This window comes from Amblyomma maculatum, chromosome 3 (genome assembly GCF_055883805.1).
Source record: "Amblyomma maculatum isolate TAMU_Amacu chromosome 3, ASM5588380v1, whole genome shotgun sequence".
Classification (NCBI taxonomy): Eukaryota; Metazoa; Arthropoda; class Arachnida; order Ixodida; family Ixodidae; genus Amblyomma; species Amblyomma maculatum.
Window position 1 is genome coordinate 111342027 of NC_139346.1, and position 142909 is coordinate 111484935.

The 142909-nt window shown below is 44.9% G+C and overlaps 1 protein-coding gene and 1 long non-coding RNA gene across 2 annotated transcripts; one reads left to right on the forward strand and one right to left on the reverse strand.

Moving 5' to 3' along the window:
• Nucleotides 1–15009: 15009 nt before the first annotated feature.
• LOC146195695 (uncharacterized) lies at nucleotides 15010–17198 on the reverse strand. The gene is made up of 4 exons (XR_014705586.1): nucleotides 17101–17198; nucleotides 16462–16515; nucleotides 15360–15573; nucleotides 15010–15122 (listed from the first exon to the last, which is right to left on the reverse strand). It is a non-coding gene; the product is annotated as an uncharacterized LOC146195695 (long non-coding RNA).
• A 34940-nt stretch (nucleotides 17199–52138) lies between these two features.
• Nucleotides 52139–108925, forward strand: DZIP1 (DAZ interacting zinc finger protein 1). The gene is made up of 19 exons (XM_084596835.1): nucleotides 52139–52253; nucleotides 53851–53948; nucleotides 61237–61308; nucleotides 62342–62551; nucleotides 68510–68755; nucleotides 70987–71280; nucleotides 72574–72771; nucleotides 79356–79452; nucleotides 81190–81250; nucleotides 82619–82775; nucleotides 83737–83814; nucleotides 86124–86126; nucleotides 86693–86810; nucleotides 89631–89703; nucleotides 95633–95833; nucleotides 103904–104162; nucleotides 105357–105403; nucleotides 107406–107446; nucleotides 108704–108925. Exons 1-19 carry the CDS (start codon nucleotides 52139–52141, stop codon nucleotides 108778–108780), a joined length of 2445 nt encoding a protein of 814 aa, XP_084452961.1. The 3' UTR covers nucleotides 108781–108925.
• The last annotated feature ends 33984 nt before the right edge of the window (nucleotides 108926–142909 follow it).

Consider the following 142909-nt stretch of genomic DNA (forward strand, 5'->3'; position numbering starts at 1 on the left):
ACACATTTTTCGTGTTGTGCAGGTGCCGCTAGCTTGTCCCTCTTCCATCGCTTTCAACCCCTACATGCATACGATGCTGCTTCCTTCGTGTTGCCTGTTTTTTTTTTTTTTTTCTCGCGTTCGAGGTCATTTCCTTTGCTGCAGCTGCTTAATTGTTAAAGCCCTCCCCACCACTTTCCCCTCGCTCGCATCTGCTCTCTAAACTTGAGACTTCTCCAACCATCACTTCTTGAATTCCTACTGCTCGACTCCGGCGCGGGTGACGCAGGGATTGTTGAGAAGCAAGGAGGGACGAATAAAGGAGAAGAGAGCGAGTGGGGTTTAAAGGGGTAGGAAAGGGAGGGGGGGGGGGAGATTTAAAAGCCTATATTGAGTCAAGGTGCCGGCAGGTTCAGGTGTGCGGTAGCAGCTGTGCTCGCTGGGGTCATTTTTTTTTTTCTGCGTTGTGGCTAGCTCGTACGGTTCCGTGGTTCGGGGTCATCTAACTGAAGAAGTCGCTTTTTTCCGATACTTGGTGTCGGTCTCCAGGACGGATGGTTCTTGGAAGTTTTCTTTTTTTTTTTTTTTTTTCTTGTCGGAGTCTTCGGAGTGTTCGGTTATTGTGTTGCTACTTCTTAAGAAATTCCTTATATACCATTTTTACGTTGCCGCATATTTTTTAGGCACTTGTTTGCCAGCTTGCAGTCGAGGACTAATATACATGCAGTGTAGACCGCTTATAACGTAGGTCGCGGGACCTCGAACGCTGCACTGAAAGCGGTACCGCAATTTTTGACCTGAAGCTACACACGCATCTCAATAATAAATGAACAAAACGCACCGCACTAAGTCCTCTGAACACAGATTAGTTTCAGCATACCGCACGCAGCGCGCGACCACGTAAATTACCAAGACCGCTGCGCGCGGAACTGTGTATGCGCTAACGCATGCTCAGTTTCTCAAAGGCGGTGGTGCTAACCTTAGCAGTCACAAACGCAGTGGGCTAAAGCATCCTTGTCTCTTTGAATTCAAACAAATAATATGAGGAGTCTCGGAACAAGACCTTATAGTTGGAACACAAGCTGTGCGGTGAGGGTGATAGAGGAGTCCTCATTTAGTGTTTAGTACACTGTTGTGGCCACCCCCCCCCCCCCCCCCCCCCACGACATGGTACCTCCTTCACAATCAGCGGTTACGTTATAAGTGGTATCCACTGTATTTTGTAAACAATGGCTTGAGGTCTTTCCGTAAATGGTCTTTGGGAACATATAACCGGCTACACAATGTTTGCTTGCTACTCCTTTCTTTTTTTTTTTTTCAGCATACGGGGCGGCGGCACCATCATTATCGTTACAAATGAAAGTTTGCTCTGCCGCCCCATAAATATTGCGCCAAACTTTTGAACTGAATCACGTTCACTCTAGAGCTTTTAGCCTAACCGCTATTTTCGGCTGCTTTTACTGGCTCCCACACGCGGCAGCTTCGTTTGCAGCGGAATTCGACATTATGCTTCATGCTAAAAACCACATCATATCTGTATACCTTCATTTTATTCGATGGCTTTAACTTTCCTTCGATATCATGGAATAAAAGTCCTTGCCTCACATTCGGTTTATCTCAACTCGTCACCTCCTAGGCTTGACGAAAGGAGGAAGCTGATCAGACATAGCCTTTCTTCAGTTTTTTTTTTCGAACTTGACGGCAATGCAATTATTTGGGAAAACTCGTATCATCGGTATTTGCAGATACATATGCACAAAACATAACGGAATGTCCTATTGACAGACTCTCCGTCTTGTACTTGTTCAACTGTACATTTTTGTTTTTTGTTTTGCAAACCTATGCTACGATATGATGCATTCTTTTTGTCGTATTGTTGTACCAACCTCCACTGTAGCATGGATACTCTTAATTCGTGAATGAAATAACTGGATTTATTTTATTTGAGCTTGGAAGTAGGCCAGCGCCGTATCATTTCCAATGCCATGAAAAGGGTTGCGAATTTGCGATCAAAGGGATTTATTTTGCATCTTAATGACTGTCTCCTCGAGAGCACCGAGTGGGCTTCTCCCCCACCGTTTGTATATATGGCGATTAAAGTTTCTGCCATCACCATGTTTCGTTTCCTCGCGTCTCCCGGGTTAGGAAAAACTTGTCCAAGCTCTCCGCTTTTTGTTTTCCTCCCTCACTTTTTCGCCGCGTTCTCTCATTCTCTCCACATCTATAAACTTGCTGCGCTTTCTCGTTTTTCCTCCTCCTCCGCTGCTCCGCAGTCCCCCGTGCTCTCTCCACATAGCTCACGCCGAAACCAGTTATCGCTCTCCGTTAGGAAAGAACTTCGCTCTCCGCTTTCTTTTCTTCACTCTCGCCTTTCCGTCGCATTCTTAAATTCTCTCTCCGGTCTGCTTCTTCTTTTCTCCTCCTCCGCGGCTTGCTCCCGCCGAAACGACTTTTCTTGGTGTAGTGTTAAGGTCTATTCACACTTGCGACTAGATGAGGACGCGCGACTACCAGTCGCGCGACCAGAGGAGAGGAGCTCGCCACTACCGATGTTCACACTTGCGACAGTCGCCTTCTCGTTCTGTTCTCGTTCCGAACGAGTTGGAAGTAGGAGAGCTGCTGGGCGACGACAGTGAACGTCGGTAGCTGCCGCCTGCCAGACACTTCAGCTTTTTCAGGAGAGCCGGTACGCATGCCGCGCTCTCGTGTTTCCAGGAGAACACCGACGACGAATAGACGATGTCAATCACCGTGGTGTCAATATAAAATGTTGTACCTGCGTGAAAAACCCATTTCTCAAAAGTTCATGGTATTTACCGGACTTTCCAATCTCCTCCCAGGCCATATCCTATCTCCCTGCCTTTGAATTCCGGGTGCCGTTTGTTGAAAAGGTAGGGGTATTCTTTAATTGCATTGAGAAGGTGCTCGATCGAGTACTCCGGGACCTCGCTGATTGGTGAAATGGTTTGCGACTAGTAGTCGCGCGACTGAAAATTCGAGCAGTGCCCGATCGGCCCGCGGCAGTCGCTTTTCGACCGATGCGACCGTTTGCGACTGTCGCTTTTCGACCAAAACAGTCGCGCGACCGCTGCTAGTCGCAAGTGTGAACGGGCCTTTACTGCTGCTGGCGCGCGTCTATTTATGCCCACGCAGTGTGCTCCGCCGGTGCCTCTGCTGCTTGTGTTGTGAGAGAAGGGAGGACAGCATACAAGATGGGTATAAAGCTATAGTGGATGTCTCCTTAATCAAAGATTTTAACCCGGTCACATGCGCTGACTCTGCTAAATGCAAGAGAATCTGCTGGAAGGAGACGTTCAACGGTGAACTACAAGAATCCTACCCCCCGGCGACGTTCTGCTTCTTGGATGTAAGTCTGCATGTGTTACCAGTATATTGCAATATTTTTTGTCTCGATCGTACTATTACTGCCTGCTGATGTAGCTTCTGTGTAAGTTTGCGGCTCTTATATTATTGTTCGGCAAAAGGTCATGGAAGCGTTGAATAGATTTTGATCGGTGTCGGCCCGCCGTCAACGCTGTGTGTACGGTCAAATACAACCACGCATACGCACCAAAGTACTTACCAATAACGGAAACCTAATAAGCATGCTCAGAGTAATTGCCTCATCCCCCCCCCCCCTAACCCTTCTTGAATACGGGAATAACGGACAGCGAGTACGCATACTCACAGTAATTGCCGCATTCCCCGCCCTTTTATTGGACCATTCCTGCGTGTGCGCATTCGCGCACTGGCATGAGCGGACATTTCTTGAGGGCTTGAATAGTGTCTGATAAAAGAACATGCTCAGTGTACTATGCAACTGCTTGCATGTAATTATTTGGCTTGCAGCACTCCGCTGCACTGTGCGTGCGCGCCATGTTATAATCGGCGCATATTTTGCGATGTGGAGTTCGCATACAGTTTGACGTGCTGATGACCGTGGAAACATATTTAGACATTTTTGCTGTTCCGGACAGTGACACGAGCTGCGTGCGTCTTCTCGCAAGCAAATGTTTACGTTGCACGGGCGGCGGAGCTTGCCGACTAGAAGTGCGGCCAGCTAGTTTATCTGCTCATTATTTATACTCACATTATCTGACGCTGACCACTGAAAACGTAATAGAATGTGTACATACATTCCATATTCCATTGCAAAGTGCTGTGTAACGTGTCCTTTAGTTAGCAATAAGTTTAGCTCCCATAAATTTCTCTCTCTGCATGCCACATAGGCTAGCACAATTAGCAAATGACAAAAAGGAACCTGCATCTGTTGCGCATTTATTTGTTGCCATTAAAATTTATCCAACCGTGGTAACATTCAGTGTGGTCGTCTTCTACAGCATGTCATCAATATTTAAGGAAAGAGAGGCTTTTAAAATACAGATATCTTACAGGATGGACGAACGAGGACAATATCTATGTGGGAAAGCAGGAACAGTATTTAGCTGAAAGGGAAGAGACGTGTCGGAGTAATGAAGCTTAGAGCAACAAGAAAATACAATGGGTAAGAGGTGCTGAGAGATATCAGAAAAGGACTATTGGCACCAGGGATCACTTTCGGAAGTGGAGAGTTGTTCCTAAAGTCGGACCAGCGCTGCTAGAAATAAACCACTGATGCGGCAGTACAGGGTGACAAAGCGGAGATCATTCCAGAAAAGCATATATTGAGCATATTGAATCAATGGTCAAAAATGTAGGGGGAGATTAATGTAAACTTAATGGGGAAAAAAGGCAATTGTTGGGATATATAGAGAGATTGCACTTGGGCCACAGTGGCTGCCATTTCAGCATGCAGGCAGAGTGTAACATGTCAGGAGGCAAGGCACAAGCGTCTAATCAACTTATTGGTCCCTAGCTGCTTCATCCTGCACAATCGAAGCTGCTGTAGCACTTCAATGCTTCTGGTTTACAACAGTGTGATTCAGTGGGTATGTGTGTTCTGTGTGCACCAGAAAAGAGCACATGTTTCTAAAAAGTTGGACTATTACTATATTGACACTTACGTATCACTGCATAGACTCTGACGTGGTGCAGTTTTCTTTTCTTGAGAAAAATTCAAAGCCTATAGATCCGTTGCGTGAGCACGCTTGCTAGCAGTCAATGCACCATTCTCAAAAGGTAACATACCGAGGCTCTTCAAGCAGTTAGCTTGAAATTTCAATCTTGTTCTGCTTGTAAGTGATGGGCTATATAATTTGAACTAATGGAATCACTACACCTATAACGTTTTCACCAAAGCTGGATTTTCGGTCGTGCACATTTGCAGCGCTGATTGCAATAGCAAAATGTCTCTGATCACCATGCCACTTGTACTGTGGATGCATGTCTTTCCACAGTTTTATATCTGAAATAAAGCAACTTGAGATCTTCATTACAGTGGTGGCCCCTTATTGTAAAGGCGCAGATCAGCATGCACCCAGTGCACACGCTAGAAATGCATTGCGCTGTTAGGTGATATTGATACTTAGGCATAGCTTCATGTGTTGCTTCATGTCTTTGCAGTCTTGTTGCATTTTTGTTAGCTACTGCAGAAATGCGAAAAAAGGTCCCCTTGAGCAGTGTCTCTCAGGGCCTTTTTTGCAAGTAGTTTGCAAATGCAATGCAATTCTCCTATAGAAAAATAGATCCTATTGGAATGTCACATCAGTGCATGGGCGATGGGAGGATGTTGTCTTTTTGTTATCTTATGGAGCCAAACTTGCTCATCCCAGTAGGGGGGGAGGGTGGATTTGCCCAGGCGTCATGCTGGCAGAGGCACTGATGCCATGAGCCAGCACTTCTGCCAGCCAGATCAAGATCTTGGATTACTATAGGTTCTGAGATATCACATGTAGGTTTTTGTGTTGGGTGCAAAAATGTTTGTGGTGATTATTTGATAAAGTAAGTTGGTGAATTTTGCCTGAATGCTTTTATTTGCTCAGAAGCTGCATGGATGCTTGAAAATGGTACTTGCTAATCTATACTTTCTGTATTCTGAAGGTGAAACGCAGTAAAAAAAAACTGCTCCTTCTCGGACAAGACTCCCATGGCCTGAAAGCTCGGGTGATGAGCTTATTGAGAGATGGTTGCTAAGGAAGGAGCAAGAAAATAGCAAGTCCCTGCGAAGAAAGGTCACAAAGCTGGAGGAGAAGCTGAAATGGTTGGAGATCAAGATAGCAAACCTCCAGGATTTGCTGCACAAAAAACTTGGCAAGTTATAAACACTTTTCCTTTGAAAATTAAGCGAAATGATTTGTTTTTAAGTTTTAAATGCAGCGATGTAAGCACAGAATTATAAGAATTCCGTTTGATATGTGATGACAGTAATCTGCATGATATATAGCTGGGTGTACATCTCCGTACCATGCTGTGATAGCCTGTCATTTCCTAACCATTAATTTTAATGTCGTGTTCAATTTCGGACAGGCCAAAATATATTTGTGCTTGGAATCTTGTTTCAAACTTTGTTGTCATTTTGTCTGTAGCAAGCAATGTTTTCTAACAAAAATGTCAGAAATCGACAAAACTGTATAGTTACACCGGAAGACACCAGAGACAGTCGCCGCTGGACACCATCTGTGTTCACCGAGTACGTGCAGTGAGGGACCTTGAGTGTAGCCAGCAACTTTGGTGAATCAGTGACATATTAGCTGTGGGAATAAGTTTTCTATTGGCATCATCGCAGTCAGTTATTACTGTACTTGGTTGACAAAACCCACAGTGCTAAAAAACACCACGACTATACACTCTAAACATAGATCATATCTTATAAGCACAACTCTCGCATAACATAAAGAATGTCGCCCATTGTTATGAGATTACAGTGGTTTGTTCTGCACCCTTCAAATTGTCCAGATTTGCCTGTGTACAGCAAAAAATTGATTTGTCCCAGAGTATTGGCCCATTTCAGTTTAGTATTAGGCACAGATCATGGCACGTCCCCTGCATGTGCGGTTGTGTATGAGTTCCATTTATCTTGCAGTAAGGTGTATGTTAGCCAGATGGGCCGATGTATAAATGGATGTCTGAAGGAGCATTTGGAGGCCATATCGTCCGACACTTACTCGCACGTGGCTGTGCATTGCAGGAAATGCAACGAAGAAAAAATAAGAATGGTAATAAAGATACACAAGGCTGCTATCCGCAGTTCTCACCACAAACTAGCATTCTTTTCCATCATCGAGATAGGCTAACATGAGAACTTAAGGAGGCCTACTGTATCAGGAAAAAAGGTGATAGATGCATCACCCAGCCTTTGCCTCCCTTGCTTTATACCTAGATAAAACTTTATTAATAATAATTTTTATTATTATTTTATTAGATAATTTTTATACCTAGATAAAACTTAAAACGTAATATTTTTTTTACTATCTGGCAGTTCTGCGCAGGTGCATCTGTTTGTTTCTCTGTATATATATCTCGTCTGTTTCTTCAAATAACCGTAGTTGTGAGTCTGCGCTTGTCCTGTTTTTTAAGCATTTAGACATCATCTCTTTTAGTGCAGTGGATTTTTTCAACCATGTCTATATACCAACTCGCCCAACTTTCTACCTTATTACTGTACTTGTATTCACCTTGCAGCTGTTCTAGGCAATATGATTTCTTATTGTAGGCATCAATTTACTTGTGTTCGTGCAGCATATAAACTGTTGTGTCACACAGCCTAAAGCCTAAGCCTCTGGTTTGTTCATCCAGTGCAAGAGGTGCCGGCGGCACCCAAGATCACTTTGCACATTTGGAGCGAACAGAGATGATGCCAAGCAGTGACGCTGTCTCTGTTGTCTTATGGTGTAAATGTAGATGTTGATGTCACTAGACGGGGCCGTATTGCAAGAGAGAGTATGAATATCTAAATAGTACTAGGTACTGTTGAAGAATATGTGCTGCATTGAAAATTATGTACTCTTACGGCACGCTTCGAAACTACAACTGTCATTGTGTACTAAAAATGCACTCTTTAGTTGTATTTCATATCTTTTTGTACATAAATTTGTGACAGTTGTGTGTACAGAATAGGATAGAATATAGCACTGGATAAAGGTGGGGGCTAAGGATGCTGAAGCACAGAACCTTATCTCCGAGGATGTGAGAAGGGAGCCCGAACCACATAGTATTAAATGTTGAGCGACAGGTATGAAGAGAGAAAATCAGAATGAAGAGATGGGGCCTCCACCTGATCTTACTTTGTTTAGCTTTTGCTTTTGTCAGACCTTGTTGAGCTCCAAAAACAGAAATTCCCCTTCACTCGGGAGGTCTCTTTCTAAAAATAATGCATCACTCTCGTGCCAATCACAGTAATCACACCTTGTTCTTTTTTAGTTTGGTGTAGGTAAAATGAAATGGAGTTTTTACAAAAGTATAATATGGAAGTGATAGGAGGGACTTCCAAATTGGGGGGAGGGGAGGGGGGAGGTTGCATGCACTCTAGCCTAGGGCCCTTATTTCTGTTAATCCGGCTCTGAGAATGTTGCAAGTTGTGATAGCTGAAGATGCATCACATTGAAATTTGCATGGCCTGCTGATCCACCTCCAATTTTAAAATGCGAAACTGAAACAATTGCAAAAATCACTGAATTTGTGCAATCAGCACTATTAAAACTAATGCTGGATATGTTGCTGGGCTAGTTAGTAGTTGTCCAGCATTATGGTATTGCAGTGCTGGTAGACGAGGACAAAGGGACGAGATACACTTACACAACTGCGCTGAACTTTCAACATGGTTTTGGATGCTTTGATTTGCGCTTTACATTTGACAGAAGGGCATCAACATGCAAACGCACCTACAAAGCAAATATGATAATCTCAGTAGCCACATGTGTCTTTTTTCATGAAAAATCTGGAAGAAAAGTTAAAGGCCAGGGCACAAAACAACAAAAAAATGCTAACGGGGCCGAAGCCCGAAGTGAGGCCAGCTTTTTATGCAAAAACTCGCAAGTGGCAAGTTAGCCACATTACCAGTTGTCATGTGGTTGTGGCATTTTTAGAGAGGCGACCACTTTCCAGTTTAGAATTCCCGACGGCATTATAGGTTTCCTCCTTTTAAATCAATGACTGTGGCGAAATTTGTCCAATCGCACCTTGTCACAGTCAATGCTGCAATTAAAACACCGCTTTTTTTTCATTTTAGTTTCCTTTATATTTTTACTTTCGTTCCTGATACAGTGTATTTTTAAACATTTAGTGTTTCCTGCAAGATATTACATGAAATGAAGAGCTAGAGAAGCAATTGTTGAGTGAATCTGAGAAAGTAGGAACCTGGGTGCAAGCAAAAAAATGAAGACAAGGTAGATGCTTGGGCATGCTGGTTAGACATCGGTGCAGTGAATTTACGCCCAGGTGTCTGTGTCTCCTCTCGTCCTCGTCGTGAATGCGCTGCACCGATAATAAAAAAGCATCAAGTTAAGTCAGATGAACTCATTGATGAAGAGAAAGTTTATACATGCTATCGGTAAACTTCAGCTCACTGGCAAAGGGAAAACAAACATGCCCATGTCTACTACTCATTACCTCGAGCTTCTGGCACACACACTGACTTAACTTTGCAGGGCATAGACGTGATCGAGCTTGTCTACAAAGCAAAGGAAGTGACATTTTAGAGCAGGTTTCAGTCTGTGTTCTCATTGAAGCAATACTGCATAAAAATAAAAGCAAATAACAAGCACATTGCCCTAGACAAAGCAGTTGAATGCTAGGATTTGTTCCACAGCATAATGCGGTGGTGCTGTAAATGTGGCTCATAAATTACTTTAAGGACATTGCCTGCTCAGCTGAAGTGATGGCCATGCATAAATGGTCTGGGCTCTGGCTTCCTGAACTAAGCAGACTGCAGTTTCAAGTGAAACCATCATGTACCATTTTGGTTTCAACTATGTGTACACAATGCTTTCAACCAATTTTTATTCAGCTGTCAAAATGACTCCTCTTCAGAGTATCAATGAAAATAGACGAATGCTCCTTTTGTTGCATCCTGTATGCCTGCACTTCACTCTTTTAGGGTTGCTTCTAGAGAGAGAGAGAGAGAGAGAGAGAAAAACTTTTATTTAAGATGCCTGCAGAATCGGTTAGGCTCCCTCCAAGCAGGGAGGACAAGCTTTTACCGTGACGCGGCCACTACGTCAGTCTCGTGCGTTGTGCTCCTTGAGGTCTTATTACGTCCCTCGCTACTTCCGCGGGTTCGAGAGCGCTGCCACCCCCTTCTTCTAACATCCAGATATGAACTTTGTGCCATAATTGTTGTATAGTAGCTGCAAACATGACAAAGAAAGCTTGTGAGATCACTGGGCTGTGCCAGCTTTGCTGTAAAATTGATGCTGATAAGAAGTCCGTATCATCATTCTTTGTCAATCTGCTATCACTTTTCATAGACAGTGCCAAACTTTTAAGCATTAAAACAGTTTTGCTGAGCAGAACATTCTATCACTAAGAGGTCTTCAGTGTGGGACTTGCAGTGTATGACTTCCTTCAGTGCTTCTGCTATACAAGCTTTCCAAGCAACTTGAGCTAAGATTTCAAAAAGGTTATTTGCCCTTACCTGATTATATTTACTTAACTCCTACATTATTCCCTGCAGCCCCCAAGTGAGATATGCAAGGTTTTATAACAACTTCAGAAAACATCTAATAAATTGTTTCTTGCACGGTATGCCTCACAAACTTCTTTTTTTGCATTTTAAAGCCTATAAAATATGAAAGAAAAGGTCACTTGATTGGGCGCTTGAGCTTTGCTATTATGCAGCTGTCGAGAATATGTAATGAGTGGGGAAGGTTGGCAGCAGTACAACTGTAGGCATGGCGACGCAACATTGTTGTATATATTTGGATCTCTAGCCTGTGTCATGTGAAGGTGCAAATGCATGCTGCACTGACTGACCATTGCTGACTGCAAAACAAAGTAAAGAGCTTTTTCATTCTCCTTTGGAATGCTCAGTTAGGAACATTCATTGTGAAATTGTGCATAAAAAGCAGGAATCCCAGTCAGTCACTGCATGCTTGAGAGCAGCACAGCAGCTTGGCATAAGCATCTGGTCACATGACTTTTGTTTCTCATATTCTGTGAATTTTAGAATGCAAGAAAGTACAGCATGAGAAATATAATATAGGAAACAATTTAATTATTGTTTTCCACTGGCACTATACAAGTTTGCATATCCCACTCTGGCTCTGCAGCAAATATTTACAACTTTCAGTAACTAAGATTATGTAATAAGTCAGTTAATGGGGAATTAAAAATTAGCCTAAGTTACAGTAGTCTATGTCAACATGAAACATCCAGTACAGTTGTCTCTGAAGTGCCTTTCAATTTTAAATCTTGGCTGTAGTTGTGCATGTTATGCATACCCATTGCTCAACGACTACTATAGTTTGCCATATTGCCACTGTGCATCTGCATGGGTTTTAAAACTATTAGTGAGCATGAAGGCTGACAACAATATAAGAGATGAGTTGGAATCTGGTGGAAGCATTCCAGATGGTCTATGCCAGTGTTTTTCAAATGGGGGTCTGCAAAAATATTTTGAGGGTCTGCAAACACACATCTCCCCATATAAAGAAAGTTTATGCAATAGATCTTTGCTCTGGCCTGGCAAAACAGCTTTGCAGGGTTAAAAGCATGGAGGTTCAAAGCCAACTAGTTTCTCAAAGGCAAAGACACAGGAGAGGAGTGTGGAAATTGAGAGTCTGCATATGAGAGAGGGAGAGAGAGCTTTTGTTGATGCAGGCATTAGTTAAACTCGAGCTCTTGCTGCACTGCTAGATGGGGCTGCAGGCAAAACATTTGGGGGGGGGAGAGTGAGCAGCGCAGTGTTGGAAGGAGTTCAGTCCTTTCCAGCAGCATGCATACTAACATGCTGCCTCTGTCTATGTCCTCTGCAGCTGTGGCCCACTGGCGTATTAAGTGCACATTTTTAGAGGTCACTTTAGTATGGACCCTATCCCAGTTTGATCTCTTGGAACTGCAGCAACAGCAGTCCTCACAAGAATCCCTACCCCCCTCTAGTCAACTTTCAGTGGTTTACAAGAGGTCCCCAACCCATCCATTGCTGATAACCACTGATCTATTCATTAAGCTGTTTTCTACTTATACAGATCCCTTCCGTTTCTAGCTCTTCAGGAAACAGTGCGAACAATGGACTGAAAATATCCAAACAAAAGAGTAGTAAGGATGGCTTTTCTTTATGGCTGCAGAAATCATATAGCTAACCTTATCCATATCAAAAGGATTACCTTTTTTGTTCATCTTTCATGTCTACTGTGGCCCATCTATAAATAAACATGTGTGAATTCAGATTTCAGTTTGTTGTTTCACTGCTTTTCCTTTCCTTGTAGGTGTTGAATGCACCTGGTGACAAGGTACCTGTACTGGCAACAGCAAACTGCCACGTAGGGGAATTGCATATGATTTCAACTCCTATGCTTGCACAACTATCTAGACAGAAATACGTTGGGACAAAGTCATAACACCCAGATTAACTTATAACTCTTTTTAATGTGCACTGCTTCGCTTTGTTTCATGTTTCTTACTATGCCATCCCACTTAAAAACTGGAAAGGATTGGCCAAGAAATAATGTGTTCATTCATTCATGCTTTTACTATTGCTTACACATCAGAGTTGTAAGGGTGGCTTTTCTTTGTGGCTATAGACAACACATAGCTAACATCAAAACCAAGAGCAATATGTTTTTTTGTTCATTTTACCTTTCTACTGTGGCCCATCTATAAACATGTGTGACTTCGGATTTCAGTTTGGTACGTGTTTCACTGCTTTTCCTTTCTTCGTAGGTTTCGAATGTGCCTGGGGACCAGGTACCTGTACTGGCAACAGTAAATGACCAGGTAGGGGAATTGCATATGTTTACCACTCTTATACTTGTCCAACTGCGCAGACAGAAATACGTAAGGAGGTGACCATAACACCTAGAAAATCACCTTTTAACATTTGTTTTGTGTTTCTTGCTATGCCATCTCACTTAAAAACTGGGAAAGAAAGGTCAAGAAGTCTATGTATTCATTCATGTTTTTACTGTTGCTTATTACCATGTGCTTGGGTATGCATGGAAATAATTACTTATTTCATCACATTTACCATACAACCTATATTAAATAACTACGTGGCTAGTGATCAAACTGTAGGGACATAAGAGGCTCATTGTATGGCGCATACAAGGTGAGCCTACTGCCACTCGTAACAAGGAAAGCATACAGGGTTATTTATTTTGTTTATTAATATCGAAAATAACGAGTCATTTGATACTACAAATGTACAAGTTTGTGTTTTCTACGGTCTGCAATTTCTTCCAAAATCTTTGTGGTTTTTATTGAACTGTTCAAAGGCAATTTTCTTTAAAGGTGCTATCATGTAACACCTCTTTGAATTTTCTAGTCTAATGAAAAGTGAACTTATGTTTTCACACTCAAATTTTTTGTAGACAATCTGTGAACAAAGGTTTTTATCAGGCACCAAAAACTGCCAGTAGAGTGATTTTTTTAACTGAAGATTCATCTGTTTTACATCTTTTTTCAAAACAAATTAAATTGGTGAACAATACAAAGCTTAATCAAATTGTCATAACCTGTATAACTTAGAAAAATATTTATAACTGCCTCATGACTGGCAAATATCCTTGAAGATATATTAAACGAAATTGCCTTTCGCTTAAGGGTTCTTTTGGAGTGTATATTTTATCTGTTATTGTTCATATTTTATTTTTGCATGCATGCGGAGGGTAATGCTTTTCTCTGTTCCATGCAGGTTCACCTTGGCAAGGGTGTGTACATCCCTGTAGAGAGATGGCAGTGGCTCCTGACGCTGCCCAAGGATTCTCTGTTCTTCAAAGAACCAGTGAAGGCTGCCTGTGTCTCAGAAACAGGAGTGTGATAGGGGCCCCGTGTCGCCGCTTTCCGAACTCTAGTCCATTCAGCCTCCAAAACAGCCCTGACCTATCACAAATTGGCAGCTGTAACAAGTGAGTGTTTGAATCTTGATCTAATTATCTTTTTTTCAGTCATGTTCATGCTGTTTTACATAAACACAGCTCAACATCCTTCACATTTGTGGAGAATTCATGTTTTCAATTCCATTTCTTTTATATTGCTGTGAATTGTTTTGGTGTTTCTTGACTGATTTGAATAATTTATTTTTACAATGATATAAAATTGACCATTTCTTCTCTTTGGACTTTTTTCTCATTTGTTTGCTTTCCAGATGGATTTGTCTCATATATTAGAAGGAATGCTAGTGATTAGCTGCCTCCAAGCAAGTGCATGCAGAAACTAAAGATATATTGCAGAAATGCTGAAAGACGAACAGATGAAAAATGCAAGCTTGCAACTTCATATGTCGTATCAGAAGCCAAATAAATAATACCGAAAATTTCAGTCATTACCAGCCTTCTCTTATTGTATAACGTAGGACACCTGCTCAAATGTCACCACCTGAAAAGAAATTATATGGCCGTGGATTTCACGTCACCCATCCTGCCCAAATCACCTATAATGCCCGTATTGCCCATAATGCCCATATCACCCATAATTCCCTTATGCCCATATCACACATATCGCCCATATGCCCATATTGCACATATCACCCGTACTCCCCATATGTCCCATATGACACATATCCCCCATATCCAATAATACCGTATGCAAAATTCATATGGGAGATTTTCAGTATCCCATATAAATTTTGAGCATACGGTATTATTGGATATGGGGGATATGTGTCATATGGGACATATGGGGAGTACGGGTGATATCTGCAATATGGGCATATGGGCGATATGTGTGATATGGGTATATGGGCGATATGTGTGATATGGGCATACGGGAATTATGGGTGATACGGGCAATATGGGCATTATGGGCAATACGGGCATTATAGGTGGTTTGGGCAGGATGGGTGACGTGAAATCCACAGCCATATAATTTCTTTTCAGGTGGTGACATTTGAGCAGGTGTCCTACATTATACAATAACAGAAGGCTGGTAATGACTGAAATTTTCAGTATTATTTATTTGGCTTCTGATACACATGACATATGAAGGTTCAAGCTTGCATTTTTCATCTGTTCGTCTTTCAGCATTTCTGTAATATATCTTTAGTTTCTGCATGCACTTGCTTGGAGGCAGCTGATCAATAGCATTCCTGCTAATATATGCGACAAATCCATCTGGAAAGCAACAAATGAGAAAAAAGTCAGAAGAGAAGAAATGGTCAATTTTATATCATTGTAAAAATAAATTATTGAAATCAGTCAGGAAACACCAAAACAATTCACAGCAATATAAAAGAAATGGAATTGAACACATGAATTCTCCACAAATGTGAAGGATGTTGAGCTGTGTTTATGTAAAACAACATGAACATGACTGAAAAAAGATAATTAGATCACGATTGAAGCACTCACTTGTTACAGCTGCCAATTTGTGATAGGTCAGGGCTGTTTTGGAGGCTGAATGGACTAGAGTTCGGAAAGCGGCGACACGGGGCCCCTATCACACTCCTGTTTCTGAGACACAGGCAGCCTTCACTGGTTTTTTGAAGAACAGAGAATCCTTGGGCAGCGTCAGGAGCCACTGCCATCTCTCTACAGGAATGTACACACCCTTGCCGAGGTGAACCTGCATGGAACAGAGAAAAGCATTACCCTCCGCATGCATGAAAAAATAAAATATGCACTTTAAAGAACCCTTAAGCGAAAGGCAATTTCCCTTAATATATCTTGCAAGGATATTTACCTCATGAGGCAGATACAAATATTTTTCTAAGTTATACATGTTATGACAATCTGATTAAGCTTTGTATTGTTCACCTATTTAATGTGTTTTGAAAAAAGATGTAAAACAGATGAATCTTCGGTAAAAATCTCTCTACTGGCACATTTTGGTGCCTGATAAAAACCTTTGTTCACAGATTGTCTGCAAAAAATTTCAGCGTGAAAACATAATTTCACTTTTCATTAGACTAGAAAATTCAGAGGTGTTACGTGATAGCACCTTTAAAGAAAATTGGCTCTGAACAGTTTAGTAAAAACCACAAAGATTTTGGAAGAAATCGCAGACCGTAGAAAACACAAACTGGTACATTTGTAGTATCAAATGACTCGTTATTTTCGATATTAATAAACAAAAAAAATAATCCTCTATGCTTTCCTTGTTACGAGCGGCAGTAGGCTCACCTTGTAGGCGCCATACAATGAGCCGCTTATGTCCCTACAGTTTGATCACTAGCCAAGTAGTGATTTAATATAGGTTATATAGTAAATGTAGTGAAATAAGTAATTATTTCCATGCGTACCCAAGCACATGGTAATAAGCAACAGTAAAAACATGAATGAATACATAGACTTCTTGACCTTTCTTTCCCAGTTTTTAAGTGAGATGGCATAGCAAGAAACACAAAACAAATGTTAAAAGGTGTTTTTCTGGGTCTTATGATATCCTTCTTACGTATTTCTGTCTGCACAGTTGGACAAGTATAAGAGTGGTAAACATGTGGAATTCCCCTACCTGGTCGTTTACTGTTGCCAGTACAGGTACCTGGTCCCCAGGCACATTCGAAACCTACAAGGAAAGGAAAACCAGTGAGACACGTACCAAACTGAAATCCGAAGTCACACATGTTTATAGATGGGCCACAGTAGAAAGGTAAAATGAACAAAAAAAGATATTGCTCTTGGTTTTGATGTTAGCTATGTGTTGTCTACAGCCACGAAGAAAAGCCACCCTTACAACTCTGATGTGCAAGCAATAGTAAAAACATGAATGAATGAACACATAGATTTCTTGGCCAATCCTTTCCAGTTTTTAAGTGGGATGGCATAGCAAGAAACATGAAACAAAGCAAAGCAGTGCACATTAAAAAGAGTTATAAGTTAATCTGGGTGTTATGACTTTGTTAGGTAGTTGTGCAAGCATGTTGGGAAAGGCTGAGGGTTGCCGGAGAAGGGGTAGGCAGCGAACGCGATGGTTAGATGGCATCCTCGAGGCATTGCAGATGAAGTTATGTGATGTTAGGAAGATAGTGAGAGACCGGAAAGCGTGGCGTGACATGGTCAATAGGGTCACGAAGAGTCGGACACGACTGAACGACTGAACTGAACTGAACTGTGCAAGCATAGGAGTTGAAAGCATATGCGATTCCCCTACCTGGCAGTTTGCTGTTGCCAGTACAGGTACCTTGTCCCCAGGTGCATTCAACACCTACAAGGAAAGGAAAAGCAGTGAAACAACAAACTGAAATCTGAATTCACACATTTATTTATAGATGGGCCACAGTAGACATGAAAGATGAACAAAAAAGATAATCCTTTTGATATGGATAAGGTTAGCTATACGATTTCTACAGCCATAAAGAAAAGCCATCCTTACTACTCTTTTGTTTGCATATTTTCAGTGCATTGTTTGCTCTGTTTCCTAAAGAGCTAGAAACGGAAGGGATCTGTATAAGTAGCAAACAGCTTAATGAATAGATCAGTGGTTATCGGCAATGGATGGGTTGGAGACCTCTTGTGAACCACTGAAAGTTGACTGTGGAGGGGGTAGGGATTGTTGTGAGGACTGTTATTATTGCAGTTCCAAGAGATCAAACTGGGATAGGGTCCATACTGAAGTGACCTCTAAAAATGTGCACTTGATAAGCCAGTGGGCCACAGCTGCAGAGGACATAGACAGAGGCAGCATGTCAGTATGTATGCTGCTGGAAAGGACTGAACTCCTTCCAACACTGCGCTGCTCACTCTCCCACCCAAATGTTTTGCCTGCAGCCCCATCTAGCAGTGCAGCAAGAGCTCGAGTTTAACTAATGCCTGCATCAACAAAAGCTCTCTCTCCCTCTCTCATATGCAGACTCTCAATTTCCACACTCCTCTCCTGTGTCTTTGCCTTTGAGAAACTAGTTGGCTTTGAACCTCCATGCTTTTAACCCTGCAAAGCTGTCTTGCCAGGCCAGAGCACAGATCTATTGCATAAACTTTCTTTTTGGGGGGGAGATGTGTGTTTGCAGACCCTCAAAATATTTTTGCAGACCCCCATTTGAGAAACACTGGAATAGGCCATCTGGAATGCTTCCACCAGATTCCAACTTATCTTCTTTTTCGAACTGATCTCTTATACTGTTGTCAGCCTTAATGCTCACTAATAGTTTTAAAAGCCATGCAGATGCACAGTGGCAATATGGTAAACTATAGTGGTCGTTGAGCAGTGGGTATGCATAACATGCACAACTACAGCCAAGATTTAAAATCAAAAGGCACTTCAGAGACAACTGTACTGGATGTTTCATGCTGACATAGACTACTGTAACTTAGGCTAATTTTTAATTCCCCATTAACTGACTTATTATGGAAGCTTAATTACTGAAAGTTGTAAATATTTGCTGCAGAGCCAGAGTGGGATATGCAAACTTGTATAGTGCCAGTGAAAACCAATCATTAAATTGTTTCCCTATATTATATTTCTCATGCAGTACTTTCTTGCATTCTAAAATTCACAGAATATGAGAAACAAAAGCCATGTGACCAGATGCCTATGCCAAGCTCCTGTGCTGCTCTCAAGCATGCAGTGACTGACTGGGATTCCTGCTTTTTACTGCACAATGGCACAATGAATGTTCCTGACCGAGCATTTCAAAGGAGAATGAAAATGCTCTTTACTTGGTTTTGTAGTCAGCAATGGTCAGTCATTGCAGCATGCATTTGCACCTTCACATGACACAGACTAGAGATCCAAATATATACAACACTGTTGCATCACCATGCCTACAGTCGTACTGCTGCCAACCTTGCCCACTCATTACATATTCTCGACAGCGGCATAATAGCAAAGCTCAAGTGCCCAATCAAGTGACCTTTTCTTTCATATTTTATAGGCTTTAAAATGCAAAAAAAAAAGAAGTTTGTGAGGCATACCGTGCAAGAAACAATTTGATAGGTGTTTTCTGAAGTTCTTATACAACCTTGCATATCTCACTTGGGGGCTGCAGGGAATAATGTAGGAGTTAAGCAAATATAATCAGGTAAGGGCAAAATAACCTTTTAGAAATCTTAGCTCAAGTTGCTTGGAAAGCTTGTATAGCAAAAGCACTGAAGGAAGTCATACACTGCAAGTCCCACACTGAAGACCTATTAGTGATAGAACGTTCTGCTCAGCAAAACTGTTTTAATTCTTCAAAGTTTGGCACTGTCTGCGGAAAGTGATAGCAGATTGACAAAGAATGATGATATGGACTTCTTATCAGCATCAATTTTACAGCAAAGTTGGCACAGCCCAGTGATTTCACAAGCTGTCTGTGTCATGTTTGCAGCTACTATACAGCAATTATGGCACAAAGCTCATATCTGGATGTCAGAAGCAACACTAAAAGTGTGAAGTGCAGGCACACAGCATGCAACAAAAGGAGCATTCGTCTATTTTCATTGATACTCTGAAGAGGAGTCATTTTGACAGCTGAATAAAAATTGGTTGAAAGCATTGTGTACACATAGTTGAAAGCATTGTGTACAGATAGTTGAAATCAAAATGGTACATGATGGTTTCCCTTGCAACTGCAGTCTGCTTAGTTAGGAAGCCAGAGCCCAGACCATCTATGCATGGCCATCACTTCAACTGAGCAGGCAATGTCCTTGAAGTAATTTATGAGCCACATTTACAGTACCACAGCATTATGCTGTGGAACAAATCCTAGCATTCAACTGCATTGTCTAGGGCAATGTGCTTGTTACTTGCTTTTATTCTTATGCAGTATTGCTTCAATGAGAACACAGACTGAAACCTGCTGTAAAATGTCACTTTCTTTGCTTTGTAGACAAGCTCGATCACGTCTATGGCCTGCAAAGTTAAGTCAGTGTGCGTGCCAGAAGCTTGAGGTCATGAGTAGTAGACATGGGCATGTTCCTGTTTTCTCTTTGCCAGTGAGCTGCAGTTTACTGATAGCATGAATAAACTTTATCATCATCAATGAGTTCATCTGACCTAGCTTGATGCTTTTTTTTTATTATCGGTGCAGCGCATTCACGACGAGGACGAGAGGAGACACAGACACCTGGGCGTAAATGCACTGCACCGATGTCTAACCAGCATGCCCAAGCATCTACCCATTTTTTTGCTTGCACCCAGGTTCCTACTTTCTCAGATTCACTCAACTATTACTGCTCCAGCTCTTCATTTCATGTAATATCTTGCAGGAAACACTAAATGTTTAATATACACTGCACCAGGAACAAAAGTAAAAATATAAAGAAAACTAAAAAAAACGGTGTTTTATATGCCGCATTGACTATGACAAGGTGTGATTTGACAAATTTCGCCATAGTCATTGATTTAAAAGGAGGAAACCTATATGCCATTGGGAATTCTAAACTTGAAAGTGGTCACCTCTCTAAAAATGCCACAACCACATGACAATTGGTAATGTGGCTAACTTGCCACTTGTGAGTTTTTGCATCAAAAGCTGCCTTCACTTCGGGCTTCGGCCCCGTTAGCATTTTTTGTGCGATGTTGATTTTGTGCCCTGGCCTTTAACTTTTCTTCCAGATTTTTCATGAAAAAAGAAACATGTGGCTACTGAGATTATATCTACCTTGCGATTGCACGTTGATGCCCTTCTGTCAAATGTAAAGCGCGAATCAAAACATACAAAATCATGTTGAAAGTTCAGCGCATTTGTGTAAGTGTATCTCGTCCTTTTGTCCTTGTCTGCCAGCACTGCAATACCATAATGCTCGACCACCACTAACTAGCCCAGTAACATATCCTGCATTAGTTTTAATAGTGCTGATTGCATAAATTCAGTGATTTTTGCAATTATTTCAGTTTCACGTTTTAAAATTGGAAAGTGGATCAGCAGGCCATGCAAATTTCACTGTGATGTATCTTCAGCCATCACAACTTGCAACATTCTCGGAGCCGGATTAACAGAAATAAGGGCCCTAGGCTAGAGTGCATGCAACCTCCCCCCCCCTCCCCCCAATTTGGAAGTCCCTCCTATCTCTTCCATATTATACTTCTGTAAATACCCCATTTCATTTTACCCTACACCAAACTAAAAAAAAAAAAAGGTGTGATTACTGTGATTGGCACGAGAGTGATGGATTATTTTTAGAAAAAGACCTCCCGAGTGAAGGGGAATTTCTGTTTTTGCAGCTCGACAAGGTCTGACAAAGGCAAAAGCTAAACAAAGTAAGATCAGGTGGGGGCCCCATCTCTTCATTCTGATTTTCTCTCTTCATACCTGTCGCTCAACATTCAATACTTTGTAGTTCGGGCTGCCTTCTCACATCCTTGGAGATAAGGTTCTGTGCTTCAGCATCCTTAGTCCCCACCTTTATCCAGTTCTACATTCTACCCTATTCCGTACACACAACTGTCACAAATTTCTGTACAAAAAGATATGAAATACAACTAAAGAGTGCATTTTTAGTACACAATGACAGTTGTAGTTTCGAAGCGTGCCGTAAGAGTACGTAATTTTCAATGCAGCACACATTCTTCAACAGTACCTAGTACTATTTAGATATTCATACTCTCTCTTGCAATACGGCCCCCTCTAGTGACATCAACATCTACATTTACACCATAAGACAACAGAGACAGCTCCACTGCTTGGCATCATCTGTGTTCGCTCCAAATGTGCAAAGTGATCTTGGGTGCCGCCGGCACCTCTTGCGCTGGATGGACAAACCAGAGGCTTTGGCTTTAGGCTGTGTGAATCAGTATCATCGAAAGCAGTTACTGCCCTTATTCATCTCACAATTTCTGCATGTATTATACTTTCAAAATATAGACACAACAGTTTATGTGCTGCAGGAACACAGGCAAATCGATGCCTACAATAAGAAATCATATTGCCTAGAACAGCTGCAAGGTGAATACAAGTACAGTAATAAGGTAGAAAGTTGGGCGAGTTGTATATAGACATGGTTGAAAAAATCCACTGCACTAAAAGAGATGACGTCTAAATGCTTAAAAAACAGGACAAGCGCAGACTCCCAACTACGGTTATTTGAACAAAGAGACGAGATATATGTGCAGAGAAACAAACAGATGCACCTGCGGAGAACCACCAGACAGTAAAAAAAAAATATTACGTCTCAAATTTTATCTAGGTATAAAAATGCACACTCTGCTAGGGAGACAAAGGCTGGGTGATGCATCTAGCGCCTTTTTTCCTGATACAGTAGGCCTTCTTAAGTTCTCATGTTAGCCTATCTCGATGATGGAAAAGAATGCTAGTTTGTGAGAACGGCGGATAGCAGCCTTGTCTATCTTTATTACCATTCTTATTCTTTCCTTCGTTGCATTTCCTGCAATGCACAGCCACGTGAAAGTGTCGGACAATATGGCCTCGAAATGCTCCTTCAGACATACATTTATACATCGGCCAATCTGGCCAACAAACACCTTACTGCAGATAAATGGAACTCATACACAACCGCACATGCAGGGGACGTGCCATGATCTGTGCCTAATAGTAAACTGAAATGGGCCAATACTCTGGGACAAATCAATTTTTTTCTGTACACAGGCAAATCTGGACAATTTGAAGGGTGCAGAACAAACCACTGTAATCTCATAACAATGGGCGACATTCTTTATGTTATGAGAGAGTTGTGTTTATAAGGTATGATCTATGTTTAGAGTGTATAGTCGTGGTGTTTTTTAGCACAGTGGATTTTTTCAACCAAATACAGTAATAACTGACTGCGATGATGCCAATAGAGAACTTATTCCCACAGCTAATATCACTGATTCACCAAAGTTGCTGGCTACACTCAAGGTCCCTCACTGCACGTACTCGGTGAACACAGATGGTGCCCAGCGGCGACTATGTCTCTGGTGTCTTCCGGTGTAACTGTACAGTTTTGTCGATTTCTGACATTTTTGTTAGAAAACATTGCTTGCTACAGACAAAATGACAACAAAGTTTGAAACAAGACTCCAAGCACAAATAGTATTTTGGCCTGTCCAAAATTGAACACAACATTAAAATTAATGGTTAGGAAATGACAGGCTATTACAGCATGTTACAGAGACGTACACCCAGCTATATATAATGCAGATTACTGTCAGCACATATCAAACAGAATGCTTATAATTCTGCGCTTACATCGCTGCATTTAAAACTTAAAAACAAATCATTTAATTTCAAAAGAAAAGTGTTTATAACTTGCCAAATTTCTTGTGCAGCAAATCCTGGAGGCGGCTATCTTGATCTTCAACCATTTAAGCTTCTCCTCCAGCTTTCTGACATTTCTTCGCAGGGACTTGCTATTTTCTTGCTCCTTCCTTAGCAATCATCTCTCAATAAGCTCATTACCCGAGCTTTCAGGCCATGGGAGTTTTGTCCGAGAAGGAGCAGTTTTTTTTTTTTTACTGAGTTTCACCTTCAGAATACAGAAAGTATAGATTAGCAAGTACCATCTCCAAGCATCCATGCAGCTTCTGAGCAAATAAAAGCATTCAGGCAAAATTCACCAACTTACTTTATCAAATAATCACCACAAACAGTTTTGCCCCCAACACAAATACCTACATGTGTTATCTATAGTAATCCAAGATCTTGATCTGGCTGGCAGAGGTGCTGGCTCATGGCATCAGTGACTCTGCCAGCGTGGCGCATGGAGAAATGCACCCCCCCCCCCTACTGGGATGAGCAAGTTTGGCTCCATAAGATAAAAAAAAAAACATCCTGCCATCGCCCATGCACTGATGTGACATTCCAATAGGATCTGTTTTTCTATAGGAGAATTGCGCTGCGTTTGCAAACTACTTGCAAAAAAGGCCCGGAGGGACACTGCTCGAGGGGACCTTTTTTCTCATTCCCGCAGTAGCTAACAAAAATGCAACAAGACTGCAAAGACATGAAGCAACGCATGAAGCAATGCCGAAGTATCAAAATCACCTAACAGCAGCAATCACCTAACTGGGTGCATGCTGATCTGCGCCTTTACAATAATGGGCCACCACTGTAATGAAGAACTCAAGTTGCTTTATTTCAGATATGAAACTGGAGAAAGCAAAGACATGCATCCACAGTACAAGTGGCATGGTGATCAGAGACATTTTGCTATTGCAATCAGTGCTGCAAATGTGCATGACCGAAAATCTTGTTTCGGTGAAAATGTCATAGGTGTAGTGATTCCGTTAGTTCAAATTATATAGCCCATCACGTACAAGCAGAATAAGATTGAAATTTCAAGCTAACTGCTTGAAGAGCCTCGATATATGTTACCTTTTGAGAATGGTGCATTGACTGTCAGCAAGCGTGCTCACGCAACGGATCTATAGGCTTTGAATTTTTCTTACGTAAAAAAAAACTGCACGACGTCAGAGTCTATGCAGTGATACGTATGTGTCAATATAGTAATAGTCCAACTTTTTAGAAACATGTGCTCTTTTCTGGTGCACACAGATTACACACATACCCACTGAATCACACTGTTGTAAGCCTGAAGCATTGAAGTACTACAGCAGCTTCGATTGGGCAGGATGAAGCAGCTAGGGACCAATAAGTTCATTATACGAGTGCGCCATGCCTCCTGACGTGTTACACTCTGCCTGCATACTGGAATGGCAGCCACTGTGGCCCAAGTGCAAGCTCTCTACATATCCCAACAATTGCCTTTTTTCCCCGTAAGTTTACATTACTCTCCCCCTACATTTTTGAACATTGATTCAATATGCTCAATATATGCTTTTCTCGAATCCTGTACACTTACTGGTCAGTTTTCTAGTTCTCTTCCTCCACTTCAAGTCCGCACTCTTCTTATACAAATATTTAGTTAATACCTTCGTTGCCCGCTGGTTTTGCCCATTCTCCATACCCATCCTTCTTATCAGCATTTATTCTATGCTTCTCAAGCTTTCAATGATCTCCGCTTTATGTCACCCTGTACTGCCGCATCAGTGGTTTATTTCTAGCAGCGCTGGTCCGACTTCAGGAACAACTCTCCCTTTCTGAAAGTGATCCCTGGTGCCAATACTCCTTTTCTGATACCTTTCAGCACCTCTTACCCATTGTATATTCATGTTGCTCTATGCTTCATTACTCTGACATGTCTCTTCCCTTTCAGTTAAATACTGTTCCTGCTTTCCCAAATACATATTGTCCTCGTTCGTCCATCCTGTAAGATATCTGTATTTTCTAAAAGCCTGTCCTTCCTTAAATATTGATGACATGCTGTAGCAGACGACCACACTGAATGTGACCGCGGTTGGATAAATTTTAATGGCAACAAATAAATGCGCAACAGATGCAGGTCCCTTTTTGTCATTTGTCTGCTAATTGTGCTAGCCTATGTGGCATGCAGAGAGAAATTTATGGGAGCTAAACTTATTGCTAACTAAAGGACACGTTACACAGCACTTTGCAATGGAATATGGAATGTATGTACACATTCTATTACGTTTTCAGTGGTCAGCGTCAGATAATATGAGTATAAATAATGAGCAGATAAACTAGCTGGCCGCACTTCTAGTCGGCAAGCTCCGCCGCCCGTGCAACGTAAACGTTTGCTTGCGAGAAGACGCACGCGGCTCGTGTCACCGTCCGGGACAGCAAAAATGTCTAAATATGTTTCCACGGCCATCAGCACGTCGAACTGTATGCGACTTCCACATTGCAAAATATGCGCCGATTATAATATGCCGCGCACGCACAGTGCAGCGGAGTGCTGCAAGTTAAATAATTACATGCAAGCAGTTGCATAGTACACTGACCACGTTCTTTTATCAGACACTATTCAAGCCCTCATGAAAAGCCCGCTCATGCTAGTACGCGAATGCGAAAAGGGCGGGGAATGCGGCAATTACTGTGATTATGCGTACTCGCTGTCCGTTATTCCCTTATTCAAGAAGGATTTGGGGGGGGGGGGGATGAGGCAATTACTCTGAGCATACTTACTAGGTTTCCGTTATTGGTAAGTACTTTGGTGCGTATGCGTGGTTGTGTTTGACCGTACACACAGCGTTGACGGCGGGCCGACACCGATCAAAATCTATCCAACGCCTCCATCACCTTTTGCCGAACAATAATATAAGAGCCGCAAACTTACACAGAAGCTACATCAGCAGGCAGTAATAGTACGATCGAGACAAACAGTATTGCAATATACTTATAACACATGCAGGCTTACATCCAAGAAGCAGAACGTCGCCGCGGGGGTAGGATTATTGTACCTCACCGTTGAACGTTTCCTCCCAGTAGATTCTCTTGCATTTAGCAGAGTCAGCGCATGTGACCGGGTTAAAATCTTTGATTAAGGAGACATCCAGTATAGCTTTATACCCATTTTGTATGCTGTCCTCCCTTCTCTCACAACACAAGCAGCAGAGGCACCAGCGAAGCACACTGCGTGGGTATAAATGGACGCGCGCCAGCAGCAGTAACACTACACCAACAAAAGTCGTTTCGGCGGGAGCAAGCCGTGGAGGAGAGGAAAAGAGGAAGCAGACCGGAGAGAGAATTTAAGAATGCGGCAGAAAGGCGAGAGTTTAGATAAAAAAGCGGAGAGCGAAGTTCTTTCGTAACGGAGGGCGAAAACTCGTTTCGGCGTGAGCTATGTGGAGAGAGCACGGGGGACTGCGGAACAGCGTAGGAGGAGGAAAAACAAGAAAGCGCAGCAAGTTACTAGATGTGGAGAGAATGACAGAACGCGGCGAAAAAGTGAGGGAGGAAAAGAAAAAGCGGAGAGCTTGGACAAGCTTTTCCTAACCCGGGAGACGCGAGGAAAGAAACATGGTGGTAGAAACTTTAATTGCCATATATACAAACGGTGAGGCAGAAGCCCACTGGGTGCTCTGGAGGAGACATTCCTTGCAATGCAAAATAAATCCCTTGGATCACAAATTCGCAATCCCTTTCATGGCATTGGAAATGATGCGGCGCTGGCCTACTTCCAAGCTCAAATAAAATAAATCCAGTTATTTCATTCACGAATTAAGAGTATCCATGCTGCAGTGGAGGTTGGTACGACAATACGATAAAAAGAATGCATCATATCATATCATAGGTTTGCAAAACAAAAAACAAAAATGTACAGTTGAACAAGTACAAGACGGAGAGTCTGTCAATAGGACGTTCCGTTATGTTTTGTGCACATGTATCTGCAAATGTCGATGATACGAGTTTTCCCAAATAATTGCATTGCCGTCAAGTTGGAAAAAAAAAACTGAAGAAAGGCTATGTCTGATCAGCTTCCTCCTTTCGTCAAGCCTAAGAGGTGACGTGTTGAGATAAACCGAATGTTAGGCAAAAACTTTCGATGTTCTGTTCACTTAGTGTTGCGACAAGATATTATTCCATGATATCGAAGGAAAGTTAGTCATCGAATAAAATGAAGGTGTACAGATACGATGTGGTTTATAGGATGAAGCATATTGTGGAATTCCGCTGCAAACGAAGCTGCCGCGTGTGGGAGCCGGTAAAAGCAGCCGAAAATAGCGGTTAGGCTAAAAGCTCTAGAGTGAACGTCATTCAGTTCAAAAGTTTGGGGCATTATTTATGGGGCGGCAGAGCATACTTTAATGAGTAACGATAATGATGGTGCCGCCGCCCCGTATGCTAAAAGAAAGAAAGGAGTAACAAAAACAATGCGTAGCCGGTTATATGTTCCCAAAGACCATCTAGAGAAAGACCTCAAGCCATTGTTTACAAAATACAGTGGATACCACTTATAACGTAACCGCTTATGTGAAGGAGGTACCATGTCGTGGGGGGGCCACAACAGTGCACTAAACACAAAGGAGGATTCCTCTATCACCCTCACCGCACAGCTTGTGTTCCAACTAAAAGCCCTTGTTCCGAGACTCCTCATATTACTTGTTTGAATTCAAAGGCTGCTAAGGTTAGCACCACCGCCTTTGCGAAACTGAGCTTGCGTTAGAGCATACACAGTTCCGCGCGCGGCGGTCGCGGTAATTTACGCGGTCGCGCGCTGCGTGCGGTATGCTGAAACTATTCTGTGTTCAGAGGACTTAGTGCGTTGCGTTTTGTTCATTTATTAATGAGATGCGTGTGTAGCTTCAGGTCAAAAAGTGCAGTACCGCTTTCAGTGCAGCGTTCGAGGTCCCGCGACCTACGTTATAAGCGGTCTACACTGCATGTATACTAGTCCTCAACTGCAAACTCGCAACAAGTGCCTAAAAAATATGCGGCAAGGTAAAAATGGTATATAAGGAATTTCTTAACAAGTAGCAACACCATAACCGAGCATTCCGAAGACTCCGACCAAAATAAAAAAAAAAAAAAGCTTCCAAGAACCATCCGTCCTGGAGACCGAGACCAAGTATCGGAAAAAGGCGACTTCTTCAGTTAGATGACCCCGAACCACGTGAACCGTACGAGCTAGCCACAACGCAGAAAAAAAAAAAAGATGACCCCAGCGAGCACAGCTGCTACCGCACATTTGAACCTGCCGGCACCTTGACTCAATATAGGCTTTTTAAATCTCCCCCCCCCCTCCCCTCCCTACCCCTTTAAACCTTACTAGCTCTCTTCTTCTTTATTCGTATGCCGTATGCCTTTATGCCTCTTCTCAACAAGCCCTGCGTCACCCGCGCCGGAGTCGAGCAGTAGGAATTTAAGAAGTGATGGTTGGAGAAGTCTCATGTTTAGAGAGCAGATGCGAGCGAGGGAGGAGTGGTGGGGAGGGCTTTAACAATTAAGCAGCTGCAGCAAAGGAACTCACCTCGAACGAGAAAAAAAAACAGGCAAAACGAAGGAAGCAGCATGGTATGCAGGGGTTGAAGGCGATGGGAGAGGGACAAGCTGGCGCTACCTGCACAACACGAAAAAGGGGGGGGGGGGGGTGATTTCAATGTCCCCAGCGAGCACCGTTGCTACCGCACACCTATACCTGCCTGTACTTGCCGGCACCTTGACTCATGACTCAGAGGCTTTTAAACCTCTACCCCCCCCCCCCCCCCCACTTCCTACCCCTTTAAACCCACTTCCCCTTTCCTGTATTCGTCCCTCCTTGCCTCTTCTCAACAAGTCCTTCGTCACCGGTACAGATGTCGAGCCGTCTCCCAATCATCGCTTTTCTGGGAATTAAAAAAAATAATAAAAAAAATAAACCACCAGAAGTTTCAAGTTTAGAGAGCATCGGATGCGAGCTGGGAGAGCGGTGGGGAGGGCTTTAACAATTAAGCAGCTGCAGCATGGGTACTGACCTCTAACGAAAAAAATAAATAGGCAAAACGAAGGAAGCAGCGTGGTATGCAGGGGATGAAGGCGATGGGAGAGGGACAAGCTGGCGGTGCATGATAACACAAAAAAATTTGTGAGGGGGGAGGGGGGAGGCTGATCTTTCTTTTTTCTGCTTTTAATGTGTCGTTGTGGAAACCGAATATTTCTCTTGATCTAAGAAAGGAATTGGATTATTGAAATTTTGTTATGTATATTTTTGTGCGAAACGAAGTGGCGTCCGTGTGCTGTGCGATGTCAGCGCACGTTAAAGATCCCCAGGTGGTCGAAATTACTCCGTAGCCCTCCACTACGGCTCCCCTTTCTCTCTATCCACTTTCACTCCCACCTTCATCCCTTCCCTTACGGCGCGGTTCAGGTGTCCACAGAGCAAGTGTGACGGATACTGCGCCTTTCCCTTCCTATGAACCAACCAACCAACCAACCATTTTTGTGATGATGGCACATAAAGTGCAATGACCTACTTTATTAAATCAAATGAACATCTTCCTTCAAATCATTTAATTGTTCCATGCACATAAGCAGAATGTAACTACTTTTGGCCATTGTCAAGCATCCAAAAGCACCCTCTATTCAAGAATGCATTTTAGTATTGTACGATTAAGCAATCGCGCCTGTAACTATATACTTTATTATTAATTGCTTCACTTTTTCTTTATGTAACAGCGCCCTGGTGGGCAGTGATAAATTGTACCTTCACTGTGTAGTATATATGTTTTGATAAGAGTTGAGTGATTTCGACATCTTGGCATAAAGGTACTGTGTTGTTTACATATGGATGCCCAGTTGATGTGCATTTTCAACATAATACGACAAATGAACCATTGACAATCAAAGTTTGGTGTATATATGGGCGCCCATATGAACTCTGCACCCATATGCCCAGTGCCCATATGATCCATATGTCCTGCAATGCATATGGGTATGGGCACAATATGGGCACAATATGGGGCACATATGGCCTCATACCACTTGCCCATATAAACGGCGCCTAGTCCTATATGCCCCATATGGTGTGAATTTGACCCCATATGAATCGATATGTGGCCTATATGAATTCATATGTGGCCTATAAGAATTCATATGTGGCCTGTATGAAAATCATATGGGTCTTTTTCAGTAGGATACTTCCTTATATCGGCCACTTTGCGCTTGTTAATTAGCTTTGATATCTCTGCCAATTCTACCTGTTCTGTTGGATTGGAAGCTTTCATGGTCTGGCGTTTCTTAATAAAATCTTTCGTCTCCTTAGACAGCTTACCGGTATAATCTCTAACTATCCTAGAGGAAGTATTCAGAGACTTGGAATGGGAGCAGTTAGAGATAAGGGTAGAGGGAGAATACCTCAGTAATCTGCGATGTGCTGATGACATTGCCGTGCTAAGCAACTCGGGAGATGAACTACAAATAATGATTGATGACCTAGACAGGAAAAGTAGAAAGGTAGGCTTGAAAATCAATATGCAGAAGACTAAGGTAATGTTCAACAGCCTCGGGAAGGAACAGCAGCTTACATTAGGTAGCGAAGTACTGGAAGTAGTAGGCGAATATGTCAACTTAGGACAGGTAGTAACCGCAGATCCGGACCATGAAAAGGAAATAACAAGAACAATATGATTGGGATGTAGCGCATTTGGCAAGCATTCGCAGATTATGTCTAGCAGCTTACCGGTATCGCTAAAGAAGAAAGTATATAACAGTTGCATCTTACCTGTACTCACCTATGGCGCTGAAACGTGGAGGCTAACCAAGAGAGTTCTACTTAAGTTGAGGACAACCAGAGGGCTATGAAACGAAAAATGGTAGGGGTAACATTAAGAGATAGGAAGCGTGCAGAGTGGGTCAGAGAAATAACTCAAGTTACCGACATTCTAGTGGAAATTAAGAAGAAAAAATGGACATGGGCAGGACATGTAGTGCGAAGAGAGGATAACCGATGCTCGCTTAGGGTAACAAACTGGATTCCAAGGGAAGGTAAGCGTAGCATGGGGCGGCAGAAAGTTAGGGGGGCGGATGAGATTAAGAAGTTCGCATGGGTCAAGTGGATGCAGCTAGCACAGAACCGCGTTAAGTGGAGAAATATGGGAGTGGGTATAGTCAGACTGATGATGATGATGATGATGATGATGATCCTACCGCCTACGTCTACAGCGCACTCAGTAATGATATCTCTGAAGTTATTGTATATTGCTTCTAGGGTAATGTCGCCATCCTCGGTTCGAGCTGAATATCTAATCTGAAGCGAGATCCTGAACTCTTCTGCCTTCCCCCTCACCGATAATGCGTTGATGGACTTCATTATTACTAATCCGTTGCGTTCCTTCTTCAGATTTAGACTAATTCGGGGCCTCATCATACTGTGGTCACTGCATCGCACTTTCCCGATTGCCTCTACATCTTGCATAATGGCGGGGGTTGAACATAGTATGAAGTCAATTTCATTTGTAGTCTCCCCATTAGAACTTTTTCATGCCCATTTGCCGTTCTTCCGTTTGATGAAGAAGGTATTCATGATTCGTAAGTTATTGCGCTCTGCAAACTCAACTAGTCCCACCCCCCTGCTATTTCTAGAACCAATACTATTATCACCTACTGCCTGGTCTCCTGCCTGTTTTTTCCCTGCCTTGGCATTGAAGTCGCCCATCAGTACAGTATACTGTGTCTTCACTTTTCGCATTGCCGATTCTACATCTTCGTAGAAGCTTTCAACTGCCTGGTCATCATAACCACAGGTAGGTGCATAGGCCTCTACAACCTTTACTTTATACCGTTTATTTGGCCTAATTACGATGGCTGTCACCCTCTCATTAATACTATAGATTTCATCTATATTACCCGATATATTCTTATTGACAAGGAAATCTACTCCTAGTTCTCGCCTCTCCGGTAAACCTCGATAACACAGTGCATGCCCATCCTTTAGTGCAGTGTATGCCTTATTCAGCCTCATAACCTCACTAAGCCCTATGACATCCCATCTCATACCCTCTAGTTCTTCTAACAGCACTGCTAAACTAAATTCACTGGCTAGTCTTCTAGCGTTAAACGTTGCCCAGGTCAGCTTCCAATGGCGGCCTGTCCAACGGAGCCAATAATTCTTAGCCCCCCATGCGGCTTCACAGGTCTGACCGCCGTCGTTGTCAGTTGTTCCGCAGCTGCTGGTGACTGAGGGCCGGGGTTTTTTATAGGTATAATCATGGGAGGTTGCCGCCAATTACTGCACCAGGGGGCCAACTCCTGTTATGGTGAGGGAGTGCGTTTCCGGAGGTTTTCGCCGGGATCAGGTCGCACCCCAAACCCTTTTATGCAGTTCCATCGACAGGCAGAATTTTTTTTCTTATCCGGTGGTGGATTGTGCGGCACCGGCATTCGAGCCCCGGTCTTTTTGCATGTAAGGCGGATGTCCTACCGCTAGGCCACCGCTGCTCCGGGTGGGTCCCGATCCCGTGAGCTGCCTCTTCGTCATGTTCTTGTCAAACCAAAAATATATGAATGGTTAAATAATGCACCTCCAAAGTATCAAAATACTTACTTTATGGCATGGCTTTGATTGGTTGCACCAAGGTAGACATGGACGAGAATTGCTGGAAAAAGCATCCTTAATCGAGCGAATAGAATTTGCAGTGATTCGTTTTTCAAGTGAATTGCGAATGGTCCGAAAATAGTGCCGGCATATGTGCTTGCAGCCCCTGACTTCGAAGCGCTGGTCATAGCGTATTAGTTTCACTGCTTTGTCGAGTGTGAACACACAATGACCTGCGAATTTTATTCGATATATAAGGTTTTGCTCATCACGGTCCACCATCAAGGCCAGCAGTTTGTTTGGTGAATGGTGAACGGCATCAACATTGATTGGTGGACACACGCGCTCACAATGTGTTCTACGATGAATTAAAATTTAAAGTAAGCACCTTATTACTGGAAAATTAATTTAGATGTTTTCGGCGTTGTGTGAAGCACCGCACAGAGTTTCTTTAATTTTCCATACTTAATTATTACCTTCGAAATAACAAATGTGTAAATACCATCTGAACGAACTGAGACAAAAAAATATCAGGTCTATGAAAAGATTCGAAATCAGCAGGAGGAGCGGGAAGAAGATGAGGAGGAAATGCAGAGTGGTTAACCCGTAAAAGTAACCTGTTTGCTACCCTTCACTGGGGGAAGGGGGTGAGTGATATAACAGTTGTGAGAGCTTTCAAAAAATGCAATTAGAATACACCTTTTTGCTTTTTTTATTCAGGACAATGAAAGCGGCAAGCATTAAACCATTACACAAATAGCCTTTGATTTGTCTACGCAATCCTTGGCGTCTCGAATGAAAAGGTCCCTTCGACTACCTAATTAGGGAACGACTGCTTCACGCCTTCTGCACTGTCGTTCGTTTCGAGAGATGTGAAAGCGGCTGCTAGCAGTTCCAGAAAGAATCGTTTCTGTTTAGGTCACCTTTTGTGCCGAAAGTTAACCCCTGAGGAGTGAAGAATGAATGTGGTTAAGTAATGGCAATTTTATGGCCTTGTATAATGGTAAAAGGGAACGAATCTTAATTCCTTGGAAATTACACCTAAAAGGATTCTCTTATTACCAAAAATGAGACGTGATGATGTATTTTAGCTTGCAGTTAGATATCGTGGCATTTTGTCTATTTTGTCAAAATGTGACTTCTTCGCATGATAAAAGGAACGTAATTTTCGTCTAAAGGCTATTCCAGCTCAAATGTCAACTTGTGGGAGTCCAGATCTGGAAACCTTTCTGTGCTCTCGCTGCAGATTTCCTGATGTTGCTGACGCCTACCTCGTTGCCTATTTTTCCATTTTTTGGATTTGGGTACATCCAGTGCTAATGCAGACATCTGGAGCCCTTTGTCCTTCATGTAACCTTACAAGAGGTCTAAGGCGGTGCAGTCAAGCTACCCTACAGGCTTCATGATATGTCTACACAACTCCATGAACACATATTTAAAGCCGTATCAAGCCATGCTCATGCTACGCTGCTTCCACAAGCCATGACGTAATTCTGCTAAAAACAGGCAGTGCTAAATATTGTATTGATGGATTTCACACTGAACATCTTCTCTTTGACTGTTTGAGGTGTCATTCACATGCAGCAGCGCTGATAGCATATGGTAACAAAAATATCGGATCCAAATATGCCTACACCAAAGATCTCGCAGCGAGAGCAAAGTATTTAGTGGTATTTGTATTCCGACTCGCACTTCACCACCGAGCCTCAAAGGATACGATGTGAAAAGTGATCCGGTGCCAATTTTTGAGCGACCATTTATTTAGTAGAGTAAAGGATAGAGACGGGTACAGCGACGAACGACCTGGCTCCACAAAACAGGGTGCGCGAACAGAGAGCAGAAGAAAAAAAAACAAATATTACAGCGAAAAGTGTTTTTCCAGAAATGCCTGCTGCTAAAACAGGTTGTTTGAGCAAGGTACTCTGAGTTACTGCGCAGAGTGTGGAAGCCACCTGTGAGCACCGCGCATCCAACGAGGGTGCGTGAACAAGTGCGGGCGAAGCAGAATGTGCGGTCAGGGTCAGTAAGCCCTAAGAAGGGCTTGAAATAAAGACCGAGTTAAAACATGGATTAAACCTTCATATTGGAGACGTCCGACCACCGCGCTGGCGAAGTAGTTAAGCCGCTCAACTGCTGAAGCCAAAGATGTTGCTTTGACTCCTGGCCGCAGCGGCCGCTTTTCGGTGGAGGCGAAAAGCATGGCGCTCGTCTAGTGTGTCGTTAAAGAAACTCAGGGAGCCGAAATTTTCGCAGCCCTAAGCTACAACGCGTCTCATATATCATGATTTGGCTTTAGATGCTAAACCTTGTTAACAAAACCAAACCTATTTGACTCATCCTACAGGAAGTGTGTATATATAACCCTGCAGTAATGAATGTTAGGCACCTAGATTTAGCCTTTGGGAAGCTCGTGCTTCTTCAGTCCATGCCACTCTTCTAAAATTATTTGGCAGTGCCTTAAAATTCCGAGCAAACACTGCACCCATGCATGAGCACGCTCCCCTCCTTACAAATGCCTTCATTACTAAATTAGCTTTTCCCGCTTGCCGCCCTTATCATGCACCGTTCGCAGGAAACATCGGTCAGTCCCATCCAGTATAAGGATCGAATCTAATTCAATCCTGCTTTGCTGCTCTATTAGATGCATGATTAGATTTGAAATAATTAGATATGTTTGCTGTGCAGGTTTTTACCGCAGGTGGAGGGGCGATCGTTTCTAGCGCATACGCTGCCCACGGGCTCCCAAAAACCTCTAAAACAAATCAGGTACCTCGGAGGCGGCAACTCGTAGTGAGGCGCTGACAGTGTGTGTCGGATCACTACCGCGTTTGAGACATTGATGTGCGCTCGTTATATACAGCCAATGGGTGTTGTGAAGTTTGAGCTGACACCGAAATTAAGCAAGAGAAGGAGACAATTCCTAACGTGTTTAAATAGCGCACAGAGGGAAAACGTCGTCAGCGGCAGCACGTCGATCAATTTGCGTCAGTGGCGGCAGGCGTAGCGAGAACACTAGGGGGCGGGGCCCCGATGTCTCAGCGCACGCTCAAGAGCCCGATCAGAGGCAAGTAAATTTTCAAATTATGTGCGCGGCTCTGTAGCTTTCTCTGGAGAGAAAATTTGTCGTCGCCATGTTGAATTTTGCTTCCGTTCTTGGGCAGCCCCTCCCCTTGTTTTACTGAAAATTGTGGCCTACATGGACGGAGGCCGTCTAGCCAATGTACTCAGTGGTGAGGCCACGCCAACCTTGAATGTGTTTGTCATTTAAGCCATTTATGAAAGTGCTGGGATACGGCTTTTCTAAAGATTTACCTTTATTTGTAAACACATATATCAAGACCCAGCTTAAAAACAGAAGGAAGAAGCGGTCACCTGGCAATATGAAGCAATACCACCTTGCCCGACTTTTTGCTGGGCTAGTTTGTTCATTGTGACTTGAGTGAAACAGCGCGAAAGAAGCCCGAAGGCGAAGCCAAGAAGGGACAGGAAATAGCGCTGAAACAAAATGAAGAAGTTAAACTTGATGACAAAAACAGTAAAAGGAACATGGAGTAAAGAGCCAAAACAACGGTAAAAGCTAAAAGTCAACTGAATTCGAAAATGGATGAAAACAAAGTGAAAAAAGTCACTCTTGAATACATAAACAGTCAATGAAACATGGTATAAAACACCATAAAACAGATAGAACATCGCTAGCAGGTAACAAGTATAAAACCGATAAAAACTGACGAAATGAAGTTGTGGAAAAGATAAAAACTGATAGAAAGTGACCACGTGTGGATAAAAATTGCGCACAGACCTTCACGAAAAACAAAAAAATCAACGATTAAAACGCGCTTAGTGAGCGAAAAACCTAACAAAGTTGTTCCAAGAAGGCAAGTTCATTCTCGTACAAAGATTTTGAGGCATCGCTCACACAATCCGAGCCCTTTTGTTTTATAACGAACGCTTCTTTCAACTCCCGGACTACGCTATCCCTACTTCTATCTCGAACAACTGTTTCGCGTAAACGATGCATGCATATGCATTCTTTGCAATGAAGTGCTAAATTATTGCCAGTTCCGTTTTCAAGTGAGCGCTCGTGTTCCCTTAAAAGTTCGTTCAAGCACCTTCCGGTTTGTCCGATATAAACGTTTTCGCATGTAAGAGGAATATGATATATCACCCCGTCCCTACACCTGACGAACATGTTGGCATGCTTCACGCCACAGGTTTGTTCTCTTGGTTTTTCGTTGTTAATCCTATGACACAACGTAGCTAGCTTGGAAGGGGCAGAAAACACTGCAGGAATCTTATACTTATTGGCAGCGTTTTTCAAATTATGGGCTACACGGTGGGAATACGGGACAACGGCTGGTCTCGCCCTCCTGTTGCCTTCCTGGGTAACAGGAGGGCAACTAAGACCTGCACAGCTCTCCGTATGCTTTACTCAAAACATGCAAGGTTTCACTGCAAATAAGTCACGTTTCTTGGTATGCAATGGTCCTAAAGCATGAACCTGCTATTTCATTGGCAGGAATAACGCGTGAATACCGCATTAGTGCTGTGTGACTAGCACGAGCAAGAGGCAGAACAATAAGCCTATCAAAGCAATAAAAGTGAAGTAGTAAGCTCATATACTGCTCTCTTCGTAATCGCGCAGTTCTGCATACCATATGGCCTCCAACATTGTGAATCCATTAGCTTACATATTTATCTTCATAAGTGTTTATTTAGCTTTTCATTGCTCACAAACTGTGTGACCGTTTAAGTTGGCACCTGGCTTTAAAGCAGCGCTCTAATGAAGATGGTTTCGGTGGGTTTGTCTCGGAGTCTGTAAAAGTTTCGGTCTTGTTTACTTGCTTTGCTTTGTTAATGCTTTATTTTATTAATCAGTTAATCTACCTTTCAAACAAAGTTTTTTTCGCAAGCGTAATCTGATTTTGCGGCTACGAATGTGCAAGATTTCAACACGTTGTATCCTGCGTCAATCAACTTTACCTCAAACTTTTATCGAACTAAATTGAATCTATTAGTGAGTAATATTTTGAAGGCTTTCAGACTTCGTGCCCAACCCTCTCGAATTTCTTTAACAAATTTATACACTAGGCTGCATTCGAAATAACACTTAACCAAAGTAATTTTACAATATTCTGGCCCTCGTGCGTCTTGCCTTAAGTTGTTGGGAATGTGATGATACTTAGAGAACTCACTGACCTACAGAGCTATATCATCACATCTTCTGGGTAGAGCCATATAACCTTGGCAAATGAGAACATTTTCAAACTTTTTAAAGCCGCGACATGTGACGGTATTACAAATAAAATACAAGATGTGTTTATATGTTTTGCAACAGGTCTCAATATCATGGCCGGACTCACGGTGCGAGAGCCTTTAAGTGATGCTGCTGGCCGGCTGGAGTAGGAAGTTTTTCAACACAACTGAATACAGACACGGGCGCCCCTTATATAGGCCAAGGCGGCTCGGCGACCGGTTGGTGGAAGAGCTTTCGGTCCACATGGTGGCATTAATTTGCCACCAGGATAACGTTAGGAGTTGTCTTTGTGAAAAAGGGACTGACGCTTCGGCAGATGCAATGGGAGAGGTTCCGTTCTTCTTTAACCGAGTGGAGGGAGCTGTTTACAATAAAGTCCTGAGAGAAAGGCTGGGAGCAGCTGGGTGCTCTTGTAATCTACTCAATCGGAAGCTCAGGTGGTATACTGATTTTATCAGAGATTGACCACTGTAGGTTATGTTCAAATACGCCAAACCGACTATACGCCTTGGGATTTGTGATTTGCTTCAGCGGTACGCTGCAGCCTTTCCCTACGATAAAACTAGCGAGAAATGACCCAAGGTTATAAGTAAAAGCCGGACGTTTATATGCAGAACTAGGCAGTTAAAATTAATTTCAGGCGTCCAACGGAGAAAATAGGCCCCAAGGCGTTAAAATGAAAATTGCACAATATCAAAGATCCGAACATCGGCATGTCATATCTGCCGCGAAATAAAACGAGAGGAAGGAAGATCTGGAATTTTCGCAAATTCGCGAACCTGAGAACCGGTTTTGTTTTTTGTGTGCACTTTGTCGTGAAGCAGCGACGGTAACCACTACCGCGATTACGAAATATATGCTCGTCTTACAGACCACAATCATTAGTAATATTGTAACGAGTACAAGGCAGCGATCACTAATCGGAACAGTTCCACGCACTACACTCAGTTTCGTCCTCTTTGTCCTCTGTTCATCTTTGCCCTCTTTTCAGAGAAGCACGCGGCATGACTCACCCCCCCCCCCCCCCCTCTTTGAAAGCGGCGACTCGACGCTGGGAGTGTCCTCAAATTATGCACACAGGAGAAGCAGGGAACACAAAGCTGCAAAAGGTCACTGCCTCTCATAATACGGTTTCATCCGCACTACATGAAGAGTTTCAGCACTTCAGCGCCGCCGTGTTAAAGGTTGTTGGCCCCGAGCCACCAACTCGTAAGTCACGTTACTAATTCATTATTAATTTAAACAGCGCGAACACGAAGACAAAGGACAATATAAAAGAAACCGCTTTCTTTTATCTTGTCCTTTGTCTTCGTGTTCGCGCTGTTTAAATTAATAATGAATAAGTACCAACTCGCCCAACAAAGTATCTTGGTAAGTCACGTTACTAAGATGCTGAATGACTTCGTATGGCCCAAAGTAACGGCGAAGTAGTTTCTTTGGAGAGTCCTCGACGGCGCACTGGTGTCCACACCCATACAAGATCGCCAGGTTGGTAGTGAACGTATCTGCGTCGGAGGTTGTACCGACTGGCATCGCCATGTTGTTGATGCTGAATACGGCATCGTGCGAGCTGGCGCGCTTCTTCGGCTCGCTGTAGAAATATGTCGACGTCTGCATAGGCGTTGGCGACATCGTTGCCGTGACTTGTGGGTAGCATAGCGTCCAACATTGTGGTGACGGGACGACCGTAAACTAGCTGAAATGGCGCAAGAACGCGTCGTCTCCTGTTCAGCCGTATTGTATGCAAAAGTTGCATCCGGAAGGACTTCATCCCACGTGCGATGCTCAACGTCGACGTACATGGAAATCATGTCTGCAAGCGTTTTATTGAGGCGTACAGTTTGTCCGTTTGTTTGCGAATGGTAAGCAGTAGTCCTACGATGACTTATGCAGGTAAGACTGAAGAGAGCCTGCATTAGTTCGGCCGTAAAGGCTGTACCGCGGCCAGTAATAATAACCGATGGGGCACCGTGGCGCAGTACGATGGCCTTGAGAAACAACTGGGCTACTTCAGCTGCAGTTGCACGGGAAAGTGGCTGTGCCTCGGCATATCGCGTTAAGTAGTCCTCCGCCACTACTACCCATCTGTTCCCTGATGCAGACGTTGGGAAAGGGCCCAGAAGATCCATGCCCACTTGCTGGAAAGGCGCTGTTGGAGGGATCGGCTGAAGAAGCCCTGCAGGCTTCAGTGGAGGTGCATTTCGCCGCTGGCAATCTCGGCATATTCTCACGTAGTGCTGGACTGAAGGCAGCAACTTAGGCCAATAGTACTTTTGCCGAATGCGTGCTAATGTTCGCGTGACTCCTAAATGACCAGCCGAAGGCTCATCGTGGCATGCGTTCAAGATTTCTGGCCGGAGGTCGGATGGCACAACGAAAAGAAAGGTTTCCTTGCTGTGCTGAAAGTGTCACTTATATAGGACGCGATTGCGAATGCTGTAGGAGGATTAACCCCCCTGTGAAAGCACGTGGGACAGCTACTTCAAGACCTTCGAGATGGTCAATAAGCGGGCGTAAACCGGGGTCATCCCGTTGACGCTGGGCCATGTCAGTGGTCGTGACGACAGCAAGAAACGGGAAGTCATCGTCTTCTCGGTCGGGAGGGGCAGCATCAACTTGTGCACGAGACAAGCAATCGGCTTCGCTGTGCTTACGGCCGCTCTTGTATACAACCGTAATGTCGTATTCTTGGAGACGGAGGCTCCACTTTGCAAGCCGTCCAGAGGGGTCTTTGAGGTTGGCTAGCCAGCTTAACGAATGGTGGTCGCTCACAGACCTAAAAGGGCGGCCGTAAAGATAGGGTTGTAACTTAGTTATTGCCCAAACTACCGCGAGACATTCCTTTTCCGTGGTTGAATAGTTTGCTTTTGAAAAAGAGCGACTCGCGTAAGCGATAACTTTCTCAGTGCCATTTTGCCACTGAATCAGAACGGCACCGAGTCCAAAATTACTGGCAACGGTATGAATATCCGTAGCAGCTTTTTCATCAAAATGGGCAAGTATCGGGGCGGTCTGCAGTCGTCGGCGTAACTCGTTGAAGGCATTGTCTTGATCATCTTGCCACGCAAAAGAAACATTGTCTCGCGTAAGAAGCGTAAGGGCCTCGGCAATCGAAAAATTCTCGACGGAGCGCCTGTAATAGGCACAAAGCCCCAGAAACCTTCTAACGGACTTTTTGTCGGTTGGGCGCGAGAAGTTTTCCACAGCAGCAGTCTTGTCGGGATCCGGTTGCACGCCCTCAGCACTAATAACATGGCCAAGAAAGCGGAGCTGCTGGAATCCGAAATGGCATTTCTGTGGTTTTATCGTCAGTCGTGCTCAACGCAGCGCCTGTAGTACCACTCACAGCCGGTCGAGGTGCTTCTCAAAACTAGCCGCGAAAATGACGACATCGTGAAGATACACTAGGCATGCTTGCCACTTCAGTCCAGAGAGAACGGTGTCCATCATTCGTTGGAAGGTTGCTGGCGCAGAACAGAGACCGAAAGGAAGCACTTTAAATTCATAAAGGCCGTCAGGGGGTGACGAACGCTGTTTTCTCTCTGTCCCTTTCGTCCCCTTCTATTTGTCAGTAGCCGTTCTTGAGGTCAAGCGACGAGAAATATTTGGCATTGCGTAACTGGTCCAATGCGTCGTCAATACGTGGGAGTGGGTATACGTCCCGTTTCATTACCTGATTTAACTTACGATAATCGACGCAAAAACGCAAGGTGTCTTTTTTCTTCACCAACACTACAGGCGAAGCCCAGGGACTGGTAGACGGCTGTACCACGTCATCAGTAAGCATTTCTTACACCTGGTGCCGAATAGCCTCTCGTTCCGTTGGCGACACGCGGTATGGGTGTTGTGAAATCGGCTTGGTCTCCGCGGCAACCATAATGCGGTGTTTGGCTACTGGGGTGCGCCCAACCTTCGAAGACGTTGCAAAGCATCTAGCAAATTCTTGAAGGAGCTCTAAGAGTCGCCACCTCTCAACCACTAACAGATTGGGATTAATGCCCACAGCTGATAAAATGTCGGGTACATCGCATCCGGCTGGCGACGGCGGCGCCAGAGTACAGATGTTCGCTGACTCAATAAAGTCGGCAACATACGCGATGGCCGTTCCTTTCGCAATGTGCTGAAACTCGGTCCCGAAATTTGTAATCCAGAGCTTCGCACAACCGTCCCGCAAGCGAACCAGTCCTCTTGCAGCGCAGATCCCTTACTCAAGAAGCAGGCCCACGTTCCTCTCTGCCAGTACGTCGCGGTCGCACCGTGAGTGACTTTCTAGCAAGACCATAATGCTTCTCCTTGGCGGGACCGTAACGTGAGCAGCTGTAATACGTAAGGCGGGCGTTGATGAACCGTCGACACTAGATCTCGTAATGGCTTGGCTCGGCGAAAACGTCACACGTGATTCTCGCAAATTAATTATCGCACCGTTAGCCTGTAAGACGTCCAAGCCGAGTATGCCGTCTCGGGAATAGTAGTTAAGTACAAGAAAGTCGCCAACATAAACAAATCCGTCAATTGCAACTCTCGCAACGCATCTTCCAGCCGGGGTAATAAGGTGTCCCCCTGCAGTGCGGATCTGAGGCCCAGTCCAATCGGTCAAAACTTTCTTCGATTTCCTGGCTACCGCACTGCTCATAACTGAATAGTCCGCCCTCGTATCAAATAACGCTGTAATGAGAAAATCATCGATAGAAACCGGTATGTTCGAAGCTGCGCACTCAAGTTCATCGTTACATGACGCCGTCTGATAGCCGCTATCTTCTACTAAAATTGATGGAGGATGTTCGACACCTCGCTCGTCAGCGGCCTCATCTCCGCAGGTCGCTGTTCCTAGTTTTTTCGACTGCTCAGGGAGCGAGGGCTCGGCGAGCGGCCAGTGCGGTATGTAGATGGACGTGGACTTCGGGAACGATAACGGGAATAGGTAATGACGCGGGACCCGTATTGTGGGACGTCTGGAGGATTCGTATGCGTCGAAAGGTACTCCTCGATTTCGGGTGGTCGTTCACCACTCCGAGGACATCGTGCACGCGGATGGAAGCCGCGAAGTCCGGCGCGGTGGTACGGACAGAGCCTCAACATGTGACCGGCGTCACCACAGTGGTAACAAAGGGGCCGATTGTCAGGGGCACGCCAGACGTCAGTCCTCCAAAACCGTGCACCGGCTATAAGTGGAGAACGGCGCGGGCTTGGATGACGAGCAGGGATATCCACTCTGGTCCTCGGAGAATTGTACCCACTATGAAGGCAGTGATCCCTTCATGGATCACTGCCTTGTCGTGGCGGAGGGGCTTGCGAAACTAAATGAAGTCGTGAGCTCTGCTGTGTAGGGCCACCCAAGATAGACAGGTCACGGCAGAGAGTTCTGACAAAATGTGATTCACTGGAGAAGGTAATGGCAACCCACTCCAGTATTTCCTGCCTAGAAAACCTTATGGCCAGTCACAATACCATTAATGATATGGCGTCGGAAGATGAGCCCCCCAGGTTGGAAGGCGTCCCACATGTTACCGGGGATGAACAAAGGGCGATTCCTAGTAGCTCCAGGACGAATGAAGCGGCTGGGCTAAAGCCAAAAGGACGCTCAGTTGTGGATGTGTCGGGAAGCGACCGGAAAGTCCGATATTGCAAGGAGATATATCACATAGCAACATGGAATGTAAGATCTATGACGCAAGGTAAACTGGATGTCGCCAAGCGAGAAATGAACAGATTGAACATTGATATCTTGAGTATCAGCGAGCTCTAGTGGACCGGAATGGGAGAATTTAACTCCGGCGACCATTATGTCTTTTATTGTGGGCACGAATCCAAGAGAAGGAATGGGGTCGCTCTCATAGTAAACAGAAGAATGGCTAAAGCAGTGCTAGGGTACAACCCCAAAAACGACCGAATGAATTCACTTCGGATCCAAGGTCCACCCTCTCAACATAACAGTTATCCAAGTCTATGCACCGACCACTACTTCTGAAGAAGCTGACGTTGAGAGATTTTATGCGGACCTACAATGCCTTTTAGACCGCACCCCATCATCAGACGTCGTTTTTCTCATAGGAGACTGGAATGCTATGGTCGGGAGTGAATAAATATCCGGAATTGTAGGCAAGTTCGGTCTTGGCGAGTCAAATGAAGCTGGACAGAGGCTAGTAGAGTTTTGTCAAGAAAACAACCTGACCATAGCGAATACTCATTTTCAACAGCACAAGAGGCGCCTGTACACATGGACTTCACCGGACGGTCTGTACAGGAATCAGATCGATTATATTCTTTGCCGGCAGAGATGGAGAAGCGCTATACAAGCAGTAAGAACAAAGCCTGGGGCCGATTGTGGCACCGATCATCAGTTTCTTGTTGCCAAAATTAAGCTTCGATTGAGGAAAACTCAGAAAACTAGAAGGCCTTTCAGGTATGATCTGGATCAAAATCCATTAGAATATGCTGTGGAAGTGAGCAATCGATTTCAAGAATTAGATCTAGAAGACAGAGAGCCCGAAGAGATGTGGACTGATGTTCGTGACATAATACAAGAAGTTGCTACTAAGGTAGCTCCAAAGCAAAAGAAATGCAAGAAAGCAAACTGGTTATCTGAAGAGGCTTTGCAAATAGCTGAGGAAAGGAGGATGACAAAAGATATGGGGGAAAGAGAAAGATACAAGGTTCTCAATGCGGATTTTCAGAAAATAGCAAGGAGAGATAAGAATGCCTTCCTGAACATACAGTGCCAAGCAGTTGAGGACAACAGCCAATTAAGCAACACAAGAGCTCTGTATAAGACAACCAAAGATATCAAAGGAAGCTTCTGTGCTAAGTTGGGCGTGATAAAGGACAAACGAGGCAAGGACCTCACTGAAGCCTCAGAGATAAAGAAGAGGTGGCAGGAATAAACAGAAGAACTGTACAAGAAGGACCCGAATGAGCAAACCCAACATAAGGCGGTTGTGATTACTGATCTCGAGCCGGGCATCCTGAAGAGTGAAGGTGAATGGGCCTTAGCCAGTCTTGCTAAGAAGAAAGCCAGCGGAAGTGATGGCATTCCAGCTGAGTTGCTTCAAACCCTCAACCATGACGCTGTTAGCATTCTGCATATATTATGTCAGAAGATTTGGACAACCCTGCAGTGGCCACAGGATTGGAGGAGGTCAGTATACATCCCCATTCCAAAGACAGGCAGTGCCAAAGATTGTTCCAACTACCACACGATCGCACTTATTTCGCATGCTAGCAAGGTGATGTTGAAAATCCTCCAAGGTAGGCTGCATCAGTATGTGGATTGGGAGCTTCCGGACGTGCAAGCTGGGTTTCGCAAGGGCAGAGGAACTAGAGACCAAATGGCCAACCTCCGCTGGATCATGGAAAAAGCAAGAGAGTTCCAGAAACCCATCTACTTCTGCTTTATTGATTATGCGAAAGCGTTTCACTGCGTAGATCACAGCAGATTGTGGCAAGCTCTCCAAGAGATGGGAGTTCCAATTCACCTCATCTGTCTCCTCAGAAACCTGTATGAAGGACGAAAGGCCACAGTCAGAACTGGGCATGGTCTTACCGATTGGTTTCCGATTGAGAAAGGAGTGAGGCAAGGCTGCATACTGTCGCCCTGCCTATTTAACCTATATGCAGAGTGCATCATCAGGAAGGCCGGTCTGGACGAGTCTTCATATGGAGTGAAGATTGCTGGAAAACGTATCAACAACCTTATATATGCGGATGATACCACTTTAATGGCAGAAAATGAAGTGGAACTCAAGATACTTTTGATGCGCGTATAAGAAGAGAATGAGAAGTTTGGGCTTAAACTGAACATCAAAAAGACAAAGATCATGGCGTCTTGCCCTATCAAGTCCTGGAGCATCAATGGACAAGAAGTGGAAGCTGTGACAGATTTTCTGTTCTTGGGCTCCAAGATTACCTCGGAAGGAGACTGCAGCCATGAAATTAGGAGACGCCTGCTTCTGGGAAAGAGAGCAATGGTTAGCCTTGACCGCCTAGTAAAGAGCAGAGACATTAGTCTGCCAACCAAGATCCGTATAACTCGTGCTATGGTCTTTCCAGTTGTGATGTATGGATGCGAGAGTTGGACTGTGAAAAAGGCTGACCGCCGAAGAATTGACGCGTGTGAATTGTTGTGCTGGCGAAGACTCTTGAGAGTTCCTTGGACTGCCAGAAGATCAAATCAGTCGATATTGTCGACCATAAACCCTGACTGCTCATTGGAGGGTCAAATTCTAAAGTTAAAACTCAGCTACTTTGGTCATCTGATGAGAAGAGAGGAGTCGCTGGAGAAAGATTTGATGTGTGGAAAGGTTGACGTTCGCCGGAGAAGGGGTAGGCAGCGAACGCGATGGTTAGATGGCATCCTCGAGGCACTGCAGATGAAGTTATGTGATGTTAGGAAGATAGAGAGAGACCGGAAAGCATGGCGTGAAATGGTCCATAGGGTCACGAAGACTCGGACACGACTGAACGACTGAACTGAACTGATGATGCTGGTTGGGATGAGGCACAGTGGGGTTCACTCTTGGAGGATCACAGAGGGTATGCTGCTGAAGCATGGACGCGTACGTTGGCACATTCGGTGGCGGTGGGTGCGCACCAGGCACAGACGGTTCCGGGACGGCTTGCCTAACTTCTTCGCGAACGACCTCCTTGATTGATGGAAGCCTCGACGACGACGTTAAACCCTGTAGCGGACTGTGTCTCAGCTCTTCTCTGACCATAGATCGAATAAGCTCCCTTAAAGCATCATTAGAACCGTTGAAGCCGGAACCATAGACGACCGGTGACATGGCGGACACTTTATGGTTATAGTGTTTAGCCCTGTGTCGAAATGTTTGTTCTATCATGGTGGCCTCCGTTAGAAAATCTGATGCTGTGCCAGGTGGATTGCGCACAAGCCCAGCAAATAGCTCTTGTTTCACCCCGCGAATTAGGTGGCGCACTTTCTTCTCTGACATATCGGATCAGCACGCCAAAGGCGGATCATGTCCTCGTAGTACATTCCAAAACTTTCGTTAGGGGCTTGGACGCGAGATTGCAGCGCCGACTCCGCACGCTCTCTTCGGTCGTTCGCGGTGTAGGTAGCCAACAGCTGGCGACGAAAGAGGTCCCATCATGACAGTGTCGTTTCGTGGTTCACAAAACATGTCCGCGCTGAATCTTCGAGACTAAAGTATACATTATAAAGCTTCCTTTGCTCATCCCAGCCGTTGTAATTGGCGACCTGTTCGAATTCGTCCAGCCAGTCTTCAGCGTCCTAATAAAGGTCGCAATGGAAGGGCGGTGGCGTTCGAGACTGGAGGACAACGAACTGGGGTGAAGACTATCCGTTAGCCGCAGTGTTCGTGTTAGATCTATGCATGTTGGCGACAGGCGTGCAGGAAAGAGGCCCGAACTCTGGCGACTGACCTCGAAGGCGGCGGCTGCAACTGCGATGGACCGGTGTCAAATCCGTGGGGGCTCTTGGTTGCCCTTGACGGGTGGAACTCAGCAAAAATGAAAATCGTACCCCGCACCTCCACCAGAAAATGTAACTAGTACACGGCAGTGATCACTGATCGGAACATTTCCACGCACTACGCTCAGTTTCGTCTTCTTCGTCCTCTTTTCAGAGAGGCACGCAGCAATATGAAATGTTACAAGATGGCGACATCCGCGCTCCTCGTCCACCAACACTGTCAAGAAAAGTGAAGACAACCGACTCACTTTTCCAGTTGTTACCCCAAGGCTATTTACTTTGTTGCCATTTCCAAGTCTTAATGGTTGCTACGGCATGTATGTTTTTTATATCTGACGTGTACAGCGCCCAATCAAGAAGATTCCGAATGCGAATAAGATGTTTCATCAGCGATACTCCCAGAAATCTGCACACTTTTTGGTAGCGTGTCCAAAGATGAATCCTTCAAAGGCTTCGTGTTCCTGAACTGCATGTGGGGCCTTACGTTTTTTTTTTTCACACGAGTGTTTCCTCTCCTTTTTTTTTTCTCGATAATTTTTCTCCGTATGAATTATATTCTCACATACCAGGAGCTTTTGGTTACATAGCCGCATGCATATGTAGTCACGTCCCAGAGCCTTAAGAGGCTTAATACAGATGCGTCTTGTACAATTAAGGGTGCGTCGTATCTACCAACGTTTTGTTAAAAGCCTCGTAACAAGATGAATTCGTCTTATACATTGAAGAATATAGTAATCGGAATTTGCAATAATTTGATGCGTAAAGTACCTCGGAATTTGTCCATATTGAGGAGTATCAAGAAACTGAAGCGTGGCTTTATAGGTTGGTTAGTTAGCTCGTTCGGGTTGAAAACAAACTAGTTTACTTTACAGCAATATTTTTTACGAGTTACAAGCCTCAAAATCACTGAATATGAAGTACAACTGTCGCAGCAGCTTACCATTGGATGTAGGAAAATATGGCGCACGAGGCTGGTTACAACGCGATTTCCATCATGGATTCCGGAACCTACGATATATCGCTGTTCCCCGACGAAATGTGTCCAAAAAGGCCATTCAGTATTGACCTTCAAATTTTCAAATCTATTAAAGAAAAGGCTCAGCCCATTTTAATCGGGAATAAACCTACCTGCTGCTGCTACAAATGGAGAGAATCAATTGTTCATCCAAGAAAAGTTCTAGTAGCGTTGTTCTCAACATTCATTTCATTTTTGGCTTTGTAAAAAAATCAGAGTTAAATTTTTAGTCAACTTTTCGCAGTTAAACTGTGGGAAGTGTGACTCACGTCTGTGTAATGTTTAAATTTCTGGTATGCAGTTTAAGAGACCTTAGTACTTGTGTTGTCAGCAGGGGAGCGGACGTGTAACTATAAAACTTCAACGCATTTATTTCTTCGGATCTCTTGGTCAGAGTGCCGACCAAATCTGGTAGAGTTTCTGAACGTAATGGGTGTATAACTCCACATTGACATAAGCATATCTGCAGGCGTCCCACCAGCGGATTTCTAGATTTTGTTGCAAATTCTTTTTGAAACTAATTTTTCTTATTTTATGGCTTTCTTAAAAATGAGTTCAGATCCAGGACAAAATAACTTAGAAGCAAAAAACTTGCAACTTATCTAAAGTTTAACTTGTTTCCATTAGCGTATTAATTTAGGCTATCTTATAATATTCAACGGATGTCCTATTACTATTTTTAAACACGCAGCATGTTGGTTACCTATGGCAATATCAACTACTTGTTGCGAGTGCTGGAAGGACATTAAAGAGGAATTTTCTATTGGCAGCGGAAGCTTAGTGCATTTCCTTTAACAGTGATTACCGATCTGTATCGCACAATATCCAACCACTGCTGCACGCCTAAAATGCTGCCAGAAAGTTGGATATGGGCAAATATTACTCATAGTGGTGTATATTTTCAGCGCCTTCACAAAGTAGTCAGTGCTTTTATTATTCAATTTTACGCTATCTTTCTCACTGCACTATGAGAAAACATCAATTCATAAGTCTATCAAGGCATCTCTGCTTTAGATTGTTTTTCGATAGCGATAACGCTGATTGATATTTTATAAAAATGGTTGAGATAATTTAAATTAGTATCTCTTTTTCCGTGTTGTTGATGACTTGTGAGGTCAAAGGATTTTGTATAAAGCAATTATTTTTGCGCAATATATACAGCAGCTTGTACAAATTCCACGGTACTTAAAATCTTCAACCAAATCAATTTTAGACCATTGCATTGATGCGCATCAGCAGTTGAGAACCTCTTTCTCTTTCTTTGCCATTCGCTTGCTGTTCTTCCTGAAATTTTGGTTATTAGTTACACTGCTGAGAGCTCTACCACAATGAAGGCTGTAAATCATTTTTTTCCTTTAACGTAGACGAGAAGGTGAACAACAGTAACGCATGATACCGCCTAGCGTTTAAGTTTTGTTCAGAAGTGGTGAAACTGCATGAATCAATGCCGAGTGGCGGCGCTCGAGTGACAGCGTCCTATTCCAAGCGACGCATCACCATGACGACGGCACCCATGGCCCCGATCGCGAGCGTGGCGATTCCATCCGCGTTGCCCGGGCCTCGCCGGCCACGGTAAGTAGGGCGCTTTCTCGGCCATTAAACGGCTCGGCAACGCTGTTGTCTGCACGGCGAGTTCGGGAACATGGCGGTATTGCTTCACCTACATAGTGTGCCTTTTGTTGGGCGGTAATAATGGCGTTGAAAGCGTCCACCTGAATTTTTGTTGTTGCAGCAGGAGGAAGGGGCACATGCGACGCTCTTGAATGTTTTTGTGCGCCACAGAGCCTGCCCGCCCGAGCCGGGAGTTTCGATTCCATGTCTCCTCTCGCCCTCAAGGCGTGGCATTTTCCAGATGCAGGCTGACATATCGCCAGATGAAACAGCGTACAATCGCAAGTATTGGCGATAGAAGTGTTTTGGTTTCAGTACCAGCCATCAAATGGTCTTGGTAATCGTTCGCCTAAATGAGATTTCGTCACAGTTCTCTATACCGACGGAACATCCTCTTTTGGTTCGGGTATTATTTTTCTGACGTCTGGGTTCGGTCGTGATGACTGAGTCTCCATGTTTGTCAGGGCGGGGACTTCGCTATAGCAAAGTGTACTCTATATGTCACAATAACTTCTCTTTTTGGACAAGTGTATAAGGTAAATCCAGAGAGATCAGTAGCATGGGTGCCACTTAGTGGTTCTGAAGCACTATAGTGGATGGTATACCAAATTAATTTTTAAACAGGCATGGTCACAATATGGAGTTTGGGATGAAGTTTGAATACTGAACACCGAAATCATATAAGACAAACAGGTCGATTAAAGCGCACCGAGGCAGGAATTGCAGCACTCGTACGCATTCTTTGCTGTTCGAAAACGTACTATGAAAACTTGATAATTGTTTGATTCTTCATAGCTCAACCGATTTATAAGCCGTGATAGGCAGTCATTTTAGCGGAATCCTTTTGTGTGCTAACAGAGCAATGTTCCTAATTTAGAATGCATGTTGTGCTTTGCCAGTAGAGACCAGGTCCTCAAATATTCTTGAGCTCCGCAGTGCAGTGTCTCTCACAGCCGATGTCGCTTTGGAATATTATGGGTTATACGGCAAACCAAAGCAACGTAACTATTGTCTGAAATGAACTCGCGGTTAGGTAACTGCCTCGTCTCAGGCCACGCTGTGCGGCATACTTGGCGCTGCTTGCTCTTGTGAGCACTAATGGCCTCCTCCTAACCAAGCGCAGACCCCCTATTGCCTGCGATGTCTTAGAGGCGTCACTTACTAACAACCAAATAACTGTTAGAAAAGATCCGAAAACATTCATTCCGATGTTGTATTAAAACCGATTACCTACTTTTTTTTCTACCTGAAAAGAATGGTTTGTAGCAAGAACGCTACCTGGCATTAGGCACTTTGATAAAAAAAAGAAATGAGACATATGTCTCCTGTTTTTCAATCGAAGTGCTCAACGCCAGGTAGCGTTCTTCCTTTTATAGAAATGACAACTTGTAAAAGAAAAATGGAGTACCGTCACTCCTCTGGAGGCGTAGTACATCACAGCAAAGGCATTTAGTTCCTTACTTGTGCCCTTGCAGTGTTAGGCTTATCACAGCTGTCACAGCTCTAAATTATTATAGGGCTTTTACGGTCTTATAACCACTGTCCCTTATCCGCATATTCTAGCGCTTTCGCATTTATTCAAATTACACTAGCAGCGGATACTGTCTCCTGCGGCGTTTACGCTACGCTCCTTCAGTAGGCGAAGGTTGAATGTAGATTAAACACGAACTGAAATTTGTATCTGTACATTATTCATCACATTTACAAACATGCTATATTCGTTGAAACGTGGCACTTATAAGTTAGAGAGGGATGAGACGTACGGCACAATTGGTGCCAGCTTCTTTCGTTTTGAGAAACAAACTGGATTCTTTTAAGAAAGTTTTCTACCAGGAGAATACGCTTTTTTTTTGTATCAAAATGCCACGAGACTAAATCAGATCACTAAAATATTAAACGTGTTTAAGCAAGAAACATCAGGATTGTTTAAGACAGCTACAGGATGAATTATTACTGAGACTGAAAGCAGTACGCAGTCAATTTCATCGTCCCTTTGATGACAATAGTGCGTCGAAAGTCCCGCAAATGCATAAAAGTTGAGATCATCAAATGTGTACGTGCGGAGCACGTAGTACGTGTCTCAGCACATCTCGAACATATGTCCTTGCACTACTTCGACTCAGGACAGCATCATGGAGCAGGGTCCCGAGCCGGTCGCCGACGCTTTGGAATGCGTGCAGCCGGCGGTGTCACTGCACGGCTTCAAGTTCCACGGCCGGTGCCAGAGGATCGACTGGCGCATGATCGGTACGCCCTTTGCACGTGGTCTATAGGCCTTCCCGCTAAGCTTGGGCTTTCATGATTACGTGAAAGACGTGTATTCACGTCGTATCAGTGGCACAGTATAATACTAGCATAATAAATTCGCAGTTGTAGCTCTACAGTAAAGACAACTGCAGTAGGCAATGCTTCAAGTAGCTTTTATTGTTTTCATATTGAAGAAGATGCTGTAGCGGCCGGACTCTAAAGACATACACGAGGGGAACGAAGACTGGCGTTATTGACCTTACGCCTCGCTCACCATTTACCTTGAGAAAACCATCTGCGAACTAGCAATAGCTGAAATTTTATTGGGGTCGGTCTAGTAGATAACTAAAACCAAACAGTCGAGACAACGCGCTTGAGTAACGTGGTAGCGAACGGAGCAGCCATGTTTACACTACGGCCATTTTTACGTGGGGATTACCGTGAAAAGTTCTATCACACCGTAATAATCATTACAGTGTATCCATTTCTTCACACTTTAAAATACAAAGCAACGTATAAAACTTCGTTAAGGTTAACATAAAATAAGAATAGCAATATAGAGATCAACGCACTGAGGCGAACAATGACCGAATATTATTGCAAGGAAAATTTCAGTTGTGAATTATTCGGCGGCTTAAGTAATGTAAAAAGAAGAGAGCTCTAGGGCGTATCAGGTTGTGGATAAAGGAGTACTGTACTTTAGAGACCTGATAATTTGAATGAAACCCGTTAATCAACTAAAAATGCTACTGTATAATATATAATTGAGTCTGTATGCCTGACTTTTGACTCAGCTAAACTCGGTCGAATGATGTTCCATCTGCTTGCAGAAGTTCCATCAGCTTGAACCAAAAGATATGAGGAAAAACAAGGACTTGATTCGAGGCAATCATGCGCGGTACCATAGGTTTTAGCCTCCACTATGGCTAATCAGTTTCCTGTTGTATGAGTTAATAGCGCGCTGGAGCTTGGAACTCCACCGGTATTTCTGGCTGGAACTTGGCTCGTTCAAAAAAACTTCTGATCATATCTCTAGGTTCCATAGCAATGAATAAGAGCGAGCACATCTTACAACATTAAAAAAAGCTTAAATAACAATTGTTTACAAATAAAAGTACTTATAAACACATCGAATGAACGCAGAAGACCAATAATTATATATTTCTTTATATCTGAAGGTACCAAAACACAATGGTAACATATGCAAGGAGGGAGTTGTTCAGAAAGGAAAGTATGATTGACAGGCAATATTATAGAGAAGCTGTCTATTTTTATCTCAGAGCGACCTGTGCTGAGTTCAGACAAGAGCAGCTCACATGTCAATCTGCTAGAGCAGTAACGAAATTTGCTTAATAATTTAGCAGCCTGTTTGGCACAGTTTTAAATTACGGCAGGGTGCTCGGCTATATATTAGTCAAGGAAACGTGCTTCAGTCTGAAATAAAATTGCGTTTGGTGTGACAGCTGTGTACTTATTAAAACTGCAACGCGGAAATGTTATGTACGTGAGGAGAAATGTAGGAACAATCAGTAATCTGCTTTGACATGATGTATCAGCGATGCGAACGCGCAGGCGAATCACTGTCAATACAATGCAGCGGCCGTGGACGTGGACCAGGTGGTTCGTGATGTGGACGTCAACACACTGCAAAAAAATCTCGCCCACCTCGCCTTCTGCGACATCGACCACGAACTGGTACGGCACACCAGCTGAAATCACAAAATGACATTTCTGGTTAGACAACAGCACGAAACACTGAGATGAGAGTCGAAGTCAATGTAACTGCGACTAAGAAATTAATATTCAACGAAACTAACAGGATTGAGTATGCGAGAGCAAACCCAATAAGATTTAATCAAAACCTTAGTGCGCTGATCTAAATTCATGCTACTGGTGCTTTTTCATTCAAAACAGTGAAGTTACCGTCCATGCAATTATATTGAGCGCGCGCGAGAGAGAAAAAAATAGAATAAAGAGCTAGGGAGGTTAACCACGCGATGCCCAGTAGACTACCCTATACGTGAGGAGGGGAAAAAAAGGAGAAGGAAAGAAACAGCGCCAAGGAAAGGGGTCTGTCACATGTCGAGGGATGTATAATGAAAGAAGGTGGAGAGCGTACACTTAAAGTATCAACCCCGAGTTCTAACTTAACAAGTACCTTCACTGTTTGCCTTTGTGATGAAGATGTTGTCATCATCTGTCATCATTATCATCATCATCATAAGCCTGACTATACCCTCTGCAGGGCGAAGGCCTCTCCCATATTTCTCCACTTAAGATGTTGTCAGAGGGCCCACAATCTTAGCTTCAGTAAGAGGGCGAGAGTCAAACAGGCGGAGTGTAGCAGCCAAGAAGGCACGCTCATGCTCAAACTGAGGGTAGTCACAAAGTATGTGCGCATAGTTTCAACGTATCCGCACTGCTCACACGTTCGAGAGTCTGCCATTTCGATGAGAAGGGAATAGAAGCTTGTAAACGTTCTTCCTAGCCAAGGGCGACACAACATTGTAGCATCACTGCGGGGGAGGTCGAATGGTACCTGCAGTTGAAGTAACTGGTCAAAGCAGTGCGAGCGGTTCGTCCAGCCTCCAAGCGTAGATCATGATTATCTAATCACGCCTTTGGCGATGAGCCGAGAGTGATTTTCTGTGTGATATCTTTTCAATGGTATCTCAAGAATTTTGGTTGTGTCATGAGCTGATCGAGCAGCATAGTCAGCGAAGTCGTTGCCAACAATTCCACTGTGGCTGTGAGGCCGCGATGACGGGCAGCATTTTTTTGGTTTATTGTGCTTACACGTGCTGCTCGAACCGCGTTGACAGGGCAGTCGGACCCTGCTCGCCAGAGCAGGAGTTCAGCGTTTTGAATTTTTTTTTCTTCGCTCCTTTCCTGCGGCGCCAGCGGCGCCTAGAGCCCGCTTGGCATGCGGGATTCCATTAGCTTTTCTCACCTCCCATGCGTCTTGAAGAAGCGACAATAGCCAAGCTTCCTCTACCCAGGAGGGCTTGTTTCTCGGAAACACTCTACAGTGGAGCTTTCTAAGCGATGCCCCACGCGTCGCCACTAACGGAGCAGCGCGACTCTTAATGGAGCTGTTCGACACACGGCGTTGCGAAGACGACACAGCTGCGCTCTATTCAGCTCGAAAATAAGGAGCGCGCCCCTGAACACTTTGCAGTAGACCTGCATCCCCACCCCTCTCCCCGCGGCTCTTTCTCGGGAGACGCAGTAGCGGTGCGGCTGGTTCCCCCTGTGGACAGTGGGATAGGGAAATGAGGAGGAGCGCCGGTTGGGAGAGGTTGGAGAAACGTGGAACGTTTATGCTGCGTTTTTATCATAGGCAGTTAAGGACCTATGTCTTATTGGCAACCCACCCATTTTCGGTGTTTCTAATAAATGGGTTTGTTTGGCTGCGTAATTTTGAGGCGGATCATAAAAAGCGACCACCCTCATGTCTTTGTCGTTGCCATGAAAACGAAGTCAGCAGACCCGGTTGAGTAGTTCGTCCTGCCGAGCACAAATGACGACTCCGTGCTCGGCACATAAACTTTCCTCTTTGTACGTTAAACGGTTCTCTGTGTGCTAGGGTGGTGGCAGCTCTGTGTGAGGTCACCAGTCTAGCCACAGTTGCTTGCATATAGTCTACAAATATATCTTCCCTCTGCATTCAACATCCAAACTGCTGCCTTACTTGTCATATTTCTCCGTCATGTCGAATCACTCTTCTGAATCTTCGGAAGGCGACACTGATCCAAAATTGAAAGGCGATCATAGAGACTCACGCTGAATTAACTCATTGGTATTACTTTTCTACTGCACGGCGCGTGTTAATTATTTATTTTCTACTCACAGCAGTCCCAGTAAGTCCAAGCTAACCACCAGTATCATTACAACGAGAACAAATATTTCAAAAAATCATTTCTAGACTGAAAAACTGACCTTGACACAATCAAACACAATCGACCTGCATATGCATTTACACAGAGTGAAATATTATTTCAAAATGGAAAACATAACAATGAAGATTACTGTGCAAAATAAATATTCAGCGCCTGCTCAACATTTACAATACTGAAAATGTCTTAGGGCAGGTCGTCCCACTGAATAGCGGTACAAGAGAAGAGTCCTTAAACAACTTAGACCGTGTGCGGAATGGGAGGAGAGTTGTTAGCTAAGCAAGTAAAGTAATAAGAAAACGACACACAAAGTCGTGCAGTGGCGACCGAGCAGGAGCAACGCCGCAGTTGAACAATGCAGCCGCCACCTTTCGGCTGTCCTCTCTTTACCTCTCCCGGACAACTGATCTCCTCTATCTTCTGTACTACGCCTCGTTTTGTTTCCCCAGAAGACGCGTATTACACCTGCTTCCTCTCTCCTCCAGTTCTTTCAGCCAGCATGTTTTCTTCTCCGTAATCTAAGGTGCTTAAAACACTGATAAAATGTTTCCTGACGTGCCTTCTCTATAGGACTCGCGCGCTAAAAACATGCCGTGAAAGCAGTCTCACATGCCTTTTAATATGTTTCTCTTATCATGTATGAAAGTTTCTATCACGTACTACGGACCACACACACGCCATGCACACGTTTATTGCGACTTAACTTGATTAGGCCTGCGCATGCGTAGCGAAAGCTACCAAACGAATTGTTCCGACTCGAACGTTCTCGTCGCCAATGCACTGGCGGCAAACGGTATGGTGTGATCTGCTATTCAGCGTGCCTTCTTGGCGTCTTCTGAATCTTCTTGGTCTATTTGACAGGCTTCTTCTTTTGTGGCTCGGAGCAACTTGTTATGGTTTAGATGTATGCTCTGTAGTTGCAGGCGACGATTATCTTAAATGGGCTGATGACTAGCCTAGTGTATGTATCTTTCGGTACAAAAACGGGATTTATTACACGACTTTGAAGCCGGCGCAACATTGACGGAAGCAACTTCTATCCGAATTACGCGCAATTCTTCCGTCCACCTCAACTTTGTAGAAAAGACGGTAAGTTTAGTGTGCTATTTTTCAAGCCCGTCACAGGTCCATACGGCGACAAGTCCCGAACAGCTCATTATTTGCTAGTTAACTCAGGGTAGTAATCGAATCGGGGGAGCGTGAACGTTATCACCTTTCAGCCGCTAAGCATTGTATAAAACGATCTGGGTGCATTGGGCTTCAAGCAGGTTCTTCTTCAGTGTGAAAGCGGTAATGCTCCATTTTGGTGCAAAAATATTGTCAGTGGCGTGCCAGAAAAGTGCTCATCGGGTATGAGGGTGCATTGAATCAGAACCAAGATAACTAGTTTTTACGTAGTCGAACGTTTGACAGAACGCAGACTGAAATGGTGAATGCATTATAAACTTAAAAATATTGGGTCACTGCCCAAGTTAGAAAACTGCTCTTGTTCTAAGAATTGATAGGCATACTGAGAGGCTTTGAAGTGCCTTATTCCTGTGACAGCTTGTTTGCTGTCTGCTTGCTCATGGAAGTAAGAAAATTTCCGCCTTACCGAGCATTGCCTGAGTCACGCATCTCTGCCAATCGTTGGGCAGAGCTTTTTACTATGCGGTTTAGTATGGCTAAGAGATAGAGCTTGAAAGAGAAAGTACGCAGCAAAACACACGAGGAGTGGCGTTGACCTAATATATATTTCACCGCGTGAGGGATGGAAAAAGGAAATGTGACAAAGGACGCGACAACATAAAACGCGATGATGGAAAACAGGAAATAGAGACAGTACGACACAAAACTGAAACAGCAACACCGCAACAAACGCGCGTATCTGCTCAAAGGCCTGTGGCAAATGAACGTTGCCCGTTGCCCTCACAAGGTAGTTTCGAAAAACATATAAATCAAAGGGCACAACCATCTGTGAGAACGGACGAGCGAGGCCACAAGGGAGCAGTAACCAGGCAGAAAGCAATCGGCATTGGCGAAGAGCAGGAATAGGGCAGCAACCATGAACCTGAGCGAATTGAGGATGGCCCATTTGTCACAACAACGCACCTAGCAAGGACAGGGACAATCTTTAAGCAAGAACAAAATCGCGGAACAAATGTTATGAAAAGAAATAATTGCCACTAGTTAAGGGCGGTTAAAAGAATTTCAAAAGAACGATAGCTCGTTTTTGCTTCTTTTTGCTAATACCACATTTTATATAGTAGAAACACTCCTCATTGACGTCCAACAAAGCGCAGCCAAACTACAAAAAAAAAAGCTATAAAGGTTTGTAGCCTGTGTAGCCGCATTCCTCTGCTTAAGTGGATTCTAATGAGTAATCACTTTTTTTAATGCATGCCTCAATCCACCTGGGGGATTCCCCTAAACTTTGGACTACCAAGTATAAAGCTGCGACATCGCGCGCCCATTTCGTGATCTCTGAGAATGATGAAAATGAATGTTCTTTAAAGATAAAAGACCAAGTTTATGGTCACTTGGGGTCTTAGTCATGCGGTGATGAACCAGCTTACCATATCGTAACGCACCGACTGACAGTTTCCGTAAAAAAGCTAATTGAAATTTCTACCTTGGCTCAGCTGCAAAGCAACCAAGCCTTACCTAGTGATACCTGAGCCCCGAAGAGCACAGCGATCACTTTTATATGTAACGGTGAGAGGAAGGACTACCAGGAGAAAACCTAGCCCCAAGCAAGAGAAAAAGAGCGAGGGAAAAGGCAGATAGAAATAAACCCCCCTTTTACGAGATTACAAGCATGGAAGAAGTACCTTCGATGGCCATCCCCGTAGTAGCACGGTGCACCTTTTCTTGACGTGAAGTACATAGATCCACGAAAAGAAAAAAAGAGAAGGAAGGAAAATAATGGCGCCTTTTTGTTTCACTGAGGGTCCTCGAAGTGGCGTACAGACAGTTGTCTTTGGCGCCTTAATTCCGAACGCTTCGGTTATTTTTCAAAATCAGTTGCTGTCTTTTCCTAATTCTGGAGCAGGCACCGAAAGACTATAGGCATGCTGCTAACTCTGCAGCGGGAATCTGCGTCTAGAAATCACTTCGTGTGGATCACATCGAAGCACGCGTAGACGAACCTTTACGGTCTTTTTGGTAGAGTGTGGAACGGACTGCGACCTGTGTTTGTGGTATGGGCGCCTCAGTTTTATGTTAGTAAAGTTGACGAATCTTGTATGTCTATAATTATCGAATCGTGCAAAGAGACGTCGCTGAAACACTCGGCTGAAGCAAAATTTTTGCTGTTAATGCCTGACCTACTGGGGCATCTGGTAAGCACATTTTTGGATTGCTTCGTTCTACGAGCTTTGTGAGCTTAAAAGTGCTTTATAATCGGTTTCGGTGTCCATGAGTCCATCGAGCATAGCTAGGATGAAAAACTTTAGCGCTATCAATTTGATTATTGTTGAGAAGACCAAATGAAAAGAATATGCCCTTTTGACTACCCTTATGCAGTTGTGAAGATTACACTAAATGTCATTCTTTTGGTCTTCATTAATCTGTGTCATTCGTTGTAGGGGAGTCTTCAAAATATGCACTTGACTTCCTGCATGTATGCGCTTGCCCAATTTTCAACGTGGTTTGCGATCCTTAGGCGTCATGAAATGGTCACAACTAGATCACATCGCTTCTTATTAATTATGCCTTTCTATCATAATGTACACTTATGTTACCCCCATATATGGAGTAAAATAAGTGTACCCCATAGTATGGGGTACACTTATTTGATTGATTATGCCCCAAAATAACATTGCTGTAGCTTATTTTGATTATTTTGCCTCTATCAAAATATGGCTTCCAGCTTTACATTGAGCACCCCAAAACTTGTGTTCGTGAAGCGGGCAGCAAAGCCACACTAACATCGCGACTATATTCGACAATGAGCTAAAGTGCATATTAACCTACCATTGAATGTTAGGAATTCTTTCCCATTTGGATGCTATTACAACGTAGCTAGCTCTAATCGCCAGCCCTAACAAAAGCTCTAACGCTGTCGCTTGGATAGAAACAGAAATTTTGCTCGCTAGAAAATAACCGATATCTAGTTTTAAATGAGAACTAAGTAATCGCATCTCTTTTTAATATGTATCGATATTTACATAGCGTTGTCAGCGAGAGGCTGCACTAACTTTTTTATAATTTTCTCGAAACTTTCTTAGCAGTGTGTTGATTAAGATTTTAAATTAACTTTTAAGTTTTGCCACTTTGTTTCGGCGTCTTAATGGGTTCATTATCGGACAAATTTTGAGGACTTCAGATACGCGCGGAAAGATTATTGCCGCCTATCCTAGAAAAACGCTCAGCTGGTATTCACTCCAGCGGATGGAGCGCGTATGTGGTCAGATGAATATTTAGATATTGTTGGTATGCTTTACCCAATATAGAGGTGTTTTGTTTTAATTCATCAAATCCGCATTCAGCAAGTTTGTGTCATTGACTGCACTTCTGCCGGTAGCATCATACAATACTCAACTAGCAAGGATCTGTAAAAGTAGGCCACTCAAGGACCTACAGCTATCAGCTCCCAGGTTTGTTTAATACAGAAATGGCGATAATTTCTTGAATGAGCCAAATTCTCTCGCTCCTCTCTTGTTAATATGTTGTCTACACGAAAGTTGCATGCTAAGGACATTCGTCATAGACACATATTTTACCTTTTTAACCTTGTTAATTCAGGGCCTAATGGACGCCATTGGCCCATGGCAAGCGATTAAAGTTGGGTGTAATTGGGAACATAATTTCAACAACCGACAATTATAATGGCTTGGTTTCTTCGTGCACTGTCTATTCGCACTTCTACCGGAGCAAGATGTAGAACTAGCTGCTGCATTTGCTAGTACTATGCACTAAAGAGTACACAGCGGAAATAGTAGCATTTAGAGCAATGTTCTGAAAGTTTAAGCGAACGTTATAAGCACCCGTTTATATCGCATAATCGTGAAAATTATCACTTCCCAAAAAATGTTCTGCATTGACATGTACTTCTGCTGATTTTATAGCTTCCGTAATGTTAATGCAATGTTCTGACGCATTTGCAGGAAGGAACATCAGTGGACCCCAACTTCGTCAAGTTATTCAAGCTGGCTCAGCTGTGCATAGAGTACCTGACGGTGAGTTTTGTTTGGCAACATGTCCGCTATCTCTGCTCTATCTACAGTCTGTGTAAAACTCAGAGAGGCGTACAAATGAAGACATGAATGTTTCGCGTGGTAAATGACGACTTGCGTATATTGGCGTAATACTACTCCTGGTCGTGGGAGTATATGTTACATAGGTCGCCTGATTACCAGTCAGAAAAAAGGTCATAATGAACGGTTCGGCAAGCCGTTTCATGCACTGCTCTGTTTTTAGGATTGTGCATGTTAGTTCATAATACGTTTGCACTGGTTTTACCTAAACCTCCTCCATCTCTAGCTGCTTAGCTTATTTCCGTGGCAGCTAAACGGGATATGTTAACAAGGCAAGAGGGTTCAATAAAAGAAAACCGAAAAGCCCGGCCTTTCTTAAAAATTCTTATATCTATATCCTTTTGAGGACAGGCGTTACAGATCGATCACAGCGACTCCGAGTATGAGCTATCTTAATCAGACTCGTGTCCTCCCCTCCTCGAAATTCTGGCCTATTATTTCGGGATGATCTATATTTTACGCACACCGACAATGAAGAGCTCGTGAGTAATTTGGTATCGAGAGTCTTTTTGCAATACAGGACTGGTTGTAATTCACATTTACTTTCACAGACTGCGTACTAGCAGAGAAATATATCATTCTGGCAGGTATTTATTCCAAACACCGGCTGTCTGGCGTCCCACTATTATAGTCTCATGCTTGCACTAAAATCAATTATGTCATATTATTGTCCGCAGTAAAGCACCAAGGTCAATTTATTGGTGCGATAATACCGTCATTCAGTCTTTCGTTATATATGCGTATTCTTGAAGTGCGAGAATCCTCCTTGCACTGCACATAAATTACGCCCTACATTTTGAGAAATGGCCTCGATTTAACTGCTGTAATTTTCTTCTGCCATAAATATTACATTAACGACCTTCTGGCTGGCTAACTTTATTGCGTTCTGATTAGGTATGCTGCGAAGGCCTGTTCTTCTTTCGGCTGATTTTGAATTTGGGGTTTGGATGCACAGCACTCGCAAGAGCTTCTACTACAATCCCTAACCGACACCGAGGAGCAGCTGGCGGAGGCTACAGAGGCGCTGGAGGAAGAGCGCAAGTTCCGCATATGCGACCAGGAGGCCATCCGCGAGCTGCAGCGTGAGAATCGCAAGCGCCGGCGCATCATCGAAAACCAGCAGCTGGAGATGCTGCGCTCCGACAGGCTTGCGCCCACCGGTGCAGTTACGTATTCCTACGTGCTTTTCACGCAGGTGCAGTTCGGTAGTACTGGGCGCACCAAGTGTGCTTTCCTCTGAGCGTTGGTATCAGAAAGCGTGATTATATCAGCGACACTGCGTTTCCGCTTAGTACGTGATATACTCATGTGGTTGGTGCGCCTACTACTGGAGGCATGTGGTTGGTTTAGTACGATGACATTGAAGTTGTCGTCGAGATGCTAACCTCGTGGTCTTTGTCACGAAACTTTATGACTGCTCGATAGGGTAGTGACGTCAAAATCATATGGAATTAAACAGGCAATTCAAATTAACCTACAGTAAACCAATGATGACGTAACTACACAACCCTTATTAGTCCACATGGTCGTGGCGCTATTTTATCGCCATTATGCACTGCGTCTAAAGAACGATAAATAAATGCCTCCAAACACAAAAAAGATAGTGAAGCTAGGAATTCATCATGACCATCATCATCATCAGCTTGACTGTACCCACTGAAGGACGAAGGCCTCTCCCATATTTCTCCAATTAACGCGGTCCTGTGATAGCTGCATCCAGTTGACCTCTGCGAACTTAACCTCATCCGCCCTCCTAACTTTCTGCCTCCCCTGCTACGCTTTACTTCCCTTAGAATCCAGTTTGTTACCCTAAGCGGCCATTGGTTATCCTTTCGTCGCGATACATGTCCTGTCTGTGCCCAATTCTTCTTGATTTGCACTGAATGTCAGTGACTTGAGTTATTTTTCTGACCCACTCTGCACGTTTCCTAACTCTTAACATTATCCGTACGATTTTTTTTTTCCGTAGCCTTCTGCGTTGTCCTCAACCTAAGTAGAACCCTCTTTATTAGCCTCCACGTTTCAGCCCCATAGGTGAGTACAGGTAAGATGCAACTGTTATATACTTTCCTCTTTAGCTATACCGGTAAGCTGCTAGTCATAATCTGGGAGTACTTACCAAATGGGCTCTATCCCATTCTTATTCTCCTTGTTATTTCTCTTTCATGGTCCCGATCTGCGGTTACTGCCTACCCTGAGTAGAAATATTTGCCTACTACTTCCAGTGCTTCGCTACCTAACGTAAACTGCTGTTGCTTCCCTAGGCTATTGAACATTACCTTAGTCTTCTGCATATTGATTGTCAGGCGTACCTGTCTACTTTTGCTGTCTACGTTATCAATCATTCTTTGCAATTCATCCCCTAAGTTACTTAGCAAGGCAATGTCATTAGCAAATCGCGGATTACTGAGGTATTCTGCATCTACCCTTATCCCTAACCTCTCCCATTCCAAGTCTCTGAATACCTCTTCTAAGCAAGCTGTGATTAGTATTGGCGAGATCATGTCTCCTTGCCTAACACCTTCCTTTATAGGAATTTTGTTACTTTCATTATGCAGAACTATAGTTGGTGTGCATCCCCTATATATATCTTCCAGCACGTTCACGAATGGCTGGTCTGCACTCTGATTTTGCAATGCTCGCATGACCGCCGATGTTTCCACCGAGTCGAATGCTTTTCATAATCATCATTGCTATGTATAAGGGCTGGTTATATTCCGAGCATTTTTCTATATCCTGGTTGATGGTATGTATATTATTGATAGTAGAGTATCCTTTCCGAAAACCTGCTTGATATTTTGCTTGGTTGTAATCTAAAGTTATCCTGATTCTTTTAGCGATTACTTCGGCAAATACCTTATACAAAACAGGCAGTAAGCTGATTGGTCTAATTTTTCAAGTCATTTGCGTCGCTTTTATTATGAATAAAGAAAATGTTTGCGTCCTTCCATGCTTCCGATGCCGTCAACGACACCAGGTACTGCGTATACATGGTGGCCAGTTTTTCTAGTACAATATCCCCCCCGTCCTTCAACAAATCTATAGTTACCTGATCCTCTCCATCTGCGTTCCCACTTTTTATAGCTGGCTAGGAATTGAGCTGCTGTAATTTCCACCATCTGAGAGCGCTGCCTCTCCACCACTACTGAGCATGCGCTAAAGTCTACAATTTGGCGAAAAGACTCATACTGCGGTGTAGCCAATTGTGGACTACAGAACCACTTGATTAGCTGGAACAAGTACACACTTTTTAATATATGTCCATATCAGTACGGCAGAATTTAAGCTTTTGACGAGGTAAAACCTCATGTTCTGTAATGTCGAAATTTGGGCTTGTTGGTTCATACTTCCAAGCTGTAGCGCCCACAAGACGAGGGTCTGAGAACGAGAGGACACACACAGCGCTAACTTCCAACAACTTTAATTAGAAAACCGAAGTGGAAAGGATAGCCCGATTAGGAAGTGCATGCGTGAGTACCCCTGTGTTAATTTTCAAAGAACGAAATAGGTTACCTTCGTTCCTGCTGATCCCGTACATGACTTGTGTGATCGCGACGATGTACTGTGTATATATAAAGATGCCGTTTTTCCGAATAAATTTGTAGGAAGTTAGCGCTGTATGTGTCCTCACGTTCTCAGACCCTCGTCTTGTGTGCGCTGCAGCTTGGACTCACGTTCTGTGTCGAAAGATTGGTTGATTAGTCGACGTAGTTGTGACGTTATAAAATTCATGTGACATCAAGGACCCAATCATGAAATGCCACCAAATTGGGAAAGAATGCTCGAAAACTTAGGCAGGCGAGCAGCCTAGTTTGCAGTTGCCCGCGCAAAAGTTTCGACTAGATGCATGATGGACCAGGACTCCGAAAGAAGTGAATCCGAAAAGTTTGCTAATGGTATACCCCAAAAATTTCAAAGTCGGTCCGACATCTGGGATCCGCCACCTAATGATTTGTGGGTCAGGATGGATTAGTGCGTTGATTAAGACATGGCACTAGTGTAATCCGTCTCATCATCATCATCATCAGCCTGATTATACCCACTGCAAGGCGAAGGCCTCTCCCATATTTCTCCACTTAACCCGGTTCTGTGCTAGCTGCATCCACTTGACCCCTGCGAACTTCTTAATCTCATCCGCCCACCTAACTTTCTGCCGCCCCCTGCTACGCTTTCCTTCCCTTGGAATCCAGTTTGTTACCCTCAGCGACCATCGGTTATCCTCTCTTCGCACTACATGTCCTACCCATGTCCATTTTTTCTTCTTAATTTCTACTACAATGTCGGTAAGTTGAGTTATTTGTCTGACCCACTCTGCACGCTTTCTATCTCTTAATGTTACCCCTACCATTTTTCGTTCCATAGCCCTCTGGGTTGTCCTCAACTTAAGTAGAACTTTCTTGGTTAGCCTCCACGTTTCAGCCCCATAGGTGAGTACAGGCAAGATGCAACTGTTGTATACTTTCCTCTTAAGCGATACCGGTAAGCTGCTAGTCATAATCTGCGAGTGCTTGCCAAATGCGCTCCATCCCAATCTTATTCTTCTTGTTATTTTCTTTTCATGGTCTGGATCTGCGGTTACTACCTGTCCTAAGTAGACATATTCGCCTACTACTTCCAGTATTTCGCTACCTAATGTGAACTGCTGTTCCTTCCCGAGGCTGTTGAATATTACCTTAGTCTTCTGCATCCGTCTATCCGTAATCCGTCTATTCATCTGATACTTCCGGTTTTAAGATCTATTAGTTGCTGATTTAAAGAGATCGGTTAACGCATTCTATCAAGTTAGCTGAAAATGCAAGTAGTAAGACAGATCATTCGGCAATATCAAGCAAGCCTCAGCGACTCTTTAACACCAGTAATTTGGTTGGTTCCACAGGATCAGCATACTCCGCCTTTTTTGAAATATTAGTAGCCTTGCATACACATATTCGCCGTAGAAATAAACAACCGAGAAAAACACACATGTTATAAAATCTCGGTGTACTTAACGAGCTCAATGGAGAGACATTTGATCTTAATCTGACCTTGCTGAAACGTCTCAGACATTTGTGGGTGTCCGTACAGAAGCAGTTAACTTCCACCGCATCGATTAATGGAGCATCTGATGATACGGCTGTCAGAACTGGTGTCGCCAACGAGGCTTACGTTTCACTTTGGCAAAGGTTAGTTCTTATTTATTTTATTTTTGGGGGGTTCAACGTCCCAAAGCGACTCAGACTATGAGAGATGTCGTAGTGGAGGACTCTGGAAATTTCGACCATCTGGGACTCTTTAACGTGCACTGACATCGCACAGCATACGCGCGCCTGGCTTTTCGTCTCCATCGAAATGCGATCGCCGAGGCCGGAATTTCATCCCGCGTCCTTGGGCATAGAAGTCAAGCGCCGTAAACACTGCGCCACCACGGCGGGGTGGGCAAGATTAGTGAACAGATACATGTCAATGTGCTAATCAGAATTCTTATATAAAAAATGAAATCTTATGATCTCACAACGCTTACACGACTATATTGGTCAAGAAGACTTGGTTAAGGTTAAAAGCACAGAACTTAAAATTGTCGGAGACACGATCAAGAAGGTGCCGCACAGGAGGCACAGAAGCGATTAGAGCAGAATAACAAACAGTTTTATTGCATTGTATATGATATACAGGTTCGGTCACAAGTAAACGAAGCATACTTTTCCGTTCAAATTAAAATCATGCTTTCTGCACTGAAGACAACAAAACAATATTTGTCCAAGCGAAGGTCACTGGCGTCCACTCTCGGTTCGCACATATCCTGACTGCCAGTTTCAATTACGCAACATGCGAAAAATGCTAGAATGTAAACGCTTGCTCCGTTTATTTTGTTTTCCGCACAGGTACCTTTGTGAGTACGTTCTGAATATTCAAACATTAAGTCCAATCGACTTTGCACATCATCTTTTGTTTTTATACTATACACATTTAAACTCACTTATAAGGATACAGAAATATCAAGGAGGCATCAATGCTGTTCCAGTGATTGTTAAAATTAGTTATGTCAAAAATGAAGGAAATGAAAAACATCGGACCATTTAATGGTATGAAGCATATTTACGATGTTAATTTGTTTGCATCAACTGATCTATATTAGTGAGCTTTGTATGCTTCACGGAACTTTTGGTTCGCATTTCCTTGTAGAATGCCTAATTGCTGCATATATCGATGTGGAGGACGTTTAACAACTGTGAAGCCACTGAGGTTCTGTATTGTTAGTAAGGCATCCTTTCAAACGGCTCCTATTTATCGGCACTGTCAGCTTATGTGGCAGCCAAGAGGATCATCTTTTCGATGCAATATACGTTTTTCTTAACTGCATTGTCAATGTGCATGACTTCATGTCTCTGCATACCGCCATTATCAGTACCTCGGTGGGAGCTTCCCGAATCTTCGCTTTAGTGGCATTCCGAATAAAGCCTGCTTTTTGTAATCAATTTTTGATGAAAAAATTCGATGGTGTTGCAGAACAGAGGGAACTGTTACGGCGGAAATCAAAAGCAAGACCGATGCCTACAAACCGCGTTCACCTCAATGACTGACGAAATAACGCATATCAAACGTGGCATATGCAATTTGCACCGGCTCTGACGCATAGGCGCGTTTTCCACGGGACGCACACCCTAAGAAACGATAATAATGGACTACTCCATCGAAAGCGACTTCGGAAAGTTTTTCTTGTGTCCTACCTTGCGCCGTCACGACATGTAAGCTTTTCGATGAACACTGAACCTGTATGCCTATAGTCACATGGGATTTTAACTTCACATCACCAGGCCAATCCATCAGTAGGATCCGCTAGCTCCCTATGCCTGTGTTTCCGCAGTGTGAGCGCGGTTTTACTGGCGTGGTTGCAGCGTTCCCATATTTTGTCTCCTTTAAAGTGTCTCAGTGACAGTTGATTGTTACAGCCAATAATGCGCAACGACAGCAGTGTTTTTGAGGGTATATTTTACCCTAGAAAACAAGAAACATCTGAAGGTGCCGCGGTAGTTCATTGTTATGTTCAATATAATGTTTCATTGTAATCAGTGGGTTTGGCTGTATAGGTACTTATTGTGACTGAGTGATGCTCACTTTCTCCTTCCCGCATCGCGCCCTGCAGCCGTGTCCGTTTTGCCGCAAGGTGTTCGTTAGCCTACCGTACCTGCAAGCGCATGTGGTTCGGCGCCACCCTGACAAGCCGGCACCCACAGAGGATGCGCTGCTCGCCCAGTGGCAGCGAGTGGCCACCGGCACAGGCCTGGCCTCGACGGCCGAGCTGCAACGCGGGCTGCAGGAGCTCAGGGGTCTTTTGCTTCTCCAGCGGCAGCAGCCTGGCGACGATGGCACCGAACATAATGAAGACAAGGTGAGGGGGCCGCCTTATGGTGAAAGGAAAGACGCAATAACTGCGAACGAACAAGACAAGAAAATAGTTCAAAAGAGAAATTGAAAGATGAGCATAGTACTGAAAAGCTAGAAAAAATATTGGCTATAGCTGGTGTTGATGCCACCATTTATTTCCTGTAGCCTTTAGGTGAGCTGTCTGTTACGGACTAGAAACGACGTCTGTTTCACTCGGCGCATGCTTTTTTTCGCTCATAACGGTAAAAGTGGGTAGAACGGGGCGAATTGCGCTGTGCGATGTGCAAGGGTGACTGTGGTGCATATGTTCAGAGGTAGTAATAAGCCTACATTTATGTAGTTGTGGCCTTTTATGCTGTGTGGCCTTTTATACGGGAGGAGACAGCATTCTTATGGCACCTCCTTCACACCTTTCTTCGGTTAAACTTCAAGAGTTAACCACACCCTACCTGCATGCGGCATTTTGAACTGAGCTAATGAAAACCACCTGCGCGATTTCGTTTACTAATAAGAGCATACTCTCTCTCTCTCTCTCTATCACCTTGATGCTCGCAATTTTATCTCCATAAATGAAAAATGCAAACTACATACTTTCTAATTTAAGGTGGGGTGCGACATTGACAATGCGTATCAAGATTTCGCTGTACAGAAGTAGTAGTGAAAGCTATTGCCATACATTTAGCAAGAAATTTTAAAGTTAGCCAAAAATATATTCTAGTTAAAAATTGGTTTTAACCTCTGAGTAGTATATTTATTTTTGTTTTTATTTTTTAATGTATGTACATTTTACTTGAGATTTACTATTCGCAAGACATTGCAATTTTGTACAAAGGTATAGCAATAAAGGCTTTACGAAGTGGAACTAAAATCACGCGCATAAAACAAAGCTCGACTTGTCATGTTTTTTGCTTTGTTATTGCATGAACATTATTACTTATGACTGGTCTTTATGTACTGAAAAATTGAAATGTTCCTAAGTCATTCATCCTAGCTCCAAATATGTGAAAGCCACTAATTAACACATATGAGATTTTGTGCTTGCTTATGCTGCATAGCTGCCGAGTAAAAAGGTACACAAACATCCAAAATGTTGTTTTGAGAAAAACGCCAATATAGTCTTTGCAAACAGTTTTATTCAAATATTCGCTGGGCTGTAGTGTTTGGAAGTGGCAGCATAGCTGCATTGCTGTAGTTTTGCCATTGTTTATTCGGTCCTTTCTTTCTGTTTCGCTTAGGACGTCACCTTGAAATCACTTTTTTGGCCCGCTTCTGTTTATAGATGTTGCCGTTGACACACACAGAGGTCTCGGATTGGCTCTTTAATGTTTCAGCACTGTTACTCGTGCCACGTTTCTGTATTAATCATTGCAATTGTATCATCGACAGCTGTGTCAATTGTTTTGAGCTTGAAAGATGTGGTTTTAGACACCATACCGTGAACGCATCATAAATTCACAGCGGGTCGTGGTAAATGCGTTTTACAGCATCCATCACAAGAGCATGTGCCATACCGAAACTGAAACCGGAGTTTCTGATCAAAAACTACACAGAAATTACTTTCTGCAAGGGTCGATAAGGAAGTTGCCGTGCCCAGGTGCACCCGATTTTTCTGTCAATGTCTTAAACGAAAAGAACAAAATATTGTTAACCGCAAATACAAAAGTGTGATATATTCTCAGAATGAAAATGGTTGGTTGGTTGGTTTGTGGGGTTTAACGTCCCAAAGCAACTCAGGCTATGAGAGACGCCGTAGTGAAGGACTCCGGAAATTTCGACCACCTGGGGTTCTTTAACGTGCACTGACATCGCACAGCGCACGTTAAATTATCTATAACATTATTGCAAAACCATAAACGCAAATTTTTTGACCAAACTAAGTCTCACCCTCGTCGGCCTTAGATGCAGAATTAGGCAACTCAAAAAACAGTAATGGAGAGAGGAGCAAAGAAACAAGTAACATAAAACAGGGAGCAGACTAATATGGCATGAACTTGAGTGCAGCCTTTGTAATGACTTTCAACAGTTATTCTGTGGAAGCAGTGGCATAGCGTTCTACATAGCGCTGCAGTATCGCTTATGTGCCGCAAACTGATTCGATTGACTGTTTCCACTAGCCTGTGACTCAATACGTCATTGCCAGATGTGCGAACACATGTTATATTTTATTGATGGTTATGCAATAACAACATACATAACTGACTGGTATGAACTAACTCTGAGCTTCACTGCTCGCAGCTGCTGTTCCGCGATGAGCTGTTGTGTCGGCTGGACGAGCTGCAGCGCAAGTGCGACAGCCTGGCGGCGAGCGGGCCTAGGCATCCCGGCGGTGCGACCGCCGCCGGTGAGGCTAGCCCATGGGAGATGTCCGTCGAGCCACCGGGGTCCTTCTCGGAGGGCCAGGCTTTGGCGAGCCTGTCGCAGCAGTTGCTGCAGCAAAAGGAGGAAGTTAGCCGTCTGCTGGCCCAGCAGGAGCGCCTCTTCTTGCAACGCATGGACGCTCTTGCCAAGGACGTCGTAGCTCTCACTAAGGCGAGCATATGACCTTAGTATACCTTTGCATGGAGGTGGAGTGCGACAAAATAGTTTCTTGGCACAGCAAGAAGCTATTTTATATCAGTTTACTGCCCTTTAGTTTTGAAGGATGCCGCGACAGCTTCATGTTGTGGCTGAGACCAAAATAATATGGCTTTATGACTTTTTTTTTACTAAGACTGTAAGTATGCCTAATCAACGCAACGGCTAAATTGCCAACAGAAGGAGTAAGCAGTTTATAAGCCGTACATAATAGGTTTGAGAGTAGCTGCGGAGGCAATTAGGGCTAGACGCTAAGGTAATCTGGATTTTAACGACAGTCAGTTTCACTGTGTTGTTTGGCACACCCGCAGCAGCGCTTGCCTTCATTCTCCAGTACTTCTTCAGCAGAGTCTTTTGTATTGTTCTAGCGTGCCCTGTGGCACGAAATAATTTCAAAATAAGAGTGAAGGTCTCATTCACGATTTAAACCAGTAGAAAGCCTAGTAGGGGTCAATGATGAAGTCCTTTTATTCACTGATCTACATCCTGCGGTCGACCTAAGGGTGGTCCGCATCTGAATAGGTGTTTCTCCCGAAGGCCATGTATAAATATACTAGTTCAGAGCTTGCGTTCAGTGTCCACTTCGTAGAAAGGAGTCGGACGCAAGACACCGCAGTCGCCGATGGTGCATGATATTGTGGCGGCCATGGCCAGGCTACCACAGGGTGAGAGCGACAGTGATGTTGGCTGAACAGCGCATGTGCCTCTTGTCACAACCAGGAAGTCACTGAGCTACAGGTGCGAAGAGTGTTACCGAGGTGGTTTTGAGAATGCTGAAAATGAGGAGCGAGCTTTGAATGGGCTGACAATTTCAGTAGCTGTACGAGTGATCCAAGAGAATAAATTAAGTGAGGAGTATTTGCAAAACTTTGATATAGCTATCACCTTCAATCGTTTTGCCTGAATCCAACTTTATTGAGGGAATTTACCAATGACAATGTAGAATATCCACCCGCCTGCTGTACAGTGCCACTGTTAATGAGTAATCTTCAAATGCAAATAAATATTTTGTCCTAAGGACATGGGGGACTGCTTTCGTATGAACTCCTGTTGACAGGCATGACGTCGAAAACACGAGCTTCTCGATCTCCTTGAAGAACATACGTAGCCGTTCTGCTTTTGATGCCGCTGACATTTCGCTCCAGCTCACACCTCCCGCCCTAGACTGGAAGACGTTTTGCAAAACTGAGACCACTCCATTATCACATATACAGATGAAAATATTTCATAACCCCATTTTGCTTCCAGACGAGCACAACTCTCGAGCGCAAGTTGTCCCACATGGAGGACCCCCACTGTGGGTACAGCCGACGCTCGCTGCTGTTCAGGAACCGCCCCGTAGCGCATCAGCTCGCGAGTCTCCTTCCAGAAGGGTCGAGCTCTCCAGTGCGCCTTTCGAGGCCCTACTCCGAGGCGCTCAGAGCTTCGCCTCTACGCTTCCCGCAGGTAAACCAAAAGGAGCAGAAGTGGATAGCGTTGATTAACACAGGTATTCAATTTATATCATTTTTGTCGTTGACGTTATATCTTGGGCTTTTTTCGCATTCCTTTTCATTAAGCTGTAACGCCCGGTATTCTCACTAGTGGAATGTTGGCGAAATGTTCACGTGATGGTGTCGAACTGAAGTAACAAGGAAGCAAATGGGAGGGGGCTGTCGTCAGCCTGCAAGGGCACTTGTAATTTGGACCATCCTGCCCTAGATAAGGGATGAATGGTTGTTTTTATCGCGTAGAACCTGTGAATAATGTGTCGCACGATGTTCCTATTCTTTCCCAATGAACAGAGTTCACGTGCAGATAAAAGCCGGCCACTTACGGCTTACTTTTTATGACATGATAACTGCGTTTGCTCTTGGGGTTCTTGTTTCTCTGTATATATTACGCCACTTAGATACTGCCGGCGACACAGCGTCACTTCTTTCCCAAGTGTGACCGTCCGAGTTATTTTTCACTTCTTGGCGCCACAACAAACTACAAATAACACTGAGGCATATTGGTTCTGGTTGTCATCACCGGGATGCAGAGCAGGGAGACACTTTCACAGCACTATAAGCCGGGGTAGTTACAAAGGCGCAAAAAGAGGTTGAAATCTTTTTTTTCCCATCGCAAAGTTAACATTTTGCAGTAAGCAAATCAACAAAACAATGAACTGTCTGGTAAAAAATTGTTTTGGCTCTTCGCGCCGCAGCTGATGCTGAAGCACAGGAAACACACTCTACCGAGCGGCGTTAAAAGGCTAACATTGTGGCTAGAAGCGTTGTCGCACAAGCAGAAACTGGGTACTTAAGCCAGATCCCTTTCAAAAAGCGTATGTTTATATCAATCAGCAAATCTTAAGTGCGAGAATACTAGAAGAATGGATGAGCTCCTGTAAATCCTTAGGCGAATCCATATGATCTCAAAAGTTTCATTTCATAAGTATCGTGCAAGGATATAAGCGCTAATGAACGCAAAATGAAGGCCGCAATGACAATGACTGAAGGTATGAGCTTGTGGACTTTCTACTAAAAGCGTGCGAAAATTGAATATGATTTATTAAGAAAGACGAATACAATAGCACCGCTAAGGTAAAAAGCAAATGTAAACTGAAGTCCTCTTGGTGGGACTTCGATACTTCATTGTTTTACGTTCGCATTTTTTTGTAATTTACGTCGAGAGCTACTGTGTCGGTTCAGATTGGCTCCAAGAGGGAACCTGCACTGCATAGGTGGAGCTGCAATTGTACTGCAGTGTGACCCAAAAACGCTGCTGTTAGCCGCTTGGCTCGCGATAAACGACGGAGCACACTCAGCAGCATTATAGATACGCGTGTGACAGATAGCGTTCTTGCCCAGGCGCTCTCAATGTAGCCCAGTTATCTGACACATGCCATGCAATGTTTCACCAGAGGGTGCAATCTTATCCTTGCAAGCTCATGCAGGTGGCGTGGAAACGTCCTGAAAAGCCGTCTCAGAAGTGTTTGCTCTTCTCGCTAGAATATGTGTTACGGTGCGGTGATCGACATAGCAAACTTGAGTGCAGGTTGAAACCTACCATGCTCTTCCTTCTCCCCTGCCCCTTGCCCTCGATGACAGGTCAGGAAAGCGTTGGACATTTTTGGGGAAAGAGAAAAGGGATGTACTGCTTTGGCGAAAGAATGTTGAAGGCATGCCGCTTCGAGCGTTTCCATTAACGTGCAAGAGTCGGATATGAGAAACTCAAAAGTGTTTGCACTGGTGCATAGACATCACCCATAATACGAAAGGGCATCCGATGCAAACGAGTTTGTAGGTCTTCCTTAAGAGGGACAACTCGGGTATGAAAACCTTGTAGGCTCGCGTGACGTTCCCGGTTCGACCGCACTCTACTTGTGCCTCGGTATTGGACATTGCCATTTCATTGAAGCCAGAACACACCCAACGTCCCTGTGGTAGAGACCACGGGCAGGGTCACTCTCACATTTAACATGGCTCCATGTGGCCTCGCACCTGCTCAGCGCCATTGCATCTAACATGTTCGCAAATTAATGCAGAGTGGCGTTCGAGAAGAAAGATATTGGAGTGGTGCGTCGCGTCACCTGCCACTTTGCATGAAATATCTGCCGATGTGGTCACAACGGGGCACTGGAAATGCGCTGCTACGCGGATTCGTGTTAGGGCTAAGAACAACTGACCCTGTAGAGGCCGCGTACTGGCCTTCTATTTGAAAAATTTACTTTAAAGAAATGCTTTAGATGTGCACTGCAGATAAAATAGATATAATTAAATAAATATCTTGTTGTCATATTTATTGCTGCAGTCGCGCGGATTGTACAAAGATAAGAACCATGTTTACACCATCTTTGCAGTCAGCAAAATCCACCACCGCGTTGAGGCATGAAATAACTGTGACCGATGCGGTAAACGGAAACCACGCTGTCGACGTGCATCAGACGGGTTTTCGCCGCGCATGTCATGTTTGCCAGTAGTCTACTAGGATCCGTTTTGAAACTCGAGTTTTAGTTTTTCCCAATTTTTAAGAATCTTGAACCACAGGACTAAACACCTATAGATAACATGCCTGATGGTGCCGTGGACACGAAATGAACACACAAAATTAAGAAATACGTTTACAGCATCGTTTTGTGGTGTGCAGTTTAGAAGAATGCATAGCACCTAGCAACAAACCACTGCATCCATCAGAATAAAAACAGTACCAACTAATGCCGTAGAGAATGAATGAAGCGAAGAGCCATTTTGCACACTATTTGGAGTCCCCAAGAATGACGAAAACAAACGGAAACAGCAGGTGGGCTGTGACAAAATTCACTAGACAGCGGGACTTAGCCCCACTTATAGAAGTTGCCGCTTGCCGCACGCACTGACTATACCACTGTCTCCGTCATGGTGAGGTACAGCGTCAGCACGCTGAACTCGAATGCTCGAAAGTGGGGTCTGGATTGCAGCTAGCGCCACGATGACGTGGCCAGGATAGCTAAGTGAGCAGTTGTATATGACTTATCTGTCGCCATCAGAGTGTGGTTCATAAGTATCCGTGTCACCGCGTTTCGCTCCTGGCTACCATCTCAATAGAAACGTGCACAGATTATGTTATACTCTACTTATTCTGGCCAACCCAACATGGCGTGGGGCCGAACGAGCTTACGTTTTGCCTCAAAACTGTCACTTGAAAAATAAAGTTTGAGAGGAAGGAAATGCGGGTTCATTAAATGTACAAGACTGAATAAAAAATAAAAATGTCGGTTAGTTTTTCAGCTTTTGTAGGCAAATCTTCTTGATTCTTGAGCCTTGAGACCAAACTTATCATACTCCATGTGAGGTTGCAGAAATAGGCAACCTGCAACGAAGCTTGCTGTGTCGATCGTCGCGCCTTAACACATATCCTAGCGAGAAGAGCAAACACTTCTGAGGCGGTTTTTTAGGGCGTTTTCACGCCACCTGCATGAGCTTGCAGGAATCAGACTGCACGCTATGTTGACGCTTTCCATGGCATGTATCAGATAACTGGACAACATCGAGAGCGCCTGGACAAGGACGTTATCTGTCACACGCGTATCTATAATGCGGCTGAATGTGCTCTGTCGTTTATCGCGAACGAAGCGGCTAACAGCAGCATTTTTGAGTCACGATGCGGTACAATGGCAGCCCCACCTATGCAGTGCAGGTTCCCTATAAGCAAACTGCAACGCGTTTTCTGTGTGTTTCAGTTCGACCTCATCCACGAGTAAAACGCGATCAGTCTCATTGCAGCGGCTAGTCGTTCGGCGTTCGTGCTGACGGCTATATGGTCGGGAATGTGCCAAGCATTCTATCGTTTCTTATGCACGTTTCTAAAGCTGCGACGTCGTCACTCGACAGAAGGAACCAATGCCAGAAGACCATATAGACATGAAATGAAACAATGACTCCCAGTGGAATTTATTCCCTAATTCCGGGAAAAGGGAACGTGATAATAAACAATGAAGGCGGTAGGTATTTGCGTGATGAACACAGCGATAACTTTGCAGGAATACATGCAATAGAGCATTTATTACATGCTTGCGGAAACACTTGCCCTTATTGGTGATTAAAGCTCGCCGGGGTGGATCAGAGGGCAACCGTCTACTGTGCCCCAGGACGCTGGATCGAATCCCGGCCTTAGCGGTCGCTTTTCGATGGAGACAAAGAATAGGCGTCCGTGTGCCTGTGTGATGTCAGTGTACGTCAAAGAACACCAGTTTGTCGAAATTGCAGGAGTCCTCCACTTTTTCCCGTCACTTTTCCGTCTATTTCCGTCTCTCATAGCCTGAGTCGCTTTGGGACCTTAAACCCCAAACCAAATTAAACGTATTGGTGTTTGAAGCGGCCGAAGAGGGATTAGATGTTACATGGTTACATGTCAGCAAACGCAAGTATTGTCAGCCGCAAAAGTTTGCGGAATCTCCAACACGTGCAGAGCGCCGAAAATCTTCATTGCAACGCCATCGGCCGCAATGGAGCTCGATGACGAACCTAAAGGAAATTGCGCCCGAAACGGGCTTTGCGCACGTCGGTCATTTCATCGCCATCACGAATGCCTTGTCGCTTGCTTCACTGTAACGCATTAACGGAAGCAGCTGAGGCGCTGTGACATTCTACACCGGTCCACATTGGAAGGCGCGATGTAATGAGGTCGCCTACTCTTTTCGCACCCTGCCCTGTGGAGGGATAGTGACACAGTGATTTAGCGGCAGCAACGAGCGTCAAAAGCATCCGGGATCCCGGGGAAGCAATAGCCGAGGCATGCTTGATAGTGAATAAAGGACGTGCGCGCTCTAAGAATGCTTCAGGCGCAATATCCCTTAGCCTCGCCATCAGGCATAATTGCAGCAGATAGCTCAACAATGCACTTTTCCTTCGCTTCGTCACGCGCTGGAGATCCCGCATACTTTTGCTGCTGACTGTACGTTCCAGGGATGTAAGCCACCAGACCCAGAAGAAGGTATACTATACTGCGTGGTTACGATGAAGGTGCAGTTGTTCTCAACGCGTGTCAGATTTTCTCTGCGTTTTATTAGCTTGGCGGTTCGGCTCTACTGCGGGGGGTCTGATATGTGAGCACGGACATTTAGCATTTGCTGCAATTAACCGATGCGAAGTCAGTGTCGGCGTCAATCGACCTCCCAGAAAGCACCGTGCCCCAACTATGAATTCGGGGGCTCATTCAGTGACGCGGTAATTTGCCACAGCTGTTTGTGTTCTCGATAAGAGTTGCCTTGGTTCTCCGATTCCAACAAGAACACCGAAGCATGGCAGGTGTTATTCTCGAGCGTGTAATGCTCATCTTTATAACCACTGGTATACCCCCCGAATGTCCTTATTCATGAGAAGAGCACAGCGATTGAGTGTCGCTTCACTAAATGGCCGACATGCGTGAAATTGAACAGATGGTTATAGTGATACATGATGATACTTGCCACCCTTATTAACGGAAAGTCCGCGGCTTCAACCGCTCGGCCAAGCAAAAAGCAGACAGTTAGAATCGTTTGAGTCCGGATGGGATAAATTGTCTGCATTAAAGACTCGCGCCATCAAATGTTCAAGCCGGCGCTTCATCACTTCTTGCGCCGCGTTTCTGTCTCGAATCTCTTCAAAGCCATGCGGTTGACCGTAAATCCGTTTTGGACCAAGACTGAAATTCACTGAAGCCTATCACCACATCTCACTGTTACTTCCTCTGCATTACAAAGACGGCAATCCTTCGGTTCCAACAGGGAGAAAGCAGAGCCACTTACCGGTTAAAGACGCAGATGGCGCGTTTAAACAACCGATCCATCATCCAGCCATTATAACAGCCTCGTCAATGACACGTGTTTCCCCTCCTTTTCATTAGTAAACCTATTTACAAGCGCTGCTCACATTTTGGCTTACGGCTCACTGTCTGCCCCTTCCTTAAACTTGGCGGCAGCTTATGGTACCCGTGGGTCTTGCGCTGCAAGCGCTCTTTTAAGCACAGGGTTCAATGCGAAAATAGCACCAATTTTTCGTAGTGCGAGATTTCTGTACAAAATATAGTGCAGTTTCATTCTTTAGCTGATCAGCAACTGGTTCTTAGTTTGGAGTTGATTTTGCTCAACAGAGTGCCTTCACTGCAGTAGCGTACACAAGCTTCTCTACAGAAACAGTGTGTGACAAACGTCAACAAAAACAATCAGTTTTACATAGGGTACAGTAATTTCTTAGCTCAAACTACACTAGGCTCGCTGAAGTTTTTTGCTATTGGACACGATACGTGTAGCGTGAGCCTAAGGGAAGGTTTTTTTCATTCTCGCCTAATTTATACCTTCAGTGAAAGAAGGCTCCCCACAAGCACCCTGCGTCAATTTCATTTGTAACATATGGAATGCAGCTGCACGAAATCTTTTTAAGCCAGTTTTTAACAGTGCTTTGTAACGCGATGATTCTAAAATGTATGTTACGTCCTCGATGTACTGATTATTACCTTAAGACATACATCTTGCGGACATTTTCTCCAGTTTATTTTTCTATCTTTTTTGTCCCTCGTGGAAAGCTCCCATTGTTTATTATTTCCAGAGCACACTGTCAGTTCCCGTGCCAGCCCCAAGACAACGCGTACTCTTCAACGGCACAGGTCTCCTGCAGGCACCGTCCGTAGCGCTACCAAGCAGAGGTGAGCCCCATGAATTGCTTTTTTTTTCTTTCACTTGCGATTCAAGTGATTGCAATAAGTATTATCAACTGATATAATTTGCGGCTGAGCACGATTGCCAACTCTTTATTGACTGAACCTTACCACAGTCTCCTCCATACAGCGTACCATGGGCAAACTTCCTATACCATGTGCAACCTTCAGCTACTCTATAGGCAATTGCAAAATAAAATTTTTTCTTTGTTAGGGTTAGCGTCTATTCGTAAACGCGCTTTTCACATTTTACAAATTATGCTGTTTTCATGTGAACGCTGCACAGAGTCAGAGCAGACGAAAATCCCAACTTTGGTTTTAGTTTCTACTTTGGGCTATGGCTTGGTCGGAACTGAGACCCTATTATTCTTTTACCACGATAGGGTTAACGCTGCCTTTCTGTACAAAATCCTTGCGTCAGTGTAAAAGTAGGTTTAAAGTACTTCGTCATGGAGCATTGCTAGAACTGCTGAGCGATCATGGACATGTGATTTTATCTGAAGTAGTTTAGTCCCTCCTGCAGCAATGTATCATTCATTGCTCTGCTACGCTCGAACATCCGCAGACTAATGGTCGGGTCGAACGATTCAGTCGAACCATAGGTGACATGTCTCGAATGTACTTCACTGCCGATCATACCATCTGCGACATATTGCTACCCTTTTTCACGTATGCATACAACACCGCTATGCAGAGCACTACGAGAATCGTAATTTTTTCAATTTTATGAACGTGAGCCATTGTCTCCACTAAGCCTAATAATCCCTTACCGGCCCAGTTCTTTTCAATCCGCCACCGTATCTAGAGCTCCGATCTAGACATGCTGAGGAGTGCAGGCAGCTTGCTCGCTCGCTCATATCTGCCGACCAGGGACGACAGAAATATCGTTTTCACGCCAGTAACGCCGCCGACAACTTTCTTCGTAAAGTTCTTATTCGGCTACGTGTGCCTTCTACATCACCTGGCCTTCATTTTACAATAGCACGGAAAGGCTTCTTGCACTAAATAATCCGCATTTTAATAGGCCCAAGCGACTCCTGTCTCTAAATTCGCTTATCTTATACTTCGATGCATTATTGATTTTATCAGATTTCTACAGAAATTAATATTCCTGTCATATGAGTCTTTCTCCCAGTTAGCCGCCTCACAAACTCTGGTCCAAACGCGCGGAGTTCCGCTGCATACGACGACATTTTCTGCATGAACATAGTGCATTTGCGCAGTTATATAGTGTCCCTGTACTGTTTTCACAAGGTGAACAAATGAGTACCTCTGTTCCGGGCGCTACGTTTTGTTTAAACGTCTATCATGCGTGTGTACTTCAGAATGTCACAAAATTAGGACAGAACGCAATGACGACTAAAGCCTCAGCCTGATATACTCAAATTTTATGTGGATTCCCAATTCCATGTTTTCCGAACAGCAATATTGACAAATAGGCAGCAGTGTCAAAATATAGTCATTCGAAAGGGGAGTATCTGTCCCACACTAACTTTCCGTTGAGATGCAGTAAAGGAAAACGGGAAAAATAAAACAAAGTTCGATTAGGAGAAAAGAATAATTGTAATGATTAGTTCTGTAAGTGTTCTGACATAACTTTAAATAGTCTGGATTACACGAATTGCAGTTGCGTCTTCTGCCTCGAAGCCTCTTTTATTTAGCCATTATGAAGAAGTAGGGCCACGACCGGCAATGTGTTTTCCACATTCATCTTTTTCTTCGCAGAATCCAGAATTCATGCGAAGGTTGCCCAAAGTGGTCCCTTAAAAGATCGGCATGACAGCAAGTAAGGACGGCTTCGCGAGCCTTGTTCATGAGTTCATGTGCTAGAATTGAAAGTGATTGAATTTAGTTTCTTTGAAGAAGCAGAGGTCTATGTGACTCAAGAGGATTTTTTTCATCTACGATGAGCTTTGAAAACGTACCACTGTTAATACTGCTGAGTATTTTTTTTTCCACAGCTCTTATAAGCAAAGAAAAAAGCTGTATTATCCCTTCCAATAAGAAAAATTATCATGTAGGCAGCGCTTTCCGCGGCTATATATAGGTTTTGATGAAGGGTGACTTACTTTCCTTTTGCTCATGATATAGAAATTGCCATTACAGCCTTATGCTGAGCGGTAAAAAACGCGTCTTCCATTTAAAGTTTCACTGAAATGCCCTTGTAGCATTCCCGCAGCAAGGACAGTATAAAAAGTAAGCTGTCAAATACCACAAAGCCTGTCGTAGTTTCATATTCAGTTTAGTCCATCTGTAAAGCTAAGACAAGGACGCGCATGGAAATCTCATTCGTTGCGGAGAGTGCCTATTTTGCACGCAGTGAACATCAACAATGCAACCTTTATTTACTCCGTCAAAGCCAGCATTAAAAGACATTAAAAATTTCATATGACATCGGTTATCTCGCCATTGCACTGCACCGGCCGCCTAGTCGATGTCCATGACTTGTGAACCAGCGGACAGATCTTTTACTTTGCAAATGTATGGGCTGATGCATTATATCTATTGCTTGTTTTCATCAACCAGGCATAGAGTTGGTCGTTATTGCTCCGAAACTGCTGACAATGCATGCATCGGCCACGGAATTCCACTACTTAGTAGCACCAACAAAAACGATGGTAATATCAATATTATCAGTTATATTTTACATGCTTTACTCAAAGCTCACCGAAATCGCTGAGGATTGTCACACCACAACCGCTGAGAATATCATAAAAAATCGAACTCAGCATGAAGAAATCGCTATAAGTACAAGGAAAAGAAATTCAATCAAAAATATGTCTTTGGCACAGGCGCATTGCTCTGGTACCAGTGATATCAATCACGATTGTCGCATTCGCAAAATACTTGCAAAAGCACTAAGGAAATAAAGATGGTCGAGGTGCTCTGCCTTAAATAAAGTAGGACTGCAGGAAATTTAGCATATTATTCTCCGAAGCATGACAATGTCATGGAATCTTAGTACGATCATAATATACTTTGGCCAAATGCGGCATAAGATATCATTAATGTTTGCTAAGTCAAAATAATAAAAAAGTGTAACACTTAGCTATGGTACATTCTCCATTATATTGTGTTGCCGTTATCGTCACAAAAGAACTCAGAAGATCTCATTCGCTAATATGTATCCTCTGCTCCCCTGTCGGATTCGCAGTGGACGCAACCTGATGCGTCAGCCGGCAAACTGCGAAGTGCGCTCTGACCGCATGAAGTCGGTGGTGCACAGCACGCCGAACCTTATCGACGCGCTCAAGGAGGAAATAATGGACCTGACGCGGAACAAGCTATCAGGACTGGAGATCAACGCGTTGGTGCGTCTCCGTCTAAGACAGCTATCCTTCTGGCTTGCTTTTCTACAGATAGCTCTCCATAGAAACTAAGGCATCCCAAAAGCTTCGCCCAAATTTTGGCCTTTAGCGCGATATCATGCAAAACCATTAAATTTGGCGTGAGTTAATTTGGCCGCGAGCAGCTATGTACGTTTTTAAGACGCGGTTAAAAGTAAATCAGGCGTAGGCTTTGTCGGCGATGTGACACCATGTATCTCGACATGGAAATTGTTGAGTTTAAATCTGAAAAGTGGTGGAATCGATCCCCTGACCTTTCGGTCGCAATTCACGCACGAGAGAGAGAGAGAAATAGTAAGGAAAGGCAGGGGGTTAACCAGGGGATGCCCATGTATGTAATCCTACACGTGGGGAGGGAAATAAAGGGGAAGAAGAAAAAAAGAGCAGCAAGGAAACGAGTCTCCTATTTCTATAGTAAAAAGGATGGGGGCGTACACTCAGTCTTACAGCAGCTAAGCTTCTGGGTTATTGGACGACACCTTCATCAGAAAGGAAAGTGGCGAAGACGCTTCCTAAGCTTTAAAAGACACGGGGTAGAGTTCAGACTTAAGTGTTGGCCTCACGGACGAGAATTCCACTTCTTAGGGCATGTTCGTTCTGTTGAGAAATAAAGAGGGCTTGTACAAACGTTTCGTATCAGTTGGTATATAAAGGGCATAAACAATGACGTGTACGTAACGTATGCATCAATAATTAGTATAAATATTTGCTTTTACAATACTTTTTAAGTACGTAGTTGCTACGACAGAAGGAAACGAAAGCGCTGTCAATTCACGCACATCGAATTATTTTAAGATCCCGCTAATTTTGTACTACTGTTAAATAAGAGCTGTAAAGATTAGTGCCGTAGATTATTGCTGCTGCTGCGGCAAAGCACGTTCGTTATGCGTAGCTACATTCTTGTCATAAAGACATTCCAATGCAGGGCAAGAACTCAGTGGCAAACAACATTTTTCGGGACTGCAGCAGGAGGCTGATCTCTGAGCGCAAGCTGCTCGCCAAGGTAAGCGGCAAGTTCACTAATGTGCGAGCACATTCTAAAGTGAGAAGACATTGACACTAGTACAATTATTATCTCTGAAATTACTTGCGAAATTAAGCAAATGTCGTTACCCTTTAAAGGTTGCCTCCTATTCCATACATTTATGTGATGGGCGGTTGATTTGGAGGCTTTAACGTCCCAAACCGACTCATGTAATGAGAGATGCATTAGTGAAGGGCTCTGAAAATTTAGGCCACCTCGTGTTCTTTAACGTGAACTAGTATCGCACAGAGGACAAATGCTTTGCTTTTTGCCTTCATCGCAAAGCGGCCGCCGCGACTAGCATTCGATCCGGCAATCTCATCCCAGTAGTCGAGCACAATAACTATTGCACCACCGCGGCGGCTCACACCCTCGTAGGTTGTCCCACTGAAAATGAAATACAATCCGCACTTGTTCCTAGCTATATCTTTACTGCTAGCGGGAGGGCATTCTTCTGATCGCAGCGTATAGATGGTAATGTCATTGTGACCTGTCCGCCTCAAAGTAGCCTTGTACCTTGCGCATGTAGTCCTCACTAAGCTGTTCTGTATGAGCCTTCCTTCCTGCATCATATTTCATGCCCTAGTCATTTGCAGCATCTTACTGAAATTTAAGTATTATTTCAACGTAGCATATACATTTAGTGGCAGTGCTTTCTTGTTCCTGAATGGTTAGCATTGTTGGGTTTAACGCCCCAAAGCGACTCAGGCTATGAGAGATGCCGTATTGGAGGACTCCGGAAATTCCTACCACCTTGGGCGCTTTAACGTGCACTGACATCGCACAGCAAACGGGAGCCTTGCTTTTCGCCTCCATCGAAACGCAACTGCCGAGGCCGGGATTCGATCCCGCTTCCTTGGCAACAGTAGTCGAGTGCCGTAACCGCTGCGCCACCCCGGCGGGGCGTTCCTGACTATGGGCTTCAGGTTTATATACCATGTGCCTTGTGACCTACTGATATGTAGTTTTTTGTCCTCAATAGGTTACCTTGAGTTCGAGTTAATAGTTTTTGTTGCTAAATTCCAAGCGGAATATTTCGGCGCCCTTCAAGATATATACTCTACATATAGTTGACCATGAACCACGCTTTTCGGCTGAACGCTCCCTCAAACAAAGCAGCACAATTTTTTGGCCACAATCTGAAAGAGCAAACAGCTGTTTACGTGCATGTACATTTTATTGTAGAATTTCGAAAAAAGTGAGTTGCAGTAAATTCCATCGTCCAGCACGTACCACTGCGACGCTATCTTATGGCAGTTCATGGCAATAGACGATCACAAGTGTTCTTCATTATTAATTTAAACAGCGCGAACACGAAGACAAAGGACAAGATAAAAGAAAGCCACAGTACAAGCGCTGATGTTTCTTTTTTTTTTTTCTGGGCCTTGGAGTAAAGGGCTTAGGCATAGTTGTGAGTCAGCGCTTGTACTGTAGCTTTCTTTTAGCTTGTCCTTTGTCTTCGCGTTCGCGCTGTTTAAATTAATAATGAATAAGAACCAACTCACCCAACAAAGTATCTTGATCACGAGTGCTATTTATCTAACCTTTACAGCAGCTAGTTTACTGATATGTTTTCGAATTGTAGCTTAGTGTGTTTCCACACATGTGACGAAATGATTAGTATTTCAGAGATTTAAAATGCTATAAAGTAATTCTTATGACCTTATTAGCTTATTTGGCCAGGAGCTTCGATGAAGCAGCGACGGGCGCAGCCGTGACGGCTCAATATGTTCTATAATTAGGCGAAATGTCTGGTGGGAGAGTGCATTGTGCTATATTTTAATTTATCGAAGATATAGGCGCGAATAGCGTACCGAAATACCCTTTCATGTGAACACGGCTAGGCGCAAAGCTCCTGACTTGGGCCCTTGTCCGATGATGTATTAGTGTCTCGACAGTCCATAATACACAACAAATAAGCAATCTAACGCATGCAGATTATTAAATTGCCGCTTGTTTAGCTGTTAACTAGGAAGCCATAAAAATTGTAGCCTTCCGCTCTCGTATGAGGTTTTTGCTGCTTGATCTTGTCTCAGCGTTTCTCTCAAACATGTCTCCAAATTATTTGCACTGGCCATTCAACACGACCTTATTCTGAAGTGCCCCATCGTATTAGGCTTTTCAGGAAGCATATTTACTTTAGGTATTCATGGGCTACCTACATCGCCCCACTCTCCTCCAGGTATTTAGGCAGAAGGAGACTATTACTGACACCTGGACCTTTTGCAGACATACCTCGGCCACGTGGTGGATAGGAGGGGCTAACCGACAACGCAGACAGTATTCAGAAAGTTAGTGAGGCGACAGAGGCGGTGGAATACAGAGGATGGAAATCAGTTGCGAGTGGGTTTCGAAGTACAGTTCTATAATCAGTTTAAGAATTTATATACTCTTTCAACGAATTACAAGTGAATACCTGTCAAGGCGAAAGAAGGCTTGGAGAGAACTGCCTAGGAGAAAATAACATCCACTTAAGCAGAGCGCACATGTAAACACTACTGAAAATCCCGAAAAGAAAGCTCATACTAACAAACCCTTTGCGGGCTTTTAACCAACCATAAAGTTGCTGTGAGTACTTAACTTATAATTTGTCCTAAAGGTTTAAGCTGTTTAGCTGGCATTACTAGTACCAAGCTTGTATACTGAAATGTTATCTAAAAATATTTGCTTTTGCCTGCATAGTTGTACCACATCGTGAATGTGGTTGCTGCCATACATTTCATGGCGTTGCTTCAACAGGGCTTGATTTACACGTCGACCGTGGTCACTGCGCTATAAAAACTGGCTCAGCAAATTTTATTTTCGCTTTGGGTGGTGAAACCTGTTTGAAGTCGGTCATGTTTCTATGTTCGCACAGAACAAGAAATTCTTTGATGTCCGGCAACGGAACGCTACTCACAAGGAGGATCTCTGCGTGGACAAAATGGCTCGACGTTCACCGGAAGATTGTTGGCTGCTCCGGCCTTCCAGCCTAAGTGCGTGTTAGAAGGGTACCCACGCACTCAAGCTCTTAAGCACTCTTTAACACTGCATTATGGAATTACAGCAGCATTCTTGGCTTACCCCTCAGTCAAGGTATTCGCGAGCCAAAAAATAACAATGTTGTGTGTTTAGTCTACAGATATCTGGCGCTGCATTGTCCATCACATACGTACGCATACACAAGATCACAAGACGTTCACACTGATGATGCGCGTCATCGGTGTTCAACGTCTTGTATTACCTCTTGTGTGTGTATGTGTGTGATGGACAATGCGGCGCCAGAGGTCTTCAGGTTCATCCAACCAATTAGCTCGCACGCAATTTCTACTGAGCGTTTAGTTTTCGGAGAGGAAGATGGCTACTGAGTCTGAAATAAGTATCTTGAATGGAGGCACGGACGCCAGAGATATTATGCTGCTTGTTACTACTGTCATAAGGCAAACAAATGTTAGCGTTAAAGCCTGCTCGACGAAAAACCTGCCAAAAGTGGTCTTTTTGATTCTAGGCACTCACCAAAAGCAATGTTAGCAGCAGATTTATGCATCCGCCGCTAATTAGTCTCATTGTATTGTCACTGATCTCAAATTCAACTTCCCAAAGACAAAGCGAGGCCACATCCGCCCGCGGCTGCGCTATTCGCTGTCTATCGTGCTAACCTTCTTAAGACTGCATCTTTAAAGTCAGACCAGTCATAGACTGCGGTCATGATCATGTTTGATGCATTTTTGTTATTATGCCTTATTCTTTTCTTAAACCTATACTTTGTATTCTATTGCTTTTTATAGCCTGTTTCTTTATCCTCTGGTGCGTAATTATTTTCCCATGTTGTATTTAGCCTGTTTATGGTTCATTTGCTTTTTAATAATGTTCTTGTTACATGTTTTTTTTTTACACGACCCCCCCCCCCCCTTATGTAATACCCTCGAATAAGAGTCTTTAGGAGTATGTTGAATAAATAAATAAATAAATAAATAAATAAATAAATAAATAAATAAATAAATAAATAAATAAATAAATAAATGTGGTTGATTTATAAGCAATATGCACATGCACAACTATTCGCTAAGTTACCTGCCCTTATGCTTAATCAGTACGTTCACCCAATATCATTCGATCAGAGAAGGAGTACGTTGTTCGTTATTCGCTGGTAATGTTGGCGTTTGTTGTCGTGATGAGTGATGGGGGTTGAGGGTATCTTGGAGGATAAAAAGCAAGGCAAATCCCTTACTAAAGTGTTTCCTAGGACGACATTTGGAGCAAAACCTTACATTTCACCGTGTCTCTCCTTTTGAGGGACATTCGATAAGGCTCACTGCAGAATATATGAGACTAATCGCAAGAGATATAATCAATGAAAATTAATGTAATTTTATTTAGAAGCTGTCTCACGTTTTTTTTCACTTTCTCTGCCCTTCTAAGTTAGCTGAAATTAACCTTCGGCTATTTTAAACGACATCTGTGCCTTATCTAGTGCATGTGTTTAGTAGCTGAAACCGTGAAAATAATCACTTTCAACTTTTAAATAATCGGCTATGTTTATGAACGAGCTTAGCAGCTGTGTCAATTTCTTGCTCGTGACATCATGAAATAAAGGAAACATCGGTAAAACTGGCTTGTAAAATCGACAGATGGTATTCTCAATCTGTGGAGGTTTTTATTTTTTAAAAAAATTATAAGGCCAATTACGACGCTCAATAATGCCAGATTTGAGTATCGCTATTTAGACGTTATAATGTTGCAATTTTACACGTGATAGTATATATGGTTGTCAGTTACAAGGAACCATGTTTCATAACTAATTTATTCCATAATGCAGACCACGCTAAAGTCCAAGAAGGGTGGCAGAATGACTCAATAAAACAGGCAATACATCAATCAAGAAAACAGACAACAACAAATCATTCCAAACTGTCATGGCGCGGAGTAAAAAATGAAAACTTGAATATGTCCGTCCGTGAAATATAAGGTGTTAATGTATTCGGATGGTGATGTTGAGTAAGACTAGATGCTTAACCATACATAGGATGAAGGGTTAGCCGCAAAATCTGCATTGAAATGCATGAAAATTGAAAGGAAACGCTAACTTTGTCTTTCCGGCTAAAGAAAGTAAATATTATTATCCTGCATCTTGGTTAGGGTTGGAGGATTTTGAATTTATATATCGCATAGATGTCTGTGTATTTTTTCGAGGTATTTCATATTGTATTTAGTAAATGGGTTCGAAAACGTGTATGCATATTGAAATTAAGCCTACATAATGAATAATACGCAAGTGCTTTTACGCTAGGTGGCGAATTTTAAAGATTTTTTTTGCAAAAATGTAATTTATGGAAGGTCGCAGAACAGAAATTATAACTTTGTAAATTCTGTGATAAATGTTTCGCAGTACTTAGACCCAGATAATTACATTTGGTTCCTTGCTGCAAAGGCGACAAACCTAACGTATAAGTAGAGAAAATGGAACTTTTTGTTTCAGTGTTAAGCTGGATTCTCCAGATTTTGAAGTAATAAAAAATACAACAATACAACCACCTAAATAAATTTTATAAACTAAACATTTTTTTCAGAAGGAGATAATTAAGTTTCACGAATGAGCGGCACAGTGTTCGTGGCTCTTGTGTTCTCTGCTTCCAGGAACATCTCGGACTTATGAATTTCTTTCCCTCTATTACTCTGGCAACGGCACCAATGGCTATGCCGCTCAACGACTCAACGGACGCATAAGAGCCGCGCTGTAAAATTTAATTTCTAGATCCATAAAAGTTCTCTTGGTAAGAGATATAAGAAGCTTCGTCTCTATATTTTGTTTGCAGCCAGCTCACGGGTTGCCGCAGCTCCTTCAACTGTTCCAAACATCGACACCCCTAAGGAGGGCTTCGCATCTAAGTGAGTTCCACATTTTTCCCTTTGCCGTACACTTGTCCACGTTGTAGTGAACAAAGCATCATGCCACTAAGTTATCACCAGTGTCACGGCTACCGGTTTATTAACTTGAGCTGCGCGGGATCCACTTGATGCTATCGTATTATGAGCGGCGTGAGGCGATTTCTCATCGTGTATCGCCTCACGGAAAAAATTGAATAACAAAAATATTCAGAACACAGAGCAAAATTTGAATCAAGGCCAACGCGGGCAAATCCGTTGTCGGACACCGGTGCGTCACACTACTTTCTAGACGTGCCGCGTGTTAAACAGCCTGTATGTGATGCTTTTATTCTGAAGGACGTCTTCTTAAACTTTCGGAGGTTTCAGGTGTAAAGCTACCTGCCTGTATAGAACTCTTCATGAGAGCACGTTACAATATTCCGCAATCGCCCTAGAAATAAATGTGATGTCCCACACAGCTGGTCTAAATAAATCAGTAAATGACTACGACATTGAAACTAGCTTGGAAAAAGACAAGGGACAGCGACAATAATGTACCGACGAGAAGGCATGCCGGACAGCCTGGTTTCCCGTCGGTACCTTATTGCCGCAGTCTCTTGTCCTTTTCCAAGCTAGTTACAACGCCGCCGTCCTTTACTAAAACGAACCAACTAGCCCAATGGTCTTCTCTGATCAGACTAAACGAATTTGTGTCATTTGATTCCTTTACAGACTGCTTATGACGAGTAGTGTTAGCACTGTGGGGGCAAAGTTGATGTCTGGCATCTTACTGAAGCCAGATAAATCTATCTTGAATTTGAAGAATTTCTGTTAAAATCCTCCGTCTGCGGCCGTTGTTTCGATCACTCCCTTAAAATGTGAAGCATGTTTTCATTTAATGCGCCATCTTAACTTTTGCGGTATGGGGGTGACCACTTCAGGTTATTAGTCTCGAGATTCTAGGCTGCTTATACACTGTAAAAAAAGTTTGTGAAGAAAACAAATTCCATGGCAAATGTAATGACATAACAGTTCTGTTCATTTGTTTTCTGTTTTTAACTTTGCAATATGTAACTTTGGCAATATTTTCTGTTAGTGCGTTTTCTGTAATTCAACATATACTAAGCTTCCTCGTTTTTGCTTTCATAAAAAACAGGCTGGTTGTTATTTCACAAATTTTTGTGTCAATATTTTTTCTCTAATTAAACAGAGATTTTATGTTTTTAGTGGTTTGTTAAAGAACAGCCTAGCTTGCAATTTTACATAATTTTGCTGTGAATGTTTTTTATTAGGTCTACAGATATGTTCTGTTTCTGACATCTTGTTAAATAACAAGATATTGTGTAATTGTACAAAATTTTTCACTCATTGGTTTGCTGCAAATTTATGGAAATATTTTACTCTAACCTTCTAATGGATTTCAGTCTCTCGTAAAAAAAGCACTTGGTTTAGGTGGGAACGGAGCCCATTAATTTTCCACTAAGATTAGCGTAAACTATATTTCTGTTACCACAGCAGCAAACCAACAGTACTCTGAGCTTGGGAGGAAGCGCTAAGAGAGAAACTAACAAGTAATTTCAAGTTAACACACTGAGTTGAAGGGAATGGTGTCAGCTTCCAAGTTTTGCAGTTTATTAAAGGTTCTCAATTTGTATCTTGCATTTGACAAGACAGTCATATACTTTCGGAGACAAAGAACATGTCTAGGCATTTGTTGCGTTTCCGTGCTTCATTCAGGGATCATTGCAAAATCAGCGCCAAGGAAAAAGAAACAAGAGCCTAGATTAGTGTACCGGAATGCTATTTGAATAATACCATGAACTTTCAAAAGTTACATCTTAGAGGTGTCGACAGTTCCAATATTTCAGGGCTTTCCTACAGCAGCCATGCCTAATACTGAAAATTTCAGCACACAGCACAGTGGTATTATTATGGTACTTAAACAGAAATATATCGACTGAGACTTATTCATCTCAGGTGCAACTTGCCATTATTATTATAATATTTGCCAGTGATTGCGTGCCTTAAAAGATAGAATGTCTGCTCAAGAAAAGCAACAAGGGCTCACGAGATCATGAAATTTCATCTTTTAGTGAATCGCTGCTGTCAATTGAGAGAATAATGAACTAATACATGAAACAAGAAATGTTCATGACACGGTATAGTATCGTGCAAAATTTCTTCCAATGTCAAACATTCACTGTTTTGGCTAACTAAAACATAATCCCCCTGGAGCTTATATCCACAGACTTTTACACCACAGTATATTTTCCCTATCTCTGGCGCACTTAGAAAAAAGCCCACGAAGAGGCTATACACAGCCTTTGTCAAAAATTCTGACCTTAAGGGTCTGCATCACGAATACAATGTACAGCACAGAAATTGCCGCCAGCAATCAATTTACACTTAAGATCGAACAAAGAATGGTCGGTCGACCTTTAACGTTTATTTCAAGAGTTTATATATAATTTTCCTGATGACTGGAAAGAAGAAATCTGCAATTGGTTTTGCTGCCAGAAATTGGTTGGTTTGGTTTGTGGGGTTTAACACCCCAAAGCGACTCAGGCTGTGAGAGACGCCGTAGTGGAGGACTCCGAAAATTTCGACCACCTGGGGTTCTTGAATGGGCACTGACATCGCACACCACACAGAAACCTTGCTTTTCGCCTCCACAGAAAAGCGGCCACCGAGACCGGGATTCGATCCCGCGTCCTTGAGAACAGTAGTTGAGCACCGTAACCACGGCGCCACCCCAACGGGTTTGCTGCCAAAAATTATTTCGAGGCCCAGAAAATTAATAAAGACGAAGCAGTGGAGTGCGGCTCTTATCTTCTTTACTGTTTTGGCTCACTTTGGTTATGGATTACACAAATATGTTAAATTTTTGTAGGCGAAAATTGTATCACTTAATATACGCATGTTTTTATTTGCATTCAGTTGATTTTCATTTTTTGAGTAGTGTAGACGTTTTTATAAATTTTCTCAACATCGGCCGAGGAAACGAAATTTTACCTACTTTGCAAGCATTTTCTTTAAAAAAGATTATGACAGAGCAGAAATAATTCCGCACTATGTTCTGAGCATAGTTATATATGAAATAGTTAAAACCTATATTGTATAACGTTTCGATACATAGTTACAATCGCGCCAATTTCAAGTAAACAGCAAACAATGAAAATGTCTGAAGGCAATTAAAAAAAGCGCATTTTTTATATCTGTTTAACCTCGTATATCTATTCTCCTCCACTTCAGCATTCAAAATCATTCAAAATATGTTGAATAATTTTGTTGCAGTAGTAATTACCGTCACTTCAATAAGGCCCTTGTGAAAGGCATAGCACACCACGCAGATATGAAGGTTCGACGGCATTTGTGAATCACCCACTATTTTCAAATTTTTGGCATAATATTGTAACAGGGAGAAATATATCTACAACAGACGATTGAGGATATATATATTGAGAGACAACCAAGCAGTCAGGCAATGAGGGCACAGCGTTCGACGCACTTCCCTTTACCTTCCACAAACCAGCGCGCCACTTCATACTCATTGTTCTCCACCCGTAACAATATGGCATCTAGTCATTTTTGTCTCTTGTAAAATAGCCGTGACAGACACAGCAATTAATGCTTCGGAATCATTTTTGTAAGCTTAAGAGTTCCTGATGAGCTGTGGCATCGGGCAGCACGGTGATGTTTTTCCCAATCCCTGCCATATGTGCATTACACAAAATGACAATAAAGTTGAATGCAGAAGCAACGCATTCAAAATAATTTTTAGTTAAATCGAGAAAGTGTGAAATTCATGAAGAATTGCCTCATTAAAATACTGTTTCTGGCCTTCATTCGTTTATTCGAATGATTCGAGAGGACAGATTATTTTCATTCCTGTTCACACAGTTTCTGTGTGTACAGTTTCCATGCAGTCCCGGCTATGCGTGTCCTCATGAAGTGTGAACAGCAGATCGAACGCGCGCGTGTGGCTTGCACGACGACTGTATCATGAATGTTATTATTCACTGCGCTCTAGCGGTATCAATATCTTCGTAGGTGGGGCCACTCTTAGCTGCGATTTACCATGCAATCACACTCAGTCCTTGAGTGCGCATCGCAGGGCTCAGTTTCAACATATTGCGTGTGAGCAAACACTGGCCACGTGTGGAGACAAGTTAGGTGAAGAGTGTCCGCGGAATATGCCCAGTAACGGGGCAGTATCACCCGCCTGCATTTACGCTTTGAATGTTAAGGTGAATGCCGCGAAGGTTGTGGCAAGGAATTTCCGCAGTGTCTTGTGCCAAAGTGCTTTTCTTAGGGGTGGCCGTGAGAGACTACATGAGTTGTCCGGCTCTAACAATAATTCGTAATGGGACCTGCTTAAACCCAACTCTCATCTGTATTCTTTAATTCAATCGCGTGTAAATAAATGTATCGGTGAAGTTCGGTGCAAAGTACAATTAAGCATCAGCAGTTTTTACGTACAAAATCATAGCGACATACAGACCGTAAACATGAAACAGAAATAAAGTAGACGCGAAGCGTCTTTAATACGCCGCCTTTTTATTCCGCCAAGGAATTTATATTTTTTTGTTTAACTTGGTGGTTGGAGAAATGAAGGCGCAGTGTCTCCATTCTCAGTGGACACCTCCACTTATCAGATGTGCGTATGTCATCGGTTTGAGTCACAATCGCCAATTAGCCTTAAACTGGACAAGAAAAAGGATGTAAAATGCGAAGCAAAATGGTATAAAACCTCACTGAACGCTGCACAAAGTATTCGATCCCGCATACTTGGGCACAGTAGTCGAGAGCCCTGACCAGTGTGCCATTACGACGGGGCACCAGCTGTTTGCAGCACTACAAAAGGTAAGGGCGACCTGAGAAATAATCAAGATCGTACGTACTACAGGATTGAGCTCGTGCTCTACTGTGCCTCACTCGGCGATAGGAGCGTAGGAGCACAATCATGTAGTGTAGCCATCCTGACAATAACACAGGTTGTCATTACCTTTCGTAGTGCAGCAAACAAGTTGTGAAAAAAAACAACAACCATGTTCCTTCCTTTCCTACTCATTTTCTGTTAATTTCAAGAAAAAGTACATATATAGCATGAACTGAAAAAAAAAAACACGGTCTTAAAATTAAAAAAAAATATTCTGCTATGTTTATTCCAAGAATATGTAAGAGCCTAATACAGAAAATCTGCGTTCTGTTGTATTATTTACCAAATGTTTTACACTGTAATGTTGACATCTTGCGCTTAAGCAACAGACGCTTGTGGATGTCGCCACGGCTTGCGGTAGCGGTCCTAACCTCGTTTTTGTTGCAACTGCAATGCATGATTGAAAGCTTGCCTCTATTAACCTGCAGTGCCATGGCAGTGCCAAGTTCTAAACCATATTGCGCCCTTTAGGAAAGACGCTCGAGGTTCTGCAGTGTAACATCCTTCTGATGACGTCGTGCCTAATATGCTGTAGCTTCTTTTTGCTGCGATGTTTAAAAAAATAACAACGAGCTGAACTACTTTCGCTAATAACTGCTCTGAACCTTTTCCTTCGTTACCCGCGTGAACTAGCTCGAACTGATTGTAGTAAAAAAATGAACTCTTAGTTTTTCCCTTTATCGCTCTTGTAAGTATGGGGCTGCCTTTTTGGCGATACGTAGTCATAAATGGGCTACACGGTAGCGACCTTTGCTGGTGAAGTTTCAAGTGTAGGCACATCGTGGGAAACGGGTTGTTCAATTAGTCTCATTAAATTTACGCATCCATGCTTCGTAGAACTGCGGCTCATCGGTGCCACGCTTTACCACTGGCGGCACTGCATTCATTTCCTAAAATTCAGTTGCATTTACCTTTTTTGCTGTTTTCAGTAGTTAGAGTTGTTGCTCGTAATCTATAGTTTGCATACCGCCAGGGAGGTCGGCATAACCACGAATCCTGGTGTCTCTGCAGATGCCAGACTCCCGCTAGCTCGGAAGCCGGCAGCCCAAGCAGGGATGGCGTCGCCAGCAGCGGCTGCTTTAGCACCACCACGCGAGTGTGTGACAGTAGAACGGGTATGCCGCCCCGCCGCTTTCTGGTGCAATCTAGCCGCTCTCGGCAACCCTCGTCCATCGCCACATCACACGACCTCATCAAGCCGCTGATCAACAGGTGCGCGACGCTAAGCCAGGAATTTCAGTTTCCTGGCTAGTTACATTAAAAAATGAGCGATGAAGTAGGCAGGCCGTGGAAATTCTTTACTGCCCTACCTTGAATAAGCAGGTAATTAACACGTCTCAACCATCATTAAGGGACCCGGGTAGGCGATGCCTGTTCTTGACACCTGGATACGACGCTATTCTTTTAGTTGTGGTGCATAGCTCCTTTTTCTCAAAAGAGAGACAGACGAGAGAGACTTATGTTAAAGAAACTGTCGTTTAGCATGAAGATACAAAAATTGAAGTCTTCACTCGAATATAGAATGTGGTTTGCAGTACTGTTCCAGTGGTTGTGCATTTTAGCGGCCGAGAACATTTGGAGAGAACAAAGTACACCGCTAGCATTTTCAGCCTAAAAGGCATTCGGTAGTCCCCCTCTTCTCCAAGACAAAAATGACCCCGCGGGAATTTTTCTGGCGAGAAACGGTAGAAAAGCAAACAATTGCTCTTCAGCTTGGACGTTAGCTGTGGAAACGTTCACTCTAGCAATAAAGAAACGTAGCTTCTTGGACCAGTTGATGCATGGTACGTGAAAACATCTAGCGGAAACGGCGTGTTCACAAGAAGTATATACAGGGTGACGCTGGAGCGTTACTATAGCGACCTGAAGTGCGTGTTGGCAAGAACTTCTTGGTATGGCGATGCCACTTTGGGCATCTCCAGTTGCGCATACAGCCAAGGAGGGAACGACTTTTATTGAAGAGCATTTCTCTTTGTCTGCGGCACCACTGCTGTTAGGAGGAAATACCGTAAATGAGTCAAGAACAGCGATATCAATAACATGATATCGTTAGAGGACCAGCTATTCATAATATCCAGCCTTGGTGTTGTCGGTGCTGTGAGCGAAAAATAACGATCATGGCACAGGAAGGTGGTGCTTGGCATGAGGCACGGTCATACACAGACTGGTTGTCGGTTTTTCCACTGCATGATGATACATGTGATGGTACAGATAGCCTGCACGCAGCGAACTCGGACTTTTTATTTTTAATGGGATGGAGGTCAGAATTCATCCTCTCGGCTCATTGGACCCCTGTTATACACCCTGCCCCAAGGTCACCCAGGCACGCCCGAACGGTTTCGTATTTCGTAAAGGGAGCTAGGATTTCTGCGTTTGTCTGTTTCTCTTAAATAAAATGGTATCGGCAATTAAATTACAATTTTTTCCGTGAAATAACAGAAGCAAAAATAAGACTAAAGTTATGTTCCCAGCATATGGCACCTTCCTCCCCCTCCCTCGCCTTAAGCCGTTGCAGAAAACCTCCCCACACCCTTCTGTCCTCTCCAGCGCCGCACTTTCCCGCTTTCTGCCTTTAGCAAGCATCTCTCCCAGGCAACAGAGCTAGCCATATCCAGTCCAAGGCTCCAATCGAATCTCAACTCTCAAAAACATCACGTATAAAAACTGCACCCGTACGGCTCTAATACGGCTAAATGCGTCCGTTGCCAAGTCCTAAGGCCGGCGAGGTATACGGCAGCTGTCTAGGTTGGAGCTGGCGCAGAAACGAAACGACCGCCTCAAACATATTTGAACAGCGCACAGAGCGCCCATGTCGGCGGTGAAGGCCGATTTGTTTGCGCCGTTGATTGGGGCATGGCGAGAAAACTCGGCTAATATAGGGACTGGCCGATGCATTGGAGCACACTTCCATTCCCGATCGGCTTGAGGAAGTGAGAAAATAAAATAAAAAGATTAATGAGTGTATATTGTTACGGAGATGTACTTAATATAACGGCACTGCGATGGGCTGAACTCGACGCTAAGACTTCAGTAGCCGTGCAGTATCCACTCTCTCAGCGTCGTCCTCTTTTTCAACGCTTCGTCGTGCCCGCGTGTCTCGGTCATCGTATTTGTCAGTGAGCACACACTTTGGTCCCGCGTTACCCGGTAACACTACCCCCCTCGGCAAAAGGCAACGTCCCGGTGCATATTAGGCTTGCGGTGTGGAGGGGGAGTAATATGGCTTGAGGCGGGCGACATGTACGATTTCGGAAGTGGGTGTAGCAGTCGGTGACTTTGGGTGGAGCGGTGCAATCTCATAGGTCACGTCGGTCACTGGGCGTAGTATACGGTTAGGACCTGTGTAGTGGGGCAGACGTTTTTGACACAATCCCACACGACGACACGGAAGCCAGAGCAACACCAGAGATCCGGGAGGATAGTGCACATCGCTGCGGTGAGCGTCGTAGCGGCGTTTTTGAGTTTATTGAGAGATGGTGAGATTGTGACGAGCAATCTCGCGAGCAGCGTCGGCTCGGGCAATGGTATCGCGGGCATAGGTTGTGACGGAGCCAGCGGCGGGAAGCAATGTGTCGAAGGGCAGTAAGGGGTCTCTTCCAAAGAGAAGATAGAATAGAGAGTACCCAGCAGTGTCACGACGCGAAGAGTTATATGCAAAGGTGACAAATGGCAGACTAATATCCTAGTCGCGATGACTGTCGGATACGTACATTGCGAGCATGTCGGTGATTGCGCGGTTAATACGCTCCGTAAGGCCGTTCGTCTGAGGGTGATACGCAGCAGTGAGCTTGTGCAGAACGGAGCAAGAGCGAAGTATTTCCTCAACAACTCGGGCAAGGAAACAGCGGCCACGGTCGGTAAGTAGTTGACGGGGAGCTCCATGGTGAAGTATGACGTCGTACAAAAGGAAGTCAGCAACGTCTGTGGCGCAGCTGGTTGGAATGGCTCGAGTGATCACGAACAGCGTGGCATAATCGGTCGCCACAGCGATCCATTTGTTTCCTGACAAGGACTCGGGGAAGGACCCTAGGAGGTCAAGGCCAACACGAGAAAATGGCTTAGTCGGGATAGCAATCGGCTGCAGGTGTCCAGGTGGTAGCACAGGAGGTTTCTTTCGGCTTTGATAGAGGTCGCAAGCGGCTACATAACGTTGAACAGAGTCCAGGAGAGAAGAAACGCCGGCGCACGCGGTCGTATGTGCGTGAGAGGCCAAGATGACCAGCTGTAGGGGCGTCGTGCATTTGTTCGAAAACGGCAGAGCGTAGGTGTTGGGGAACGACCAGCAAGTGCACAGAGCCATCAGGTAGCATGTTGCGGCGGTATAGCGTATTCCCATGAAGGAAGAACAGGGCGAGGGAAGAGTCATGGCTGTGTGTGCGAAGGCAGTCGATAAGAGAACTAAGGGTTTGGGTCCAAGCGCTGTTCATCGCCTATGTGGGAAAAGTCCGATATAGAGAGACACAGGGGTCCGACTCATGGTCAGTAGAGGAAGGGGTATCGACGGGATAACGGGACAGACAGTCTGCATCCTGGTGGAGCCGACCGGATTTGTGTACAACGGAAAAGGTATACTCCTGCAAGCGCAGTGCCCAGAGGCCGAGGCGGCCAGCAAGATCCTTGAGGGAGGAGAGCCAACATAAGGCGTGGTGATCGGTAATTACAGTGAAGGGTCGGCAAAACAAGTAGGGTCTGAATTTTCCAACGGCCCAGACGAGAGCCAGGCACTCCCGTTCCGTAATAGAATAGTTCTGTTCCGCTGATGACAGGAGGCGACTGGCGTAGGCAATCACGCAGTGTTGGCCGCGTTGTCGCTGTGCAAGAATGGCACCAATCCCGTGGCCACTGGCGTCGGTGCGAAGTTCCGTCGGGGCAGACGGGTTGAAATGAGCCAACACAGGAGGATTGGTAAGAACAGCGATGAGGGTGGAGAATGCGTTATCCTGCCCTTGTCCCCATGAGAAAGGAACCCCTTTCTTCATCGGATTGGTGAGAGGACGAGCAACAGCGGCAAAGTTTGGGACGAACCGGCGAAAATAACAGCACAGTCCTATAAAGCTGCGGACATCAAGGGGTGTACGGGGAGGTAGAAAAGCACTGACAGCGAGAACTTTGTCGGGATCGGGTTGCACGCCGGTGGCATTCACTAAATGGCCAAGCACTTTAAGTTCGCGGCGACCAAAGCTGCACTTCTTTGAGTTCAGTTGAAGTCCGGCACGGTGGAAAAGTGCCAAGATGGAAGAAAGGCGACGAAGATGGCTTTAGAACAAAGGCGAGAAGACAATCACGTCATCCAAGTAACATAGACAAGTCGTCCATTTGAAGCCGCGGAGTAAGGAGTCCATCATTCGTTCAAACGTAGCAGGGGCGTTGCAAAGTCCAAAAGACATAACTTTAAATTGGTAAAGTCCATCGTGTGTGACAAAAGCTGTCTTCTCGCGGTCTTGTTCGTCAATAGAGACCTGCCAGTAGCTGCTGCGGAAGTCGATGGAGGAAAAGTAGCCGGCTCCATGCAAACAGTCCAAGGCATCGTCTATTCGCGGAAGCGGGAAAACATATTTCCTTGTAATCTTGTTCAGATGTCAATAGTCGACGTAGAAGCGCTAACTGTTGTCTTTCTAACGAGCACGACAGGAGATTCCCAGGGGCTGTTCGAAGGTTCGATGATATCGTTGCCCAACATCTTGTCGACCTCCTGCTGGATGACTTGGCGCTTAGAAAGGGACACACGATAAGGCCTCCGATGTACAGGTTTTGCATCGCTGGTGTCAACGCGGTGAGTCACAACTGATGTTTGGTCCAGAGAACCGGCAGCAAAGTCAAACATGTCGAAGGATAAAAAAAGGTTGTGCAGGTCCTGAGCGTGGTCAGGGCCGAAGTCAGAGGCAATCATTGCGGAAATAAGGTTGGTAATTGTGGTGGGGAGTACGGGTGTTGGAAGGACGCTTGAATGTGGGCCAGGCGTGAGTGCACAAATGGTGCAGTCTGTGAGAGGGGACAAGGTAGCAAGGGATATTCCTTCGGGGAGAACTTGGGGTGACAGACTGAAGTTCAGGATGGGAAGGTGGGTGCTGTTCTGTGTAACGCATACGATGAGATGAGGAAGAACGACGTTGCGGTCAAGAAAGACCTCGGTGATAGGGCAAGCAGCATAGTCACCGTCAAGCACAGGCGGGATAGGTGACAGAGGTAGGTAAACAGCAAAGTCATGGGGCAGGCGAGCGAACTCGGTGAAGTGAAGGCGGGGTGTAGATGGAGGATGTTCTGAGGAGACAGGTAGGTCCAAACGAAGAAGGCCGCTGGAGCAGTCGATAAGGGCAGAGTGGACCGTTAAAAAGTCAAGGCCGAGGATCACATTGTGAGGGCACTGGTTGAGGACGGTGAACAAAACAGGGATGTGATGACCGTCAAGGGTGACTCGGACAGTGCACAGCCCAGTCACGGCAGCAGTACTGCAATCGGCAACACGAACGGTGGGCGAAGCGGCGGGGGTCTGTACCTTCTTGAGGCGGCGGCAAAACGAGGAGCTCATGATCGAGACTTGGGCACCAGTGTCAATGAGGGCAGAGACGGGAACACCATCCACGAACAGGGAGAGGAGGTTACAGTGTGAAGAAGTGGGCAGTAGAGGATTTCCACAGCGGGGTACCAATGCAGCGTCACCTCCGGGAGCTGCATTGGCTAGTTTTCCGTGAAGCGGCCGGCAGAGGACGGCGAGGAACTGCGGCTAAGAAGAGGTGAACGGGAACGGCGGGTTAGCGGGGAAGGGGAGCGACTGGACACAGGAGGAGGCGGAGTGGTATCGGTGCGGGGCGGCTCTTAACGAGGCGTGAAACAGCGGTGGCCGTAATCGGAGTAGCGGTCAACGTAAGGAAAACGTCGAGGTGGTGATGTCCGGCGGCTGCGGCCGTGGCGAGAGATGTGGCGAATACGCGAGCAAGTGAAACAGATCGGCCAGTCGTCAGGGGTGCGCCACTCATCAGGATTGCGGTATCGGCAGCATGGCGTGTAGGTGTTGCGGGGCGTAGCGGTGGCGACCATGGGAGGGACGGGGTTCGAACTGTGGTGTTCTATGGTGTGTCTATAGGGGACGCCCAAGATGGCAACCTCTTGATGAACGACGGCTTGAATTAGGGATATCGTCGCTAGGTTGCTGTCCGAGGAGGGCGGGTTGGATGCAGCAGGAGCGAGCGCTTCCAGTTTACAATGCACGATGCGGGTCACATTTTCAGTGTTGAAAGGTTGCCTTAGGGTCGGCAGATCATCGCACGTGAAGCTAGGGGCAGTGTTGGAGAGCCGATCGAAGCGATGTGCAATGCGTCTGTGTTTGGCCTGCTAGAAATGTCGACAAACCTGCAGAACGGAGTCAACCGTAGAACAGTCCTGACTGAGTAGAAGATTGATCGAAGGCATAGTCGGCTATGCCTTTGAGGATGTGCCCCACCTTATCAGGTTCTGTCATGTCTTTATCAACGTTTCGGCAGAGGGCCACAACGTCTTGTATATACGTAATATAAGGCTCGGTAGATGTCTGGGCACATGTGGCGAGATTACTTTTTGCGGTGAGTTGACGGCCAACCGGTTTTCCCAACAGGTCACGGAGTTTTTGTTTGCAAGCATCCCATGAGGGTATATCTGCTTCATGTGTTTCGAACCACACGCGTGCCGTGCCAGTAAGGTAGAATATGACATTGGCCAGCATCAGCGTGGCGTCCCATCTGTTGTGCTGGCTAACACGCTCATAAAGCGAAAGCCAGTCCTCGACATCGACCTCATCTGTGCCGCAGAATGGGTCAGGGTCACGGGGGTGGGCTACGACTACAGTTGCAGTTGCGGAGGTAGATGGAGCCGCGTCGGTTGTCATCGTGAAGGTTCCGAGGTGACGGCCACTGTGGAGATCCAGCGTCAGATTGTATCGAACCCGCAACCTCCTTTAAGACGTTACGAGAATGTACTTAATGTAACGGCACTGCGATGGGCTGAACTCGACGCTAAGACTTCAGTAGCCGTGCAGTATTCACCCTCTCAGCGTCGTCCTCTTTCTCAACGCTTCGTCGTGCCCGCGTTCCTCGGTAGTCGTCTTTGTCAGTGAGCACATCACTTTGGTCACGCGTTTCCCGGTAACACTATCAACTGCACTAAGCCTTTGCGAGAAAAATTGGTCGTAGCCGTCTTGAATTTTAGTACTGTCGCGACAAAGTGCCATCCTCCACGTTTTTCTTGTTATTTTGGCGCGTGAAAGAGGGCTTAGGGGGTGCTTGATCGGTATTTTGCGGTAACGATTACGCGAGTGAATGCACGCGCGCCTTATTCCGAAAAGGAACCCGGCAAACAGGAAGCAATATTGGTAGCACGTCATGCACTTAAAAGGTCTAGCCTAAGTGTCCGGATCGCCATTTTTCCACAATACATAAATTCCCCTTTTGAGTAGTGTTGGCAGTACACCTGTAATTTCGTTCACCATGGTTGATAGCGTTCGGCCGAAAAAGAACAATTAGCATATATTTTTACAGTGGCGATGTGTGCAGAAGCATTAGGAGTATGCCACCCGTATATGTAACTGGCATTTCATTGCCTACGCCACCCGAAATATCTTCCTGTGTTTTGCAAGCTTACTGCTTGGGCCGGTGCTCAGAGATGTTTCTGCTGCCATCACGTTCTGTACTCACCAGTACGTGCTTGTTCACTGTGCGTATTGCATATCGCATTTGCAAGCTTAAGCAGCAAAGCTCCTGGTAAATTAATAGAAATTACTTCCGGCTGGTATCGCGCAGCGTTGCTCCTCAGCGAAGTAGGACGTACACAGTTGATAACGCAGGTCTAGAGCGTTCACGCGATGCCGTGTGGGGGTTGGTTGTTTTGAAGGAATAGTGACTTTCACCGACAGCACACGTTCTTCAGAACAACCGCACAGACAGCAAACCATACAGACACAACCGCACTACCCCGAACAAGGCAGCTGCGTTATGATTTCGGTTTATGCTCACCACAAAACATCCATCGAGTGCTCTAGACAAGTGTGATCGACTCTGCACTTTCATGTCGGCAAAGATTGGCAGACGGGAGGATTTCGACGTATCACGTGGTCTATTTTTTTCTAGAGGCTGTACAGATGCAGAACTTATTATTTTGCATGCTGCGCCGATGCGGGGCGCGGTAGTGCTGAAAGTATTCTATTATTCTATGGTCAAACCCGATCAGGAGGCTGAGATTTGTAGGTTCAGGCCAATAGCGGCATCTAGTGGCGTCACTGAGTTTGTGTTCTGCACGGTGGTCTCGCTGCAGCGACGATGATGACCACAGCTCGAGCGTTGGCGGCGGTAGTCGGCAGCGCAGCCTGGGTCTGCTCAGCAGAGGAGCGGCCACGTACCCCGCGGCCTCGAAGACACACGCTCCCCAGAGGCTGTCCCGGTCCGGCCGCGCGCCAACGCGCATCGACGATCTGGTGCAGTCGATTGAGTCGCAGCTCCTCAAGCGCTCCGGCAGACCGCCCTTGGGCGCCATCAACACTGTCAAGGATTCTGCGCGACAGAAGACCACCGAGGTGTGTTGTACCATCTTGGGCAAGGGCTAATTCGTCTTTAACGGTTTTCGGTGGGGGAGAATACCTAGGCGCCCGTGGGCTCTGTGATGTCGGTGCACGTTAAAGAACCCCAGGTGGTCGATATTTCCTGAGCCCTTCACTAGGGCCTCTTACTGAGTCGAATTGGGATGTTGAACCCTTTAAATCTAATCAAATGCAAATTCACCCAAAGCCGAAATGAAGGGGTCCACATTTGCCTTGTTGTGGCTATTGCCAGGTTCAGTACGACGTTTACAGGGCTAAATGTTGAATATCCAAAAACGTTTTTGTACGAAAGCGCTACGAATAACAGAGGGAACAATCAACCATCGTTGTGTCTGACTTCTGACTGGCTCCCCAGAGCGCGACGGTATACTCCACGTGTCCTGGCTCTGGTAATTCAAACAGTGCTTTTGCAATATATCAGTGGTCAAGGCAGGTTGAGCCTCGGGTACTTACTCTGTCAAAGCACTGCTTCTTATAGTCATACCTATAACCTAGAATACTGCGGCTGTCATGTGCCGGGCTGGAGAGCAAAGAAATATAAAACGTCGAAGCGGTAGCGAATCCACCTTTTTCGAACGGCCGCTGTGCACATGCGCACCACATAGAAAAATTGCCGATCCCTTTGACAGGAAAGGAGCAGTGTCTGCCACGTGTTTCGAAAAACACCTGAGCCATGCCGTAATAGACGGAGGAAGGTGGGTTTGAAAGGAGGTAGATAGATGCAACGGGTGACGTAGTTGGGGTCTCCGGTATAATTTCGAACACCTGTGCATATTTAAAGTGCACTGGCATCGCACAGCACGCAGACGCCTTTGCCTTTCGCCTCCTTCGAAACGCAAAGGCCGCGGTCGCTTCCGTAAATGAAAACGACCCGCCGGCCCTCCGTGTGCTATGCGATGACAGTGAAGAGGGAGCCACATTTTGTGAACGAGGCGGATTCTAACCCTGGAGTCTAGCGGGAGAAGCAAGTACAAAACTTCGTTCTTGTAGTGAACTATTTTACTATAGTTATAGCTTTCGGTGCAGCGGATGTTCTGGCGGAAGGACCGCAACACACTGTTGCGTACTGCACTGCAAATCCTCGTGTCCATCAGCTTTAATTTGTGCGCAAAAGCTTTTGCACTTCCTGCTTGGTTGGCTAGATTAAATCCTACTATCTCTTTTTCACAGACCACGCAGTCCGCTGTTATGAACTCCGGCGACCAGGGAACTTCAATGTGAGTATATACGGTTTTATCTGAATCCCCTGGACAATTAAAATTAAAGATTGTAGCAGCCAATAAAGTTAATAAATGAATTAATGAGCTTCAATTTCAGCTTCGAGGTGAACTTAATTTGTTCGACGGCTTTCACACGGCGTGTTAACGAAGTGGCATATTTGCTATTTAGAGCCGCTATGATCCAATATGATCCAATATGGGTTGCGCTGAGGTTACGTTTCTTCTGTGGTAGTACATAATGCCTGCGTACACCAGCGTGCCGCTTGTATCCATCGAAGTATGCTGCAGAGTAAGAAGTCTGGTGCAGTATTTGGAGTGCTTCTATCTCACGTTTCGGTTTGGTTGCATTGAGAGAGCCCGCCTTCACTGTCATAGCCGGTAGAAATATTGCCGGTTTGAAAGTCAAAACTGAGCACTACCATCGACGATGCAAAGCAAAGCACAGAATTTCGATCATTAGCGGATGGCTTCGGAACTAAGGTTGCGACGACTTGCAAGATATGATCTTGTTTTTTTGCCTTGTTGATGCACTTTCAACAGAACAAGATGAAGGTTCCCGTACAACGATTAGTTTGGAGTATGGGCAGTGGCTTCCACCATTGTGTCGCGAAACTCCACATTGGCAGGAAAGATTGGACGCTTTGTGGAACGTCGGGACAGCAGTGTGATCAAACATTGCTTGAAATGGGAATCGAAGGTTACAGAATAGCTCCACCCTCATTAAGACGCGCGGACTACAGTGTGTTCCAAGAAACACTGCAATATTTTTTTAATTATTCATTTTTTGAGAGGTGAAGACTGATTCTGCTGCACAATTGTACTAGTGTTGCTCGACGTCAGAAAATAATTTGTTGATGTTAATTAGTAAGCTCGTGATGTCTGATAATTAAAATTAGCGTGAGCAATGCCGCTAGATATGTCATTCAATTGCAACAGTACCACTTCCCCTTCTTACTCCGCACATGCACTGGGGTGCGCACTGCTGCTCGCTGATCGATGCTCGAGACCTCGCAGGTTTGGCTGAAGTGAAAGTACATCTTAAATTATACTCTACACATTCTCATTTGCTTGTGACGTATTCAGCTAATTAACTTAATGCAGGCTACTCAGAGAGCTGATTTTTTCTAATTTTATTTGTGATTATGAAGTACTTACCATTGCGTCGTAGAGCTGGCAGCTAGCACAGTCCGGGGTGCTATATAGGTTGCTGCCCAACGCTAAGTTGCAGCTTAGTTGCAGCATGGGAGGGCATGACACGTGTGGATGAAGTGCCACACCATGAAATTCCGGATAGCACTGGTACAGCTCATCCATGACATAGCCATTTTTACGGAAAGACGGATTTATATATATATATATATATATATATATATATATATATATATATATATATATATATATATATATATATATATATATATATATATATATATATATATATATATATATATATATATATATATATATATACAAATATATATATATATATATATATATATATATTTGAAGTCATTACCGATAATTTGATATCTAGCGCGCCTTGTCTGAATCGTCAAAACGTGACTGCATTGGACAATGGCTGGCAAACTCTTTTACGCGAACCCAGATTCTAAAAATAGTCGAGGCGAAAAACAGCACAAGCTCAACAGTATTATTGTTTACCAAGTCAAACATCTGCTTTATTCCGGAAAGAGTGTCGTGGTTATGCCAATGCATGCAAAAATTCTTCGCAGGTACTCTTTCCGGCTCTCAGCTTTTTGAAGGTACAATGCATGCGGCTGTATGTTCGCCAGATTCCGCAGGTATTTTGTCAGGGCATGATACGTACTTTATCAAATACAGACCATTAAAATTGATTTGAAGGCCAGATTTCATGCAGATATAATTTCGAAGGTTAATTATCTCTATGCAGAACTAAACCATCGCGGATACAGATGCATTTTGCTGGCGATGCAGGCTGGAGATAAAAAAATAATAGTTTTCTTGTTTTTTGGCCCAGTGCTCACGCGGAAGGAACAAAAGGCACACAGCCCTCTAAAGGTAGGCATTAGTACTGAGCATGCATATCCAGAAATGTTACTCTAGGGTGCTCCCATGTCTTTCGTTGTATATGTATTCACAACGGCGCCAAAGTCGAGCCCCTGGCACTGCTTTGCAACTACGTAGGTGGTAATATCTGTCTCTTTCTTAAAACGAGTTTCTAAGCAAAGAAGTCGATTTGATTTGTTACAGTAAGCATGCAATTCGATTTGGGGGACCGTACCGTCCGCACAGGGAAGTTAAGCCTTCAAATCTCAGCAGCCTATACATCGTGACTACAGGTCAGGAAGTGAAGCTGTTATCACGGTTCCAAGTTGGTTCACAAGGTGCTCCTTGCCACTTTAGTGGTACCAGTGCGCGCGACTTTATTTGTTCACCTTTTATTGCCAGTTCTGTAGTCGTGACGTTTACATTCACTGTAGTTGTGACGTTCACACGCAATGACAGTGTTAGTTTCTCGGTGGTGAGAGCCGCAGTGACGGCCGGGCGTCACCAGCAAGCTTGCCATTTTCATCACGCTTTCCGCGCGTCCCATGGGCTTAGTTTCGGATTCGGGAAAACGATTCCATGCCGTCCGATGCGGACGAACATGGGTTTCGCTGTTAGCGCAATAAACACCCCTTTTGAGGACACACCTCAATGGCAATGTTGCTTTGTATATTTAGCGACTGCAAATGATTTATTATTTATTTTTTGGTATTGTTATCACGTGGTATGCATGCGCCAAGCTATGAGGCAAACACCTGTTCTAACATTAATTTGATGGGTCGATTGTGGCATTACTCCATAATCTGGCTGAATGTTCGCAGTAGAGGCGACGCTCTAACAAGTGCCGAATTTAGTTGCGGTGTAAGGCCTTCGAGAATGCGTTTTTTTCGTCCACGAAACTGGTTTAAAAAGAATAACTAGTCAGTTTTGTTTCTTTTACCAAAGCTGATAGGGAAGATTTTAAGGTGTATTAGATCTGCTGGGGCTGATAGTTTGATGTGCGGATACTTCTGCATGTTGAATGCCCATTTCTACTGAGTTTCTGAAAGCGTTCGATCACACATGTGGCCGAATGGTCATGGTTGGTACATTGTAATACGAGAAAAGTGCGGAATGAATAGTAACGCGCTTTAGAAGTCAGTGTTCGAAGAAGCTTGCTCGTGTGAAAAATGTGAATTGGTGCGTGCCTTTAAATTGTTTTTTGGCTTTCTAACATTAAGAATGAAGTACTGGATTTGAAACCAAATTCCGCCCTTTTTTTCATTTCAGCCTCGGCAGCGAAGATGGGCACATCCTTGTTCAAAAATTACAGCGACGAGGACGAGAGTTTGGAGGAAGTCAGCTAAGCAGGGCTAAGCGTTCTAATCATGAGAAAACATAAAATTGATCTAATTTATTGCAACGTTTTTACTTGTGTCTTTGAATCCTCACCATGTGTAACCAATGCCAGCTTCGACTTATTATAGGGAATAATAGGCTTTGATGATAAAGGGGTTGCATTAAAGCTTATCTGAAATTACAACATTCCAAAGCTAAATGTCTTGAGCGCACTGCTGGATCTCTATTTCTTTAGCGAAATAAACCAGAACATGAAATAAATATTTATTTACAATATGCGTGGTAGTTCGCCTGTACGATTCCAGTCATTGCTAATTATTTCGGTACTCATAGCGGAGATTTAGCACCAGATAACCTGTCGCTGCTCCCTCTACACCGTCTGTATTTTGTTGATTGAATAGATGATACTTCATTCACCCCTATGTGACGTCAACTAGATAAAACTGGTGCCATGCAATATTTGTAAGTACTGAATTGCGTGGAAAAATTCAGCGTTGTGCTCGAAAAGACGTTCAAAGGCACCTTTTAACTCGAGTAATCAAGCATAAGAGTGCGTGTAGGCGCATATATACTTGGCAGTGAGTTGTGTTTTTTGCTGTTTCCAAATATTAGTATTTAGAACATCCCGCGACTTTATTATAACTTCTATTAATCACTATCACTATAAATACTTTCTCCTTCTTTATTCTGTCTTCATGCGGCGAGCATTTTCTGATGACGCGTTCAGCGGTCACTTCCGGCGATCATTTCCCGCCGACGCACCATGAGCCGAGAAAGGCTTGCACCTTAAATAACAAGCGCCTGGAGTACAAAAAGTACCTGAATCACCTACATATGCAATACTTAAGTCACTACAGTAATTTATTAAAGAAAAAAAAAGTAAGGGAAACAAAAGAGCGAAACCATTGAAATTGAAAATTCCGACAAACTCTGAAAGGGCTTCTTAGTAAACATTTAGCAAGTGCAAACTGGCAGTGTTTACGCTCGGCTCCCGTCTGGGCTCACTGTGAATTTACAAATGGGAGGCGTATACCAAGCAACGCTCGTCAAGCAATTGTCTTGCGCGACTGCACGATGAATGAGCAGAGAAAACTGTTGGAGTGATCGTACATATATATATATATATATATATATATATATATATATATATATATATATATATATATATATATATATATATATATATATATTGTAACGAAGTAAAGGAGAGACAACGCTGCGGCATTGCCATCACCATCGCTTGTCTCCGGCGCCCAGCTCGCGCGCTGAGCTGTGCTCTGCGACTGGCAATGCTATTCTGCTGTTCCCCAAATACTGGCTGTGCTAGACGTTCGACCAAACTATTAAATCCACATTTCACTTGGTGGAGGTCAATCTCAGGTTCCCTGTACCCATCTCGCCCTGGAACTTCGCCGCAGAACTTGTTGGTTCTTGGTTACCTAGAATCGAGGTCACTATTCGCGCCGTCCGAATCCCGGAGGTGAAGAGAGTTCGATCCTGGGGATGATTCTTCAGAACAATGGCAAGAACACTGCCACGATCACCAAGCTCAGTGTTACCGTTCAACAAACAGTCCGCCTGATTAGACGAATCGCTAATAAACACAGTGGCATGCGGGAACACGACCTCCGTCGCCTGAACCAGGCTTTCGTTCTTAGTCGGATAGTCTATTCATTACCATACCTCTCCCTCTCTCAAGTAGAAGAGAACAAGGTCAACTGCCTTATCCGCCAGGCGTACAAGACGGCCCTCAACATTCCCCGCTACACGTCGAATGAACGTCTTCTTAAGATGGGCGTACACAATACCCTCGCCAAACTCATCGAGGCTCATCGGTCTGCCCAACTTGATCGGCTCTCCTCCACCTTAGCCGGCCGCCACATTCTTGACGCTATCGGTCTACGTCCCCCTGGATATTACGCCCACACCTTCTCCCTCCCACGCCACACACGAGAACTCCTTACCATTCACCCCCTACTGAAGAAGATGCACCCCGAACATCACGTGGCTCGTCGTGCTGCTCGGGCTGCCGCCCTACACAAACACTATGGCACAGAGCCGGAGACCGTCTACGTCGATGCTGCCTCTTACACATCTTCTCCCACCTTCACCCTAGCTGTAGTGTCAAACTCCTCCACCCTTCTTACCGCAGGTACTGTCATCGCTTCCACTTCCGCGGAAGCGGAGGAGGCGGCAGTAGCCTTAGCAATCTCTACTACATCGGCGACCCTCATTTTTACTGATTCGAAGACAGCCATCCGAAACTTTGCGAAAGGACGTGTTTCCGAACCCGCGTTCCGGCTTCTCAGCCAATCTCCCTTTCCTATCCGACCTATTCAGCTTCTCTGGGTCCCAGCCCATGCCGGCCACTCAGGTAACGAGGCGGCTCATTCTTTTGCTTGAGGTTTCGTCAGCCGAGCAGGAGCCGCCGACGCCTGGGGTGACGCTCGAGATCGTATGGTCACATACCACGAGATCACTGTGCACTACCGCGAACAACGTCTTGCCTATCCACCTCCACACAAGTCTCTCACTAAATTGCAGCAGGTGACGTGGCGCCAGCTACAATCCCGCACTTTCCTCTCCCCTGCCTACCTCGCCCTTGTTCACCCGGGACTGTTCACGCCAGAATGCACCCTCTGTTGTGCTCCAAAAGCGGATTTTGCTCACATTCTATACTCTTGCCCTGAGCATCTTCCACCTGCCGCATGGCAACTCACAAACCTCGAGCGATGGGAGGCTGCGGTGTCCAGTTCTGAGCCGGTTGCCCAACGGCAGCTGGTGGACTGGGCTTTGGAAGTCGCCGGGAAACGTCACCTTCCGGCCACGACACGCACCCAAGAGCCATTCCATCCCTAGGATGTCACAGCTAAGGCTCATCTTAATAAAGTTTGTCACCACTACCGCAGAACTTTGACTACACCAATGACAGAGCCGACTTCATTGCACCTAGCTCCGCCCGTCACCTGCACAGGTGCCCTTTGTCGACGGGACCCCGCTACCTTCAATGGAAGCGGTGATGACGACGTCGACGATTCGCTGTCCATCACAAGAACCATCACAATAACTGGGACAACAATCGTAAGCTTAAGAATGCCATCTTTTACTTGCGCGACGTAGCTAATCTGTGGTTTCGAAACCACGAGTTGGACTTTCCCTCCTGGGCTAATATCAAGACCAAATTTTTCTGAGGTCTTTGGCTGCCCTTCCGTCCGAAAACTCCGCGCGGAACAGTGTCTTCGGTCGCGACTGCAACTGCCCAGTGAAACGTTCACCAGTTACATTAAGGACATTGTTGATTTGTGTCGCAGCGTTGACCCGACCATGACCGATGCCGTGAAGATATGTCATATCCTCACAGGAATCGATGACGGCGTCTTCAATATGCTCACAGCCAAACGCCCCACTACGGTCAAGGAAATCGGCGACCTCTGTCAAAGCTATGAATGACGATCTCCGCAAGGAGCGTGTTTTGATTCGCCCGATTAAAGCTTCGCTCGCTGGACTAACCACGGAGAGGGATTTAACTAGCCTCTTCGAAGACATGAAGGCTTTTGATGAAAATATTGATTAAAGGCGTTTGCGATACTGTATGCGTCGTATGTAACAGCTCCGTCTATTTCCATTTGATCGATTGATCCTCCCGGCTTTGCCACGTAACGCCAGAACTTTTTTGGCTCATGTGTTATAAAATTGGTCAACGTATTCGTGAAAAAGTTGTTCCTTGCCGTAGAAATTTCAGCTCTAAGCGTTTGAGAAAGCTCACTTAAAATAGCCAGATTGGTTTTCTTTTTACGCATTCTTTGTATCTTCCTTTTGAGGTGAATAATGCTGCGTGCAACCCAAGGTGTCTTTCTATTTACTCGCTTTCTTTTAGTTGGGATGAATTTTTCTTCACAATGTGCCAGTATTCGTTTTAGCTGCAACCATAAGTCGTTCACGTTTTCAGATTTCGGGTGCAAGATACCGTCTAGAATTACTTCAATGTAATCTATAATGCTGACATCATCAGCCCTGTGATAGTCCCTAACAGATATGCGGGATACACGGGAGCTTTGGTCTGGGCTGCAGCTTAAGTTATCAAAAGTGAGTAGTACCATTTTATGATCCGAGATTCCATTCTCGATACTGATATTGGGGCTAAGTGTTTTGGAAACGAGAGCAAGGTCGATAATGGAGATGATGATTTGAGATTGATCTCGGTTTAACTTTGTAATGTGGATAATACTGTTCCCCTGAGTGACACTTGTGCTTTCAATGTATCCTGTCCATTTTTATCCAAGTCTGTTATTATCTGCATGTGACACTTTACAATCCTCTAGAGCTTGCTTTGCATTTCTCCTCTTTCAAGCTTTTTTAGCGTGCCCTCTTTTAGTTATAGTTCAGATCCTGTAACAGTGGCATACTCACTTATCCGTGTTTTTTGCTCTAACGTTTTCTTGTAAAGCGAGCCTTACCATGTGGTTTTAATCTACGAACCACCCCTGTTTCGTGCGTCACGTGTGGCAGCATCTGGAGCCGATTTGGATGCTTTTACGCTCTGTGCTTTTGTCTTCATGCCGCGACGGACCACACCGGTGACAGGGCCGGCGGCGGCGCGGTCACTCCATGGTCGCTCACAAATGGCACATCCGTTCTTCCTTCTTTGTAGAATGCTGACCCCCCCCCCCCCCCCTGCTTTCCCTTTTTTATCGGTTCTTTTCGTCATTTTCGCCCCTCCCCTTTTTTAAAGGGAAAATGCGTTTCCCCTCGCTCTCCCCCCTCTCCTAGTGTGCGTGTGTATGCTGTTTGTTGTCGCCGCGGCAGGTAACATCTTTGCCTCACCTGTTTCCTCCCCCCTTTTTGCCCTCCCTGTGAACGGTTTTAAGAAGATGAGTGTGACCTCCTGTACTTCATTCTTTAAAAAGACCAGACCTTGGTCGAAAGGTCGAAATAAATCCACCGTTGTGTTTTTAAACTTTTGGTGATTCTGTTTACATTTAGTAATCAGTTGTCATCATCTCTTTCTGATATATATATATATAGGATGCGAGAACATTTAACGTACTTAGCCGCTTAAAAATTATTACGCTTCATTTAAAGAAACATTTTATTGGACTCGATGTTTCGACCAGAAGCTGGCCTTCATCAGGAGTGCGAATGCAAGCGATGCGGGTAGGTTCTATACGCGAAGAGTGAAAAAAAAAAAAAACAGGTCGCGCAGAGACGTACAATGGCATTGTAGTGGTAGGTGGGGTAAAAAGCAGGTGCAGGCGGAGAGTGAAAAAGAGTGCAGGTGGGGAGTAGAGAACAAACAATGACGGAACATGGAAGGAAGCAAAGTAATAGGTATGACCACAGGCGACGAAAGCAGGCATTGTGTGACCTTCACTGTGCGTATGGGGGGGGGGGGGGGGGGGGGGCTGCTGACATTCCTTCGGTCTACAGGCAGTAGGCTGACGTGGCAATTTGGGTGACTTTGCTGCAGGAATTTAGGGGGTAACTGAACATTGCAGTGGAGAAAGAATACCAGGACTCTTATTTATACCGGCCTGCAGGACATTAAATTTAAATATAAAGTACGATTCTCGTTGTTCCCATTCGCGGTTGCTATGGAAGCCGCTCTGGAACAGGAAAACTAAGTTTGTCGAATACGTGACTTTTCTGTTACAGGTGTTTGGACAGGAAAAGGTGGGGGAGAGTTTTGGTGTGCGCGCGATGGTTGTTAAATCGTATTCGGAAGGGGTTTCGGTCTGCCCTATGTATTGCATTTGACACTCGCCACACGCGAGCATATATACCACGTTCCTGGAGTGACAATTCAAATTTCCGCGGATGGACTGTTTAAAATCAGAGTGTGTACTCTTTGCCGTGGTCGTTGTTTGCATGTGTTTGCAAACTTGGCATCTGTTCTTTCCGCACGGCATACAACCTACAAGATGTGCTTTATCGACAGTAGAGTGTACTACATAACTTTGTAAATTTTTTGGTCGTCTGTATGCAACCTGCAGAACTACAGAAAACATTTTGGAGAGGCGATCACTTTGTTCGATGATGTTAAAGTGTTTTTTTAGTACTTTGTTGACGTTCGGAAGGTTGTTTGCGAAAGTTAAGATCAGATTTGAACGGTGTTCATTTTGTGCTGCCGGCCGGCCTTCCCCAATTGTTTCATTGCGATCAATTAATCCCGCTTTTGATGATGCCATCTATATGGTCATACCTATTACTGTGCTTCCTTCCATGTGCCGTCATTTTTTTTTCCTCGCACTCCCAACCTGCACTTTTTTTCACTTCCCGCCTGCACCTGCTTTTTACCCCACCCAACACTACAATGCCATTGTACGTCTCTGCGCCACCTGTTTCTTCTTCCACTCTTCACATATAGAACCTACCCGCATCGCTTGCATTCGCACTCCTGATGAAGGCCAGCTTCATGGTCGAAACGTCGCGTCCAATAAACTGTTTCTGTAAATGAAGCGGACACTTTGCTTTCTCTCTCTCTATAGGATATATATATATATATATACGACCGCCGGGGGCGGGATTCGATCTCGCATAATTGTGTACAGTAGTCGAGCTCTCTAACCACCCACTACCACCGCTGGGCCAATCGCTACATATTTTGGTCCTCCAGTTGTGAGCTGATGTGACACAGTTATTTTCCGCGCCTCTTTCACCTAATGGACAGGCTTTATTGCATCTCTGTCTAAGACAGCTGGAGGCCGGCCAGTGCTTATTTCATGGCAGCTTCCGACAATGAGAGTATTCATGTAAGAAAAGGCTAAGAACTTGATTATCAACATTGGGATGTTTCCCATTTTGCTGAACACGCTCTTTACATGTAATTATACTGCAGGTTTAGGCTATATTGTATTTTTCCGCAGTTCGCTTTTCTATTTAGCACTTATTCTTTTCTTGGATGAAAAGTTAGAGAAATATTTTTATCTATGTCGATTTTGCTTGCACTTTATCCCGGCATCAACGCTGATATTAAGGGTCAACATATGTTCACTCGGTCGCTTAAAATGACGATTTCCCTCTTTACGTCTTTCTACACACTACGAACCGAAACTGTAGCTTGGTTCGGTTAGTGGTGGTTTAACGCACCAAAATGCTTAGGGATATGGGACGCCGTTGTTGAGGTTTCCGCACAATTTCGACCACCTGGCATTGTCCAGTGTGCACTGATATCACACAGTAGACGGACAGCTTGCTTTTCGGCTACATCCCGAACGCCCTTCGTGCCTGGGATTTGATCCGAGATACTTTGGTTCAACAGTCGAGAGCCATAACTACTTAGCCAACAGAGCGGGCACCCCCCAACCTAAATTTTACCTACGAAAAGCGGAGAACTTGTGCATGCCAACTGCCACCTATTTCGTTCGCAAACACAGGCAAGCAGGCGACAGAGGAATGGCAAGCCTGGGCAGGCAGGATAGACGAGGCAAGTTAGGCAAGGCAAGCAGGGCAGCTCAGGGGAGCCCTTAACAGGGCAGGCATGTCAGGCAGGCCAGAGTGGCAGGACAAAGATTTGGAGGTTGGGCAGAACAGTGGAGTCAGCGAAGGGCAGGGGAAGCAGGCATGGGCAGTGGAGCCAGGATAGTGCGATAGAGGCAGGGCAAGGGGAAGGGCAGAACAGGCGATAAAGAGAAGCAGGACAGAAGAACGAGAGTATAAACAACATAGGTCACTCACGCCACACCCAGCATGCCGCAATGGCTTAGTGGTTAAGCGGTCGATTATTTGGCAGACACAGCTTCGACCCTGGCCACGTCGCTGCTTTTCGGTGGAGGCAAAGGTGCCCGTGTATTGCACAGCGGCAGTGCATATCAAAGACGCCTATTTGACGATATGTCAAGACCTGTCCGTCCCTGTAGCTAGTTTGCTTTGGGACGTTAGACCCAACAAAAAGACACACCCACATCACACAATAATTGAGGCATTTTACAGTTCGCCTCTACTGAAATAAGGCTCCACGCCACGCTACGGATGAATGCTGTGCCCGTGACTCGCGTTTGTCGATAAATCTATGCACACAAATATCTGAAAATAGAAAATGCCATTTATTACTCTTTGTATTTGGCACAAAGGCGATTGATAATTGTCATTAGCGGCGACACAAGCAGATACGAGGAATACTGAAGTCGAGCCGACAAATTATTCGAACCTCCCAAATATCTTTAAATGTTTATAGTTAAAAGAACTCTCATGACTGCCCTCAAGTCGTACTCGGCTTAAGGTTACGCAACCGCGAAGTCTGCGTAGAGGCTCCTAATTGCAGGCACAGTGCGCCAGCCTAGTGGGCAATATACTTATTGAAGTGCAGCTTATTAGCATATTTGTCGATACATATGGTCTCGCACTATAATTACTTACAAATTGTTATTGTTTGCGCTTCTAAGTCAATGTTTTTTTGCGCACAAAAGGAGCATGAGAACGCATCTTCAGTTTAATTCCAAAAAGAAACCCTATAAAACGACAAACCTAAAATTCTATCAAAGATCTATAAATTAGGATGCGGTATGTTGTCGTACACGTAAGTAGAGTGCTAGAGTTAAGGCGCCGATACAGTTTGTCGCTATGAATAAATACTTAAACTGCTCCTCAGTTGAGTGCTAACATGGATAGTGTTTGGAAGACTGATAGATGTCCTCGTGTTTGCACTTCGCGAACAGAGCTACATCAGGTGATAGAGGTCAGAAAAGCTACTTTAATCAGACTAACCCAAGTGACCCCGTTTAGAGTGCTAGAGTTAAGGCGCAGATACAGGTTGTCGCTGTCAATAAATACTTAAACTGCTCCTCAGTTGAGTGCTAACATGGATATTGTTTGGAAGACTGATAGATGTCCGCGTGTTTTCACTTCGCGAACAGAGCTACATCAGGTGACAGAGGTCAGAAAAGCTACTCTAATCAGACTAACCCCAGTGACCAAGTTGATGCCTTTGAATAGGTTAAGTTTTAAACAGGTATTGTTTGGAAGCAGCACGGCAACTTTTTGCCTGGGTGTGCGCTGACGACGTATGTAAATACGTAGACAAGATAATATCGCTCACGTGGCCTCGTCTTCGTCCTCTTTGCAAGCCGTCGTTTCTGGCGGCGATATTTTCCCCGCTTCATGACAATGTCCTTGCGCTAGTTAGAAAGATCTATGTTGGCTGCGGTGCATGCAAGTCACGTGGGTCATTTACGATTTGCGGTAGCAAATATATTTTGTCCCAACTTTGAAAATGATGTGAGCGGCTCCATTCGACAATTGTAGCAGGACAACATGGCCAGAGTGCGTTAAAAGGACTTACAAAGCTAGCTCAGGTCGTGGTGCATAAAGAGGAACTTGATGTATTGCAGCATATATGTCACTTCCACATGCGCACGGTTGTCGTAGTAAATTTTTGAGGGAAGTTTAGTGGAAGCAGGTCAGGAGACGAGCTTTCTTAGACAGATGTAGTACTGGAAGGCTATTGCTATATCGTCATGTTTGCATAGTTTCTGGTGAAGCGTTGGAAAGCGGGGAGTATAGGCACCGTGCAGGAGTAACTCGCGGTGTGACGCGCGCGCCCCTCGCGGCGGGAAGAACAGTTTGGTAGGGAGACTTGCGCCCGGCCGTGCAGCGGACACGCGGCGGATCTGCTGTGCGTGAGGCGCATTCGCCGTTCCTTCTTTCGATTCGCGGCATTCTATGGTCACAAATCAATTGCTAAGTTGCAGTCCTTGCATTGCTGCTGTTGCACGCATTTTCACTGGCCTGATAAAATATTTTTCGCGTCACCGAATAAGCTTTACGAAGCGAAGCGACGCTAAGTGCGAATTGGTGCCTTCCAACGAGCAGTGAGCTGGCAATCATGCCCGGGTATTGCCGCCTCCAGATTTACCGCGAAGCATTTTTCCTGAAAGAGGACCCACTATACCTTCACCTGCATTATCATCCTTTCTCAGCCCGCAAAACAAAGTATATATATATTTAAAGAAATTAGGCAACTCATAGGCATCAGCGCTACTGGGACCGCCGTGCGCACCCAGTGGGCCGCGCTCGTGGATGCAGTTGTTCATTACATAATTTTTATTTATGCTGTCCTGTGGTCTATATTTCTCTGTCTACGATAGCTTGCATAAGCACCAGTACAATGCAGAGAGTAATCAACAGGAATGGAGCGTTTTAATGGCGCATTTACTATGTCTTGCGCATTAGTTTCGCGAATTTAGCCTGGCAACTTTTTTTTTTGTTTGCTTGCTTGCTTTCATTATTTTTATCCTCCCTCTCAGCTCGTTCCTTTTTTTCTTTCCACACCCTTTCCTTCCACGCTTATGCCGCTACTTTCCTTCTCTTGGGCGGCTTCCTTTGTCCGTCCCCCAGTCTGGCGTTTATTTTTTTTTTCCTCGCCATCCTTCGCTGTCCGCTTCGCCCTCCTCTGTAGATGTGATTCACAAAGCCCCTGTCTGCCATTCCATACGCTTTATTCATTTTGTTGTGTTAATGACATTTCGATGTCTACTGAGCTCGAATGATAAGCTGTTTCTCATGCGATACTGCTCAATCGAGACTATAGTAAGAAATAAGTAAAAAAAAAAATTTTTTTTTACTTATTCGTGGACAATCTGAACAGACCTTGCATTCAATACATGACATCCTGCTCCAAAAAAGGTGTCGAGCGGCTGGCTGCCACCTGTTACTTTCCCCTGTCAAAACTTTATTTTGTGGCAGAGGACAAAGTACCGTTAAAGAGGCATTAAGGATCGTTAAAAAAAAAAAAACGAAAGAAAACTAGCATTCAAGTCAGGATGAGGCAGGACGTCCTTTCAACTAAAAAGAAAATTAAGCATGCTACAATTCTGACATGTGACAGAGAGGAAGACGTGCATGTGTATTAGAAACTGTAGATCGCTTGTGCAGTGCTGTAAGGGAGTTTCCATTCTCATAGCTTTGCCGCTGTATCAGCGACCGCGTGCCATCCTTTCCTTTATCGTCGAGAGAAGGGGCAACCGCCTCACCAGAAATCAGCTAATGCTCTTCAAAATCCGTTTCCATAATATAAGTGCCTGCGGCATTTTCAGGCCCCGGTAATCTCGTTCTCGAGTTTTCAGGCTTGTCGCTTTTTTTAGGCTTTTTTCTCTTCTTCGACTACAACTTCATTCATTGCTATTGTTCTCCCACACTCGTTTCATCCTTCTCGTCCGCTCGATTCCCCACAGCTTCGTTTTTTTTTTTGTTTTTGTTTTTCTCAGTCCTCCAGCTTGGGGCGTTCCAGCTGGCCTTTGTGAAGCTGTACCACACTTGGGAGGAGGAGCGTTGGCCACAAATGCTTTTTTTTTTACTTTCTACGTTTTCACCGTCTTTTTTACGCTCCCACCCTCCCACCTCCTTCGTTTTTTGCTCGGCCTTTTCCAACTGCGCGCGCTTCTCCATGCTTCTCCTGTCGTCTTCCGTTTCGCGTGTTTCCAGCCTAGAAATAAACGTCCAGCGGGCGGCCAGGGCTCGTTTCTCTCTCTGCGTCTTGTGTCGTGTGGCTCTCGCGTTGTTTGTGCTTCGCTACGTCACTCGAGCTGGATGAAACTGCTACCATTTCGCTGCGCAGGCCACCTTTTTCAAGCGCGCCCCGTGCCCAGGCGGCCGCGCGTCTCTCTATCAAACTGTTCCGGCGCTCACTCGTGGCGCTGCCTGTTCGCCGCGGGTGCTGCCCCCTGGGTTTCTGCACGGTGCCTATAGAGTGGAGAATATACAGTAACATGATGCTTCACAATATTTCAGGCATATGTCAGCGTTCCTCTAGCCCGAGAGGATTTACATAGGCGTGATGTTAGTGAAGGTGTGCTCGTGCTCTCTGTCAGGTCAATTATTAGCTAACGAAATACGGGTAGCACGGCCACACGGTGAGCACGGCCACACGGGTAGCACGGCCACACCAGAAAGAAGACCCGGTGCTAGAGCACCCGGTCTTCTTTCGAGGTTCCTGCACACAGATAAAAATGTGGTACCTGAAGACACACTTCATGCTTAACCACAGTGCGAGAAGTGCACTAGTTGAAATGACAGCAGGCGAATCTGTGACACAATAAGGGCCGGCTAACCTGTATGCTGAGTACATCATGACGAAGGCCGGCCAGGACGAGTCTTCAGCTGGAGTGAAGATTGCTGGAAAATGTATCAACAACCTTAGATATGCGGATGATACCACTTTAATGGCAGAAAGTGAAGTGGAACTCAAGAGACTTCTGATGCGCGTTAACAAAAGCGAAAATAATGTTCGATTAAACAGTCTGTGGTAAAAGAAATTCTTACGGCTGTCTTGTTAGTTGAGGTGTCGAAGGCTGGGTTGATCGGAAGTGGAAGCCGTACAGGTGAGAACGATGCGTCGATCGCGGGCGCAATGAAACACAATACGCTTTTCCGGAGCGGCCGCGTGAGTGGCACAGAAGTCTGAGTCTTCCCAGAGCGCAGTGGCGCGGGTGTGCTGCTTTATGCGTTTTTATGCTCTCGGCTGTCTACACAGCGCCCGCGTCAAGGACGCGCGGTCGCTGCCCCATCGGCTATCCGAATCCTGCTCAGAGAAGCAGCGAGGTCCAGTGATTTTCGCTTTATCTCTGAGATAGAAGGTCCCGCAACATCCGCTGTATAGATGAAGCAGCTTGTGAAACTGTCCCCCACTGAAGAATACTGCCTCAGAATATTCTAGGCATCCCCAAGCGCGAGAACGTTGTTATTACGCCCCACAGAGGGGTGCAGTAGATTGGGTCCGTTTGATGCACTGAAGATGCACACGCCACAACACTGTACTTCGTCAGTCATGTCACAAGTCACAAATCACTGATAACAGTCAAGCGAGCTCAAACAGACAGACACATCATGTATGATTTTCATTACACAATCAACGCAATGCAGCTAGCTAGTCGTGCAAGCAGAATAACTATTCCAGCCGGCTCATGTAATCTGCTCCCACGTTCTCGCTGCATTTAGTATACTCGACACGGAAGTTGCAGTTCTGAAGCTTAACATTCCAGAGAAGAACGCGGCTGTTCGCAGATTTTCTTTCTTCTATGAACTTCAATGGCTGGTGCTCCGCCTGATCGAGAATCCTTCTGCCATGAAGGACGACTTGAAATTTCGCGATGCCCCAAACGAGTGCTACAGCCTATTTCTCAGTGGTTGAATAGGCTGCCTCTCGAGGAAGCAACGTGCGGCTCGCACAGGCAACTGGGTGCCAGAATTCGTCATGCGATTGAAGCAGAACCACTCCAACACCTCTATCAGCTAAAAGCATCCGTTCACAGGACGAATTCCTAGTCAAAATTCTGAAGTTTCAGAATTGGGGCCTCAGTCATCTTTTGCCGCAAGTTCTTGAAAGCCCGTTCTTGCTCGGGGCAACAGCAGACGACTTAAGGTTGCCCCTTCCATGTTAGATCTGAAAGAGGACAGCTCAGGTCAGCATAGTTCGGAATGAAATCACGGTAGTAACCCGTGAGTCCCAAGAAGGATTGAACCTGGTTCTTTGTTGTCGGACGTGAAGCTTCTTGTATCTTCTGTAGGGTCTTGGTTAGGGACGACAACTCTCCGGACGCAATTTGGTGTTCCAGGAATACGACCGTTTCCATTCTGATCTCGAATTTTGAACGGTTTGATGGTAAGACCAGCCGCTTCGATTCGGGCAACGACCTCGTACAATGTTTGGCGATGCTGTTCCCATGTCACACTGGCAATGACTACATCGCCGAAATAGTACGCCACGTCGGGAGTATCGGCCAAGAGGCTCCGCTTCAGCTTCGTAAAAATGGCTGGCGGCGTCTTAATACCGAGCGGCATATATCGGAACTGAAAGCGCCCCATGCCAACCGTGAAAGCAGTCATCGCTTTTGAATTGGGTGACAACAATACCTGCCAACATCCCTTAGATACGTCCAGCTTGGAAAATAATTTCTTGCGGCCTACCGAGGCGATAAGGTCGTCCGCTTTTGGCAAGGGCTCGGCGTAGTCTCCAATGACTTCGTTTACCTTCCGGACGTCAATGCAAAGCTAATGCGTCCCGTCAGGCTTGCGTCCGCGATCACAGGAGAGTTGTAGGGCGACTTCGATGGCTCAATGATGTTTAGTCGGAGCAAGTCGTCCCCTTCTGATGCAATTGCTTCTCTCAAAGCGTACGGTAGCGGATATTATTTTACATTTATCGGCCTATCGATCTCTAACTTCAGTTGGCGCTCGTTCAGCGTGTTCGTTCCCGGAAGGTCGAAAATACACCTTCGTACTGTTCCAGAAGTTTGACTTCGTTCTGCTCTACGTTAGTCAGTCTCTCGGAAATGTGTGCATCCTTTATCGACTGGGTCTGAGGAGGCTTAGGAAACTCAGTCTCTTCCGCAACCGTCTCTTCTTCCGCCGATATTACTGCACCGACAGCTGCCACGATGGTGTCGCCTTTTCTTTCCTGGCATTTCTTTAGCATGTTGATATGGAATATTTTGTGCATGGCCCAAATCAACTTTATTGTCGACATCGCCTATGCGCCTGCTGACCGAAAAGGGACCCTTCCATTGCATGACCAGCTTATTGTGCTCTGTGGGAAGAAGAATAAGAACCTTCATTCCCGGTTTGAGTGAGCGTTTGCGGCTCTTGATTTCGTAGTAGCGGCTAAATGCTCTCCTGCGCTCTCTAGCTCTTAGTGGGCAAGTTTAGAGGTATTTTGCAGTCTGTCCCGTAGAGCAAGGATGTACTCGTACGTAGTTCGCAACTCGTCAGGGATGGTTGCATTAGTCCAGACCTCTCTAATTACAGCTAGAGGTCCATGCATATTTCGCCATATAAGAGTTCGAATGGGAAAAAGCCGAGGCTTTCTTTGGGTACTTCCCTGTATGCGAATAGGAGTGGAGCCAGGTACCGATCCCAATCGGTTGGTCTCTCCTGACACATGCGTTTGAGCATTTGTTTCAGCGTGCCGTTAAACCGCTCGACTAGGCCGTTCGCTACCGGGTGGTAGGGAGATATATGCAGCTGTTTTACTGACAACAGACGGCTAACCTCTTTCATTATTTAGGACGTAACATCAGTGCCTCCATCACGGAAGACCTCTCTGGGCAATCCTACACGGGAAAACATTTCGGCAAGTGCTTCCGCGGGATCGCGTCCCGGCCTCGGCGGCCGCTTTTTGATGGAGGCCAAAGGCAAGGTACCCGTGTGCTGTGCGATCTCAGTGCACGTTAAAGAACCCCAGGCGGTCGAAATTTCCGCAGTCCTCCACTACGGTGTCTCTCATAGCCTGAGTCGCTTTGGGACGTTAAACCCCAGAAACCAAACCAAACCAAATCAAATAGTTTCTGTCTCGATGCTAGGAAGTGCGACTACATCAGGGTATCGAGCTGCATAGTCCACCATGGTCAGGATGTACCGATTGTCTTGGACTGACTTCGGTTTGAGTGAGCCAACAATGTCAATCGTCACCCTCTGAAACGGGGTCTCGATGACGGGCACTCGAACCAAAGGCGCTCGTGTGCTGTGATCCTTCGGAGTTGTGCGTTGGCACAGATCGCAAGAGGCAACGAACCGATAAGCGTCAGCCTATAGTGCGGGCCAGAAGAATTCTGTCTGAAGCTTCGGTAGGGTTATCTTCGCGCCTTGGTGGCCTCCCATCAACCCATCATGTGCTAACTTGAGAATAGCTGATCTGTACGCTTGGGGCACAACAACGTGAGCATACTACCCTCCGGACTCGATGACGTATTTCCTCACGCCGTTAGCAATGAAAGACTGGTGGCTACCCTTTTTCTTGTTCACTTGTGGCGGTTCACGCGATCGATGCACGAGCGTAGGGTCCCGTCATTGTCTTGCTCTTGAACCAACTCTTCGCGGCAAACACTGGGGAGGCCTTGCAAGACTTTAAGCTTTTTCAGCGTTTTATCCTTGCACGCCTGAGCTCTAGTCACTACCGGACAAGCTTCAGTGGTATCCGAAATGGGTGCGATGCTCTCCCAGCCAGTCGCTAACTCTGCAACTTAACTTTTACTTCAATGGACTTCGTAGTCTCGCTTTTTGTTGTCTTGTGACAGTTTGGATCGGGGTCGTCTGTTGGCCTGGCATCTTCCACATTTTCCAGCGCCAAATCATGCAGGAGATTCTCCGTTCACTTAGCGAGTAGTCGTCCCTTAAAGTACGAGGTGTCGACATTGACCCAAGATTTTGGGAGCATTAGGAATAAGCGGTCAAGTAGGTAAACTAGAGACTTCGCATCGGGGATATCTTCCTTCGTACTAAGTTCTTCCTTACCACCACCGTGTTGCAGCCTGTATCTCTCAGGAGTTGGACTGTCTGGCCCCCAATCATGCCGGCTACGGGTAAGCATTCCCAGAGAGCGCATTCTTTACTGGTGAAACCAGCTTGATGACGGGGATCTTCCCTCCGTCCTTAAGTTTGAGGTATCCGTTCGCAATGCATACTGCCGCGAACTCCCGATTTTCTTTTGTGTTTTGGTGCCTCATTTGCTTAGCATCTCCAACTTGGATGACTTGGCGTTCCGCATTTGCGGCATTTCTTGGGCGGTCCCGATCCGTCTGAGGTGGCGGCCCGGCAAATTTCGGGGCGGTGTTTCGTGCGTGAACAAATAAAACATTTCTCTTCACCGCTGCGCTTCGCATCCAATGATAGAAGCAAATTTTTCTTTCTCTTGTTAGTCTTGAAGACGGCGTTTTTTGCCCCTATTTTTCGCGGTGCTTTGCTTTCCGAAGTTTGACCAGCTATGGGCATCCACATACTTTTCTGCCCTTGCTATTGTTTCTGCGAAGGATGTGTCCTTTTTTTCAAAAACATTTGTAGCGGAGTGGCGCAGTTGGAAAGGAACTGCTCCTTAAAAATCAGGTCAAAGAAATCTGCGTACTCTTTCTTTATGTCCGACAGCTCTGTCAATCTGTCTAGGAAGTTCTGTAGACGCGTCACGAACTGGTGAACAAGTTTCCTCTTTCCGAGGACTAGTAGATCTTATTTTTTTTAAACCCTTCCTCTGTCATACAGAAGCGAATCATGAGCGCCTGCCAGAGCTTGTTGTAGTCCAAGCACTCGGACGCAGACATGCGACTAAAAACATTGAGCGCTTGGCCGCTTCAACACAGATAGGGCTGTAGCCCACTGGTCGCGAGGCCAATTCTGACTCTAAGCGACACGCTCGAAACGAATGAGGTAAGCATCAAGGTCGCCCCTGTTCTCATTAAAAACGGGATCAGCTTGTGCGGGCTTATATGTTCGGGCCTAGCAACTTGACTCTCCCCCGTTTCTGACCTTGACTCTCCGGTGCTATTAGCGTCAGTTGCCGGATTATTCGGTAGGTCTTGTAGGAGCATTAGTAACTACTTTTCTTTTCTCATCTCCGGTCTCCGGAGATGGACTTTCTGCGACTCTAATTCCTTTTCTTTCTCAATCTCCGCCATCCGGAGTTGGGCCTTCTGCGACCATGTTCTTCCTCCTCTTTCCGCCGCGCACATTTCTCATTACGTTCTTCTGTGTGACAAGCTCGCTCCTGCTCGACCCATTTGAGCAGCTCTTGACCTTTAAAGACAAACGTTCGGCCATACACATCGAGTCGCTCTAACTCTGCATCAGCCATGTTAGGGGTGAAGCGGTATGCAGTGCTAGGACACAACACTAAAAACAATTTGCGCCTACTCCTCTCTGTCTCTCACTGACACTTGGTTGACCAGTCCTGTTCGCGTACGCCAATTATGTCACACACCCTCGCCTTTAAGGCAAAAAGGGCCACGGGATCTCCTTTACTGTTGCCCGTCTTCCCTCTATGAGGTTTGAGAGCACATTTAAAACTTAGACCGGTCAACCTGTGAAGTACCTGTGTCAGTGTGCGCTTGGGGAATAAATTCAAATAGGTCGCCTACTGTTTATTGAATGTTTGAATTGAATGTTCATAAAAATTACACTGCGTATAGTAGAGTAAAATAACAAATAAAGCGCCAGGACAAGATATTGATAAAAGAAGACTAGCTAAATAACAAGAGGAAAAAAACCCGACGTCGAACAAAATGCTGCGATAAAAAGAAGACTATAAAGATAGGCTCAAGACGCCGACACGTAGCCGCTCCCGCTCAGAATGAAAGAGGCGCGCACATGCGAGAAACAGAAGTCGTTCTCAGGTGTGCTTCGGCGGAAATGACAACGGAGGCAATGGCACGTGGGCAGACAAGGTCAGAGACGCTACAACGTGAACACAAAAGAAAAGTGAGTCTCGCAACAAAGATAAAGAGCGAATAGCGATGTTGGAACAGGAACTAAGAGACCTAAAAGCCGCTTAGACTAAGCTATCACTCGAATTAACTGCAACGGGTAAAGCGAACAGCAGTAAACAAACGCTCACACCTGAACCATCAACCGCTATAAACACTCCTCAACTCGTTGAGACAAAGAGACATGTATAAATAGAAGAATGCCTGCCTCCTAAGAAGCGCGCTTTAACGCAACCGCGAACCACGAAGGACGCTATGGACGCCATGAGCTAGAATATGAGGCTAATGCGCGAGAGCATGGTGTGAATAAAGGAGAAAATGGACATATTTAGCTCACGAGTGCAAAATATGGAAATGTATCAAAACAATACGGTAGCACCGACAATGGCGAGGATGAGTTCACAACACATCGGTGCGCAAGGCCCCCCTCTCGATGGTCTCACTGCAAGCGAATGGGGCTACAGCGGCCAACATGGCAGTGCCGAATAAGACACACAGTCTCCGCGTCTGGCAATGGAACCGCAGGGGGACCGCCTCAAAAAAAGGCCGTCCTCCTGCAGATGGTCAAATCAGAAAGCGAGAAACCGCACGTAATCATGCTATAAGAAACACTCACAACCAAACTGGCCATTGCGGGCTATACGGCCGAAGCCTACAGAAACGAGCAAGGCAGAGACGTCGCTTTGCTGATTGGAAAGAAGGTCCTGTACATTCGGCATGAGATCCGACACACAGCCTGCTATCTAGAACACCTCACAATTGAGGTCATAACGAACGACCACATAGGGAACAAGCAGATCATCTTTCTCGCCAATATACACAGCAGCCCTAAGTATACGAGGCGAGGGTTTAGAGGCATCGCCAAAGACAGTCCGCTGCTTATAGGTGGAGATTTTAACGCTCCACACTAGGCTTTGGGCTACACGTACCCTTCAAGCGAGGGAAATCGTCTTCTCACGAGAGCCTCCGATCTTGACTTCACGCTGATCACAGACCCGGAGACCCCAAACAGATGTTGCACTTCCACATGTCGAGACACCACACCGGACCTTACTTTCGTCCGGGGCCTAGAGAAATATGCCTGGCACAACTCGGGCATAGACCTTGGCAGTGATAGCTATATTATCCGAATGGATGCATATATACCGGGAAAGAGGCAAAGAGAGTACAAACTTATCGATTGGGACAAATTTTGTGCTATACGGGCGCAGCCCTCCAACTCACCGGGAACAACCACAAAGCACACGATAACGAGCTAGACCGAGCAGCCTAAAGCAGACATCGCAGCCTCTGAACGAACAATCACCACGGACGTTAAGTTAGAGAGGATGGACAGTCGGCTAGCGAATCTTCTCGAAGACAAACATTCCATTTTAGCCACGTGGAAGGGTCAACGTCTTAACAGAAGACTACGAAGGAAACTTGCCGAACTCAACAAGACCATTGAACAATACTGCGTGGTTCTCTCCCGGCAAGAATAGGACGAAGTCTGTAACTCCCTCAACGGGCAAATAGGCAGAGAAAGCGGGTGGGGAGTCATAAAACACCTCCTCGACGAACACGGAACAAAATACAGAACTATGCAACGGTTCAAGCTCAGTAAATTAGCAAACAGCACGAAGTTAACCAGTACCGCCGAAGCTTTTCTGGGTGACCTCGCCAAACGGTACTTACCGCTTAAATCGGGGCTACCCAGTACCTTACAAAGGAAGAGCTATGACGGTGCTTAAACTCTCAGCTAGATACGGACTTCACAAAAAGCGAAGTACGCTTCGGAATTCATGAACTCAACAGTAACTCTGCAGCATGGTCCTGATGGTATCACAAGTCGTGCTCTCCGAAACTTAGAGGACGACTCGGTTACGTTCCTAACGCAAGAAATTAATGAAGTCTAGAAAACTGGCCAAGTACCTGCACAGTGGAAACATGCCAATACGGTTGTCATCCCAAAACCGGGCAAGCCCAACCTAAGACCGATCTCACTGACGTCCTGCCTAGGAAAGCTAGCCGAACACGTCGTCTTGAATAGACTATTGGAATACGTAGAAGAAAAGGAGTACTTCCATTACAATATGATCTGCTACAGGCCAGGTCTCTGAACGAAAGACGCTATGCTACGAATCAAGAAAAGTTTGTTGAATCACCCACACGAGACACCAAGGTGTTACTGGGATTCGACGTGGAGCAAGCTTTTAACAACATTCAACATCAGCCATTCTCAAAGCCATATCTGACCACAATCTCGGAACATGCTTCTACCACTACCTCAAGGCGTTTCTGGAGGATCGAACGGCCACTCTCCGGATAGGCGAGCACGTCTCGGGGAGGTTTAATCTGGGCGAGAAGGAAACACCACACGACTCAGTACTTTCACCGTTCTTATTTACCTTGGCAATAACAAAGCTTTCTCATGCACTGGATGATATTGCTGATGTGAAGCACACCATATACGCAGACGATGTTACCATCTGCAGCACCGGTGGCAGCGATGTGGAATTGGAAGCTCGAATGCAAGAAGCCATCACGGTTACTGAGACCCATCTTGCCCCAATGGGACTTCGCTGCTCTTCTTGAAAATCCCAGCTACTCATTACCACCCCCCAAGGCCAGGACGCCCGTCCAACGACTGGCACCGGCACCACACACCATACATAGAGTTACACGATAGGAATGGAAATCGCATACCTACGTTTGACAAAATACGAATTCTAGGATTAATCATCCAAAGCAACGGGTCCAACTGGACGATGGTCGTGAGCATTACGATCAAGATTGCAAACGCGATCTGGATGTTTCGGCGCATCATGAATAGTCACAGGGGACTGAGCGAAGACAAAGCCGTTCAAATGGTACACGTTTTTGTACTTTGTGACGTCACATACGTGCCTGCAATGCTTAATTGTAAAAAAGAACATCAGAAAATGCTTAAGTACACATACGGCGAGCTTTCAGAATAGCGGTGAGGCTCCCCGATAATGCCTCCCCTGAACAATTCTTACAGCTAGGAGGGCACAATACCCTTGCCGAAATCATCGAGGCACAGAACATGGCACAGATTGCCTTAATATCAAGCACGAAAGCGGGCAGAAAGATTCTCGTCAGGCTCGGCCTGAACCCCGTAGCAGAAAGGAACAACGTCCTGCAGTTACATAAAGTCGCGCGAGAAGAAAAGTGTCCGCATTCCCAAGAAACGTTCACCCGATCCACAATCAAGGAAGAAGGCTCTCCCACGCCAAAGCCCTCGCTACGGACGCGGCTCAGTTTCCCGACCAGACAGCTTTCGTGGATGCAGCGTACATGCCGAGAAAACATACCTAGTCGGTAGCAGTAGTCGATGGGTACGGGCGTTCGCGCAACACACTCACACTTTACACCAAGAAGCCAGAGGTAGCTGAACAAGCAGCGACAGCACTAGCTCTAAAAGACTCGAACTTCACAACTCTATAAAGCGACTCTAGACCAGCTACTCAAGCTTTCGCCAAGGGCGGGATAGACAAGACGACGCTAAGGATCTTAGGCGAAAGTAACATCACCGATTCCTCCATCGTATGGTTCCCGGCACACATTGGGCAGCTTAGGGGGCGGCCTGCGGAATCTCAACGAGATCGCACTCGAAGTGGCGCGAGGACTCATCGGCCGCGTCCCTCTGGTTTCCCCCGCTTCTCGACACATATCGAGTACAGAGATCAATTATTCACGTACAATGAGCTCACTAGACACTTTTATCTAGGCAGACGAGCATTTTCCCTCCCGGATAAGAAATTAAACCAAAGCCAGTCAGTCACGTTACGCTTGCTCCAAACGAACTCATATCCCAACCCGGGGCGCATGAAGCACATCGGCCCAGACTACGACGGACAAGATGTGTGCGAACGGTGCAGTGACCGTGTAGACCTAAACCATATGCTGTGTGGTTGTGCATCGAGCGACGCCTACGCCAAGAACAAGGAACATTGGCACAAAGTGTTAAAGCTTCACTACATGATCAGCTTCGGGCTGTCCAGGCCCGCGCGGCGGCGGTGAGCTTCGGGCTCTCTTTGCCGACGTGGGAGCTGCACTGTACACTGACGCCTAGCCGAGTGTCCTTCAGGTTCCCTACTGTAGGAAATAAAGTTTTCCCAAACCAAACCAAGGAGGCCGTAACTCTGTCGAAAGGAATACAGTCACTTGCCATTTTGTTGAACCCCTCGGAGACCCACAACGAACATTAATTCAAATGACATTCTGCGAACTCGCGTACTTATACGTAGGGAAAAAGCAGCACAAAGGGATAAAAATTTTGTCCTAACGTCGAAACATCGTTGCTCTGTCTGAAATTTCTCTGGAATCGTGTGATACGCATAAGTGCTAGGCACGCGTTCGTTTGTTTTTTTTTGTGTGCATTTCCACAGCTGTAATCGCCCTTTCATTGGGGTGACAGTAAAATAAAAAAAAATAAAAAATTAGCTTGTATTATAACTGAAGTGATGAGAGTCGCGACGCTAGGCGCTAATTGCCAAATCGGCTATCGGTTAAACCACTCCCTTAATCACACTGAAATTTGGCCCACAGAGTGCGTACAACCGTCACATGCTTTTGCTGCCAATTTGAATAATGCATTTGCCTGATCTGATCCGAAATATTACAAAATACACGTCGTTACAGTATCGGCGATCCAGAAAAAGCGGCATTTTTGGGGCCGCCATGGGTGCAGATGACGAGAATTTCGAACTACTTTCTATCGTATCAGGCAATTAGAGGATCGAAACTGGTGCTAAAACAATAGAGGGTTGTACGGTATCTGTGCGTCCCATTTCAGCGCGAATAAGCCAGCGAGTTAACTGATAGAGGCATCGCAGCACTTTTTGGTGTATAATGGTTCAGGAGGAAAAAACGCGGTTAATATACCACTACAGTGCGAGGTTGTTCTAAGCAGGTCAAAAACAACTACCTCTCAAATGTGACCGTAAAATAAAGTATGCCAGTATGCCGCAGTACTTCATTGTCAGGCGGATGTGGGACAGCTGGCGGTTTTACGAATTCTCTGCTAACGCAGAGTGCATGCTCGAACAGCGCTACGGCCTGTGATGCGCACCGCCTATTAGGCTCGCGTCCCCACTGTAGCGCAAAAGTCCATATAAGTCGGAGTACGTTCAAGCGGGGGTTTAAGAGTAGATGCCACTGTCAAGGAACCAAGGTATTGGTAAATCGCAGACCTAGCATCAGCTATCGGCATCGTCTTGACATTACAATAACTGCACGCAGTGCCCTTATATACTAAGTCAGCGCGACCCTCTTGCGCACACCAAAGCACCATAATACCAGACCATTTATCGCTACTCGTCACCCTTTCGACTGACATGTGGTTAGCGCTGAGTGCACAAGGTTCAGCGGAGAGGTTGCTGGAATATAGACGTGGATGTCCAACATGTAAAAAATGAAATTTAAGCCGCAAGAATACAGTGAATACGTGACTACCGTTGAACCTACATGCTACCTGCACTGTTGAAAATAAGTTGGCCGGGGCTTAGCTCTGGTTAATGCTAGTTGAATTGTGAAACCATCAACTCTATGGCTACGCTTGCGCTTGTAGTTTGTGGCTAAGCGTTTGGTTTAGCTCGATTGTATTAACGAGACAAACTGTTCAGGTAACGACTACGGATTTATTCTTTATACCAATAATGACGCTGCAATTACTAGTGAAGTAGTGCGAATCGGTTTCCACTCTGCCGACGACGTGCTCTGTATCTGCCGGGGCTCTGTGTAAAACCAAGTCTAAACTGCTTCCTCAATATGTGGTGGTTTCAGGTTGGTGCTGGCGTAACTCGAGTAGAAACCTCTCCTCTGTAGCTTGAACGAAGGCGAAGTGCTTGTCTTTATTAACATCCCCCGTCAGGACAACCAACCTCTTTTCAGTTCGGCTAGGCATTCCGGTAGCCAGAACGTTCAACGCAGTTTCAACGCTGAACAATATATACACCCCGGTTACTACGGCCCCCGTCCCGCACAGTTTTACACAGCGGCGGTAGCAGCGTCGACAGCGGCGCCATTTTTTTTAGCGCATTCCGTTGAACCTGCGTCCCGTTGAACTGATAAAAGTTCACTGGAGTTTTATTTGGTAGTGGTAAAGGCGCTTATCGCATCTAAATATGGGGAACACTTAATCTTCGCCTTTAAGGGTATGACGCAATAACGTAGGCTGCCAGCCTACATATTGTTACGCGACGACGAAGACGAAGTGTTTCTTTCTCTTGCCTCGCGGAAGGGACAAGGTGATGACGAAAAGGTGGGACACTGGTTTCGTGTTGCTGCTTGCTGCTGTGCCAGTTGAGCCTGTTGTAAATCGACTGTAAATACATCGAGTTTCCACGTAACAATATAAAGCCCCGCTTTAACCAAGCCGTTTGAATGTGCCTTAGTGGCCTATAGGGGTAACGCGAATACCAGGGTTCTGGCAAAGCCGATTATGACATAAACGTCCCATGTGAGACGAGAGAGCCAAGTTGGCAGCTCCTGCCACGGTTTTTGTTGCGCCTGCCATTTGTGGCTACGGCACACGGGCATAAGCGACAAGCCGAGCTGGCTGGCGTAGTGTTGCGTTCTCAACAGAAAAAAAATTGATATACCTAGAACCACGTGCGTGTATGAAGGGGGACTCTCGCTCCCAAAGCAATACTCCATCCCCACACTTCCTCCTGTGGTGTGCACCACCAGGCGACTGGTAGCTTCATGCGCTTTGTACATCTTCTGCTTCTTTGACAGCACCCTCTCGGCTGCCATTCCGCGTTCGAAAACACCCGCTGCGCTAACCCATGTTATGCAGTGAGGCGATTAGGGGATGCAATTGCCCACACATATCTCGGGCCCGAATTCCTTATTTGCGTTGTTATCGACGCCCGAATTCCTTCTTTGCGTTGTTATCGAGTGTCGCTATCTCAGCTGACCTCGAGTGATCTGATTGGTCGAAACGCCGGAACCATGTGTTGCCACTACGGAACCTGAAGTGGCAACAACATGTTTCAGCGTTTCCACTAATCAGCCGCTTCGGTGACTGGAGAAAAGTTGGCGGCAGTTGCTATGGCACCTGGGACACGAGTGAATCAGGGCGTATTTGGAGCCACCAGCAAGACACGATGGGGTATTCTGTCGTAATTACCTTTCGCTACGACCTGGTGTGCCCTAATGTGCTTTATGCGTAGCCAGCTAAATTATGTTGGCCTGTGACCTGACGTCCCGTCCCTTCAAGTGACTTCCTGCGATGCAACTTTCGGCGACATATTTTGAGTAGCAGGAGGCATTCAAAGCTTTCGGAATAATTGCGCTTCGGTTATGTGCATAATGATTGCGGCAAAGTCAGCGAAAGAGCACTTTTGCAAAACGAAAAGGAGAGATGTACAACGAAAAGAACAGAGCACAAATATGTAACAGTAGCCGTAAAGAAACACGTCGCGATGTACCAAAACAAATCAGAACAACGCACTCAAGTCATTGCTAGGAGTTAATGTAGGTCAAGGATTGTTTTTACGCCTAGATAACGATTTGGAGCGCTAAAACAGCAACGAACAACGCCACAAAGCGAAGCGTAAACGTAGCACTCTTCAATATAGAGCGCGCAGTGCTTATATGAAGGCACGAAAAAAAATGCATCTCACAAAGGATTGCACAGTTTTTGGAAGTGTACTGAGGGAAATGAAAAATTAACCTATACAAATGGGATTGCGCGCAACAGAAGCATACAAGTTACATGATGGTCGGCACGTCTGTACGTGGTTAAATAGTACATAATTAAAGTCTCCACAAACATTTGCAACCTCGTAGTAGATGGCGGATTACATTAGGCTGGTGAATTTTCTAGTTCCTAGTTCCTCTAGTTCCTCAAAAATTACGATCGTTCCTGCAATAGAATGTTACTTTGATCACGTGACTCGAATTGATTAATGCGACAGTTGTGTCAAATTTCTCGTCGTCTGTGGCTCAGAGTTTATGGTCTGGCAGACTGGGGCTTATAAACGTGCACAAAATATTACAAAAGAGTGGCTGCAGGACCCCCATACGTCTTGTAAAAACCCCTTCTCTGAACACCCGAGAAGTATGAGGAGGCTATCGTCTGCATCCTGATGTTGTCCTAGTTCAACCCAAGGATGGGGCGCACGTTGATTGAATTTAACGTTATCAAATGTAAACAGACGATGTAATGAGAATATAGATGAATTTCATTTGAACTACTTCCGCAGGACTGAAATCCAAATGACTGTCATGATAAGGAGGTGTTCGATGGCACTGGTATTCTGCCTAGAGCCAGTGGTAATGGAGGGACGAGTTTTGAATGACCAGGTTCGTACAAAGAGGCTTTAGCGCGTCAATGTCAGCATTTATGCTATTTTCTATATTCAGGCGCTATATATCAAATATTTATAGCATACGTAAAACACAACACTTTAACAGAGAACTCAGCGGCTCAGCACACTACAAATTGGATATGACATCACTAGTGCCTACCCCACTCGGTTTCAGGATACTGAAGGACACGAATCATAGGCCTGCCTACTCGGCTGCTACTGCGAAGCAGTAGCTATGGTATTCGTTGTAGAGCAATGCGTTGTTGGCTCTGTATACACGTCAGGGGTGCTATCGTGAATTAAAAAAAGGAAGAAATGTCAGCTATGGTCTCAGTCCACAGCGCGAACTTCACCAGACTATGAGACCAGTCTTGAAGGGGGATGGATAAAAGTCGGTGTAGTTGAGAGGTGAGAAAAATGTTCGTCTTCGTAAGAATACATTGAAGAGATTATGGGCGCTTTCCGTATTTATACAGAATGTAGATATAGCCGCGGCAGTCCGGACTTTTACCAAGCTTAAGAGCCGAATCAATCGTCCCTCGTATACAACTGTACTTTTTAATCCCAGTGAGTTGCCGCAGACTCTTCTAGTTTCCATAGTAGCCACCCCGTGCCACGTGGTGCTGCAAACTGAAATTTGCCGCTGAAATCTTCAGTCCTGAATGTATCAAAATGTTTTCTATGGTCGTCGTAAATAGTTTATGCTAGATTAATCTGTTTTTGGAGGCCAGGTTTATTTGCCCTAAGCACATGCCCGCTTTATAATTCACTTCCGTTGGGCAGAATATCTCTGTACTATTCAGACATTTTATACTTTGAGTACCCTTGATACTTTAGCAGTGCTGGCTACTGGTAGACAAAAGACGTCAGTGTCTTGTTGCTGTAGTACTGAGATATAATAAAATCATTTAGAGTTATTTGCAGTGCCTTGTTTTCAGGAACAGGTAGTGGTTGGTATTATAAAATTGGTAACTGACGCAGAACTGCTCAAGCAGTCTTTCGCACACCAAGACCTGGGTGGAAAACGTTTTAGATTCAGAGAAACAGTTGTGGCGATTTGTTCAAAGCTTTATTTCAGGCTCTGTAAGTCGTGCGATGAGCGTCAACAAAAATGGGAAACATTTTGGTAAATCCGGAAGTCCCCCATGTTCAACGGATGGATTGTTTCGCACAAAGGCTATGCATACAATGTGGTATTAAGAAATCATTGTTATTAGTTTATTATAACCTATTTTATGCGCGCTTCACAATCCGTCACCATCCGTGCAAAGATGAACTGCGAAATAAGGAAACATTTTCTTGTATCGTTAAAGTGAGATTCTTTTTAAGAAAGAAGGGTATTGTTGATACTCAAAGCCCTACCACGCGTTCACAGCTACGTTTTCGCTACCTTCTCTTGCATAAAAAGAAGTGAGGCCCATTAAAAAAAGCCCTAAAGATAGGAAACCCTTCTTGAATGCACGGTGGCTTGCATATCTTGGAAGCAACATAGCTATCAAATTGCTATATGGGTCTTGCGTACGGCTAAGGCGATAAGCTGAGGGAACTGCCAGATAATAGAGCGTTGACCTAGCGTCCGACTTGAGGAGCGACAATTTGTTTTCTGGAGGCTTTACTCCTTAACACAATAGCAGAACAGTTTAAGGACGACATAGAAGAAAAGAAGGGCGGATGCGTCGGCTATGCTGTCCATGTGCATTCTCGCTTTATTTACCGCGAAAACGTAACCTCATCAAAACTAGCCTCCCCGTATATTAAAGAAAGCTATATACACGTAGCTTCCATTGGATATCGACCAATAATTTGGTTCTAGAGGAAGCATTGTCCGTGTCTCACGTGAAAAAGCTTCAGACGTAATTTGGAAGCACGCAGTCTGACACGTCGGTGCATAGTGTCGAATGGACAGATAGAAACCAACACCTATTGCGCTACACACATGATTTCGTCCCTTCGTGAGCAGCAATCCTTCCGCGCGGTCTTACCCGCGAAGAGTATGTTCGGGGTTCGAAAGATCCGTGTCAAGGTAGCCCTAACTCCCGCTATCACTAGAACATGGACTCAATTTCGGCATTATTTCTACGCCCAGGGCTTCTTGTGTGCCACTCTGAAAGCACTGAGCCGAGTTGTGGCGGATTTTCCCGGTGCTGAAGCCTACAATAATTCAGGACCTGGCAGCGGCTTGTTTCCCGCAAAACAACGCAACTTCATATATTCGCACCTACGCTCCCTTCTCGAGTTCATTCGATTGGCAAATCTTCATCCTTTATTTGACGACGGCCGTTTTTTTTTTGTTTTAACTTTGAATACTATAAACACAGCGAAACGTATACCGGCTGCAAGCGAGTGCAATGTGACTTGTAGCCAGGAAGAAAGCTATATATGGCATAAGGGCTGTCACGAAGAACAGTTGCCAATATGGCCGTTTTTGGTGAGGTGACGTTAGCGCGGCGAATACACAGAGAATACACTTATACAGAACAGCACAAACCACCCACATTCTTTTCGTACTGCCTTAGGGCGTAAAAAAAACTTTAAGGCGATGAACAACGTTAATAAATGAAAAGACCAATTTCATAAGACCACCTGCGCGTGCGCACTTACAGGGAACAGCCAAAAATGGCCATATTGGCAGCTGTTCTTCGCGGCAGCCCCTGTGTCACATCTCGATTTTTTCCCGGCTTAAAGTGACACTACACTCGCTTACAGCACCGATGCTTCGCCGTGTTTATAGCATTCAGCTGCAAAACTACGACACGGTCTTGGATGGCGAAGAGTGCGGGGCACGCAAGGTGCACCTATGAAAAGGAATCAGCTGCGGTGATAAGTAAGCTGGTTACCATGCATAGGGCCAACCCTGCATGCTATTGGATCTTCGAAATGTTTGTCGCAAGCGGCGGTCAAACTGCGATTGCCCATTCGTTTCACATGTTTCGCGAAAAGAATTCGCGCGCGAGCTAGTGCATGTTTTTCACGTGTTCAAACGATGCTTACATACCGAGTCACTTTATTAGACCAGCAGGTCTGCTCTCCGGACCGCACAACCCGAGTTCGCCGGGTGTCAGAGAATCATCTCAATTAAGCTTTTCACAAGGCCCTACCTCATTTTATTCTCAAGCCTCTGATTGGAGCTGAGGTCTTTTTAGAGCGGAAAGTATACTATCGAGCAGAAAACGATTTAAGCGATTTTCTGGTGATTTAGGTTGCCATCTTTCAATGCATTAACACTAAAACAACCACGGCAGCGGTGTGCACTTGAGCTGGTAGGGTTCGATGCCGGGTATTTGGGTTCAATGCCCTACCTTTCAACCCATGAGTCCATGCGGCTGGTGCTTCCATTCATTATGACCAGATTTAAACTAGGAGTACATTTATGCTATATTTAAAGCGAAAGCTTTAATGGCCTAATTAAGGTAAGGTCATCTGCACCGCATTTGCACCTCAGGTGCCGCGCGACGAGTCGGTGCTCGCTTCTTCTTCTGCTGCTACTTCGTTTTTTCTTCTACTTCGTGCACCTTCTCCTCCATCGTCTTCTTCGCCTACTTGGCAAACTTGATTCGCACCGTTACATATCTTGACCAGCTGTGCATTTGAAAATCTGTGGTATAACGGGAATGGCAAGACCATGTCCACAAGGTCCTGCGTTAGGCGCGTTTTCTTTAACGTGTGCGAATACTCCCACGTTAAACGCGTGGCTAGAAAACGATAAGTGGCTACTACCTCTTGGAGATAGTGCGACACCTCTAGAGTGCATGTGTGCATCTTACTTATCCTTTTCCGTCATCGGCTAGCGTTTTCCCTCTGACAATATTGAACAACTGGCCCAGCAGCATATGTTACCCCATAAGGCCCCTTCACTTCATGAGACGAATAAATCCGGTAAGGCGTTGGACAAGCACCCGCGAACAAATAATTGTTTTAACCAATGTATGTAACGATGATTATGACGTGGAAATCCTTTCACCTTCTTGTGTTTCCTAGTATTGATACCTAAAACAGATGATCCGACGAAGCTGAAAGAAGTTAAATCATATCGGCCGATTCGTCAAACGAATGTGGGTTATATTTTTTTATAAAGTATTGACGACAAGGCTGCAATGTGCGATGAGAGATATTGTGGGTAGTCGTCAGACTTGCGGTATCAAAGGATGCAGAGTTGTAATGAACATAGAGAGGGCGCGCAGTGTTCTAGAGTTATTTGATGCTACAGGGGCACTTGCTGAAATGCTGAAAGTAGAAATGTAAAAGCGTTTGACCGTGTTCCTGACAATATTCTTCTTACCCTGCTAGAGCATGTCAATGTTGGGTAGATCATCCACAATGGAGTGCAAATGGCTTACAATGAATGCACAATACGCCATATAGTAAAAAAAAAAAACGGTTGGAAGCAGAATTCGAGTCGAACGGTCTGTGCGCCAAGACTACCCTCTTTCACCGCTATTTTGCCTCTATATTGAACAGTCCTGCTTAAGTATCCGACATGAGGACTGTATTGTAGGACTTCGTGTGCTGGCATATGCTGATGATGTTGCTGTTTTCTGCTCTAATTACCAAAGCATTTCGGAAGCGGTTAGAAAGGTTAAAGGTTTCTGTGAAGCAAGTGGAAGTGCAGTCCATTGAGGAAAGGGCTAGGTATTTCGGCATGGTCAATGGCCTCAGACCCCAGCTGTCTTCGCCAGTATATCATGGACAACAACTACATCTAAGTACTTAGGTACACCTCTTGAATTTACACGCTGACAGTGAGCCTTATTGGTGAAGTAGGGTTGCAGAATTAAAATAAAAACCAACAAGATTTGGTAGATTGAACCTGTCGATGTTTGGACGTACCACGGTATGCAATATTTTATTAGTCACCAAGCTGTGGTACGTGATGCAAGTGCTACACTCTTCGCGTATAAGTGTGCATAGGGTGTTTGAATGTTTTGTTTGGGATTCCTCATGGCATTAGTTCGTCATTTATTTGTGCGACAGTTAGAGATACTAAGAGCCCCTTTTTTATGTTTTGTTAATCAGTTGAGACTGCGCAGAGTTTTACCTGAATTTCTCGCTACATCCCACTGTATTCAAGGAACTATTCGGGAGTAATTAGAGAGAAGTTGTTCAAGCTTATCATTTTCCTTATACACAGTTTTCATCTGATTATTTTAGTAATATGACACGAAGAAACATAGCAGAGATATATGTGACTCGCTGTTCCCTCTGCCATAGTATAGGACCATATACAGTACAGGCCAGGGTCAAGATGTCATTGAATGAGTTTAAAAATTGGACAATACTACTGCAGCCAAAACTTTCTTTTTTAGACTCGATAGCAGGACTTTGCGGGTTAAAGCCCAGTTGCAAGAGAAAGGGATTTTCGCCCCTTGGGGAGTTCGCTATCTTTAGTGTAAGAAGGATGAAACCATAGAGAATGTTTTCTTGGACTGCTGGGATGCAGTTTCCTTCTGGGACTTAAGGACTCTTAAAGATGATTTTCCGCTTGGCGCTCACGGAATTAGGTAACCCCCGATCGAAAACGACGATGGCATGCCATATGATTTTATAATGGCGTTGGGCCTGCGCAGTATATGGAGAATCAGGATGGCAGTACGTCATGCCATCCTTGACACGTGGCCAGTTAGTGAATACTTTAAGGAAAGTGTTGCAATATATTTTAAACTTATAAAAATTGTGAAACCACCACCTCAGTGGCTCGTGCAGATAGAAATTTTGAAATATTTACAAGAATTTTAATCAACGTATGTCAGTCAAATATGGCTGACGGTTCATATGTAAGTATTGTATATTTTAAAAGCGATAAAAAAAGTGATACCGATAATAATGTCCATTGTCACTCTAGTAACGAAAACGTGGCAGATCATCTCTGTACTTGTTAGCTATTACACGACACTGTTCAGTGACGCTTCTGCTACTTTTAATTTGAACCTAATAGCTAACATCACAGCTCTTATAACGCCTTTATCAGATGAAGACTATGCTCTTAGCAATGGTCCTTTCACGTTGGAAAGAATAGAAAAGGCAATTGATCAATTACCCCTTCCGAAAACACCTGGCCCTGATGGTGTATCGTGCGAGATTTACAAAAATTTTAACCCTTTCCTGAGGCCTGTCTTGCCGCAGATTTTCGCTTTAAGTTTTGATTTGGGGGTCCTTCCGCAGTCCTTTACTAGGAATCACACAGTCTTGATTCCAAAGAATAAGGATAAAGAAAAATTGCTCTCAGTGGATGGCTACAGGTCAATCACGTTGGCAAATGTTGACTACAAACTTTTTGCGAAAGTACTATTAAACCGTTTACAATATGCGGTGACGGTCCTCATTGGCACTCATCAGACGTGTGGCTTGAGGGGACGCTCCATACAAAATAACATACATATTGCATGTAGAAGTCTCGAATCTTGCCTGGCTCTGAGGAGCAGCTTGCTCTACTCCAGACTGACTTTGCGAAGGAATTTGATCTTTTCTGTATTCTCTTCTCGAGCGTGCAAATGTTGAATTAACTAATGCCGAAAGTTGGGCAAGTTGGTTAACGTTCATGATGGAAAATAACGCGCAAAAGTACACGAGGGAGGGAGGGATGGAGGGACAAAGTACACTAGAAGCGCTTGTCCGTGTCTTCCTTCCGTCCCTCGTGTACTTTTTTGCGCTATTTTCCATCATGTTCAATTAACTGTACTTAAAGGGGTGCAACGTTTTTAGGACCACTGTTCCACTCGCTTGATTGTTAACGGTCACCTCTTAGAGCCTGTGCCAATTCGATCATCCGTGAAGCAAGGTTGTTCTTATGTCAACGCTACTCTTCGACCTCTACCTAGAGCCACTTCGTTGGAGTGCACTTGCAAAACCACGATGTCCGTGGTTATTTTGCCTTCAGTAATGAAGTCAAAGTACTTGCGTACGCCGATGATTAGTCGTTTTTCTGCACTGACAAGCCCAGCATTGACAAATATATAACCACCATTGATCAGTTTGGCATTGTATCTGGCGCTCAAATGAATAGGCCGGTCTAAAAGTTCGGGTCTGTGGTTCGGTTCATGAGGAGCAATGCCGACTCATTATGCTGGAATTGAATGTTCTCGTGTTCGCCCTAAATACCTTGTGTTACCCTTCATGTTTTCAAGTTTCGGAGGCGTTACTGGAAAGAGCGGGTCACGGCGATCCAAAGCTACGCTCAGACTTTTGTTCCGCACCGACTATCAATTTTTGGCCGAGCACAAGCCTGTAACATGTTTCTGACGACATAAATTGTTATGTTTTACAGGTTCTCCATTTCGCGAGGAATTACATTTAAAGTTTTCAGCGAACGTTTACGAAGTTCATATGGTGGCCCAGTTTTGGGCCCATGCTGTGCGATAACCTATACAGGCCTGTTTCTGCTGGCGAACTAGGTTTTACACATCTGTATGTCAGACAGTTAGTTGCTCGTTTCTTCTTTTTCCGTGACAGCTCCCATCCAATTACCAGAGCATCCCTGCAAACTAACCTTGTGAACCTTCTAGGGGTCTCGTTCAAATTTACCGATTGGCCCTTAGTATTTGGTTTTATGAAAGAAGTATACGATTCAGTGTGTTTTCTGGCAGTTCGCTTCTCTTATGAGTACTTATTATTTGTTTCACGAAAAAATGTATACAAAAATTGAT

Coding starts and splice junctions, on each gene's coding strand:
- DZIP1 (XM_084596835.1), top strand. CDS start 52,139: ATGGAGCAGGGTCCCGAGCCGGTCGCCGACGCTTTGGAATGCGTGCAG. Junction 53,949..61,236: donor GCGACATCGACCACGAACTG/GTACGGCACACC, acceptor ACGCATTTGCAG/GAAGGAACATCAGTGGACCC. Junction 72,772..79,355: donor CGCCTCTACGCTTCCCGCAG/GTAAACCAAAAG, acceptor TATTATTTCCAG/AGCACACTGTCAGTTCCCGT.